Here is a 121896-nt window from a genome sequence, read left to right as displayed (position 1 = left end):
GGTAGGTGACCTAGAATATCAATATTATGTTTGATTCCAATACCATCACAAATCTTCTCCAAATCTAAAAAATATCATGAATTATTGATACAAAGGTGGGTGACAAAGAATATTAATATTATGTTCCATTCTAATAAACATGATTTCAGATTCAATCGATTTCTTTAGGTTGATAAAAGGACCTATTAGACATTTAGACAAAATTTAGGATAGACATTATTTTATTTTATTTTAAAAAAAAAATGTTTAGGAGTTAAATTGAGAGACCCAAAAAAAAAAAATTGTATTGATTTTTCTAATTTACTATATTTATATATATTAAAATTTTCATAACCTTTTAATGTTACTTATTTTCCTTTTATTATTGAATTATAAAATAAATTTTTATTTCATAAACTGCTCTGGCTCGTATCTTACACTCGAATCTCTCTTTAGGTCAAGTTTCTTTACAAATATGGGAAAGTTTTTATTCCCTAGAAGGATCTCTCGTAACAATGGGCTGGCTATTAAATGGGCCCTAACCCAAGTTTGGATAGATATAGGGCCTGAGGTCCAACTATGGACTCTCAACACAATGGCAGTGGCTCATGGACTCATAAGCCCACAACCTAGTCTTAACTCTTAAGTATTCAAGTGGCCAGTTGACAACTAATCCTATTGGTTTTTTTGTAGTACGCATGGATAGTGATCCGCGTGACACTACTCAAGAAACTATTAGCCGTTGATTACCTCAACAATCCAGCGGTTGATATTTGCTCTCCAAAAAACAAAACTTTCAAAGCTCCCGCGCTTGCCCACCATTCTTTGCTACAAATACACCCCTCCAAGGCCTGCATTTCCACCATTCTAGAGAAGCAAACTACATCAGATTTCTGAAAGAGTGAGATGGCTCGTACCAAGCAGACGGCTAGGAAGTCCACCGGAGGGAAGGCCCCGAGAAAGCAGTTGGCCACCAAGGCTGCTCGAAAGTCTGCGCCGGCCACGGGAGGGGTAAAGAAGCCCCACAGGTTCAGGCCGGGAACAGTGGCGTTGAGGGAGATCAGGAAGTACCAAAAGAGCACTGAACTCTTGATCAGGAAGCTACCGTTCCAGAGGCTGGTTAGGGAGATTGCTCAGGACTTCAAAACGGATCTGAGGTTCCAGAGCAGCGCTGTGGCTGCTCTCCAGGAGGCGGCCGAGGCGTACCTGGTTGGTCTCTTTGAGGATACCAACCTCTGCGCCATTCACGCCAAGAGAGTCACCATCATGCCCAAGGACATCCAGCTCGCTCGCAGAATCCGCGGCGAGAGGGCTTAGGCTAGCGTCTCGTGAAATCGAAGTTACCAGATCTAGGTTTTGTTCTCTAGATGTTCCCATTATGTGATCCGGTGATGGAGATGTAAATGTTATTGAAATCTAATGTTGAAATTGATTAAATTATTCATGTTTTTTTCTTGTTCTTTTCTTCTCTGTTGATGGGTCTGGTATTGCATTCTGGGCGCCCATGACAGCTCAATTCTGATGTTATTTTTGAAGGGTGAGAAGTGAGAGAAAAGACTTGATAGAGGTACGAAGGTCAAAATAACTCTGTTTGTCTGGGTTTGTGCACTTGAAAATGGTTTATTTGGGTACGCGATCGGATAATCCCCTATTTGATCAAATTGAGTGGATGGCTTCATTGGACCCATCAATGCAGACCAGGGTGGCAATGCACTGCAAGGAACTAGGTTCCACTAAAATCTTCCAGGGTGAACCTAGTCTTCAGCTTCATTTCAATCATATTCAAATTATATAGAAATGAAAAAAGACCCAATTGTTGTATGTGTCATTGAATGAAAATGGGCATTGGGCTGAAGCAGAAACGCTTCCTGATACAATCTTCATGGGGTGATATTATTATAGAAAAAGACAGATTTTTTCCAAGTTCATGTGATCAATGAAATTATATTTTGACATTGCTTGGAAGTGTTCTTGAAGCACATATATTATTGGACGGTTTCCTTTGTCGTACTGGAGGATTTCATGCCCATCTGGCCCTAGTTGATTAAAAATCCATGTGTGCAAAGATATTCGGCTTCAACTCTGGACATATAAACTTTGCTCTGATCACAAAGGGCCTTCCTCTTTGCTTTGGCAATGGTCTCCTTGGCATGACTTGTGCCTTTGGGAAATCACTAGCAGGGATGATTGCTGCACCATATATAATTGATTAGGAATCAGACTTCTGTTCATTCTCAAATGGGAAAATCAGTAAAATATATCAATGACATTGGATGAGATTTCCGTGAAATGAATTTAACAACATGCTATCATCCAAGATCAATGAGGCATGCATTGGTTTATCCTATTCTCTGGAAACTACTTCCCATTTTGAAATAAGCATCTTTCCTCATTTGGCAGTTTTATACTCCAAAAGAAATACCCAATGGGTGGCATTAGTTTTCTCAAACTATTTTACTAGAGCATATCTGCATTCAATTCTATAATTCTTTAGAGATTGATTTCTATAAACGTGCAATTAGCTTCTTTATTTTCCATCCACCCAAAAGAATAACTGGAAGAAAGGTAATGTTTCTTAAATACTATAACAATCCTACAAAAGAAATCTGCAGGCAGTGTCAAAACAGTGACTGGAACATGCTCAAGTATTGCTAGTGTTTGGAAATACTTTGATTCCTTTTAAGGCAAAATTTGCTTTGTTTTTTCCACATGCATTTTCGTAACACATTTGAAGAGAAGCAAAATCCAAAAAGCAGCTTATGTGAGTTACGAGGACTGGAAGCAGTTCAAAAAAGGCATGAAATAAAAGCATAACTGCTTTTGGAGGGAGAAGAATATGTACAAACCTTGGTTCCAGCTATGATGGTGCCATTGAGGGGATGAGTGGCACATGCAGTAACACCTTCAGACAAGGGAACAAACATGTTTTGTTTTCTCTGGTTTTTTACACCAGATAAGCTCTGCATATCCTCGCTATGGCAACAAAAGATGCAAGTAAGCAATAACTTTAAAATAAAAATTAACTATAAAAAACCACATCTCATCCATTCTTTTTTTTTTCTTTAAAGACTTAGACTTGGATCATAACACATATCCATTTAGTGGAATATGATGTGGCTTCCTCAGAACATAAAAGAATTAAACAAGAGATAATTTCCAAGTACTCCTAGAGAAACCCGATGACCATTTAACATGTGCTTAAAATTGTAAATTGGGATTTAGTGTCCTACCTGTACTCAACATGACAGGGAGAACTGGAGTCTGGATAGAAATCTAAAAGATGAATGCCATTATCTGATGATGATCCAACCGCATAGATCTGTATAAGAAGACATCACAGAGTAGAGTTACACTTTGGCCTCATGAGTGGGCTAATTATTTCGAGTCCTACAGAGTTGACCATGCAATATGAAATGATCTTTAACTTGAAAAGAGAATAAGATTGTGAAAAATATTGAAGCAATTCACCAAAACAATAGCACATGCCTCAAAGTATATAAGGTGCCTACACAAAATGTAGTTTCTAATGAACTTACAATATGATTCTGTCTCCATTGATCACCTTCTACTGAAACCAAAAGGTTCTCCAAAGAGTGAATTTTCCAACATTCATGAAGATTATAAAGTTTGTTCTTGCATTAGATGGCTTGCCAACTAATTCATTCTATTTCCTTTGTTAATTGTTCTCTGTACGTCAAGAGTGTAAAGTTCTTTTTACAAGGTTTATAGAGATCTGATAGAGAAGAAAACTTCTAGGAGAACAGGAAAATAGAAGTTTATTTTAGGATTCACGTTTGTGTGTCAACACTTTAGGGATTTCCAAGCTCAGGATTTCAGACAAAAATATTTTTCCATACACAGAAAAGCATGCATATGCTAATCCACTTTGCCCACTAATTATTTGCATAATAAACATGAAACTACAAATTATGTTTGAAAAAGAATAATTTGTCTTTGTGCACATATTTTTCTAATTATCAATATTGAAAGACTACACATGAAAGCATGCATGGAACCACATCCACTTTGACCACTCATTAATTGTAGGAACTCCTTGAGTTAGTTCCAAAATTCAACTAAAGTAAACAGATAGAATATTGTTTTACTGTAATGCTTATCATACTGGACAAGCCAAAGTTGAACATTGCATGCTCTTCTTGGATGACAACCTATTTTTTCCCACTATTGTAGAATATGTGGATAGCCAAATGGGCAATTTTCTAAAGTATTAGGCAATTTTCATAAGGTCAATTGTCAAAGAATTCATGATGTTTTATACAAAAAAATAAATAAATACATAAATAACACTAGGGGTTAGATGATGACATAATAAAACTAAGTTGAGTCCAGCCAAATCAAAGAATGAAATTTCTTACTGAATATGTTGGTAACCATGACGGTTTTCTGACATATGATACATCAGCTGAACTATTTGAGCCATTCCTAGTCCCTCAAGATAAACAAGAAATAAATAATTAGAAATTGAATACAAAGTCTTAAAGATTCCAATTACTATAAAATGCCACTTAAAAGGGTATTCAACTTTTCTTACAGCCAAGCTGGGGGAGGGCAATGAATATGTGTCACTTGAAAATTATGAATATCCAAAACACCTGACCTGTATTATGTAATGAATGGTACATAATCAGAATAACAAGATTGGCAAAAGCACATCGTCTCACATCTGGATTAGGTTAAACACTTGTCAATTAAACAAAACTTAGAATAATCAACTGCTGTTAACTTAACCATACAGCACCTCATTAGTTCATTCTGTAGTCTCTATTGAACGTAACCATGACACTGTCTTCGTGTTTTAATTACACTCATAAAACCATCTCCTCTTCAATGCACAAACCACAGCAATTTAGTTAAATCTTTCCTCATCTTATCACCCACCGATGCTACCTCTAGGTTGCTGGCCAAGCATTCATTCTTAGCAGGTTTTGAATATCAATTTTAAGCATTATGTCTGGATTCAGAACCATGGGTATGCCAATGAATACATTAATACTAACGGCAAGTAAAAAATGACTTCTATAGAAAAATTTTGGAAAAGTGATTTTTTAGTGTAAGTTGAGAAAATTTTTAGAAGATACAATAGCATAAATATAAGATTGAAATATTGCAGAAAAAAAAACATATAATTACAAGCATGCAAATTTTAAAGGTTGAAATGTTCACAGGGAGAATATAAAATATATCCGCAAATTAAAACACCATTTAATTGTTGAAATATCCACAGCTTAAACATCATTTACGTTAAAATATCCAAAAGAATTTACTACATTTTGTACCATCTCATGGGCAAACTCTTTCTAACATTCAAGTTGCAAAAAAGAAACTAAAAAAGCTTTCCAAGTCAATACTATGCTTTCTTTTTCTATTTTTATGAGCTGTAACATTTGTAATACTCCAAAGAATAGCATTACTTATTTACTGTAGGAAGGGAGTTTCTTTTTATTTTTTTCAACCAATCTCTCAATCTTTCATTAAAAAACTGGGTATAAGGATCACAGATATGAGATATGGGTGTCAATTCTCAAGTGGTCTTCAGTAGTTATTTATAATTAGAATCTTCAATTTTATATCATAGACATCCAAGTTTTATTTTAACATTTACACCTCTAGTCTAACTTCAAATAGTGTCCAAAAAGAATTCAAGAGGATGATGCTATTCCACAGAAATGGCATCTAAGTTTATGAACATGGTGAGTGCATAGTATGACCACACAAACCTGACCTTACAATAGACAATAAAAACAAGGACGAAAATGATGCCCATAACATTGTTAAAGTTTTCAATCAGTAAAATGATGTTAATTAAGCTTATAACATTTCAAACCTGAGCTGTGAAATCAACATCATGGGATTCATTTGAGAACAAACAATGGAAACCATTACTAGTGCAACAACTATGGCCAGTTTGCAAGAGGGGCAACCATAGTTCAGTCATTTGAAAGTTTCATTGAAGCAGTTTGTTCAAATCAAATGTAACCCATAAAAAGCAACTGAAAACAAATATCTTTGCAGTAATAGTAACAAATATTGTCAGGTTCATCCCATTGTTGGCATTTGCAATCATGTTCCAATTATATGGAACAAACAAACACCTAAGCATGACTAAAGCATGCCAGTACCATTTTGTCTATTACCAATATTAAATGCCTAACCTTATTGCTTTTTCCATCCAATTTTATGGATGATTGAATTAAAGAATCATGCTTCCTTGCAATCAAGGTAACAACCAAAATTTAAGAATCGTGATCAATGCTTTGTACAAATTTTTCTTTCTTATGACGAGTTTTGTAAAAAAACCATGTTTACTATTTGTTTATCTAAAACAATTACATCATACAACATATGGATCAGTAATGATATCTCAAAAGGAGAAGTGTTGATATTAATTCCCACAAAGAAGCAAGAAGAATCAGTAGATACATGAAAAACAAAGAGGAAGAAAGAAAGAAAGAAAAAAGAACACCACTGCATTTCTTTCCAAACCTACCAACCGTCATCAAGATGGAATGCCAATTGATATGGGCAAGATGGATCAAGATCTACTGAGTGTATTTCCTTTGAAATGATATCTGCTTGTGCCTGCAGAATAATGACTTGTGATAAAGTGTAAACCAAGGGTGTGCTAAAGTTGTCTTTATACAGAATAAGGCACTGTATTTGAAGACCCAGATCTTGGCACAGGAAGAAACGATGCAAACAATATAAACACATAGAAAATTTCCAGAGGGGGATCAAACACCTACAATTCCTGTAAATCTACTGATCTTTTGAATTTGGAAAGTCAGAAGCATCTTTATAACATGACATTAAATAGTACAGTTTAGCCTGTATACGTGTGCTATTCGCAGAAAAATAATTAACACCAATACGTGGGAATCCCCTCTAAGCAAGTCAAATGATGCTAAATTTTCCCCTGAAGTTAATCATTTATGACAATACCACTCCATTAGTATAAAATTATGTACAACCCACAGAACTTTGTTGTAATGATGCCAGATAATATCAATATATTTGTCTTAAAAAAGGATTAAGAGAACTCCAAAAGAGTGAGAATTGATCACGATTAATATGACAAAACAACTGAGGCTTCCACTTCCCACCTACAATCCCTTCAGTCAAATTGTTTCACATGTGAAACTTGGGTGCGTATGGAAGTCAGGATGACAGCGAGTATAAAAACTTTGGTCAAATGACATTAACAATGACCAAAAATTTGAATATAACTTTCATAATGGATATTTATCATTCCCATTTCACGGAAAACAAAGCCACTGACAAACATTGCATGTAGACTTTGAGAGCAGAAATGAACCTTTCCTTTGTAAATAAAGAAGATAGGCTATCTATGATGGCTAAGATACATTTTTATGATTACAAAGCATCCCCGACCCTATACTCAGAAGGGATTGAGGCACAGGATTTATCCTAGTGGATCACATAACTGCTAGCAAACTGCATTATCTGATAAGCCCAAGCAGAGTTAAGCCTGAACCTTTGGTTCCTGAGCCATGGTCCAAAATCACTAAGCAGGGGAATTATAAAAAGAAAAAATTTGAAATTCATTTTCTAGAAAGAAACACATTTCAAAAGCCAAAATGGTATGAACATCTGAAGAACCCAATTTGTGTGCTTCAAAAGTGATGGTACAAAAAGTGGGGGGCTGTGTTGAATTTGTTGGGGATATCGCTGCAATGCAATACATCAATAGCTAGTGAAGATAACTGAGAACGAAAGAAAATAGCAACAAAATTACTACATACATACACATACCTTCAAGGGCTCAATTTTCTCCAGCATTGATGCTAACTTTATAGATGCTAGAGGAGGATGATATACCTAAATCAACAAAAATTATAGATAACAAGAATAAAAAATTTAGTGCATTTACACAGGTAATTACGGAAAAAAATTCACTAATTATAAATAAGAGAGTATATTTATATATAAAGAAGTAATTTTGTTAATTACATCATATAATTTTTTATATAATCACTAAGTAATAGATTGTAGAAAAGTAAAAAGATTCGATATAAGAATATATAATAGATTTAATAGAAAGGTTCAGCTCATAATTTGGAATAAATGGACAAATTTAGTGATATGTGTGACTAAGTAACAAGGATGCTAATAGGGGAACAGGTGTTCAACATAGCAATCTAAAAACAATGTATAGTAAGAGAAGGGCACTGGTGCCTGAAAAAAGTAGTAAACATGACAAACACTAACATGGCTAACAATAACAGGATTCATATATGCTAATAAGGTTGTCATTGTTCAATTTTCAAATAGAAAGGAAAGGAGGCAGAATAATAATATGAAAAGTATAAATTAGCAGCCAATTACTGGACCTCTTTATGGCTTTGAAAAGCAGCAGATGTTCTTCCTCCACGAAGATCCCACATATATATAACCCCAAGTTTGCCAGCTCCAAAAATGATCTACAACAATTATATGAAAAATGTGTGTACTGAGGCTTTTTCAAGAGTGATAACAGAGAATATGCAGGGAAAGTTAGTATCTTAGGGGATAAAACCATGCAATTGCATCTGCATATTTCCATGTAATAAATGAAGTTTCAAAAGGTCACAAAAGAACATTCATTTTTTTTTTTGGTAGGTAAAGTAAAATATCTATTAAAAAAGGGGTGTCAAAAGAGTGACTCAAGGTATACAATACCTATACGCCCACTGCCAAAACGGTCAAAAGAAGAGAGGAAAACAACCAAACAAACGAGACTAAAACAACCTCAATAAGAGCCCAACCAATCAATAAAACTAACTAAAGTTAGAGGATAATCATCTAGAAACAACTTTGCCTCTGACCAAGGGGAGTAAACAAAAGAATATTTTAGTCTCTAAATCAAAAGCATGTCATCATCAAAGGCCATTTTATTCCTTGCCTTCCATACCGTCCAAAAGATGTGTAAAGGAGCTGCTCTCCAAACCTTCTTGCATTTTTTTCCTACAAATGAACCATGCCAATTGAGAAGAGTCTCTCTAACCGATGAAGGAAGCACCTAGGACACCCGAACCAAAGAAAAGAACATCTCCCACAAGACCATTGTTTTAGCATAGTGAATAAGAAGATGGTCTTGGTCTATAGTCTCTTCATTCTCATGGCACATAAAACACCTATTTACTAAGGCCTACCCTCTTTTTTGAACTAAATCCAAGGTTAAAGCTTTACCCCACATTGCCTCCCAAGCAAAGAACTTAATCTTAGGTTGCACCTACATGTTCCAAATGCGAAGAAGAGTCGCCTGATTCTAAGGCATTGTAAAGAGACTTAGGTTGCACCTACATGTTCCAAATGCGAAGAAGAGTCGCCTGATTCTAAGGCATTGTAAAGAGATTTGACCAAAAACTAGCCACTCTTCATTTTAGTCCAAAGCACTGTGTCCTCCACATCTCCACACACTCTCTTCCCATGCAACTACACCAAAAAGCTTTTGACCACCTCCACCTCCCAATCATTAAAGGGTCTAAAGAAGCAAGGATTCCATCCCCCCCTCAATCGAGAAGTCCAAAATATCCACCACCCACACCTCTTTAGAATCAAATAAAGCAAACAAGGATGGAAAAGAGACACACAAAGGAAAATCCCCACACCACTTATCCTTCCAAAATCTCACCTTCTGCCCATTACCCATTGAGAAAGAGATCCTAGTACTCATAAGATCCCAATCCTTCCTTATCCATTTCCACAACCCAACACAATACACCTCTGTCACCTCTTGAGAGCACCCCACTTTCTTCCCCATACTTCCCTCTAATCACTTGATTCCACAAAGCCCCTCATAGGAATCCGGATAAGTGCCATTGGTACCATTCCTGCTTCTTTCTCTTGTCCCTACCCTATTACATATATAGGAACAGAGGCTTCTCACAAAGATTGATTGGAAGACCCATAGCTTGAGAATTCCCCAGTCGGAGTTTGAGCTTCAAACTAGCTATGTGCTAAAGAAGCAAGCCCTAACCTAAGCCCTATAGGAAGGAAGAGTAGTGCTACTAAGCGAAGAAAGGTGCTTGCATTGATTGACTTTCCGCAGGGAAAGAGCAGCCCAACTCAACTCCTTGATGAAGTGAAGCAAGCGAACTGAACCTTATAACCTAGATCTGAACTCCCTGGAAATGAATACCTGACTTCCGCAGGCATAGATACCATAGGCTTTCTATCCAATACTCTTTCCATGCTCCGATATGAGTTGAGTTTCGAGTAGTCGATTTTTCTAGACTCCTATAGGTAAATCCTTTTCTTTGTTCTTTCTTTCAATGTCAATGCTTCGGGTTCTACTAGACACACAGCGAGAAGTCGTTCTACTCTGTTCAGCTATCCCTAACACACTACACCAAGCGAACCATCTAAGACCGAACCGTCTAACCTAGCTAGATCTGAGCTACCTGGATCCGTTTGTCAGTAAGTAATGGAGGAGGAGTTACCTGGATTGAGAAAGTCTGAAGGATTAGTACCCCTCGGTCCAATTCCAGCTGTTGTTGCTCTATCAGGACTTCCTAGGTAAATCGAGTATGTGAAAAAATTGTAAACAAATTCTCACACATAGTCAAACCTTATACAATAGGTTCTCAGTCTACATCGATAGTTGCTTGAAGCCGATAGTGGGTAAGTGTTAGATGAACGAACCCTCTTGTGGATCGTTTTCTCTTTCACGTTAATGAATCGAGGAATTGCGTATATTCGTAAACCGCCAATTCCATTTGCAAAGAAAAGCCTTATTGAGAGTGGAAAGACACTTGACCCCCAAACCCCTTTCTTTTTATCGAAGCACACAATCTCCCATCTTACTAAATATGGCTTCCACTCCAAATTCCCACCTCCTCAAAGGAAATCTCTCTGAATTTCCTCTAACCTATGTCTAACTAAGCTTGGCAAGTGTTATCCCATCTTACAAAAGAACATTCATATATTCAGGATCATCAGAAGAAAAATATAAAGTCAATATAGGGTGCAAAATCACATAATTAGCAAATTGGTAGACCAAATATTCTAAAAACAGTTTTTCCCCCATTGAGACTTAAACCTAGAACATCCCAACCCTGTACCACTTGAGTCAGGCCTCGAAAACAGAATTGATACCAAAAATTCAAGACATTTGAGTGATGTCCAGATGATGAAATATACCTATTGAAATGTTGGATCAAGCTTGTCTACAATCGAATTTGTCCAAACCCAAAGATTGTAGGAAGTGGAGACATGACTTAATTGTCCAATTCTTTTCTTCAATGCCATAGTATGCACAACATGGGCACTTCACTCATTTTGAAAAATTCATGTATACAGATTAAATAAGTACTGAAGGCAGTTTCCAAGACATTAAGAATGTTATTTCTATCATCTTTCATCTGAGATTGTGTTTGAGTCTGAAAGCCAGAGGATTTGCACAAGTATCCAATGTCCAAGCCTATGTCTTGTTGTGTCCAGAACGGTTTTGGAAAGGCTCTAAACATTGTACTACTAGGGTCTCTGATCACACTTCCAATCCCCATCTAACCTAGGCTACCTAAAGCACATCCATCAAAATTTAACTTAAATGAACCTACAAAAGGCAAAATCCATATAAAGTGTAAATCCCTATCTAACCCTTCCAACCTACATACCAAGTTCTAATCAAAGTGTAAAACACTACAAGGAATACATGCAAAAGTTGTAGTAATAGAGGTCTAGAAAGAGGAATAAAAATAAGTTAGACCCCAAATAGTATTTGAACTCCTCCAATTATTCTAAAGAGCCCTTACATTTCTCTCCCACCAAAATATCTAGATCAATGTGAGACAAGCAACACGTCAAAGTGCTCCGTCTCTGAGAGTACTACAGCTTAAAAAAATAGTCATCCTATCAGACACACTTTTGAAGGAGGCCCAAGGTCATCGGACAGTGTAAAAAAAAAAAATGGTTTTGATACACCATTTCCTAAATACATAGTGTAACAATCTAGACTAAGTGGTTCGTAAGGCCTCCTCACTTGTAGCAAGTTATTGATATTGATCTTGTTAGCCATTAGTCATACAAACGTCGTGTGATTTAGGTAGGGATTCAGATTTCCAAACACGCATGGAAAGAAAGAGATCTGAGTCACAAGTTTATATAGAGCTGAGAAGAAAGATTTTACAACAAATAAATCTGAGGGCGCCCATAACCAAGGTTTTACATCTAGAAAAGAAGACAAATACACATGAATAAGAGAGAACGTGAGAAATTCAATACCCTCATTTTTAAATTTGTAAGGTTATAAGGAAAATTAAAATTCTAAGATATAATGGAAGAAGAAAAATCAAGAATGGATGAAATAAGAGAGTTTCTAACTTTCACCTTTGGAAATTGAGAACAAAGTGGTTGGTATCCCTACCACAAGTCTTCCCAAAAAATGAATCTTAACACCATCACCCAATGGAAAGTAGGTGTGATTGGAAAGATCCAAGAAAACATGAGCAATAGCCTTCCTGGGCAACTTTGTGACCACCTAATTGCAATTTTGGCACTTGATTGCAAGTAGGTATCCTTTGCTTAATTTACAAAAAGAATGAGGAATTTTGGCATAAACATTAAGTTCAATGTCTTGTAAAGAAGATTCCTAGTTTTCTGAATTACAATGGAATCTCTTTCCAAGTCTTCAACATGGGAAGAGGAATTAAATTTTATGCGTTTTGCTCAACAATATTCTAAGACTCCATCATTTGGCTATCTAGTAGATTGATGAGAAACTAGAATTCAATTTCACAAGTTGTGATTTTTATACTCCAAGACTCCATTTTTTCGTTGTTTAGTAGATTGTTGACACTCAAAAGCATAGCCAAACTAGTAAAAACTAATGACTAAATCAAAAGGCAAAGAAAAAAGGTCCACCACTCCAAAGCAATAGGCTAAGAAGAAAAAACTATTCCACTCCATAGCAATAGGCCAAGAAGAAAAAGGTACTCCACTTCAAAGCAATAGGCTAAGAAGAAAACAAGTACTCCAGTCCAAAACAATAGGCAAGAAGGAAAACAAGTTCCACTACATTGTAATTGGCTACAAAGCAAAAAATGCACAACTCATCAAAGTTTCCTTGCATATAACATACTAATGAATGATTAGTCATTTTCTATGCTATAGCCAATTGTAGTTTTCAACAAATGCTATGGTAAGTGCATCTAGAAAGGTGCAAGAAAAAAAATATGCAGATTAACAAATAGAGAACATAATCAATACATTATTGTATCCAAGAAATGAACAAAAAGTTCATGCTTCAAGGAAATTCACAGTTAAACTTTACATGTAAACAAAACAGAAGGTTTTGTAGTAGTTGACCTGATTTTCTTCATTTAATTGGATACTATTAAGGGTGGTCCGGGAATTAGTTGTAAGCTCAAGACACGGAAAGTCACTCGCTCTTCTATCCCATAAATGGATTACACCACACATATCAGAAGCAAATAACCTATTAAAATGAACCAATAAAATAGAAAAAACCAATTAGAAAAACTGACTAATTCAAAGTCAAAACTTAATGAAAGAAACAATAACCAATTTACAAAATAATAAATATAATCATATAATACTAAAAATAGTTTTCAACTATGACAGCAAAACTTTCACATTGTGTACATTAAAGGTTAACTATTTACTTTGGGTTGCATATTTGATTGCTTGCCAACTATGATACATGGCTCCTCCAACTTCACCAAGCGTACCTGTCTCAACATGACACGACTTGGGTGTCGTGAGACCCCTTCCTGGGCCTTCTTGTATTTTGAGCGGTTTTGCTTGCTTCTATCATAACCCTAATTAGTTTGAGGTTATGTATATGTAGACATATAGCCCTAAGAAAGCCATTCTATTTTGAACTGTATTCTTTCACCATAGAGCATAGTACAATTGTCGTGACCCATGGACGCACCTCAAGCAAGAACATTAAATCTGCGTGATTGTCTCTCTTCTTTTATTCTTTTGCTCCTTGTTGGTTTTCATCAACAATCACTTATTTTCCTACAACACTTTGTGAAGCAAGAATTTCTATTAAAATTCACCCATTCTAAGATCACTACCAAATCATTATGGACTTTCATTGCATCCATGCTCCAGGATTGGTAATTGAACTATGATGTGAGATCCAAAGAAGTTAGCTTTCTTAGATTTCTTTTCAGTTCATGTTTTTCCTTTTTTTGAATGAGATATGTTTTCCCCCCACAAACTCCACCATTCTAGCCTAAAAACAAAATGAGCTTTTCCTTATCAAAGGCTTGCATGTTGTACTAACCTTGAATCATCAGTTGAAGTAAAAGCTATGTCAGATAAGCCTTTATGTGCATTGATAGTATGTCTCTTTTGCAAAACCTACAATAACACCAAGAGATATGTCATAAAGCATTAAAGTGATATTTTTCATAAAATACTAATAAGGAGAAAAGTGCAACAATTAATCTAAAGAAGGTCATCACAAACTCAAGAAACATGTTCATTACTCTTTGGTATGTTGTCCTCTTCCCATTAGATGCAAGATCATGAAATAGTGGCATGAGAACACTAAGAAGTACATTTCATAAAGCATTAACATCATATTTTTCATAGAATACTTTGTCCACTCCTTCCTGTTTGCAAATGTGTTTCTGCCCAAGACTAATGCTACTCTAGGAAGATTTGATAATTAGCAAAAGGGCATTGTATACTTCTTTAGATAAATAATATGCACATTCGATTATGTGCATGCCGGGTGGAAAGTGAAAACAAGAAACAGAAGCGCATTTGTCAAAAATAGGGGATGGATCCAGAGCAAAGGAAATGCCAAAGAAGATTATTAGAAAGAACTTGAGAAGATCACAAAAAATGCTCAATAAGTGCCCATGAGTTAGGGACTAGGACACTAGAAGCATTTACAATCTAGACAAGGCTTACAAGCTCCAAAATGAAGGCATGGTTTGTGCTGTTCTGAAAGTATCCCTAAAAGTTCCCTAAGATAATGCTTCTTAATTTCTTTAGAAGGCCTCTGCTCATGAGTTGATCAACACATACATATCTGAACAATTCACATTTCCATTCAAGTATAATTGACAAAAAATGCTCAAAATTCAACAACTCATGCTATTTTGGTAGAAAAGAAACAAAATCACACGTCATTTTGGTTAGAAAAAGAGTTAAATGGCATGAATGCAAATATATGATCAAAGGTTGATCTTTGACCAAAAGCAATAAATCAATCACTTCAGTCTACCAAAGTAATGAAGACCTTTTATCCCTAAAAGGGGCACCCATTAGTGAAATAACAAATTGGCCAGCAGCCCCTCATTCAAGTCTATGGTTGAACCCAAGAAATTGGCATATCATCCTAATTCCTAAAATTGCACTCACTACTCTTTTTTCCATAACGAAAACCACTCCACATATCAAATAGCAGACTGTCAAGTGGGATAAAAGAACAGAAGTATAGGTGATTAGCAGGGTGTGGGCAGGGCATTACATGATGATGATTTGATAGTGTTGAAATTTGGCATTCAAAGTTAGGGTTTTTTTTAATTTAGGAAAGTATTTTAGGAATAAAAAAGGAGAGATCATTTAGGATGATTCAGTTTCCTAATTTTAGGAGAGAATCAAGCTAGATTGATATTTTCTTATTCAGTCATTTGTGTATATATATGTGTATGGTGTGTACCTAAAAATATCAATAAAGGAATTCAGAAATTCTTCATGGTATCAGAGCCAGTTTTCTGAAACCCTAATCCCTTCTGGCCACCTCTTATTCAGGCCATCATTCATTCCGGCCAAATCTCTCTGGCCATCTCTCAATCCGACCATCTCTCATTCCGATCATCAGTCCCTGTTCTCAGAGCCAAGGGAGAAAACGCTTTCCGGTCGGTCGAATCGTCGTCAGAAAACATTCACCGCCGGCGACTTTTCCGGCGAACTTTTCCGGTGAACTTTTCCGGCGACGGTTTTTTCACACCGCAAGGAGCGTCTGGAGGAGATCTACAACTTTTCCCAAAACACCGGAGCCAGAAAGCCATCCACGCGCCACCCACGCGCGTTTTTTCCGGCCGGCGACTGCATCTCACGCGCCGGCGCGTGAGGGCGCGTGAGCCACTTTCCGGCGACGCGCTTCCTACTCCAAGCTCGCCTGACGCCGACCAACCACCCTACGTACCTGTTTCTGCCATCCAAGCCCTGCACGTGCCTCTTTTGGGGTCCTTTTGCCTCCGCGAGCCCTCCGATCAGTTTTTCCGACGTCCTCCGGCTATTTTTCCTCAACTCCAATCCTGCACGTGCCTTAGGAAGTGTTCTTCTACCTTTCCGGTCCATGACAAAATACGGAATGGCATCATCACAAGTATCCAGCATCACGTCACCAAAATTAGGAGGCAGATCTGAAATTCCAAACCTTTGTGGCAGTGATTCCTCTCCTATTCTCATCACAGGACACAAATTAAATGGTCATAACTATTTACAGTGGTCACAATCTGTGTTGTTGTTCATTTGCGGTAAAGGAAAGGATGAGTACCTCACTGGAGAAGCAGCCATGCCAGAAACTACAGAACCAGGTTTCAGGAAGTGGAAGATTGAAAACAGTATGATCATGTCATGGCTTATCAATTCCATGAACAATGACATAGGTGAAAATTTCTTACTGTTTAGGACTGCAAAGGACATATGGGATGCAGCCAAAGAAACTTACTCAAGTTCTGAAAATATTTCAGAACTTTTTCAGGTTGAATCAGCCCTACATGACTTCCGCCAAGGAGAATAGACAGTTACTCAGTATTACAACACACTCACAAGGTACTGGCAGCACCTTGACTTATTCGAGACTCACTCATGGAAATGTCCTGATGATGCAGCAACATACAGGAAAATTGTGGAACAAAAGAGATTGTTCAAGTTTTTCCTAGGACTAAACAGGGAATTGGATGATGTTAGAGGCCGAATCATGAGCATTAAACCCCTGCCAAGTCTCAGGGAGGCTTTTTCAGAGGTTAGGCGTGAAGAAAGTAGAAAGAAAGTGATGATGGGATCCAAAGAGCAACCTGCCCCAACATTGGATGCCTATGCCCTTGCTGCTCGGTCATTTAATAGTAGTGGTGGAGATCGTCAGAAACGGGATAGGCCTTGGTGTGATTATTGTAAGAAACCGGGCCATTATAAGGAGACTTGCTGGAAGCTTCATGGCAAACCGGCTGATTGGAAACCAAAGCCACGGTCTGACAGAGATGGCAGAGCACACGTGGCTGCCAACTCTGAGAGCACATCTGTTCCCGAGCCGAGTCCATTCAACAAAGAGCAGATGGAGATGCTACAGAAACTATTAAGCCAAGTTGGCAATGGCAGTACTACCGGTGTAGCCTTCACTGCTAATCGAGGAGGAATGAAGTCGTGGATAGTGGACACAGGTGCTTCTGATCACATGACAGGAGATGCTGCCATTCTTCAAAATTACAAGCCAAGTAATGGTCATTCATCCGTCCATATTGCTAATGGTTCAAAGTCAAAAATTGTCGGGACAGGTTCTATAAAACTTACTAAAGACTTATATCTTGACTCTGTCCTCCATGTTCCAAACTTGGATTGTAATCTTTTGTCCATTAGCAAATTGGCCCGTGATCTCCAATGTGTTACTAAATTTTATCCAAACTTGTGTGTTTTTCAGGACTTGAAATCGGGGAAGATGATTGGCAGTGCTGAACTGTGTTCCGGACTCTACCTCCTCTCATGTGGCCAATTCTCAAACCAAGTCTCTCAAGCAAGTTGCGTACAATCTCAGAGTATGTTAGAGTCTTTCAATTCTGTGTCAAATTCTAAGGTCAATAAAGATAGTGAGATTATAATGTTACACTATCGCCTTGGTCATCCTAGCTTTGTTTACCTTGCAAAATTGTTTCCCAAATTATTTATCAATAAAAATCCAGCATCTTATCACTGTGAAATTTGTCAGTTTGCAAAGCATACTCGAACAGTCTATCCTCAATCCCATACAAACCTTCGACTGTTTTCTCTCTAGTACATAGTGATGTGTGGGGTCCCTCCCGGATAAAAAATATTTCTGGCACTCAATGGTTTGTGACATTCGTTGATGATCATACACGGGTAACATGGGTTTTCCTTATGAAAGAAAAGTCAGAGGTCGGGCACATTTTTCAAACCTTCCATCTTATGGTTCAAAATCAATTCAATTCCAAAATTCAAGTCCTCAAGTCAGATAATGCAAAGGAATACTTTACTAGTAGTCTCAGTACTTATCTTCAAAATCACGGCATTATCCACATAAGTTCTTGCGTTGACACCCCACAACAGAATGGGGTGGCTGAACGCAAGAATAGACATCTCTTGGAGGTTGCCCGGTGCCTTATGTTTCCTCTAATGTTCCAAACTATTTCTGGGGGAAGCTATTCTCACAGCTACTTATTTGATTAACCGTATGCCATCCAGAGTGCTTACCTTTCAATCCCCACGTCAACTTTTCTTAAAACAATTTCCTCACACCCGTGCAGCCTCTTCTGATTTGCCACTCAAAGTATTTGGTTGCACGGCATTCGTTCATGTGTATCCTCAAAATCATAGCAAATTTGCTCCTCGAGCCAATAAGTGCATTTTCCTAGGGTATTCTCCAACCCAAAAAGGGTACAAATGCTATTCTCCAACCAACAAAAGATTTTACACCACCATGAACGTCTCTTTCTTTGAACATGTCTTCTTCTATCCCAAATCTCATGTTCAGGGGGAGAGCATGAATGAACATCAAGTTTGGGAGTCTCTTCTTGAGGGTGTACCTTCTTTTCACTCAGAATCACCAAATCCTTTCCAATTCGCGCCCACTGAGTTGTCCACACCCATACCGTCATCAGTCCAGCCAGCCCAGCACACAAATGTTCCTTCTCCTGTGACAATCCAGTCTACCATGCCTATTCAACCTATAGCCCCACAACTTGCTAATGAGAACTTACAAGTTTACATCAAGAGGAGGAAAAGACAGGAATTAGAGCACGGATCACAGTCAACATGTGGCCAATATATTGACTCCAATTCAAGTCTTCCTGAAGAGAACATAGGTGAGGATAGGGCTGGAGAGGTGTTAATTCCCAGCATTGATGATTCTACTCTGCCGATTGCATTGAGGAAGGGTGTTAGGAGATGTACAGATCATCCAATTGGGAATTATGTTACATATGAAGGGCTATCACCATCTTACAGAGCATTTGCTACTTCTCTTGATGATACTCAGGTTCCAACACAATACAAGAGGCATTCAAAATTTCAGAATGGAAGAAGGCAGTACAAGATGAGATTGATGCACTTGAGAAGAATGGGACGTGGACTATCACAGATTTGCCGGTTGGGAAGAGGCCCGTGGGGTGCAAGTGGATTTTCACCATAAAATACAAAGCAGATGGATCAGTCGAGAGATTCAAGGCTCGTTTGGTAGCTAGAGGGTTTACACAATCCTATGGGATAGACTATCAGGAGACTTTTGCTCCTGTTGCAAACTGAACACTATCAGGATTCTTCTCTCATTGGCTATCAATCAAGATTGGTGCTTGCAACAACTGGACATAAAAAATGTGTTTCTAAATGGTGACCTAGAAGAGGAAGTCTACATGGAAATACCACCTGGTTTCGAAGGAAGTATGGCAAAGAATCAGGTTTGCAAACTCCAAAAATCCTTGTACGGCCTTAAACAATCTCCCCGAGCCTGGTTTGATAGATTCACAAAAGCAGTCCTGAAGCTGGGCTACAAACAAGGTCAGGCTAATCATACTCTATTTGTCAAGAAGTCTCATGCCGGGAAAATGGCCATATTGATAGTCTATGTTGATGATATTATTCTATCTGGGAATGATATGGAGGAATTACAGAATTTGAAGAAGTATTTGTCAAAGGAGTTTGAAGTTAAAGATCTTGGAAATTTGAAATATTTCCTTGGTATGGAAGTGGCTAGATCAAGGAAGGGAATTGTAGTCTCTCAAAGAAAATACATACTCGATCTTCTTAAGGAGACCGGTATGCTTGGATGCAAACCAATTGATACTCCTATGGATAGTCAGAAGAAACTTGGTATCGAGAAAGAAAGTACACCGGTAGACAGGGGGAGATATCAGCGGCTCGTCGGGCGCTTGATTTATCTCTCACACACTCGGCCAGATATTGGCTTTGCAGTGAGTGCTGTAAGTCAATTCATGCACAGCCCCACTGAGGAACACATGGAAGCAGTCTACAGGATTCTTAGATATTTTAAAATGACACCAGGGAAAGGTCTATTCTTCAAAAAGACAGAGAACTGTGACACTGAAGTATACTCAGATGCGGATTGGGCAGGAAACATCATTGACAGGCGGTCCACTTCTGGATATTGTTCTTTTGTCTGGGGAAATCTTGTTACCTGGAGGAGTAAGAAGCAATCAGTTGTAGCCAGAAGTAGTGCAGAAGCTGAGTACAAAGCTCTTGCACAGGGAATCTGTGAAGGGATTTGGATAAAAAGGGTTCTTAGTGAACTGGGGCAAACGAGTTCATCTCCAATTCTGATGATGTGTGATAATCAGGCAGCTATAAGCATAGCAAGAACCCCGTGCATCATGACAGGACCAAGCACGTTGAGATTGACAGACACTTCATCACAGAGAAGGTGACTAGTGAGACGGTTAAATTGAACTATGTTCCTACCAAGCACCAAACCGCAGACATCCTCGCCAAAGCTTTACCTAGGCCTAACTTTGAAGACTTAACTTGCAAGCTGGGATTATATGATATATATTCTCCAGCTTGAGGGGGAGTATTGAAATTTGGCATTCAAAGTTAGGGTTTTTTTAATTTAGGAAAGTATTTTGAGGAATAAAAAAGGAGAGATCATTTAGGATGATTCAGTTTCCTAATTTTATGAGAGAATCAAGCTAGATTGATATTTTCTTATTCAGTCATTTGTGTATATATATGTGTATGGTGTGTACCTAAAAATATCAATAAAGGAATTCAGAAATTCTTCAGATAGTAAGTACAAAGGTTTTTGCAATAGTTGTGGTGGCTTGGATGGCAGTGTCTGCCTCCATGGTGGTAGTGATTAGATTTAATAATATCACAAAGTACAATTTATTGAAGTAGTAATAACAGTTCTGATACAGCATTATTGTCCATACAATTCCAAGCCTTAACGAAAATATAATTAGGACCAAAATCCTTTGTAATCTTCACATTTCCAACTCTAAATCTAACCTGAACAAAATTATCAGTCACATAAAAGTAAGGTTTGGTTGATTAACATGCTACTTATGAAACTGACATTTTAGAAAATGTCACTAGGGATGTGAACAATAAAATTACCAACCAACTATTTCCAAGGCTTGATGGAATGATATTAGGTTCAAAAGCCTATGCTATTTTAATCTTTCCATCTATGTTTGAAAGCTGCAATATTATTAGTCATACAAATAAAGTGAGGTTTGATTGATTAATATAGCTACATATGAAACTGACATTTAAGAAAATGTCACTAGGGATGTGACAATAAAATTATCAACCAACTATTTCCAAGGCTTGATGAATGTTATTAGGTTCAAAAGCCTCTGCTATTTTAATCTTTCCGTCTATGTTTGAAAGCTGCAATATTATTAATCACACAAATAAAGTGAGGTTTGGTCAATTAACATGCTACAAGTGAAATGCAATTAAGAGTAAATGGCTCCATTTAAAATTGTGTAAATGTGAATTTGGGAGTCTAGAGAAGACAATCACTACATATTACATCGAAAGAGAAAGCACTGTGGTAAAGGCATATAAAAAGTGATAAATAGGATAAGAAACTTACTACAACTGGTTCAGAAGAGATGTAACCAACATCAAAAATCAGTACTTCGTTACTTTTCATAGATGTGCACGCAACCTGAAGAAGTAAAGAAAGAAACAATACATTACCCAGATCTGATTAAGATGTTAAAACACCAAGCACATCAAAATATATGAAATCAACCAGAACATCTATTCAAACACATAAGTAAAGGATTCCAAACTAGAAGCATCAGCAAAGATTAAAAATGCCCAAGTGCATCTCCATGTTTCACTTTATAGAAACTACTGGATGCAACAAAATAAGATTCTGCTCAGAAGTCTAGAATCCAGGGAAATGCCCAAGTGCATCTCCATGCTAACCAACAACTTATCTTGGAAGAGGAAGAAGCTAGGAAGGAGGCAAGAGAGATGTATAAGAAGTGGGTCTTTTTAGAAGAAATGTCATGGAGGCAGAAGTCCAGGGAAATTTGGCTGAAAAAGGGGGATAGAAATACAAGGTTTTTTCATCAGATGGCTAACGCTCATAGAAGAAGGAATCAAATGAATAGAGTCAAAGTGAATGGAGATGGTACAATGAGGAAAGGGAGATCAAAGAGGAGATATGCAGGGTGTACCAGGGTTTGCTGGCAGATCCGGGGGGGTGGAAGCCCAAGATAGATGCCTTGCTGTTTGAAAGGTTGGAAGAGGGGGGATGTGGAGGGGCTGGAGAAGCCTTTCACGGAGGAGGAGGTTTTTAGGGCGTTGTCAGGCTGTTGTGGCGAGAAAGCGCCAGGCCTTGACGGCTTTTCAATGGCCTTTTGGCAATTTTCATGGGATTTTGTTAAAAAAGAGGTTATGATCTTCTTTAGGCAATTTCATGAGACCGGGAGCTTTGTAAGAAGTTTGAATGCAACTTTCCTAATGTTGATTCCTAAGAAAAGGGGGGCAGAGGACTTGAAGGATTTTAGGCCAATTAGCTTGGTGGGAGGGTTGTATAAGTGGCTAGCTAAGGTGTTGGCTAATAGAATGAAGGGTGTCTTAGCCAAGGTCATCTCAACGTCCCAAAACGCTTTTGTGGAGGGACGGCAGATTATGGACGCAGTGCTGGTCGCTAATGAGGCAATTGACTCCATTGTGAAAAGCAATAGAGGGGCGATTCTCTGTAAATTAGACTATGAGAAAGCCTATGATCACGTGGACTAGGATTTTCTTTTAGCAGTGATGGAGAAGATGGGATTTGGGGAAAGATGGTGCAAGTGGATAAAGTGGTGTCTATCCACTGTTAGGTACTCAGTTATGGTGAATGAAAGCCCTACGAGTTTTTTCCAAAGCTCAAGGGGGTTAAGGCAAGGTGATCCCCTGTCGCCGTACCTATTTGTAGTGGTGATGGAGGCTTTTAGTGTTTTGATAAAGAAGGCAGTGGCTGGGGGGTTTTTGGCGCCTTGTTTGATTCGGGGAAGAAGAGGCGAAAGGGTCCAGATATCACATTTGTTGTTTGCTGATGATACGCTGATATTTTGTGAAGCAAAGGGGGATCAGTTATTGTATTTAGGCTGGTTGCTAATGTGGTTTGAGGCAATTTCAGGGTTAAGAGTAAATCTGGAGAAAAGTGAGCTGATTCCGATTGGCAAAGTCGAGAATGTGGATGAGTTGGCTGATGAGTTTGGTTACAGGGTGGGAAAACTGCCTTCCACTTATTTAGGAATGCCGTTAGGCGCCCCGTTTAAAAGCGTTGCAACATGGGATGGAATAGAAGAAAGATTCAGAAAGAAATTGGCTATGTGGAAACGTCTGTACATTTCAAAAGGGGGGAGGATTACTCTAGTGCGTAATACCTTATCAAATTTACCGATTTATTTTATGTCGATTTTCCAGATGCCTAGAGTGGTTAGAATCAGATTGGAGAAGATTCAAAGGGACTTGTTGTGGGGTGGCGGGGCTCTTGAGCAAAAACCACATTTAGTAAGATGGTCAATTGTGTGTTCAGACAAAAGAAGCGGAGGGTTGGGGGTTAAGAGTCTTGGGGCCTTCAATAGGGCTTTCCTTGGCAAATGGGTTTGGCGTTTTGCAAATGAAAGAAAGGCTCTTTGGAACCAAGTGATCAGAGGGAAATATGGGGAGGAAAGAGGAGGGTGGAGATCTTGTGAGTCTAGGGAGACCTACGGGTTTGGGTTGTGGAAGGCAATAAGTAAAATGGGACATCAAGTGACCCCTTTTGTTGGCTTTGTGGTGGGTGATGGTGAGAAAGTGAAGTTTTGGAAAGACAAATGGTGTGAAACCATCCCTTTGAGCGAGGCTTTTCCTTCTTTATTTGCTTTAGCTTCGAACAAGGAGGCTTGGGTAAATGAAGTGTGGACAGCCGAGGGGGAATGGAGGGGAAGTTGGAACCCTTATTTCAATAGACCTTTCAACGATTGGGAGTTGGAAGAAGTGGAAAGGCTATTTTGTTGCTTGGAGGGGAGGAAGGTTAGGGGGGATGAGGAGGATACGGTGAAGTGGATGGCATCAAAGGATGGGGATTTCTCGGTGAAATCTTTGTATAGGACCATGCAGCCGGGGTCTCTTGCTTTCTTCCCTTCAAAAATTATATGGAACTCTTGTGTGCAGCCCAAATTGAGCTTTTTTGCGTGGGAGGCTTCTTGGGGGAGAGTGCTAACTTTGGATCGCTTGCAAAAGAGAGGTTGGGTTATGGCAAATAGATGTTTTCTTTGCCATAAGAGTGAGGAGACAATTGACCACCTTCTTATCCATTGTGAAAAAACGAGGGAAGTATGGATGGTGTTCCTTTCCTTTTTTGGCGTTTCGTGGGTTTTCCCCCGTTCGGTCAAGGAAACCCTTTTAGGGTGGAGGGGTTCTTTTGTGGGAAAGAAAAGGAAGGTGGCGTGGCAATTGGGACCGTTATGCTTGTTTTGGGTTATTTGGAAGGCTAGAAATTCAATTGCATTTAAGGATTGTGGGCTGTCCATTCAAAGGTTGAAAGTATCTTTTGTGTATTTTTTGTGCTCGGAAACCAAATTGTGGATAAAAGATGGTCCTTCGACCTTAATAGATTTTATAGATTGGGTGTGTATGCGTTAAGGGAGGGGTTTTTTTGTTTTGCCTTGTCCTTTGATGTTTGGGCCCTTTTGTAAGGGGGTAAGTCCCTTTATACTGTAATTCGGTGGGTCGCTTCTTTAGCGCCTCTTTGCAATACAATCTTATACTTATTGATCAAAAAAAAAAATAATTGCTAACCCACAAATAAGAAATTGCTAGCTCAAGGAGTTGTTGATAGTTAGAAGGAAAGCATTCCGATTTTAATTTGCCAATTTTTTACTACCATTCTAACAATTACAAAAATTTTAACATATATTAACCTATTTATGTGAAATTTCAAAGAGAATCCATTTCTTGGTCAAGTAAGGGCTAATCCACTCAAACAATAAAAGTGACAAAATACAGTTTCAAGACTTTATGGTTCATAAAAATGGAACTTTGAGGCCAAAATCCTCCACAACTACTGATGGCAAGCGCATATTGAAATTAGAGCAACATATGTCAGAGAAATTATTCTAAGCAATTGTAGACATCAAAATTTTAGAGGATTAAATTACCACTAAATTGATCATCAAAATTGTGACTATTTAGTTCAACAAAATTTAGGCTTGACAAGTGATGGATCAAACACATTGGACACATGACATGTATTCAAAATGTGACATGTGGCAAAATTTGGAAGGCTACAAAATTAAGTCTTGTAAATAAAATCAAATCAAACAATTGAAGTCAAAAGATAATTAGAAATAAATATTCTCTTGTTGGAAAATTTCCAAAGGAAACAAATCTTTCCATTGAAGTCAAAAGAGAATTAAAAATAAATATTCTCTCATTTGCAAATTCCCTTAAGGAATGAAACAAGTTACTAAAATCAAATAATCAAATTCTTTGAATTAAGTAACTAAATCTTGTGGGTTCCAAATTTAATTATCTAATTTCACTTATAAATAATAGTGACTTCCATCAATGAAAAGGATCAGCAAACGAATTCATGTGAGAAAAGAAGTTTCACAAAGAGGAAAAGTCTTCACAAAATCTCTTTGCAAGTATGAGAAATGGCAAAAGTACTACATACATGTTCTTCGCCATTCAACAAATTCATTCAGGAAAAAACCACTCTATGCCCTCAATTGATCTTCAACTCCAAGAAAACACTTTCGTTGTTGTGCTTTGAATTGTGATCAAAGTGATTGAATTAGAGGAAATATTCTTTTGTAGAGAATATAACCACAAAGATTGTACCCCACAATTAATCACTTTCATACAAATTTTTATTCGCATTATTTTTCCTATAGTTTTGCTAATTTTGCAGGACCACGAAATTTGTGTGTACAATAGTTATCTTAAGATAGGGAAAAACAAAATGGAAGCGAATCCAACCTCATCTTGGTTAGCAAGGTTCCAACGAACTACATCAAGTTGATGATCTGTAGAAAGATGCAGCAAATGTCTTGTTTCACCTTCTTCCAAGCCTACAAACACCTAAAACACATCAACCTAGAAAATAGATAGGAGTACTAAATGGATCAATTAAAGAAAGTAAACAATTATTTTGCAGAGATACATCATAATATAGAAATTAAAAAAATTATCATATTAAAAACTAAAAACCTATTGTTATACTTGATATGCATTTGAACGTGGAGAAGTGAAAAAGCTGCAAATAAGAACTCATTTTTCTGAGTCCCAATATATGAACAGAACTAGAATTCATAGGCAAAGTCATCATTTATGGTTAAGTATTCCACCAGACTTCAATATGATTAATATCATAAAATTTGGTCAAACATACGATTCAGTAATTCATCACCATCTAGTTAGTTTGTATCCTTAGACGATATTTTCATTCACTAAGTAGGGTATTCATCCTCATACATTTTAAACACACAGAGTAACTTGTCATAGAGCATAAATCTAACATGGAAAAGAACTTCTGACAGAAAATCTCTAAAGGCCAATTGAATTGACAAAATGTTTTGATTTTTTGTGATGACAGAGTGAGAGACTAAAACCATAGTGTTTGACGACCCTTTCTAGTAAGAATTTCATGATGCGGTTTCTTATTTTTTTTTCTTTCTCCCTTTTTTTCTCCATTTCTTCTTTTTTTCACGAAAAAAAGTAAAGTAAAGAAAGAAGAAAAGTTACATATCAGAAACAATGGCTCAATTGTGTGAGAAATTTCAGGCCTGTAATGGTTCCAAAATATCCAGCTGAAGTTAGTCCTTTCGAAAACTAAGAGGATTAGTCTAATTCACAGCTAAGAAGACAGTTTATGAATCCCCAAGCCTAACTGATGCAGGAGCTGGTACCGCAATATCCATGAACCTTTGTTTACAAGTTTGTACTCTCAAACCCAGTTTGGGAGAGCTTCTTCAAAACCAAAAGCAGCATTTGAAGGTCAAACGCAACTTTTAAGGATATTTAGATGATACTGTCAAATGTGGGCATCACACTTCCTAATATGATTTATCTAGGTTTTAGAAAAACAGTGAGTTCTGGCTTTTCCCCAAATCTGATGAGGGAAGCAGACTTTTATGTGGTTAAATTTTTTAGAAAGTCAATATTATCCTTACTTTTTATAAAGGCATATTTAAAATATAGTTCCCAAACACAAAATCAATCACATAGCAAAAATAGGTACTTCTACATTTACTTCAACTACTAAAAACTTAGGTTAAATACTATCCTAATAGGCCCTTAACTTGCCCCCCATGGAGTCATCGGGAGGAATAAGTAGATCCTAAATAGCACATGTATGGGCTGACATCAAAAGCTTCATCTAAGTCTCAATGTTGTAATGACTGGATTTGAAAGCAGAAAGTTACTTATTAGTAGTCCTAAAATATAAATAAGTACTTTGAAATTCAAAAAGGCATACTATTTCAAATTTCAAAAATACAACTATTTTCATTTTATTTTCTATCATAAATAAACAATTCATTTCATTGAATCACATAAGAATTTTGAAGGATGAATTATCCTTCACCCAAAAAAAAAAAAAGAACAATCACCAAAAAAACCCCTCCCCAGAGAGAGCAACACTGAATGAAAAACCCAGCACACAGAGGTAAAAATATCCTATAAAACCATTGTACTGTGACACCTCATGCTTAGCTAGGCAAATCTATCCCATTAACCGAGCAGGAAATCCTAGTGAAAGAGCACCCAAAAACTGAAGCTATTGACAATTTAGATGCAACCACCCATTAAAGTTTCATAGACCTCATTTTTCCTTTAACACCCTAAAATGACAATAACAGAATCCCCCTTCACCAAGAGATTGGACAGCCAAAAAGATATAGCCTAAAGCAATCACTCCAAAACATAGTACTGTTTACACAGGTCTTGAAGATTTTAAGGATCCCAACACTTATTTGATGATATGATCATAGTGACACAGATGATGATAACCACAATGATGATGGCAGTAAAGGAACCATAATCACAACTTCAGTGTCAAGTGATTATTGAGTAACATTTTACTCAAGGGTTAAAATGGCCAAATTTTTCAGTAGTCAAATCCAAGTAAACCAAGCATCAATTAAGCATTAGGAAGAATGCCAAGGGACAAAGCATATGAAGGATAATAGTATCAATTGCAAGGAAGGAAATAGAACAGAATATTTACTCCAGTGATGCATATCATCATCCTATATATCAATAAAGACATCAGAAAATGATGATAATTACTATCTCAAAGTCAATTTTTTTTTTGCATCTGGATTTTACTTTGAGGAGCAATATTACAGCAGGATCTTTGCATCTGGATTTTGTTTTGCAAGTGGCCTTTCTCAGAATGGAAATGGAAAGAAAGAAAAATGTTTGAAATGCTGATTGCAGGGTCCAAACATGCACAGGCTAGCTCACTTTGTAATGAGTTAGCAGGAGGAGAAAGAGGCCTTCTACAAAACAGTGCAGCGCCACAATGGTACGGCACACAGCAATTTCCACATATGAGAGAAAGTGGTAAACCCAAGCTCTATCACCTCACTTCTCAAATGGCCATTTCAACCTGTTAAAGTTCTCCAAATGAGAAAGGATAAGCATGCTCACTTCTTTTTCTTACTGAAACCAAAACATGACTGCTTCGGCTTGTGCAAGTCGCACTTCACCACTCAAGTTGACCAAATCCAAACCTAAGACATAGCAGGAGATTGCATTAGCTGAATGCATAATCTCCCATGACCTATTATTCCAGCAGCCAACAGTAAACATCAATATTTGGCTCTGCATAAAACCCCTCGTAGACATGAATGTCGTTTCTCATATGTGTTATATTGAATTACCAATTTTCCTAAAAGCTTAAGCTTGTAGGATTTGGGCCCACAATGTATATCATGCACTCTAATATCATCCCTCACGTTTAGCCTCCTATTGTTGGGCTTACATGTGGGCTTGATAAATTGGATAAATAAACATGCAAGGATGAGGTTCAAACACTTGAGCTCCCACTAAACAAGACTTTGATACTATACTGAACTACCAATTTCCCAAAAGCTTAAGCTTGTAAGATTTAGGCTCACAATGCTAATCATGCACTCTAATGGTTACCACTAGCTTCCACGCAATGTGGTTGACATTTTGAAATTATCAAGTCAAAAGCATATACATATCAACCCTGCTTACAGCAAATCCTACTAGAGCTTAAATATAATGTACTTGACTTTGTTAGGAACCATGTGCGAACAAACCATATAGACTGCACCAGCATAGAAACTTACATGTTGATATTTCGATAGTCTGACAATAAAGACTTTCAAAGTCATGCACTGTTAAGCACCCCAACTTTGTCACAGAAGCCAAGTATATTCCCTAAAAGAATGTAAAAGAATAGACCAAAATATAAATGGCAGAACCTGAAGCAAAAAATTAAAGCAACAAATAAAATGTCATCTAGAACAACAAGAGGATGACAATGAGAAGGCTTTAAGGAAATAAATATCTGATCCACAGCATCGCTATTGCCTGAAACATTGGCAATGGATTCCAAAAGAAAAAAATACAACACACACGCACAAACACACAATGGCATTTCAATCAGAACTTAGAAGTGCATTCAGCTCCTTTTTTAAATCACAAAAGCTGACCTAATTCAATAAGGAAAACATAACATATATATACAAAAGTACATGTACATAAAAGGTGCCCAGAAGAAAAAGATATGTGTGTAGTACACGTACATAAAAGGTGCCAAACAGAAAAAGAGGGGTGCGTGCAATCCACATTTTATTTCGCCACACATACACTCAATGACATTCCAGTTAGAACTTAGAAGTTCATTTAGCTCCTTTCTTTAATCACAAAAGCCGACCTAATTCAATAGAGAAAACATATAATTTTATTTTTTGGTAGGCCAATAACAAGTACATGCAAATAAAAGGTACCTCGCAGAAAAAGAAGGGTACAATCCACATTTTATTTCAACACCCTCCAGTGATTTTAGCACCTTCAACTTGGATCAAATTATTCCTCCATACCACTCATGCATTGATCTTCATTGAACACAGCCAAATCATCCTACGTTATCTTTCATCAATGTTGGTGCCACCTCCAACTTCTGACAAATGCATTTGTTCTTTATCATATCTTTTCTTGTATTATCACTCATCCTTCTTAACACCCTCTTCTTGCATTATCACTCATCCTTCTTAACACCATCATCCCAACTAGATTCACTTTTTGAACATGTACCACCAACAGTCCCAGGAGCAAATCAGAGCTGGCCTTATAGTAGCAGTCTTATTAATTTTTTTCCTTTCTTCAATAATTGCACAATATTGCAAAAGGATTTAACAATTCTTCACTGCAGCTATCGATTAATGGCATAGCTAAGTACTTATACTCGGTACCCAAATGATACAGAAATATAATAATCAAGCCCCTCGGGTAAGAGGGAAAAAAAAGATAAAAATCATGACTGTAAAGGTCATGATTCTTCAAAAAAATGTTTTGGAACTCACCTTGGAGTCAAATTCTAGTGCAGAGATGCCCTGCCTGAAAAGGAATCATGATGAGAAATTTCTTGTACATCGAACAAATAATATGCTCATAAGAAAAACAGCACATCTGCAAAACAAAAAAAAAAAAGAGGAAAGAAAAGCGAAAACAACACCAAACACACAGAAGTACTAAGCATAGACCTTAAAAAGTCTTGGAAAGTTATGACCAATAATAAGCATTAACCATTAGACCTTTTTAAGAAACATTCAAAACTCATAGTTCAACACTATTAAAACTCCGATGGTAAATGGTGTACACTAAACAGAACAGAAGAGGAGTTCAGGAAACAATTCTTCAAATTCGCTATCATTTTGCTTCTTCAGCTATTTGCTCTTGGTCTGGGATGCCTATGGTTTTCCTTCTCTTGGGGATTCTTCCAAAGTCTGCAAACTGAGGGTTGGCCCTAAGGGAATTTTTTGTCCTATATGCTGCTTTAAGTAACCTTAGGAAGGAAAGAAACGGGTGCAGATAAATACATGGAGATTATAAAATTCCTTGTGGTAAATGGGTTCCTTTTCTTCCTGCTTTAAGAAAGGTTTCTATAAGATGATTAAATGATCATTATAACCTTTTCCTAGGTGCATTCCTTACTGCTTTGTTGCTTTGCTCATATTTGGATAGGATGATAAATTAGTCCGTCTAAGGTTCTCTAATAAAATTTTGTAGTAAGCAAAACAAATTATCGGTAAAAATACAAGTTTCAAAATCAATTTTGATTTCAACCTTCATAAATTTCTATTACTCATACCACAAAAAAAAAAAAAAAAAAAAACCCAAGTAAACCTTGAGTGGTGTACTTAAACATGTAAACTTTTATATGGTGTTCGGATGCTCCACCAAATGTATAAAACCTTTCCCATTAGGATCTAAGTGTAATCTAATAACCTGCATGAAGAGCTATACCAAATGCTGGTCCCACCAAGCAGTATCCTAGAAGGGATGAGTTGGTTACAAGTAAACATCTGATATTTTTGCAGAGAGTGGCTTCTCTCACAGCTTTCTGCACATTTACATCCGACTTGAAACTTTTACTATTGCACTGGTGCCCCTAACAATTTCCATGATTAGCTTATGAGCCATTTTATCATTTTCAACCAGAAAATGTCCAAAAGTAAGATACTTCTATTTTTTATCATATTTAGCAACAATAAACTTCCACACGATGACATGGAAACAAAACAAATAAACACATATATACACCATCTCCTTGGAATAACAACATGATCATTATATTTAGCATCTCCTGACCAAAATGCCTGTACTACGAAAAAAAGGATAAAGGAAAAAATATATAAAAATCCATTGAAATAGATGGTAACAAAAGGAGACATTAGCCAATGAATCAAGGTATATGGAGAGAACACTGACTTTCTGATTGGTACTTGAAGATCCATATACATGCCATTAGCAATCCAATTCATCTGTACAACAGATTTCAAACTTTCAATTCAACTCAATATATAACACAATTAAAATCCTATTTGGTTGATGAGAAATAATAGGACAAGAAAGAAACTATATTAAAATCCTTAAGCTTAGGTTTTAATTATTTAGGACTCAAAATTACAAAAATTTCCATAAGATTGAGCCTAATATACGACTTGTTTTCTTGAGTTGAGCTTTTATTTGTTTATATATGTAAGTACACACCTATGCACATGTACATATACAAGTTTGGATTGAATTTATCTTGGTGTCAAACTCCTCAATCCTTATTGTTCCACCCCTCAATAACATTCTCTACAATCCACATTTTGCAAAGCTCAATGTTAACTTAAATACTATTATCATGTTCTGCATGCTGAATATCAAGCTTATCAGAGATTAAGAGCTTGGAGTTTTATTTTTTATAAATTAAATACAAGTTATGGAATCACGCTTCCTAGTACCTGATTAATGAAGTATTTACCATGCATAATTAACATGGTAGAGGTATTCAATTAGATGGTTTGAGAAAACATGACTCCAACAAAAGTTATCAAGGCAAATAATAGCATGGAGATCTACATCGAAAGACTCGGTATGTGTGTGTGTGCACATGCTTGCGCAAGTGTATGTACAGATCCCTTTTCCATTTCTTCCAAAAACAAAGCAACAAAAGTGGGTAATGAAATATGCGGAAAAAACAACTTAAGAAATTCACATACATGAGTTTGGCATTGGACTCCGTTGATATGATACAAATGTGCAAACGCCCCAATCTTTCCACAACAAAAAAAAAAGGCCAGAGTTCAATGTTTCATGCATCATAGTTGAAATTTAAACAAGACAGAAACAAAAATAGTATGAATGAATAATTAAACACTTGCCCTTTTGTTTGGTTGCTGAGAAAACATAGAAAATGTTCCATAAACCAATGACCTGTTTAGTGATGTAAACAAGAGCTATTTCTGTTTCAAAAAAAAAAATGAAAATGACCCAAAAAAAAGTTCAATAGGTTGTTTTATAATACAGTTTTTGGAAGAAAAAAATTACTATAAATGGGTTTATTTTCACCAAAAAAAACCTCAGATAATCATTTTCAGTGCAAGAATAAGAACAATTTTATATAACTATTTTTATTTCCAGCAATGAAACTGACAGGCACGACCAAATTTTTTGTTAAACTGGCCACATTTTAGAAGACACAAAAAATATTTGACCTGTCACAAAAATTTGAGAAATTCTTTCTCAAAAGCAGTTTTTAAAACCACCTAATGCAACAAACACATTTCCTGCACCAATTCCCCTTTTTCCATTTTCAAAGACAAAATCATTCCCCTTTATTCTCACCAAACTGTCAAGTCCTCAATGACCTTTCTCATTTTCAGAAACAGGGCATATTTGAAAGCACCACTTTCAAAAACTTCAGTTTCCTTCCCTTCCCTTCCCTCACTTTCTCAGCAACCAAATAGAAAATTGTAGAAACAAACAAAAACTCACCTCAGAATAGGATTGCATCAAAAGACCAGAAATGTCGTGCCTGTACCTGGACTCGAACCTTCCATTCAACTCAATAGCGCTTCGCTTCCATCGATGCCTACCAGCAAAACAATCCATCTGGTTCAACCTAAAGCAAAGAATAAAACATAAAAGACGAAAAAAAAAAAGGAGAGAATGTTACCTCCGAATCGGTCTAAGGCTATCATGCGATGGCTCAAGAGGAACCACGTATCGATCCATGAACAGTTAACGAGACAGAGGTTTAGGGTTCTTGGGAAGAAGAGCGAGATTGGGAAGTATTGACAATAGAGAGAGCTTGATGGGCCTTCCTGCCTTTTTTCTTACTAACTTACGCAGGGTTCTTGCGGCGCATAATAGTGGCAAGCCGTTCTTGTCCGGCCTTGAAAATATTAAAATTTTAAAAATCTAATTAAGAATTTTGTCAATTTAAATGTAACAAATATTAATTGAATTTTAAGCCAAGACAAATATCACATTTGGATTTCATCATTTCAAATCCCAAATTTGATCTATTCGTAACTTCCCCCAAGAACAAATAATTGTGAATTAATCTTTTTCTAAGCTCGCTTTCACCAACCTTCCTTCTTTGAATTCTATATATTTTTTTCCTATTAGAATAAAATAAAAAAAAAATTCTATTTATATTAATGAATATTTCTTCTCAAAAAACACGTAATTTGTGAAAACTTCGGCCAAACCAAACCCCCAATCCTCACTTTCAAGGCGTCGCATTGTGAAATCGATGACTTTATAATTTCTAATTTGCGTCTAATTTCTTTTCCTCGAGTTTCTAAGTAATCGAACAGAAAATTAATAGTTATATGGCAAAACCAAAATCAGTAGAAACAAAAGCGATCCAATCGAACATTAGATTTCCAAACATTTACATCTCCATTACTGTATCCTGAAAAGAAAGCACGGGGAGAAACACCTAGAGTGGAAAACCTAGATTTGGCCATTTCATGTCATAGTGGAACTAATCTAAGCTCTCTCGCCGCGGATTCTGCGAGCGAGCTGGATGTCCTTGGGCATGATGGTGACTCTCTTGGCGTGAATGGCGCAGAGATTGGTGTCCTCAAAGAGACCAACCAGGTACGCCTCCGCCGCCTCCTGGAGAGCAGCCACAGCGCTGCTCTGAAACCTCAGATCCGTCTTAAAGTCCTGGGCAATCTCCCTAACCAGCCTCTGGAACGGCAGCTTCCTGATCAAAAGCTCAGTGCTCTTCTGGTACTTCCTGATCTCCCTCAGCGCCACCGTTCCGGGCCTGAACCTGTGGGGCTTCTTCACTCCTCCCGTGGCCGGCGCAGACTTCCGAGCAGCCTTGGTGGCCAGCTGCTTTCTCGGAGCCTTCCCTCCCGTGGACTTCCTAGCGGTCTGCTTGGTGCGAGCCATTTCACTCTTTTCAAAATCAGAAATTGGTATGCGTTTGTGTAGATGTAGAACGATGGATCATCTTGTTGAGGAGGGGTGTATTTGTAGCGGAGAGTGGTGTGCAAGGGCGGGAGCTTTGAAATTTGTGGTTTTGCAAGGGCGATACCGACCGCTAGATTAGTGAGGTAATCAACGGCTGATATTTTCTCCAGTAGTGTCACGCGGATCACTATCCGTGTGTACTACAAATAAGGTAATAGGATTAGTCCTTGTTTTTTAAAACAATTATAAAAACAATTTTTGTTCTTAAAAACAAAAATAAAAAATAATTTTTAGAACAAATAAAATAAAAAACATGTTTAGAATTTTTTTTTTTAATTTAATGTTTTCTCTGTAACTCTTTTTTATTTATAAAAATATATATAAATAAAAGAAGAAATTCAACAAATATAATAATAAGAGTACGATGGATTTGAAGGATAAATGAAATTATATTTTAAGTTTTTATTTTATTTTAAATTTTGATTATAATTTTTATTTTATTTTAATTATAACAAATAAGAAGATAAATTATTTTAGTAATAAATGGTTAAATATCATACTAAACAAGGATTAAGACTCATTAAGGTCATCCCTTCAATAAATGGTTAGACTTTTTAATAAAAAGAAAAAAAGAATAGAAAATTATAATTCAAATTTAAAACTTTGGCCATTGAATTATGTTTGGAGCGTGAGGAACACTAATTGTCATTAGGAACAAAATATTGTTTTAAAAGGCAAATATTAAAAACAGTTTTTTAATTTATTCTTTATATAAACAATGTAAACGTTTTCAAAAAAATGTATATATTTAAAAAAACAAATAAAATTGAATATGACATTATTCTTTTTATCTCTCCACAATCTAGTACCAATATCAAAAATCTTCAAATATGATTTTTGTTTAAATTATATGTATTTTTATAAATTTGTTTTAATTTATCTGAAAATTTTCATTATGAAAATAAAATTTAAATCAAATTATAATTAATAAATAAAATTTATTAATTTCAAAAATAATTTGAAACTTTAAAATTGATTTAATTAGTAGTAAAAAGTGATACAATTCAAAAACATTAAAAAGTAATAGATGAAAATTATTTTAAATGACTTTGTTAGCTTTTTCTTTACATATATCACATTTTTATAAATTTTTTAATTAAATAAATAATTCTTAAATTAAGTGAGATTTAATGTTTTTGATTTACTAACGAAATGAGTAGTTTTAAAAACAACTTAAAACTTAAATAGTGATCCTACTGATACTAAAAATTAGTTTAGAAAAACTTTATTGTTTTTTTTTTTTTTTTACATAGAATCATTATTTTTTCGGTTTGTTTAATTAGATAAAATAAATTCCAAACAAAACACGATTTAATGCATTAAATCAATTAAAAAGTCTAAATTTTTTAAAGTAAAACTCAAGTAATAGATCAATTAATATCATAAATTTATGAATAATAATTAGTTTATAATGATTTTATTATTTCTTTTTTGTACATAGTTACATTTTTTTATAAATTTTCTCATCAAGAAAATAAACTTTAAATCAAACTACAATTTGCATTGAATTTATTATTGGGTTTAACAATTTTTTAAAATAATTTAGAATTCAAAAAACAGATATAATTGCTAAAAGCAATATGAGTCATGATTTTATTGTTTCTACCATACACACAAAGCCATATATAATTTTTAAAATATTTTTATTAGGGAAATGGATCATAAATTAAATAAGACATAACTAATAATTTAAATTCTTGAATGAATCTATTCATTTTTTAAGAATAACTTGGAATTCAAAAAATCAATTCAATCAATTACATATGAAATCAAAACATTTTAGAATATTATTTTGGTACTTGAGTACCAAATATGTAAATGGAATGAAAACCTTAGCTCATTTATATGTTAAAAAATACTTAAATTTACTCATTATTCATTTTAAATAAAATATTATTAATAAATATATTTTTAAATTATTATTATTATTTTAAAAATGAATGAAAATATTAATATATTTTTTCTTTAAATGTTTTTTGTTCTCTTGAAAACAAGCATGAAAAACACAAGATATAACGAACCATAAGACGGTGGTTATAGGGATGACTTATTAAGATTATGTTTCATTCTTAGAAATTTTAAAGAAAGGAAAAACTCTAAAGAAAATTTATAAATATTTTATCTAATTTAGTTTTCTATGAAATTTTGAGGGAAGGAAAATTAATTGTTAAAAATGTAATTTCTTCACATTTTTATAACATTTACTTTTTTCAAAAAAAAGGGAATAAAATGTTTTTAATATTTTTCTTCCTCATTTCCTTTATGTTTTTTTCTCAAAAATTTTCATAATATCACAAACCCTTTTCCCTTTTTTTTATTTATTTTTAATTCTTTGCTCAAAAACTAAACACTGTCTGAATTGAGAACTTCATACAATTAATCAGATCATTCAATGTACATATTTAGATTTTGTTATTTTATATCACTATTTTATAGTTTGACCTCCTTCCACTTTATAGCTTAGTATTATTTTTTTTTTTCTCTTTTTTATGTCTTATTTTGTACTTGGTCTCCAAAGACCTAAATTTTTTGGTAAGCATTAATCGAATGGGTGGGTAGAGATGGGTAATTCGGTGGTCACTGAATCTAGTTTTCTCCAGAAGCTTTACACCAACTCAAGTTGACATATTAGGCCTACTAATAGGGGTTATGGACCTTGTGAAAGATGCATCAGAATCTCAATAAGTCAATGAGGTAGCACCACATTGCCAGCCACTTATCTCTGTCAACAGCAAATGTGATGACAACAACTCCTGCTACTCAATTTCATCCTCCGCCTACACAAAGCCAAGCTCATGGACCTATCCCTTATAATAGATTTCACTTTCGACCCACCTAGCCAAAATCATGGACCTATCCCATATGGCCATATATTCAAGGTGGGCTCTCTCTCTCTCTCTCTTTATCTCTATGTATAGTTATTAGTCCTAAACTTGCGGAAAGATCCAGTTTTCAAACTTCCACAAGAAAAAAAGGGTAAATATGGCTCTGAATACTCGAAATTGTGAATTATTCTTGGCTAGAAACGAATATTTGTTGTTGAGATAAAACAATCACCTGGACAAGTCTTTACTCCTCAGATATATCAAACTGGTAAGATTGATCTTGTACCTGCCTGCAACTTATATTAGAAACCAAGCCTTTTGACCACTTACTGGTTACAGAGGAAAAAGGAAGAAGACGAGTGGCACTTGCTATCTCAAAAGTTCTTACATCCTAAAACCCATATGACTAAAGGGAACAATGGCACATCTTATCGATGCTGCACTCTATTCTGTGAATACTTCTATACCCTTTTTATCTTCTTTCCAGCTAACCATGAACAACCAGCTTCAACCTATAGTAGTGTTACAAGATTTTTTTCTATGTACAACAACCAAATGAAGAAAATACGGTACAGACCAAAAATCATACCCAGTTGTTTGGAAGTGCAAAATCGTGGAATCTGAAGGAAACGTCCCCAGCTGTGTCTCTATCCGGCCTCGGATCACGCCCATCACTTAAAGATATACTGTCATCAGGAGCTTCAGGGGGCAGAGGCATTATTTGATTCTCATTTGGTTGACGAGCCAATTGAATTTCAGGGGGCAATGCCATGACAGGTGGGGTGGAGATGGCCCCAGACCTGGTGCTGCATCCACTGGTAGAAGCCAATGCTTGGTTCCACAAGAAAATATGAATGAGGATAGGCACCTTGGCATGCCGATGCAGTGACAGCTTCTGGCTGAGAGAGACTGTATCGAAGCATCGGATTGCTCCTGTTGAAGAAACCATCCATGGAAGAACTTTCTGGTTTGATACCCTGGAGACTACTAGCAACTTAGATGCAGCCATTGCTTCTTTGTAAAGGTTGCTAAGACCCGACCGGGTTGAAGGTGCATTGTCATCACCATCAATGACTGATGATATGTATATAAAGCCCTGTCGATTACAGAGGAATCTTTAAGCAAAATACTTGTAGTAATATAGAGTACCATCTTCTTCTGAATAAAATTTTAAGACCTGAAGTGTGATAACAAACCTCTTCTGTGCGACTAATGGCAAACCCGAGCTTTGTATCACTTTCTTTGATTTTGATCTCCATTGGAAACTCACACCCTAGAGGTGCATACCAGAGACGAACAGCCCTAACCACTCCAATGTCCACACCATGGTAATCCTCAAAACCATACAGGCTAGCATTTGCCAGATTAGCTAAATCTGACAATGAACCAGCAATATTCACAGTGGAAGAAGCTGTCTCTCCAGATATCTGTCAAAAAGAAAAAATATAGTGAAGGATTAGTTTTGCTGAGTCTATTAGGACGAGGCTCTCAAACTTGAATGCTTCTATGATCATGTTTCCTGATTTGTTATCTGTTGACACGATCACATTCATTAAACTAAACCTACAGAACCCCTTCTGTTGCACTACATAATGATCCTTCAATGTGAAAATTTTCTTCTGTGATTTCTATTGTCAAGGTTTATACTATGTGCTTGAACATGTCATTCCAACAGACACTTATCTTCATTCCTCACATGTGGTCGCCCAATAAATAATGGTGATCACTGCCTTCCTTTGGAAAATTACTAAAATTATAAGACCATTGGTGTTTAAATTTAGTCATTCATCGTGCTATCAATCCGTTTCCCAACACAAAATGAAGGTAAATGTAGGCAGTTGTTTTTGTATTAAGGTTTTCTCCAAGATTGTGAACAAACCTGCTGACCCTTTACTTGTATATGATGAACCTAAAACCTTATTTCTAATGTTTATTGGCCATGTCAAACTACAAAGAAATAGCAGAGGATCAATCATAATGCCTATCAGGGGTTGGGAACTTACCTTGGTAAGGAGGGACTCAGTGTGGATGTTCATGAAGACAACAGGAACCCCAGCAGACTGAGATGCAGTGAGCCATGCATTTGCTCTAGCAAGGGTGTCCTCTAGGTCATTGTAACGAGAGGCAGCTCGATCTGAAGACTTTGGAAGGAGGAGTATAGAAAGAAAGCAACTTGAATTGGGAACTGATAGAAACTCCTGCATTTTTCTCCCCCATGGATATGCGACGTATCCATCTTGAAGCTGAGTCCTGGTTAGTGCACTAACCATCCTGGAGTTCCTTGAAGCTGCAGAAAATAACTTATTATTTCACATGAAAAAGGAAGAAACTTCTGAGCTGATTGAGTTCAATTCTTGTGCAGAGCTATGAACAATAACAAATCTGAGATGTTTAGGGGGTCATAAAATTAGTCATATATTATCATTGCTAGTTGAGAACTATTTGTTAAGTATCAGATGATGACAAAAAACAAAACATAAAGCTTGGCTGATTGATTAACATGAAAAACAACCAACATAAAGTTAGTTATGAAAAATAACCAACATTGATAATTAGACTAGATCACTTAAGTTTGAGTTCACATGTTCTCACCTACCATTATGGTGTAAATAACAGGCAAAATGAACTACTCTAATACTCAGCCAAATGCAAAGTGTCCATGCATACAGCTCCATGGCCAAATGCTCTCACAACATTTTTGCTTAGTCATTACTCACAAAATCTAAATCATTTCAGATCATTCAAAATTCATACTTAATTCAGTACAAAAAAGAGCACTTTTTTTCACTGGCCTAGACTCATACTAAACATGTCTTCATTTGCAGACTGGTAAATGGTTATCACACCCAGATCTAGAAAGCAAAACCCCATTTGGACAGAACCATGTTAGGTAGAAATATGTCGGTGAACTAATTCAGGTAGAAGAATCAAGCTAGAATTGAAGTCAACTTATGGAAAAGGAGTTCACAAGGGTCACGCGATTGAGTCAAAAGAAGGGCAACGCTACCTTTCAGACGGGAAAATTGCACCTAAAAGTGCGGAATCCTCCAAAAGAAAAGTGGCTGTTTGACAAAACAAATGAAAACAACAAACAACCCAAAATCTGTTTTAAGGGCCAATGCAGGGTTCAAACTTCAAAGCCATTCGAGTCATTAAACATGGCAGTTGGCAAGTTGTCCAAGTGGAGGAGAGGGTCAATCATTTTCAGTCTGACATGGTTTGGTAATATCCCAGTTCCTGAATAATTCGATACTCTGGTCAAAAAACTGACACCTACAATCTCACCGAGCTTCTGCCAGATGCCCACACGCGGTTCATATCACATGCTTCCGACCAGAAGAATTCAAACCACCAAACAATTGAAAGACCCCATCCATGAAAAAACACCCAATTGTTCATACTACCAAACCAAAAACCATATCTACTAGAAAACCGACCTGCTTCCTTCTTGGTGGTGAGAAAACTTTAAATCTCCATAAACTAAAACCATATTCTTCCAATATAAACACACAAATATTCCAGTACATGTCATTGACTTTGTAAGATGACAATTTGAAGAAATCAATTTTCATTAACCATGTGTAAAAATTTAAGTTTAAAAATAATAGCCTAATTTCATAAGTTTTTCCTGGAAATTAGCCTAATTACCTTTTTCTGAGCGCCCACATTCAATATATCTCAGACAAATAATTTCAAAAATTACATAAATATAAAAATTTTGTGATTTAAAAATTAAAAAAAAAAAAAAAAAATCAATCTCCGGTGAAATTTGTAGTGTATGTATGATAATAATGATAATAAAATCAGTTTCTAACACAATGATTTGAAGAGTTATGACAAAAATTGATAAAAATTTTCAAATGTGAGATTGGTCGAAAATTGAAACTCAAGCGTGTGAACCAGTGGCTTCACGCGTGCGAACAACAGTGAAAAAACGGAGAAACCAAAGTCAAATCATCGGCGGCTAACCTTGCAAAGCGAAGCACTCCGACTCCGTCCGATCACAGAATCCGACGGCGTAGTTCGGATCATCAATCGCTCTCAACATGTACTGCTTTTTCCCAGCCGACTCGTTCGGCACAATACACGCCTGCAACTCAGCGAGCTCGTCATCTCCCCGCCGAACTCGGACCTGAATCGAGGTATCCCTGGACTTGAAGGAGCTGTGCAGAAGCCTCTGGACTCCGACCTTGCCGTTCTTGAACGGCGCCCGTACGGACACGGAGTTTCCGATCTTTATCTCCTCCACTATGTCGCCTGTCTGAAGCATGTCGCCGGTCCACTCGTCGGCCTTGGAGCTCCCCTTCAAGCACTCGATCGACAGCACTACGGTAACTCTCTCCGATGCTTGCCCTCGATCCATTGTCATTTTCTTCTCCAATTTTCACCCCCTTTTTTTTGAAAAATTCAACCACAAAAACTCATCAAAACTCGAAATTCATCGTCATTGAGAAGTGAATTACCGAATTATATAATTGTTGAATCCGGTTTTGGCTTGGGGAGAAGAGGAGAAATGGAAAGGAAAATAGGAGAGAAAATTCACATGTTCCATGAATCTTTATAAAAAAATAATACTAGGTTTCTGACTTCCTCAAAATTCCAAGCAACTGGTAATAATTATAATTATAATAATTGGGAAAAAAAAAATAGTAACGTCTGACATAAGGTATCGCATTCAAAAGTGATATATTGATTTTCTGTGGATATTTAATATAAAAATAATGCTTAATTTAAAATATAAAAGCTTTTGATCTTCCTTAAAAAAAAAAAAAAAAACCTCTAAAAACTAACTTTAGGAAAATTTTAAATTTGAGAAACTCTCCATGATCGATTGTTAAGATTTTTTAAGTAAAAACAATCATTTTATTATAAATTTTAAAACCAATAATTGATATTTTCTAAAGCTTAGCATATGTTTGGTAACTGTTTTAAAAAAATAATCTTTAAAAATCGTTTTTTAAAACTATTCTTTGATATTTTGTAAAAAAAAAAAATAGGTTTTAAAATTTATTTTTATGTCTAATATTTTATTTTTAATCATTTTATATATTTATATAATTTTTTTAAAAATAATATTTATAAAACAATAAAAAAAAACTACAACTAAAAAATGTTATCTAAATTTTTATATTCTTAAAAACAAAAACAAAAACAATTTTTGATTTTCAAATATCTTTTTCTGTTCTTTTGTTTTAAAAAATAAAAAATCTCAAAAACAATTATCAAACAAATCCTTAATTTTGTCTTTTAAGACCTTTTTAGATTTCCATCAAAAGAATTGTGACTATCACATAAGTTTAAAAGTGTATTTGACCAAAATTTTTTTAATAAAAGTGTTTTCATCCGTAATATTGTTTAAAAAAATTATAATTCAAGTGTTTCTTTAAAAAAAATAATATAAATGAATTTTTACATTAATAAAAATAATTTTAAAATTTTACCAAGCACGTAAATTTTATTAGAATCGTACTTTAAATAAAAAATATTTCCTAAAATCACCGTTAAAATAAATTTAAGACTCACGCTACATTCGATATAATAATAATAATAAAAAAAAAAAAGATAGGTAAAATTATGTATTATTTTCTTCTATTTAGTTGTAAGGAGATTTTTTACTAGCAATTTTATGAAGTGTTTCTAACTTCTTTGACATTTAAAATTTTTTATTTTTTAAATATTACAAATACTAAAAACATTTTATAAAATCATTGTCAAATGCACTCTTAAAACTCGTTTGATAATGATCATATGAAATGCTTTTAATATTTATAATATTTAAAATAAATTATCCTTTAAGTGTTATAAATATTAAAAACATTTTCTAAAATCACTTTCAAACGCAATCTTAGAGTGCGTTTAGTAATAATTTTAAAAAGTGTTTCTAGTATTTGTAATGCTTAAATTTTTATCAAGTATTAAAAATGGTAGAAACACTTCTAATAATAATTGTCAAACACAATCTTGATACATTTGATAATATATATATTTGAATAATTTTTAATATTAATGTTTTTTCTAAATATATTTTTAGGAAAATCTATAAAATGTTTATTCAGAAAATACTATAAATGATTTTTTAATACTACAAATAATTTTTCAGATTGTTAAAAATGTTTTTTAAATTTTATTAACTTTTTTTTTTTTTGGGAAGGAATGGTTTTACTATAAAATGAAAATAAAAGTTCGTACCAGATTATACATTAATATTGCCAAAGAATATATTTTCACAATTATTTGAAGAGAGAGACTAAATATTATTCAATAAGAAGAAAACTTAGAAATGGCCAAATGTGTTGATTCGGTGGTATCGCCTCTTTTGAAAAGTTTTTGGAGTGGAAAATATTTTCAAGTTATCCAAGTCCTAGTGGGCATTTTTTTTTTAATTTATTTTTAATGATATAGTCTAGAAGGTCTTGAGTGCTTTTCACCTTCTAGAACGTGGCATGAATATAATTATGTAAGAATTATTGGGTTAGTTTGTAAATATAAAGCTGTTGAAAATTTTAAAAATATTTTCGTTACCGAATGTGAAGTATTTTAAAATTGGTTTCATTATGTTTATTTTATTAAATCAAACATACTTATTCAATCATGATTTAAAGTAGAATAATTACCTCGGGATGCTGACCCGCCTATAATAATTGACATTAGCTAAATTAAGAATATCATTTGCGATAAGATTCAAAACTTAAAACTATATATTACTTACTAAAATTATATTTTTTAAGATCCTAATATTCGTTTTAATCAATTGAACTACCCTAATCGATATTTGTGGTAAAATAATTTTATACATCAAATTTTTATTTTTAGAATTAGTATAAACACGAATAATAACTTCTTAAGAGTAATAACGTTGCTCTTAATTCGGCTAATAAGTCTCCAACTCTTACAAGAGTTTTATAATATTGATCATTATAGAAAAAAATACATTTATATTTATATTTATTAGACATTCATCATTGTTTGGATGGGATGACAAGTCATCCAATTAAAAAAATTGGAAATTACCAAATTTTAATGAAAATTTCACAGACACAATTTGATTTTACTTTCAATTCAATAAATAAAAAATAAAGACATTAAATCTAATAAATAAATAATAAATTTTTAAATCAACACCTCCATAAAAATCTCTTTTGTCATTGGATAAGAAAATATCATTCTTAACTTCGGATGGATTATCCAAATGATAAGACATATTAAAATTCATGTAGTAGTAATTCCAAACACAAGTAAAACTAAATATGAAAAATTAATACTAAGATGAAAAAATAAATTAGAAAGAATATTTTAATTTTAAATAATTAAATACAAATAAAATCTTAATAATAATACTTTCTTTGTCATAGTAGGTGGGAATTTGGAAAGTTGTAATTAATGTGAAGAAATAAAGGCATCAGCCTTGTAAAAACTTTATATTAATTTATGCTATTAATTATTGTAAATTGAATTTTATTTTATTTGTTAGTGGAGAAGAAAATGAAAAATGAAAGTGACATTTTTCCCGTACAATGAAGGTGGGGTTGGAGTCGAGGATGCAATCAAATCAGAGGTTCACGTGCGTTGATATTTTGGATTCTAAAATGTGAAACGATCTCATGGTTCTCTTGAGTACCTCCTCCCTCCTCCAAAACCACAGCCCAGCAAAATTGATTTCTTTACTGAAAATTCGTTAAAAATTTGCATTTTAGTAAATAGATATAAGGGATATTTTTGAAAATTTCTTTAATATTGAATTAAGAGTTAGTAGGAGACACAGTTGGATTTGGGTTTGGGTGTCCAAGTGGACTAACCCGACCCAACCCAATAAATGAGATAAATAAGGGGGTCAATTTATTGAGAATTTTAAAACTACTTAAAAATTTAGTAATGCGTTATATGGAAAAAAAAAAGGTTGGAAACAAAATGTGCAAAATGTTACCCTAAAAATCACATCAAATTATTCTCTATATTTTTAAAAATTGATTTTAAAAATTTTATAAAAATTCTAAATTTTTCAAAAGAACTTAAAATAAAAAAATACTAAAATGGCTATTGAAAGTCCTCTCGTCTTATTATTTAATGGTATAAATTAAATTAAAATTACATATACCCATCATATTTTATAAATTAGGGGTGCAATCTGAATAGCAGATATTAAATTAATCGTTGACTTAAATTCAAATAAAAAATAATTTACATTTGCTTAAAGTCTAACTCGATATAATTGATAACCCGAATTCATCATGTTGGATTGGTTATGTGAATTCACCAAATCAAAACTTGAATTAGGTGAGTTGGGTTGCACCAAAGAGAATGTGATTAAGGTGTTAGCAAATAACGGGAAAGGTAAAATGAAATACACAAGGATGAATTTGAAGTCAAAGGTGAAGTGAGATAGTTGGATCAACATTGCTCCACCCCCAAATATTCTATATATTTAACCTATAAATATCCTTCATCTTAGTCAAAAGGTAGTCCGTACTTCAAGTGTCCTACCACCTCTTCCATTTTCCCACATTTTTTTCAAGCTATCTTTTCACACATTCCCTGCAATGATTTGGGTTTTCAATACCCAAAAGTGGCATCCAATTAAATGTTTTTAGGTAAATTTAGTGGTGGTATAAAATAGAATAGAATATGCATACAATGATTTCATATTCCACTAAAAAATATCCCATATTTTATAGATATAATATTTTAAAGTAGTATATCTTATATTATATTATATTTATAAAATAAAAAAATTAAATATATATTATTTTTAATATTTAAAATAAAAATTAGATCATATTTAAATATTTTCAATTTTAAAAAAATAAAATTTTTGTTATGTTTAATAATATTTATGATTAAAGTATTTAAACTTTACAAATAAATTTTTTTATATTCTGTTATTTAATATATAAAAATAATTTATATATTGTATATTAATATTATTCTATAAATATTTTTTTATTTTTTTTTAATCGTGAATTTAATTTATAATAAAAAATTATTTTGTAAAATGAGTATTTTAAAAAATAAAAAATAAATTTATCATACATGGGATATGTATATTTCATATCTTTTACCGTAAGATTAACATATCTCGTGTAAAAGGGATAAAAAAAATGATGGATAATATATTCTATTAGTTATCTTATTTCACGTTTGATTGAATATAGGATAAGATATAATATATCTTATCTTATCATATTTTATGTTATATCTAATCAACTAAACATGAGACTTTTCAAAAGCAATCTTCTTATTTTTAAGAAGAAAAAAAAAGTTTAGTTACCTTAAAACAAAAAAAGTTTTTTTTAAGAAGGAAAATTTATGTTTCTTGTGTATTTAACAAGAGAAAAAAAAAACTAAAGTACTTTATTTATATCAAAATCTGAAAAACAATATTATGAATGTGACGTGGGCGGAGAAATGAGAATGAACAGTGGGTGACGTGTATGATGATTAGGGCAACAATTGTAGCACATGGTGGGTCCAATTGGTGGACCAATGAGCCCTCAATCTTACGTCCTATTTCAATTGTATTCCTTTACTTTAGAGATAAGGTAAGACTTTTATTAATGAAATGGATGCCACATTACGACCACAAACCTTTTGTCTTCTTATGAGAAAAATAAACAAAATTTTATTTTTTAAAAATCAAAAGATATTTGTTATGAAATGAAAAGTTTGTTAAGAGCATTTATTAATATGATTGATTAATCATTTATTTTTCCATATATCTCAAATTTTTTTTTTATAATTTATTTTCCTCTTTCTATAAAAAAAAGATCTATTAATAAAAATGGCAATATTTTAGCAGGCTTATTTATTAAAGTAATATCTTTTTATTTTCAGCTATATTTTAGCAGATTTAAGAAATAAAAATAAAAATACCGGAATGCATTAACTTAAAAGATTTTTATATCCAACCATGAAAAAACAAGCATAATGAAATTGGAATGTTAACATATTGCGTTTTTTATTTATTTATTTAGGTTTTGTCTCAATAAGTTTTTACTAACAAGGATTTTAACAACTTTTTTTCATATATATATATTTATTCTCATTTTCAACTCCTCGTATGTAAAATTATATATTTTTTTTAAGAATTTTGAAATTTACACATTTTTTTAAATTTTCTTTAAATTCTTAAAATCTTTTCATTATTCAGAATTCAAATAAAATATAATATCCCAAAAAAAGCAATATATCAATTAAAATACTTTTACCAATGAAAATTAAAAGCTACGAATAATAAGAAGCAAATTCATTTGAATTCAATGCATAATCATTTGAATTATCACTTATTAATTATTTCATTCAACCAAGTCAAATATTCTCAAGATACAAAACCAAAACTGTAAGGAGCTTTTAATAGGAAGTCAAAAAATCTCAATCATTTCCCTCAATAGTTGATTTGTTGATAGTTGATACAAAGTCAAAAATGGAGGATGCCAAGTCATCTAAGGCAGAAAACCACAATTTTATAGGATATAGCATAGCAGTTGACATATCATAAATGTCTATTAAATCACTTAGGTCTTGATCAATCAACCATCATAAACCCCACAACCTTATATCACACCTCTTATGGGGGCATTCACCTACCAACCAGGCTACCAGTCACAAAGAAAACCATTCAAACTCATTATTGATACCTTGACCATAAGACATGGAAGACCAGACCACTCCTTTGATTCCTATATCATCATGATATAACATATTTTCCAAAAATATTTATTTATTTATTTAAAAAAAACAAAAAAACCAGTAGAAGTAAGCAGACCTCAAAACATAGCTGCTAAAAGTTAAGATCATACATGTTCTCTAGCATCCATGGTTGAGTTTAGAGGCTTCTCAACCATTCCATTTCTAGATGATGCCACATCAATGGTGAAATTAAAAGAAGATTTGTTCAGAGAGATTATACTATTTTAAATAGTAATGTTATATCAAAAGACAAGATTTATTCTCAGAAATTGTTCATCTTAAATAGCAATACTACCATAGAATCTACCTGGATCAGAGTATTGTAGTTCTGAAATTGTTTAAGGTCAACAACAAGAACAACAATACCACCTGAATAAAATGCTCTTCACCTATAAATATGTTATGGGGCATGCCCATGCCTTTCCAGCACAACCTTTTGGCAAAGAGAAGGCGGGATTTGCAGCGAGTTTTTGGTACCATGAATCCACTTCTACATGTTAGAAGTTGTCCCTTCACCTACAAATAGCAGAAAAACCAGAGCCATATCATAAGAACACTATATATCAATTATTAAACCATTCCCTGTAATAATGATTAAAAGTTGCTCGTGCATAATCAGGGAAATGTCAACAACTTTCAGAGTTAAGTTTATGGAAATTCCTTTTGAAAAATAAATTTAGAACATTGTTGTGATGGCATCATTAAGGATACTTACTAAACCCATTTCTTCTGTGGTACCACATCATTGGATCTGATTTGAGCTCGCCTTCTACTCTTTGTGACACCTCCATTAGGTGGTAACAACTGTTTTGGCTTAAAAGAAGAAACTGCATCAGATGTCTGATTCATCGTTTTTTCTTGAAGAGGACTTGATGGACGGGACTTTGTATGCCAGTCGGTTGGCATCACCAAGGAACCTGATGTTTTTGCCCGTGCTGATTTCTGGATTCTTCTGGAAACAAAGTCACTATTCTGAGCTGGGATTTCCTGAATTTTAGCAACAGGAGGTTGTCTACTATTCTCTGGAGCACAATCTGAATCTGAGGAGGAAGAAGGGCTAGTAGTACTATCCATATCATAAAGAAGGTTATCTGCCAAAAGTGGGATTTGCTTAGATTTTGGGCTTGTGGCAGAAAAAGAGGGTCGCCGAAGTCTACTAAGTTGAACCACCTGCAAAATTATTTAGTAATTCTGTACATAAGTTCAAAATGGTGTGATCAAATTGTCAAGACAGATCAATTATCACACATGAAAATTTCTTGAATTATCCACAAATCATTTGCTAGCTTTCTTTTGTAGGTGATTTTCTTTAGGCTATGTTTGGTTCCCAGAAAATTTGAAGGAAAATGCAAGGGAAAGAAAATACAAAGGAAAATCAGAAGGAAAGAAAAAGTGAAGGAAAATAAAAAAATAGATTAAAAGTTAATAAATTATTTTTTTTGTTACTTCAAACTCATTTTATTTATTTTAACTCATCAATATAAAGATTAAATAATTTAAAAATACATAAGTTTTTAATTAATTTTAATCATATTTGATTTTCTTTGATGTTTTTCATAGGAGAACCAAACATAAAAAAATCATTTTCCTTTACATTTTTTTTCTTTCCTTAGTATTTTCCGGGAACCAAACATAACCTTAATCTTTGGGATAGTTGCAAAATGACAGCAAATGCCTTTTTTCTCAACATGCAAGTCCACATCAAAAAATTGGGATGATTGTTTCAATCATGTAAATACAAGGGAAAACAGCTACAGGAACAAGGAATGACAAGAATCAAAAGAATACTATTAACCCCATCATTCCTAACACCAAATTTCAAATTCTGAAAGTTTTCTTAATTGAGAGTCATCAGAAAATCACATTAAATATATAATTATCACACAAGCTAATGCAACATGCTCGCACCTTTTGTTCTAGAGTTACCAAGTCCTTCTTAAGTTTAATAATCGTCGAGTTCTTCCTCCTTATGATGTCTTCCAACTCTGAAATCCTCTGTTACGAGGGAAAATGCAGTTCAGATTAATAATAAAAACTTGGAAAAGACAAAATGCAAATGATACATAGTAGAATAGTACCTTGGAACCAGCAATGTTAGATGAGTGGACAAAAGCAGATAGCTCCTTTATGGTGGCATCCCTTTCTTCACACTGCCTCTTGAGGTTGCAGATATCTTGCTCTGAGGTGCTCTACAATTATACAACACATGATATTACCAAAAAACAGAAACTTCATCTGGCCATTAACAATTCATTATCATTTTAATGGTTCTTTCTTGTTCAACCACTGCCTCAGTAGGTTGTTGAATTCTGAGGTACTACCACAGGAAGAAGTGTTCTTTGTGTGCCTGTTTCCTTCTAAACGTTGCTGCAAATCTAACCAAGTATGAACAAGAAAGAATACATTTCCTTCACCAGTGGTGATGAGTCTTGACACAAGATTTGATCCCAAACTTAGGAGTAATCAGAAAACTAAAAAGCAATAGGTATTCCCGGGAAGACCAAAAAAGTTCGCAGCACCAACCTAAGACTTCATAAGGTCAATCCAGGAAAAAATATGTAATGCGAAGAGCAAGGAACTGAAATTGTCTCCATAATTACCAATTATGTAAAAGACTCTCCATGGCTACTGCAGGGGCAGTAAATTCGATATAAAATTAGTGCTCATTAAAGCTAACCGATCGAGGCAAAATGCCACACCAATTAAAGTTTTACACCAAAACAGAACTCATCCGAACAAACTCTCAAGCTCCAAACCGAACCAAGACAACATCTAAAGAGAAAGGAAGCAGCAGGGGAAAAAAATTTATACACATTAGCAAGACACTTAATTCCAATCCAACAAGAGCAAGAACTTTGAGACCAACATACCCCTCCAGGGGCCATGTGTGGTTTTGACCATTCACTCCTAGGCCTTTATGCAAATTCCAAAATATTAAAGCTTTGGTAGGTTTTGTTCCATTAACACTATGTAATGGATTTCTTGGAGGGAAGAAGTGCTTAACAAGGAAGAATGCAAATGTGGATAATCCAAACAAGAAACTATTCCTTTGGCTTAACTCAAGATTTCAATTTTGTCAGATTCAAGAACTGAAAACATTAAACATCACTGAAAAAATCAACCTTGATGGTCATGTAACACCATGTAAAATGCAAATGTTTATGGGAAATCAAAAAGCTAAAAAAAATACCTGAATTTCTATGGAAGATGTGACACTGGAAATCCAAGACAAATCGGACATTCGGCGCTCCTCCTGTTCTGCCTCCATTTTATACTTAAATATCTCATCCTCACTTGATGTTTTGCTAACCAAGTTATCCTGACATCAGACAGGATTCGGGTTTTTAGTCAAACAATCAAAACTGAACTCACGGCTACCATTACCGAAACCCCCAACGTAAGATAAAGAACCCAATTTTGCAACAACATAATTAGATTTCTCACCATCAAATCATTTGAAAGACCCAGATGTTGATCACATAGCCGACAGCCACAACCAACAAGTTTGAGTTTATCAGAGGCAAAAACTTCACTTGATGGCAGTAGTACATTCTTGATGAGCAACATATCAGGCTGATCCTTAATGCTATTCACCTGCTCACATAGACTATCAAGCTTCTGCTGCATACTTAACAGCACCTGGTCCTGAAATGAAGCATTTGGAGAGAAGATAGAATTAGATATACCACAACTGGTGCTTCACACATATGGTCACTTGCATAGATTTTAAATTTTCCCGAGAATTACTTTTCACACAAACAATCACTTGGATGGACTTAAAAATCTTTGATGGTTAAATTTAAAATAAATTATTCATGAATATAGAAAATTTCAATTTAATTTTGGAGCTTCTTCTTATCAATTGCATAGATATAAAATACTTGAATTTAGAGAAATTTCCAATTGAAAAATTTAGAATGTCTTCTCCCAAATGATAAATTAATGTCAAAACCTCAAATAAATATAGGAAACTATACATAGAAAAAAATTAATTGATTAAAATAATCTCAGCAATTGGGAAGCAAAATCGATTGAAGAAAAATCAGAAAGGAAATAAGCTGTCAAGCGAAACCCTAATCTATGAAGCTAGGGTATCATCAATTAACATTAAAGAAGAATCAATTATTGAAATAACGCAATTAATTATTAAAAACTTAATATCAAAGCTGAAAATGTGGAACGAAAAACAAGCCCTAATCATTAAAATAGAATCTTAAAGTGCATATTTAGGCAAAAATATACTCATTTATTAAAACAAACAACAATAACTAACCCTGGTCTGTACGGACTTATTGAGCTGCATTATCTTATGATTCTTCTTCGACTCAGCGGCGGCGACGGCGATTACGGCGACAATGAGGATGCGGTGAATGGGGCTGAACAGCTCCCAAGCCACGGCCTCCTCCCGTCTCAAGCCGCTGCCAATGGCTCGAGCCGAGCTGCATTCCTCGGCGCCAACGAGGCGTCCCCGGAGGTCCACCCAGGCGAGCTGCCGCGCCGCCCGGACAGGGCGGCTGGGCTGAGTGAAGTTGCTGGAGAGGCGGCGGGGGGAGGGGGAGACAGAAGGAGAAAACGGCAACAGCGAGACGAGAGCGGGAGCCGGCGCTGTAGGAGCCAAGCCGAAGTCGTCTTCTTCCATTTGCGACAAGAGAGGAGCGTGATTGTAGCCCCCCGTCGTAAATCTCTCCCTCCTGTATTTGTATTTCAAATTTGTTTGATTTGGGAGGGAAATTGAACGTTATACCACCATTGAGATTTTGCCACGTGTACTTATCATATTTGGATTCATCTTATTAGCCGTTAAGTCTTACCTATTGTATAAAATCAGCAATTTGAAATTAATATATTTTATATACAATTCCTTTTTTAGTTTTTTGTAGAATTTTCAAAGATTTTGTGAAGGATTGGATTTGGGAACTCGATTTATGGTAAAATGAAGGCTGGCCCTATGATGATCTGATTGGGCTCTTATTGGGCCAGGTCAAGCCTAGTTAGGTGCTAGCCCAAAACTTTGGGCACGGAAGCAATTTAACGGGATGGGTCGAGTTTGCGAACAACCCGAGTGTAACTCGAATTATTAAAGGTTTTAACATAAATTTAATATGATTTGGTATGGGATGATAATAAGACGGGTTTTTTCGCACTTTACTCTCTAATTCACTCTCATTTTATATATATATATATATATTTAAATAAAAAATAATTTATTTTATATTTTCCTTTTATTTTTTCTTTTTTTAATACACATAAAAAAAGTTATTTGCACTAAAAATAAGTAATAAACATTTAAAATTTGTTTAAAAATGGAGAACTGCTCCATTTGTCTATTTTTGAACGAGATGATAATTAATTTAAATAATTGGGATATCACATTCTTAAATCTGACTTTGTTAAGAGATGTTTTAAATTTGAGGTCGATTTAGTAAATATTTGGTAAATTAACTTAATAACTTAAAGTGATTTAATAGTTTAATTTAAGTCACTAAATAAATTAAATATGTTTAATAAAAATCACTTAATTAAATGATTTAAAATAAAAAAAAAAACTTTAAATAAGAAGCAAAAACAATTAATTTATCATTAAGTATGCATATTTATTTTACATTTTTTCCTTCATTTGCTTAATTACCTCCATCATCTTCTTTATTATTTTACGACTTCCACTATTAGTCGTCCTCCTTTACCCTAGTTATAATTTATGAGAATAAAAATGTCAATTTGATGATTTAGAATAAGTTTTAAATTAATTTTATCAAACAACTTTAATATTTACAGTAAGAATTAAGTAATAAGTTTTAAATTAATAACTTAAGTATAATTTAAAACTTAAATCATTAAGTAATAATTATCAAGTTTTATCAAACACCCTCTTAATCTTATTCCTACATATTGAAAACAAGGCTAGGATATATGGATAAAGTTGGATTGAATTAATTTTGAGTGTGTTTGAGAGTTTTTCTATTCAAATTATTTTTAACGAAAGTATTTTCTCATGCAATGTTTTTAACATAATTACCTGTACAAAATCTATTGGACAAAGGTTTTAAGAAATTCTTTTATCATAAAAAGTGTTTTTGAAAAAACATATGAGTTTGATAAAATTATAAAATACTTTTAAAAATTTAAGAAATCAGTTTTAGTATTAAAAAAATATGATTTTAAATTTATTCTAAAGTTATAGTTATGGTTTCTTAAATAATACTAAAAGCCTATTTGGTAGTGATTTTAGGAAATGCTTTTATTTTTTTTAATACTTGAAATTTTTTATCATTCAAGTATTAGAAATGCTAGGAACGTTTTTTAGAATCACTCTTAAATGCACTCTAAGAGCCCATTTGACAGTAATTCTAGGAAACACTTTTAATTTTTCTAATATTTGAAATTTTTTATCATTCAAATGTTATAAATATTATAAACATTTTTTTAAATCAATTCTAAAAGTACTTTAAGAGTGTGTTTGATAATAATTTTAGGAAGTGTTTCTAATATTTGTAATACTTGAAAAAAAAAATTAATGTTAAAAAATCCAAAAAACACTCTAAAATAATCACCAAACACACTCTAAAACTTGTAGTTTTTAAATCTAATTTCTTTGTTATTACTAATCACATTTTAAAAATATGGCTTTAACTTGATTTTTTTAAAATAATAATTATATAACATAATACAAACTATATTAAGCATACGTTTCAAAAAACATGGTATGTTTTGATTTGGCCCAAAAGGGATACTGTGACTAGAAACTCCCATTTTCACCACCCCACCACTGCCATGTCCTTGGTTTGGAAAGGGTACCAAACCAACCTTGACCTCCACTTTGATTGCAGGCCGCTTTAAGCCATGACAATGACTACACCTGTTGTCTGTGCAGTTGGGGTGTGTAATGGCTTCCAGGGGGTGAATTAAAAGATTTGGTACTCCTACTCTCTCCTCCATACAAATATCACTGTCTCTATAGGGGAAAAGAAAATGTGATTCAAAAACAATATCATTGAAACACTACCCCAGACCCCCATGCATTATCAACAACAACTAAAAAGGTGAAAATTTAGAAGGAAGAATCATTTTTGAGCTTCCATAAATGTGGGTTTGAATTAAAATATCAGCATCATCACTGTGGGGAGAAGGTTCATGAAGCTGGGGAGGTCCCCCACATGAACCCTTAGAAAAAGAGAAGGTTCTGTGCCCAAGTAGTACAGCTGTGGATACCCTAAAGACCCCACAAACACCCACATCCCCGTTACCCCAAGAAAGAGAACTGGGAAAAAATAAAAAGGAAAGACCCAAAAATGAATTGGGTTCTTGTGGATTTCCATAATACAAAACATCTTGTAGGAGGATGATGACTTCATGTGTGAGGTGGGATTCACTTCCAATGGTTCTGTGCTCAACTGGACAGTGATTTTTCATCCATTTGCATTCCAGCAATATATGTGCTCCTCTCATCTCCTCTCATCTCTTCACCAACACCTTCTTTTCAAGAAAGGCATCTCACCTCCAAAGTTGCCCAATTCCTCTCTCTTTGCTTTCTCTGCATTTTAAGTTTGTTGATGGGCTTCAACTTTATACAAACTTTTTTCCCATTTAGTGAAAAATGTTAGAAATATTTGATTAAAAGGGGTGAAATAATAGAAATCTAACCCTTCTCATAATTTTTCTGGAAAAGTAATCAATTTTTGACATAAATACATTTTTCCATTTTAAGTATTTACATGTAAGTTTTAAAAGAAAAAGTTATTTTTACAAGAAAATGACGAGGACATTTTTGTCCAAATGATACCAAAAAAGGGTGGGAGGTTAAATTTCAAAAATTGGGTTTTGAAAGACCCTTTTAATTAAATAACCCAAAATGTTAATCTTTTACATTATTAGCTTGGTACAAGACATTCTCTCTTACATAAATATTATTCTTTTTCTAACCATTATGATACATCACATTTATCTTTGATGTGACCACTCAAATAAATAAATACCCTTTATGAATATGATAAAATTTTAGTAAAATTCAACTTCCATTTATAACAATTCATTCTCAAACAATATCTATATAGGAGAAGACAAGTAATTAGTAACTATTTAAATTTAAAAAAAAATTAATAATTTAACATAATATTATATAATTATTTAGAAATGTCAAACCATTTTGAAGAACTTATTGTTTATTTTCTAGTCTATTTAAACATGACCATCACTTCGTAATAGGTAAATATTCTTTATTTTGGCAAAATTATATAGAATAAAAAATATTTGTGGATTGAATCTTATGCTAAAAGAATAAGACAAATATTGAAAACATAAAATGGACCCTCCTGAAATAGGTAGGTTTTATACTATTCTTGTAAAAGAGAGCTCAATTAGCAATATGAAAGAAGTGAGAGTACTCCAATGTACACTTGAGAATCTAAAGATCCTTTCAAGTCACTTCAATTTGAGAGATTCCAGACTCATAACATCGATGTTAGCTGTTCAATTGTGATGCTATGTACTGAAGCTCTTGGCATATATAGCCAGTCACAAGACAACTGGTACATGTGAAATTGTAGGGCACCCCTTTGAAATTTAGGGGACAATGTGAGACCAAAGTTACAAACTTCACCATTTGAAAACCCCATTTTCCAAAACCCCCACTTCATTGTTTGATTGCTTAACCTTAATCATCAATCAACCCAAAAGTTCCAATGAACCAATAAAGAGTAGGGAAAATTCTTTTCATGGTGGTGAATTCTATTCTTTTTATCTGAAGTCTGAATAAATTTGAATTTGTCTTAAATCTGAATTTTGCCAAAGATAGAAAAAGGTTTTGGAAAGTTTCTTTTCATCTTAATGCATTGAAAGATGAAGCAATTTGCATGAGAAGTACAGCAGTTTGTATGAAATAAGACACGGAGATGAAGAGAAAGTTTGAGAAAGTGATGCAGCTGCCCTTAGGGTCTATGTAATAGGAGTGAGCTTTGATTTCAGTGAGAGGTTTTTTGATTTGCTCAAGTCAATCTTCTTCAATATACCAATCATACCGATTAGTCCTGTGGAGAAATGGTAGCCCCCACATGTTTCCCACCCTCTTTAATGGGACAACCATTCATCACATCCATCTTTACTTGAAAATATAGAAAAAGTATACAAGGGAGGCTAGCTAAACTACATATAGACCCATCTCCTTCAATCTCTCTTTCAGACTCTAAAAAGACAATATGAGGGTTTCTCCAAGTTGGTTGTGGCTCATCAACTAGAAAATCACTGGTTTACATTCAACCTGGGAAATTTACTATACAGTTAGCTTTGTTCGTGGGATCAATAGGGTCTAAAATCTTACACTTTATAGCAGCCTTCTTTCGGTTTCTCTTTCACACCCACATGGTAAAGTGAAAAAGATGAATTGGGTGTTGCTTTCATTCCCCTTTCCCAAATCTTTGTGGTTCTGTACAGAAGCATTTGTTGCTCACCAGGCCTTTTGTCCTATGGCTTCTGCTTGTTTGAACACGTACACTTTGCCCGATTATCTGAGAGGGTCTGAAATTTATAGAAACAACTAAGAATGAATGAATGAATGAATGAAGGAAGGAATGAACAAGGAACTGTTTGGAGTGTGTGGTTTTCTTTGTGTCACATACCTTGACCTGTTTCTGAAGGTCTTTAATATAGTCAACAGCCAAATCTAACATGTCTGATGTGTTTGTTTGCTGCTAAGAAGGAAAGCAGGAACATGAGCTTATACAGACTAGTTTTCAGAAGAAATGCAAGTGAAGATTCTACCTTGTCCATGTTAGGGACAAGCTCTTGTAGTTTCCTCATCCTTTCGCTGATTCGGGTTCTTCTCACCTGAAAACAATTCACATAAACAAATCATGTAAAACATATTCAACACCAAGTATTAGGCTTAGGCTTAGGCTTTTTAACACTGGGGACAAGTCCAAGAACTGAATCTTTTTCCAATCATGGTTCCTATCAGAGCAATATTCTCCACATATGCAGCCATCAGTGAGGAATTGAAATGGTTGGGAATCAAACAATCTTTACCCTCTCAGCGATGCTTCGTGGATGAGTGGCACATCCCCGTTTGGCTCGAATCTTACAAGGTACAGAATCTTGGAACTGCAAATACTTTTCAATGGTCGTCAAATCTGCAGAAGTCTTTGTTGGCAAACTCAAGTGATGAGCCAAAACAGGAGGGCCGTTTGCAGGCTCGCCCTTCTGATCAAACAGGGATTATGGTCAGATCAGATCATAGACATGTTCAAAGACAAGATAATCTAATTAGCTGAATAGGCTACCTGAGCTTCAGATGCATTCAAACCAGAAAAAGTCTTTGCCTCATCATCTCTAACTCTTTTTAAGCCACTAAAACTTTCAGACATGATTGCAGAATCATCCCAAGAGCCTATTGGGAAGCCTGTGATGAAACCTCCATTGTTACTATGACCTTCACCAAAACTTCCATTGTCTGGACTACCTGTTCCCATGCTTTTGTTCCCCATTTCAGAGATGGGAGTCATTAGGCCTGAGGAAGAAGGTGGCCCTGACGAGAAGTTTATTTGACCCTTCAATCTGCTTGCAGAAGAAAAAGATGGTTCTCCATTAGTCCCACTTCCAGACCCGAAATTTCCCGTGCCTCTCATTATAGCATAGCCTGTCATTTGCTAAGAATCATTCAGTATCATTCACAGATTCTCACTCTCCACTGTCATGCAAGAGTATAAGCTGCAGAAGGGTAAAGGAAAACTATCCTACATACATACGAATATTTTCAAAACCAGAACTTTCCCACTCAGTGTTTGAATCTAAGATCATAGCTAAGACAAATTACTCTACTGCAAGGACTGTATGAACTCAATTGGTAAATGATTTTGTTGTAAGAGAAATCAAAATGTTCAGAATCAATTCAAGTTTTTAGATTAAAAATGAAGCATTTAAACCCTCTTTGGATATAGGATTAAGAAACAAAGATGGGAACAAGGGCTTCCTTGTCTCTGGAATTTTCTTTTCTTTTCTTTTCTGTGAGGCTTCCCAAGAACCAAACAGAAGATTCCACAACAAAGAAGAATGAAATTCTTATAGGAAGATGAAAAAAAGTATACCATTTTCAACATTTAGGTGGGAGAACAGTCCTGCAGGTGAGCTACTATGTCGAATAAGATTCGAATTGTTGCCTCCACCAATCTTCATCTGCTGCGACTGATCCATCCCCATTGAAGAAACCGCACTGTAAGAATTCTCCACTGGACCAGGAGCTGCTGAATTATGATGTGGCATAGGTGATGAAGTCTGATACATCATCTGCGAACCAGAAGCATAACCATTCTGCTGCTGCTGCTGCTGAAGAACCTCCGCTCCGTGCTTCATCGACGCCATAAACTGATTCTGCTGGCTCACAGCTACCACTGATTCTGGCGCCATTGCCTGAGAATTCTGGCTCATATTCATAACAGTATGAGAAGATGAATCTTCTGTCCCGCCACTGGACATGAACCTAGAGAAAATTCTCTCAGTTTCAGGACTTGAAGGCCTGTGCTGTAGGAACTCTTCACAGTCTTCTCCATCAATGAAATTGGAAAAGTATGAGCTGGGTGCAGATCTGTAGCGCATCAAGCTGGAGTTCATCTGCTGCTGTTGATGCTGATGATGCTGAAGATTTGACTCCATTACTTCTATGCAGTTCTCCAATTCTCTTTCCCTATGCTTGAAAACAAAAGGGTCTTTCCTTTTGAGAATTGTTGTTTGCTGGGGCAGAAAGTTTTTACTTTCCTGGAAAATTTGTTCTATACACAAAGCATTCAACGCAAAAACTTCACCTTCTCGATATGGATCTAACAAAAGACATCAAATAAATCTATAGTTGAGAATACTCCTCCAAAAAGTAGCTTCATAAACAGAGAATTACAGAGGAGAAGATGAAGTCTCCATCACAAGCCAGAATCATATTTTCACGGAACTCCCAATCTGAGCACGACCCAATTCCCTAGACCTGAATCTGGAGTAACCCAACTCAAGAACACAACAACAGCCACCCGAAAACAATATCAGATTGAAACGGAACAAAACGAAGAAAAGAGAACAACCCAGCTCAAAATTCTTGAAATTACACTACTTGATCTCAACAATCTCCAATCTGACAACAACCCAATTTTCTGTTCTTGAATCTGAATCACCGAGCCCAATAACCAGTGGAAGAAAAATGAAATAAAAAGAAGAACACCGGATTACAACACAAAAGAGGAACAGAGCAACAACACAAGACCCAATCACTCTCCCAGACTCCCACTATTTTCTCTCTCTCCTCTTCCCAACAAAAATCCCTGCTCTTTCTCTCTCTAGAGAAGCTGGTGGTGACAGTGGTGGTGGTGGTGATGCAAGCGAGAGAAGAAGAAGAAGAAAAAGAGAGAGGAACTCAAACCAAAAACCATTTTCTTTCCTCTTCTGTGAATTCAACCAATGAGAAGTAATAGAAGCCAGAAGATTTAGTATACTTTTTCGGCAATTTTACCACTTTGCCCCTCAAGTCCCTCCGTTATTACCCAATTAATCCCTGAATTCACGAAGGTGAAACAAGCGTAACTCTAAGCCTATTTTTAGAACTAAGCTAGGTTTTTGTACAATTTGGGGCAACCCACTTGGTAAAAAGACCATTGTGCCCTTCCTATAGGGCCACTGTCCTTGATTATATGGCACTAGGCGCAGTTGTACCCCCACATTGCCTTGCCTTCACCTTTTTTAAACCCGAATTAGGAAAGTCTTGCCTTATTTCACAAATGTCTCCATGGTGAAGCAATTTTTCTTTATTCTAATAGAATTATACCTACCGTTAGGTTTGAATTATGGATCCCACTTCATTCCTTACTTTCCAAAAGACTTTGATCTACTTCAATAATTATCTAGCATTAAATTTTGATACCCTTTTCTCTATCCTTCTTCAAATTTTATTTTATTTTTTTAAAAAAAAGTTCTTAGACTAGCATCATGAGTTGGGTTAACTACTTTTTATTAATTTATTTGTTTTAAAAAAATCATGGTATTATACTAGTAAATAATGATTAGTTGTGAGGCATAAAGGGCATTTTTGTCCTATAAATGGTATTGATTAAGAGTGGTTGCTGTCTGTTGGGTTTTATTAAAGAGGGGGCCTTGACTTCTCCTTTGATATAAATATATATATATATGGAAATGTTAAATATTAAAGTAACTTGAATAGGCTTAGTAAGATTAAAGTAGGATTTTGATCTCCCATTTTTATGGATTTGTATTAGCCTACAAGAATTGAACTCATAAGAGAAGAAGTAAGGTTAAAGATAGTAAATGACTACTATTTTTATTTTTTACTGCTATGTTGGCAACGGTTTATGAGAACAGTTTTCTATTTTTTAGAATAAAAAAAATAGGAAAATAATTTGATAATAAAAAAACTATTAAAAACATAAAATAAAATATTTTTAAATAACTATCTTTTAGTTGTTTTTTTTTATTTTTTGAAGATTATTTTAAAAAATAATTATATGAATATGTAAAATGATTAAACATAAAATATAAAAATTCTTTTTAAAACATATTTTTAAATATTAAAAATATGTTAAAAATATTTTAGGTTTCAAACATATTTTTGGTTTATAAAATATTAAAGAACAATTTTCAAAAATTGTTTTCGAAAATAGTTAACTAACAAGCCCTGTATGTATTTTAATAGTTTTTAAGAGGTAGAATGATGCATGCTAATTATATTTTTATAAAATTAAAAATATTTATGTGATATATTTTGTGAAGGATTTAGCAACAAGGTTATAATTTCAAAAAAAGTATCAATGTTAAAAAAGTAACTTTTACAAACCCTCTTTTTTAATTCTAAATGTTCCTCACACAAAATGGTCAAATTCATTCTAATCATTTGACGAGGATAACTTTTATAGCTTTCAAGTCTATAGAAGAATAAGTAGAATCAAAAGTAACTATTATAGACTTAAAATTGATTTTATGTTCTAGAATTATATTTTAATCACGATTTTAAATAATTTAATTAAATAATAATTCACTTATTGGTATTTATTGTAAGGTTCGAATTTTTTTTTAATTTATTCAAAAAGTACATAAATCATATAAGAAACCCGAGACTTGTGAAGTAACTATTATTGACTTAAATTTGATTTTATGTTCGAGAATTATATTTTAATCACGATTTTAAATAATTTAATTAAATAAAAGTTCACTTACTGTTTGGTATTTATTGTAAGGTTCAAATTTTTTTAATTTATTCAAAAAGTACATAAATCATATAAGAAACCCGAGACTTGCCATTAAAAGTTTTTTCTAAACATCAATATTTTCTTAATACCGTCATTATTAAAAGTTGCTTTGAATTTCAAATAATGTTTTTTAGTATCTAAAATTTTTTCTCAAACGTTCAAGAGAGCTTTTAGTTTTCAAAACAACTAATTAGTTAATATTTTTATTTTTCAAATTTTTATTGATTTCTAAAATATTTTTATATAGATAGATAGATGTTGGCCAAAGATTGCACATGTTAATAAATAAATAAATAATAGGGTACCGAGAACAATGCACTTCCTTTTTGTAAACTTTGTTACTTTGATTTTCTTAAGGTTAAATCTTTCTCAAAGTGCTTATTGCACATAAATCTAGTAAGAAATTATTGTTATCATTTAACTTGAATTAACAAGACTTAAAACAACTAATTAGTTAATATTTTTAATTTTCAAATTTTAATTGATTTCTAAAATATTTTTATATAGATAGATAGATGTTGGTGAAAGGTTGCACATGACTTTCCTGCAAAGAAGTAAGTAACAAATAATAAATAAATAATAGGGTACCGACTACCAAAAACAGTGCACTTCCTTTTAGTACTCTTCGTGACTTTGATTTTCTTAAGGTTAAATATTTCTCAAAGTGCTTATGCACGTGTCTTCTCATTAATCACCACTTGATTTGAACATAAACAAACATGGATTGCCAACTAATTACAGCCATTATAATCTATAGTCTATGATATTAGAATCTCCAAATGTGATGGGAGAACTTTAATTAATTAATTAACTTTATTTAAGACCTTGATTCAATTAATTAAATCAGTAGATGACAAAACTCAATTGAGTGGAGGTTAAGCACTTTCCCTTTCATTAGATTATTAGATAACGTTGTATATTCAAAGCCTAAAAAATCTTTATTACCAAGATTTTTCTACTCACTCTATATTAGTCGTCCTATTTCTTGACATGCCACATATTTGGCGTGTTGTCATGATTAAAAAAATGAATAAATAAAATAAAAAATAATAGAGGTGTCGCTTTGGAGCGACGTTACTGTGCTATGTATTTTGTCGTATTAAGGTGACAAGGTCACTCTTATTAATTAAATACTTTGAATTGAGTTATTATAATTGATGTAGTTTGAAGATTAAATTTGATATTAAATTTTTCAATGTTATTAGGTATGTTGATACATCTAACTATATGATATATTTGAAAACTTAGCTAAAAATTTCAATGTTATTAGGTACGTTGTTTACTTTCCTCAATCTAGGTCTAATCTAATTATGTGACATATTTGAGAACTTTGAGAATTATTTTTAATATTTTTCCTTGCAAACTTTATTTTAATAATTAAAATGGCAATAAAGAATGGGTTAAGTAAAAAGTTGAAAGAAAAATAAAATATAAGTTTGAGACTAATAAAATTAGGGTAATTATTTTCGAAAATAATTTTGAAAATTATCTTTTTAGAACTGTTTTTTATAACCGTTATCTGATTTTTGTAAAATAAAAGTTTTTTTGAAACTTAAAATATTTTTAACATGTTTTTAATATTTTTAAAAATAATTTTTTGTATATAATGTTTTATTTTTAATCATATCGAGATGTTTACATAATTATTTCTTAAAACAATCATTAGAAAATAAGTGAAAATAATAAAAAATAATTAAAAGATGTTATTTTAAAACCTTCGATTTTTTGTTCTTAAGAACAAAAAACAGTTTTTGGTTGCTAAACATATTTTCTGTGTTTTTTATTTTAGAGAATAAAAAACTATTTTAAAAAACAGTTCCAAACATGTTCATAATTTTTAATCTTATTTTTATTTTAATTTAGAGAAATTCATTTTTTTTTTGTCATATTCATCCATTTTGAGAATTTGAATGGCATGTATTTTGATTTACCCACTAGAAATATAAAGAAATTATTAAAAAAGAAAAAAAGAAAATGTAATTACTAGCACATTTGATTTAGTTTGGTTAAAAATTAGATATAGATTCCTCAAATCAATTTGATAATTAACACACTTGATAGCATAGCTGGTGGTGGTTTAGGAGATCTTCTCCATGACACCTTGCATGATTATTAAGAACCTAACCATTTAACCCTAGCGAGTTCATCATGTAATTTGAACACTAGTATCATTAGATTATCATTTTAAAAAACAAAAAATAATTTATAGTGGTTGTTTAGATCTCGGGTTTTTAAACTATATTTGGTTTTCAAAAAATTTAAGGAAAATAAAATAAAATAAAGAAAATAATTTATGAGCAACCTACATCTTCTCAATAAACTTTTGTTGGCTTGTACTACAGAGTCTGCTTTGCTAACAAGCTATTAAAAAGAAAAAAAAAACTTTAAAGATTAAATAATTTAAAAATATATAAACTTTCAATTAATTTTAATTATATTTATATTTTTATTATTATTTTCTAATAGTAAAATAAAACATAACAAAATTATTTGTGTTTTAATATTTAAAAATATAATTGATTTAAGATTGGCAAAAATGTCTTGTATATAAACTGAGTTAATAAAAATATCATCTTTATAATAACATAATGCATAGTATTAAAGTATTAATATATGATTTAAATTGATAAAAGCAAAAATGTGTTACCTTGATAAAATTAATTTAAAATAATATTAAATATGTTTTACTTAGATTATAGGCGGTAACAATACTTGAAAATTTAAATTAAAAATAAAAATCTAGAATATTATAAAATAATACTGTATTTAAATATTATTATTTCCACTGAAAGGCCCATTTTCACCGAGCTGTTCTCCACTACCAAAAGCCGCATTTTTCACTCGTGTTCTCCACCGTTTACCTCTTTCACGTGCCCTTGTCACGTGCGTCGTGTTGTCCTTCTCTTATTTTTAATTGACCTTTTTATCCTCCCCTTTTTTCGGCCGCGTGCACTATGAACCGACTCATAAAGTAGGACGTGAGCAAATAACGGCGAAACTGATTCCGTTAACGGCGCCGTCAAAACACGTGAGCATCGGATTCGGTTCGGGAAATTTCGGATTCTGCGAGTTTCGGAGCCGACAAAACCCCCTCCCCTCGGCTGCTTTTGTTTTCCCGTGTCAGGTAACGCTGTCTAGCCGTCAATCCTCTTTTGTATTTCCAAAAATACCCTCCTTTGGTTTTGTATTTACCGCTTTGCCATTGTAGGTATAAATTGGACGTGGACAGGCATTAGCTATTATTTTAAATGTAGTTATTTTTGTACTATAAAATCTTAAATCAATATTTTTAGTGAAGCATTTTTATGAAATTATAAATATTATACATTGCTATTATGTTTTATTTTATTGATAAATCAAAATATTAAAAATTAATCATTATTTCCATTAATATTTTCAATTTAAATCAATATATTTTCTTTCGTTTTACACTTGCTCACTTAGCTATTTTTTACTTTATTATGATTTTTTTTTATTTTTTATCATAATAAATCAAAATGCTTGAAATGTGAGATAACTAATTTTTTTTTATTTCTTATTCTATTAATAAGCTAAATTAATTAATTTAGATTGACGATTTTATTTCAATTTATTTTACACATGAAAATGAAAATTGTTATTATGTATTTATTATTATTTTAATGTCCATTATCATATGGGATAAATCACATGAAAATGATCATTTTTATTATATATTTATTACTAATTTGCTCTTCTACAAAAAAATTCTATATTTATTTTTTACTCAATGATTAATTCAAACATTTAGACAACCCCAATGAGTGGGAGGAGAGCTCCAAAAGGTTGAGCAAGTGGTATTACAATAATGGCCATAGTATCTTAGTTAAGGAAACATTATCCATTATCCACTTCAATAATGATTAAAATGCAAAGTTATAAGAAGAATTTAGTGTTAAAGGAGGATTGGTGGGACCCTTTTATTTTATTTTATTTATTTGAGACCTTACATCAACCTTTTAAAACATGCTATCATATTTGTCTTTTTAATAATATCCATGACTAAAGTTTGTGTAAAATATTTTTTTATTTTTTGTTTTTAGCTCTACTTTTAGAAGTTAAAGCCATTATCTTAAAAAGGAAAGAATTAATATTATAAATTTTTATTAAATAAAAAATTAAAAATGACAATTGCGAAAGGTAATGTTTTTTAATAAAATTTTAAAGTATTCCTAAAAATTCTACTTTCAAATTATTTAATTATATTTGACAATTTGATGGCTTAGTCATGTCTCCATAATTCTTTTATTTAACACTGTTTATTTGAAATTCGAAATTAGCTATTTTGACATTTCGTTTTGGCCTAATAAAAACTTATTTTAAATGATAAATAGAAGAATGATGTAAAATTAACAAAAATATTCACTCTTAAGATAAGAAAGACAAAACCATGAAGGAAGTTGAAGACAATATAGAAAATGACATTTAGAGATATTAATATATATAAATGATATTAAAATAGGGTAACAATCTTCAATTACTTGAAACCGAATACCTTTTTATTAAAAAGACAAATTTTATCGGACACAAGCAGAAAAATCATTATGAGTAATTTTGTAAACATTTAAAAATTTATCAAATATATATATATATATTTTTTTCCAATTAGAAAAACTTTTAAAAGTGGGTTCAAATGTGATGAAATAGTTGTATTGTAACATAGAATGATAAAAACTATCCTTCGTTATTATGTGAGTGAGAGGATATGGTAAACAAGTATAAATGGGAAAATCCAAGGGGAGATAAATACCAAGGAAATGTACCAAAAAATGTACGAAGAGGCACATCAAATCATGGGAATGGATGGAGATTCCTAGAAAGATAGGGGAAGGGTGACGTGGAAGGCAACATAGGTCCAATCCTTGTAGGTTTGGAGGGGTACTTTCTAAGATAATTGGACCAAATTTCAGGAATAGATTCTTCCCCAATTTGTGTAACCCAACAAACCACCCCCCATATTTTTTCTTATTCTGGCATCAAATCTATAAAATTCCATTTGACAATTGCTATGTCTATTATCTCCATCATTTTTTTTCACTTTATTTTAAATAAATATAAATATATTAAATTTTTTATTTCTCTCAATTATTTTCTCCTACCCATGTGTGGTATATTAGGATACAAGGAGGCCCATCCACTTTTAAACGTCATAATCAAGTTTTTCACGCCCTTTTTTTCCTTGTCCATGCCTGCCCCATTACCAGTGAAAATGACTTACCTGATTTTGATGGCCTTTTTCACTTGTCAAATTCAAACCCAGTTGAAAATTGCAGATGGGTTTTCCAAAATAAGGTCAAAAATCATAATACAAAAGTGAATTCTAGGCCAGTTAAGGGCAAATTTTCCATGAAAATTTGGAAAATCCATTTACCCATGTAAGAAAAATCCTTAGTCCTTCTTCAAAACTTTCTTGGTGATGAGAAACGAGAACTTGTGGACACAACTAAAGTCATGTTAGTGTTCAAATATGTAGTCTACGAGTCATAGGTGGGATGGTAAAACCTATGCTGAGTAGTCATTTTCATTTCTCAAAGAAAGAGATTTCGCAATCAGAGTGTAAACACATATAGGGTTGGATGTGTGGAGGAAAACAAATTCATGTGAGGATGTGATTGGGTGGTTTTTTATCATTAGACTTGACCAAGAAGATTCTAGGGGAAAATGTAGGGATAAGTATTTTATTGTGTCCAAACAAAGGCATCAAATTCAAGTCTTGGAGAAAAGTCACAATTGCTTCTGAGATATTTGGAGGGCAAAGCTTGTCTTTTTGACTAGAGGAAAAGGAACTACAAGGAAAACATGTTGGGTTTGAGGAACAAAAGATTAAAAGTGGTTGTGTAGTCTAGATTCAAAATATCATGTCACATGACTTTGGGTTTCGTTGATTCTCCCTTTTTTAACTCTTTGCTTTTTAGAGGGCTCATGAATGGTGTGTATTCTAAAAATATTTTAGGAAGAAGAATTCTATTGTTGTTGATTATATTTTTACCATTAAAAGCAGAAGTTAAAAATAGGGATGACAATGGGTAAAATTGTAAGCCTTCTAGAGCGTAGTAGGTGAAACCTTGAGATAGAGGCCAACTGGTTGGCTTTCTAGAGTGGTCAAATGGTAAGCCTTCAAGAGGGCTATAAATTGTAACCTTTACCATAGGGGGTTCTTCAAGATGCATGTGATAGGCCTACTCCTATGCAATAGGCCTCTTGGAATTGGGCTTTGTAAAGGATAGTAGTTCATGGATCTCTCACTTTTGGGACTTGGGCTTAGACCAACCAAATTGTCCAATTGGGTTTGGGTTTGGGCCGGACATAGACCGACCCAATATCGTAACAAAAGAGATGACCCCATGATGCCCCCTTGCCGAACCAAACGACAAACTTGGATAGAGAGAGATTTGATGGAATAAAGTCTATATGAATTTTTAAAATTATGGTGAACTAATTACCTGTAAGCTCTATGTAAAAAAGAGCACTCAATTATATACATATTGTCCACTTCGAGTCCAAAAGGGGCCTTCATGGTTTTAAAACACATTTACAAGTTTACGAAAAAATTATGTATATATTGCGTTAAGAACTTTATCCTCTATTCGATGTGGGACATCACAATCACCACTTATATAGATACAACAAGGACGTTGTGTTCTATAATATTGCGGAGTCAAATAGATAGATATTTCTCATGAAACTAAACAAACCTCCACATCGGAATCGAGAATCGACTCTAATATCATTTATAATGACTTGCACCAAATTATATACATATTATTTGCTTCGAGCCCAAAAGATATACAGTAATATGTAAAAATTTGTTTTTGAGAAATAAATTTATTCAATAAAAGATGCAGTAAAAATAATATTTAGTCTACAATGGGAAATAGTGTAGAAATAGGGAATAAATTTACAAGTCAGAATAGGGATAGGGGAGCCTTCCCCAACTTTGTCATATACCATTTGTATTCCTATACCTTAATTTCTATTTTTAGTAGAACAAGAAAGAATTAAGACTAGAATTAGCTATGAAGAAATATGTTTTGAATTTATTAGACCAATGAAGATAAAAAGAAATAAATTTATTATTTCTTCATTTGTTAAAACATTAATAGTTTTTTGAGGTACGAAATATTGGAATGGACCCATTGGAAGTATTGATATTGGGCACATAGTGCGAACCGCTTGGGATCATCGACCCGATCGACTTAAGTTGTTCCAAACACTCCATGAGCCTAGAAACTCAAGGTCGAGAAAGGATGCTTTGGTAGAGAATTTGAACCTGTTGACATAGTTGGTAGTTGTCACTTGGTAGTCCTCACAAAAAACTTTTGGCACTCAAGAAGTTCTTCTTGACCTCCGAAATGAACTACTAGGGTTCGTTGGCACAGGTACCAAGGGCTACAATGGGATATGTACGAGGAATGAATTCCAAGATGAAGCTTGCCCTATCCCATTGGTAGAAGGGGCTTCTATATTGGTCAGCCATATGCCATCTAACACAGATCTGGCCGACCAATAGTAAGCTCAACGTGATCCCTAATGTTTGACTTCTTGACATGCCACTTCCTAAGGAAAAGATTGATTCATTCAATCAATCAAAATCTAGTAAGAGAAACTTATAAAAAGGGGTCAAAGAGCGTTGAAAAGGGATGAATTCTTTTCTTCCACAATCTACATAATCTCTAGTCTTGAAAATGATTATTAGTTTATTGAAAACTTGATAACTTGTGGATATCACCTACGAAAGATTGTGCAACAATAATTTTAATGTTACAAACACATCCTCCAAGACAAATCACAATTAGTGTTAGTATCATATTCATCATCTATTAAAGATTTCCGACATAAATTGTTTAAGCCTTTGATTTCTAATTTTGAATTTGATGAAAATCTTGGTTGCTTACTAATATTATCAAATTTAGCATTGAAGTCTTTAATTCTTCGCTTATATCTAATTCTTGAATTTATTGTCTTACATTTAGACTTAAAATGTCACTGTTTACCATATTCATAACAAAGATGACATTGTTTTGGATTTCAATTTTTTTTCTAGTCTTCAGGTTCTTCTGTCTTCTCTTTGTCTTGTCTTTAAGAATGAAAAGGCCGATGGTACATGGACATCGTACTTTGGGGAGTTGGGCTTAGCCCAACTAAATAGTCCAATTGGGTTTGGGCCAAAACAGACCAATTCAACATTATAACAAGATAAAACCTTGTTACCCATGCCCAACCCAACAACAAACTTGGCCTAGTTGAGTACCAACTTTGCTTGGGCTGGCTGGCACGTGGCCAGCCACTCAAACATTCAGCCTCAAGTCACAAACCTACTTTTGTCATCCCCCACAAATTACCTTTTAGCTTGAAATCAAATGCACCATAAAGCCATATAACATTTAAAAAAAAAAGAAGAAAAAAGTAAATTACTAAAAAGGGGTTATGTCAAATGGGGTCTAAACCTAATTGCATGGAAGCATTATTCAAAATCATGCCATGCATAGTCACATGGCACTTCCAAATGATTCATATAGTTTCCCTTAGAATATGTTTTCAAATACATATCTTGGATTTTAAATAATGCACCTCAAATCCTATAAAATACTTGATTTTTTGGTCTAAAAAAGACAAAAAAAAAAAAAAAAGGTAAGAGTAGTGTGGTTTTTGATTAGGTGTCATATAATTCTCAATTTAAATAATAGAAATAGTAGAGGGCACATGAAATGGCATATATATAAAAAAAGAAAAAATTCAAAGATTTAGTCACAGAATCTTGCATGAATTAAGGCAGGGTTCAATCAGACCATCAACAGAAATACAGGTAACTGCCCCTTGTTCACAGCCATGTCTTTCGCTCTCCACATGCTTCCCTATCACATTTATTTATTTATTTCTTGTTTTAATAATAAAAAATTATAAATAAATATTAACAAGCTACACGTGGAAGTGGGTTTGATTGATTGATTTATTTATTTAAATTATCTCTTTTTTACTAAGTTTAAAATGCTTTACCAGGCTTTACAATTTTGGTTCAAGAAAAAGTGAATCAATTTGGATCACAGACATTATTGTGAAAAGAAAAAACTTGTTTAATTTATGATGAAATTATAGAAAAAAAATTGCATACAATATAAATTATTTAAAGATTTATATATTTTTAAATTTCTTGATATTTTAAATAGAAGAGAAAAGAATCAAAACATATGTAAAATAATAATAATAATAATATCATTGTTATTTTTTAATTACTTTTCACATTGAAACACGGGGTTACTCTTTTTAGGAAAAAGGTTATTTTCCTTTCCCGTAGATTTTCTCTTAATTCTTCTCATCTAAACCACAACTAAAATAATTTGGTATTGACATTTATTTTATATTCCATTTGGTGCTTTTAAATGGAAAAAAAAGAAAAAGAAAATTGGTTTGGTTTATATTTTCCCTCCTACTTTATTTTTTTATATTGTTTGAATGAAAAGATCTTTGAGATTAAATAGATGTTTGGTAAATTAATTTAATAATTTGAAATGACTTAGTAACTTAAGTTATTAAATAAATTAAGTATATTTGGTAAAATAACTTAATAATATGACTTGAAATAAAAAACAATTTGATATCGGTATTTATTTTTTTATTTTTTATTATAGTTTTCTTTGTTATATATTCCTTGATCTAAAAGACACCTAAAACAATTTGATATCGGTATTTATTACATATTCAATTTCTTAATATATTTTGACTTTTAGACTTGAAAAAAATATCTTACCTCATTTTTCCAAAAAGAACACTTTACGAGGGTGAAATGTCTCTTCTTCTTAAAGTATATTTGAAAAGTAGAACCCAAAAGTCATTTTAGTTTTTGGAAGTATCCGAAAAATAGCTGTTAAAGCCCTGTTTCACGTGCATCACAAGTTTAATGCAATTCATAGTATTGAAGAAACAAATGTCTTCATCATTTTGGTTTATCATGATTCATAAGCTTTCAATTCATACCCTTTTTGCATGCCAGCTGTTAGTCTACATCTTGGTTAAATTTTACCCCATTTTTAATCATTTTCTCTTTCCAAATACAACAAATAATAAACAAAGTCTTGTTTGTCATTATTGGTTCTGAGACCTAATCGGCTAATCTTTTGAGAATCACATCACTTTAATCGTTTTCTTTCTCCCAAATTCAATCCGAATTCTGTCGGTTTGGATCTTGTAATCTCTCTCCATAGCTGGGGTTTGTCGGATGGATGATAGTTTTCAAATTTTATTTTATTTTTTTATTTTTTAAAAATCAAGTGGTGTGGTTGTTTGTTGAGTTTTGAACTTAAGTCATGGGTCAAATCGCCTTTTTGGCTGGCTTCTGAAGATGGGGGTTCACTAGAAAATGACTTTCTTGTAGAAAGTAGAAAGAATCCAAGAAATCCTAGTTGTAATTTGACACATACATGGGGAAATTAATTAATTAATTAATTAATATTATTATTTGGTTCTTTTACATTTTTAAGATCAAAGTGCTTGATTAAGTAGCCATTTTAAGGTGAGAAATGCCTTTTTTTTTTTTCATTTCCATTTAATTTATTTTCTAGTAGATTATCAAATTTGCTTACTTGAAACATCTAACTATTACTTAATACTTAATGGTAGGGGTGTTCATGTCCATTGGTTTGATGTTGAGTATTAAAATCAAACTTTTCGGATAAATATTATTCATTTTGAATCCAATAAACTCAAAGTTTTGAAATGCATCTAATTAATTATGAGAACCGATTGCATATCTAATATTAAAAACTTCTTCTCTTAATTGATGTAAAATACCTCAATCACTTCCTATACAAATAAAACAAAACGTTCTCATTGTATTTTATATGATTATGGGGGTCTCTTAGAATACTTTTTACTAAGAGTCTCCCATCAGCTCCCATGTAAAAATTATTTGCACTAATGTGATGTTTGTTTTTTTGACTTTTTATTGAAAAAAATTTGTTTTCAGAATTTAGGTTGTTTGTTTTTCTATTTCTTTATGACTTATTACAAATTTTTTACTAAATAAAAAAAGCCAAAATATGTAATTTTTTCTAAATATAAAAAATAACATATTGGTTTTTTTTACTTTTAAATACTTAATAGAAATAAAATATTACAAAAACAAACAACCTAATATTTAACACTATTAAGTATTAATGTTTTATTTAAAATTAAGTAAAAAACAAACACCACCTAAGTTTAATGGATCTTTAAGGTTTTAAAACACAATTTATATAATTAAAATGACTTCATTAGATATATAATGTCATGAGTTTTTTTCTTCAACTAAAGTGAGATATCATACATTTACCTCTCTTGTCATGCCAAATACATTGTAATGATTTGTTCCTTTCATATAAATATTGTACAAACCTGATGACTTTAAAACATATTTGCTCAATTAAAAGAAATCCATTTTATATAGTTTTATAAATTTCTCCACTTAACTACCTAATAGATTGTGATATGTACTCACATCTATTTGGGAAGAAGTTTTTAGCATTATATTTATAGTGGAAACTTCTTAATAATATATACATGTTTTAAAATTGTGAAGAACGATCGAGTTTAAACCCAAAAACATCCATGTTGACCGAGCAAACCATTACATGACCATGGTAATATTTCAATGTTAAAGGTTTCATGGGTGACATGGGATATTGAGACAACATCTTCTCTGCAATTTTCATATTTCAATAAGATACAAGGGATTTTATGTCTTTTAAAAGATTTTAGGAAGGTTTTTCATAGTTGTTACTGTACGGATTCCAATGGAATTTACATAAAAAAATGGGTGGCAGCCAAAGATCCAGCACAGCCAAAGAGATCAAGGAAAGGATGCATGGGCCTGAAGATTTTGCAATTCACTATGTTTGAAATCCTGAGAACAATGGCATATGATGGCTTGTCCTGACTCCATTTATGTGGACCAGTTTCCAGGGAAAGATGAGAATCCAGATCACTACTTTCTCAATGAATGGACAAAATGGCTCCATTTGCATTCAATAGGAAATAGACCACTTCCTGAATCACCCAACTGTGTGTGGGAAGCAGAGATTCGGGCACACGTCTGAACATTTTGGAGTACTATAGTCACAATCTGTGGACCCATATCTCAGAGAGATGGACCTCTATCCTATATCCCAACTCATCTTTTTCCTGCTTTTATTGTCTGAATTATTGGTTTTTCTTACTACTATTGGTCCTCCATTTTCATACCTTTACTTCTCCTCCATTTATTTCTAACTTTTATAAACAAATTTAATCAATTATACTTTTTCTTTGATAAAAATAATTTGGCAAGTTTCCTAAACTATTCCATCCAAGCTCAAAGTAGATAAACAATACAAAAGGAATAAAGGATCACAAAAGAGTAGATAAGAAAATGAAAAATTTAAACATATACAGTCATTGAATAAAGATAAAAACATATGAAATCAAATTGTAAATAACTAAATCAAAGTACAAAAACAGAAAACCACTTGGAGATATTAGATCAAATCCAATTCATGAGATAACAATGATGCCATGATCGGTAATACATTTAGAATGCGTCTTGGGAAAAAATATTATTTGGTAATAAGTGTACCATGTTAAAATTATTGGTTCTAAGTTAAAACTATAATAAGATATGCCAAATTGAGGTATTTACTTATGCTTTGCAATAATTATGGTAATTAATGAAATATTTATTCAATTATACTCAAAATATGAATAAATATTTCAATTATATATGATGCTTAAAATATGTAAAATGACACTCACAATAAAGAAAAAAAGGGAATGGAAGAACACACCCAAGTGTATGAAGCCAAAGTCATATGTAAACCAAGCAATACTAACTGCATTCAAGGTTGGAATGATGAATATACTCAAAGGACATTAATTTTGCAATCCTAAAAGACAGGTTTGTACTACCAACAATTAATTTCCCCCACCTTCTATTTGTAGGGCAATTTTACCACTATCTTGTAATTTTATTACCCCGCCACCCCACCTAGTGACCTTCTTCTAGGTTTGGTATTTGTACTTACAAAAAATATCACGTATTAATACAAGGAAAATGACTGGCATATCAAAATTTCTCCATAATTTTGGCCCATTATCCAACAAAACAGGGGCTTGACATGACTTACTTCTCCATGTGCTATCATTTCGATAATGATTTTATTTATTGTTTTCTTATTAATTTGCTGTCATGCAGAAACAATAATTTTTCACATAAAGTGGAAGGGCAGCTCCATACCTAGAACCTGGACCAAAAATTAGCCACGTGGCAACGCTGGTGAGACCGTCGCCGCATTTATTGCCAAGCTTATCCCCTCCCCAGGTGAGCCCTACGTCAACAGTTGAAAACCACGTCAAGGGCAGAATTGTCCAAAAAAAACATCGCCCCTATATTAAAACGTGCCCAGTCGCCATGCTTCATTCCCCAATGCAAAGGACGATGCGTCACTCGCTCTAGACTCTAGAGAGAGAGAAATTATAGTAAGAAAATTCAAAACTGTACACAGTCAGTAGTAGTACACACAGGCATGACTCTGAAGCTCTTCATCATCGCCACCGTCGTGCTCGCCGGCGCTGTTACCGTTGCATCTTGCCCACCGACTGACCGAGAGGCGCTGCTCGCCTTCAGGTCAGCCCTCCACGAGCCTTACCTTGGTATTTTCAACTCGTGGAGTGGCTATGACTGTTGCCACAACTGGTACGGAGTGAGTTGCGACCCGGAGACTCGCCAAGTCGCCGACATCAACCTCCGCGGCGAGTCAGAGGACCCGATCTTCGAGCGGGCCGGCCGGACTGGTTACATGACAGGGACTATCTCGCCGGCGATCTGTAAACTGAGGCGGCTCTCCAGCATCATTATCGCCGATTGGAAAGGCATCTCCGGCGAGATTCCTACTTGCATTACGTCGCTGCCGTTCCTCCGAATCTTGGACCTGATCGGGAACAAGCTCTCCGGTCCGATTCCAGCTGGCATCGGGAGACTCCAGAGGCTGACAGTGCTGAACGTAGCCGACAACCTCATCTCCGCAACAATCCCATCGTCGCTCACCAGGATATCCACTTTAACGCACTTGGATCTCCGAAACAACCGAATCTCCGGCGAGCTTCCGCGCGACTTCGGCAGACTCGGAATGCTGAGTCGCGCCTTACTGAGCCGGAACCAGTTCAGCGGCACGATTCCGAGCTCAATCTCCAACATATACCGGTTAGCCGATTTGGATCTCTCTCTGAACCGGCTCTCAGGTCAAATACCGGCATCACTGGGCAAAATGGCGGTTCTCTCAACACTAAACCTGGACGGAAACCTAATCTCGGGTCAAATACCTATAACTCTAATTAACTCGGCGGTGAGCATACTGAACTTGAGCCGGAATGCTCTGGATGGCGAAATACCGGATGCTTTCGGGCAGGGATCGTACTTCACATCTTTAGATTTGTCATATAATAAACTGAGAGGTCCGATACCGAAATCGATGGCGGGGGCGGCGTATATCGGGCACTTGGACCTGAGCCACAACCACCTGTGCGGGAGGATTCCGGGGGGGTCTCCGTTCGACCACCTGGAAGCGTCGTCGTTTGTGTACAACGATTGCTTGTGTGGGAAGCCACTGAGGGCATGCTGAGTGAAAAAAGAAAAAAGAAAAAAGAAAAAACTGGATATTGGAATAGTAATGAGTTTGGTGAGTAGTAAATGGTTTGGCCAAAATGCCAACGGTATGTACTGAATAGTTTTAAATATTGTCAATATTTTCAGTTTTCCTTATGTTTTCTATTCAATAAATTTGTCTATTCTACGGCATACATATTTAAATGGGAGATTTACCTTTTATTTTATTTTATTTTTTATATATTTGGTTGATAATATTGTACATGAATGAAAGCTAAGATTGTTTGCCAGAAAATTTTGATAGAAAAAAAAGATGGATCTATAGTAAAATAGACAAAAATTTCATCATGTGAGTGAAAATCGAAAAAGCAGTAAATTCGATCAAACTCAATCGATTCAACAACTATAAAGGTTAATTTTTTTAAATCTATTTTCTTGATTTGGTTTTCGATTACCTCATCGCTTCCATTGAAATTAATGATTAGGGGCAGGTGATTAAGAAATACCCTGAAGTAAATAAAAGTGAATGGATGGATGAGAATTCCATGCATGCACGTAATTTGCAAATGCATGGGAGCCCCACAATGGGCATGCGAAGAATTGAACAATAATTGGTGGCAAGTGACAGACCCATGAGTGGTCCTAAAGTGCAACACACATATTAATTTTACAAGTGTCTTCATGTAATGAAATTTCCCCTTTTTTGGTTCTTAAATTAAGTTCTTAATGACTTTGATTCCCGTCTTTAGATTTGGCTGCTTTGATGTGTTACGATCATCAAATCACTCGATTGATAACACCACTGCCGACTTCAAGCTTTGTTATAGAGTTGAGAAGTACCACCATTAAAGAGGAGTCTATCACAAGGTGGGACTTATACAGCGTGTGTGGAGTTGGAGTCAAAATGGGTGAGAAATGGTCCTCACCCCCTCAACACTCTTGGGCCACTATTGATTTTCTTTACTTCTAATTAAGTCCATGATCTGTCTGAACTTAAAAGGCTAGATCTGTTTCCAAATAATTTAAGAAAAAAAAATACAATAAATTATTTTACATGTTTTTAAAATTCATTTAGCTTATATTTTCTTTTAATATAAGGATTTAAATAAATTTTTTTCAAGCCACATTTTCAACAATGTCACCCAAACAAGTTCCAAAATTAATTTGAGCAAGATGTTACTTCGCAAGACCACATCAAATATGATTTCAATCAAGTACTAAAATAAGTAATAAGCACTACAAAAGCTTTTAGGTAATCGCATTCCAAACAAAATTTCTTAATGACGATCTGACGGTTCTTACTCAAAAAGTCTTTTGGGTTTAATTTAAAGATTTTACCGAATCATCTCACAGGGTCTTAACAAGATAATTCCTATCAATAATAAATAAAACAATATAATAATCAAATCACATTATACAAATCAAAAGAATAGGAAAAGAAAAAATTCAAGAGACCTATAACAATAAAATAGCTCGGAAATTAATATTTTAGAGATTTATAATTTTTTTGTTTTATTGAATTAGCTCCATAAAAATCACAAAGTCCTAGCTTTTCAATACAAAGTGAGTCCGCTCGGATTTCTAGCCCTTTCTATTTTAGTGGTTTGATCAAAGAATTTCTTTCTTTTTGTATTTTTGGGATATGAGTGGGTGAAACTTTAAATTTAAACTTTGAGAGTAGTTGGTAGTGTAAAATGTCATAGAACAACGAAGTAGTGGGACCTTCCAAGTCAAAGCAGAAGCAATAATAGGAGAGACGAAGAGAAATGATGAAAATCATGAGTGATGGCAAAGAACATTAATGGATACAGATGGTTTTATATTATTAGTGTTTGATTGTTAGGTTCATGGTCCCAAATCCTTACTCTGTCTGTGCCAACTCTAAACCTGGTAAGGCAGCACACGTGATGAACTGTTCTGATTTTGACTCATCATCACTCCACTTTCAAAGCAACAACACCTCCCACATCACACCACTCATTTTACCATCACAATCATGTGATTAGGAAAACAAATAAACAAGTTTGAATCACAGATTTTTCTTTAAAATCTAGATCATTTAATAAAGGAAAATAAGACCATGGATCAAATCAAAATTGAAAAGAATTGGACCAATTTTACATATCAATAAAAATCAATGAGACATAATTGGGGTATCAAGCACTAAGATTAAATTATAGATATGACATGTTGTAATTGATCTCACTTTCTGATGGGTACCTATATCAGGACTCTTCAAACATTTTAAAAAATATGTCACTTCGAAAATGTTTTTCAAAGATAAATTTTGGAAATTCTTCTCTCAGTTTTTCTGTTGGCAAACAGGGAGAAGAGTAACACAACCAAACATGTTCTTGAAAGAGATAGCCAGACCGCAAACTCAGTTGTTCAGAAGAAAAAGCTCAAATAAGTTTTACCCATTTGCAAAAGAAGAAGGGACATGTGTGGACAATATTAAAAGATCAACTCTACCGACTCTTTGAACATTTAAAAAACATGTGACCTTGAAAATGTTTTTCCAAGATAAATTTTGGAAATTCTTCTTTCATTTCTATTGGCAAACATGGAGCACAGTAACACAACCAAACCTGTTCTTCAAAGAAATAGTGAAACCGCAAACTCAGTGGTTCAGAAGAAAAAGGCTCAAACAAGTTTTACCCATTTGCAAAAGAAGGGGACATTTGGGACAATACCATAAGATCAACTGTACTGGTGTCTCATGTGCATAACTCAAAAAAAAAAAGGTAAAGTTAAAGGCCCCTACTATAAGATGAGTTACCAAAAGATCTTTTCCAAACAATGTTGCAAATAATGATCACAGCAAATAAAAAAAAGGCATCAAACAGCTCACTGAAAGAAACACCAGAATCATAACTCATAACTCACCCATTTCAAACTGCATAAGACTGGTCCCAGATTCAGTACTGATGAATTCAAACTGCCAAGGGTATGATCGATTGCAAAAATTTCAGTGGCACTCAAGCTCAGGGATTTACCATACCTGAAATTGAAATCCATCAGTGAGAGAAAGAAGCCAACCGACAGGGGGCTGAAAAGAAAAGCACACAAGTAGGGACTGAAAGAAACCAAAGTAGCACTTGAAATTCATCCCCAGGAGTCAAGTTTGGCATTAAGTGAGTAAAAAGAAAAAATTAGAAGAAAGAGAGCATGTTTTTTATCAGATCAAATGGTTAAGCTCTGATCATGAAAGATCAACAATAACAACAGATTCCATTGTTAGGAAGTGTCCTAAATTCCTAATTAGTATAGATTCCTTTTTGTAAAGAATATTATATAGAATATTTCTAAGTTGATATATTATTGTAATATTAGACTTCCTTATAAAATAAGGAAGGTTGTTGGAAATATCTCTATAAATATTCTAGGTCATGAGGGGAAAAAGTTATGAGATAGAGATGGGCCTGTAGAGACTATACAAGGTGGATAGAGATGTGAGGAAGAACGGGAGGTACCCGGTGGAGCGAGATGGCTCGTAGCAAGGTATGGATACAAGGAGTGGGGAAACATGGGATGTTTCGGGAACCCAATAGTTGTATCTGGTTCTGTCCTCTGTAATATTCTCTATTGTATAGTGGAATCATTATCTCTCATCCGTGGACGTAGGCATGGTTGGCCGAACCACGTTAAAACCTTGTATACCGTATGTGTGATTGTTTTATCTTTGTGTTCTTGAACTAACACTGTTGGCATCAAAGCTTCCGTTGGCACTACAACTGGTATCAGAGCTTGGGTTGAAGATTTCTGGAAGAGCAAAAGATCACAAAGCATACAAGATGAAAACAAAAGGAATTTTCACTGAAGGTGGAGTCGATTGCTCTCTCGTGGTGATATGATACAAAAAGGTTTGTATCATGGAGAGATTGAAGATTAATTTCATGGAATTTGGTCCAAGGTGGAGATTGTTAGGAAGTGTCCCAAATTCCTAATTAGTATAGATTCCTTTTTGTAAAGAATATTATATAGAATATTTCTAGGTTGATATATTATTGTAATATTAGACTTCCTTATAGAATAAGGAAGGTTGTTGGAAATATCTCTATAAATATTCTAGGTCATGAGGGGAAAAAGTTATGAGATGGAGATGGGCCTGTAGAGACTATACAAGGTGGATAGAGATGTGAGGAAGAACGGGAGGTACCTGGTGGAGCGAGATGGCTCGTAGCAAGGTATGGATACAAGGAGTGGGGAAACATGGGATGTTTCGGAAACCCAATAGTTGTATCTGGTTCTGTCCTCTGTAATATTCTCTATTGTATAGTGGAATCATTATTTCTCATCCGTGGACGTAGGCATGGTTGGCCGAACCACGTTAAAACCTCGTGTACCGTATGTGTGATTGTTTTATCTTTGTGTTCTTGAACTAACATTGTTGGCATCAAAGCTTTCGTTGGCACTACATCCATAATTAAACCATCGCATTATACAGGGGTTTTGTCATCATTTGCATCTTTTGTACAAGAAAACTTTATAAATCCAAAGATTCCAAACATCTAAAGATGGCAGTTCCATGTGACAATCCATTCACCACATACACACAGGAAAATGTGATATAATTAGAAGTAGAAATTATCCGCGGCAATAAAAATCAATGAGATTGAATTCCAACCCAAGTTACATCTATTTCGCTGACTTCTGCTTACATGTCAAATTCTCCTGAAAATCTAAGAGCATAACCAGTTCTCTTGATTTTTCTCTTTCAACCCTACAGCTAATATGGTATAGAAAGTAACCAAAGAGCTCCTCCTGGGCATCTTCAGGAAGCAATTCTGAAACTGATTCTCCACAGCACATGTTCAATCCCAAGGTGGTTCCAGATGAGCTCATTCAGAGTTTTGCATCTACCTTTCCTGTGGACCTTCTATTTCACCAATGGCAACTAGTTTTGAGCTTCTAGAATATTTTTATCATCTTGGGACAAGGATTATAATTAAGAACTACAAACATTCTAAGTTTAAAGGAAACATCACTTACATGTGAGTCTACAGTAACCCTGAATTTGAAGCATTTGATATTTAAAGAGAATCTAAGGTTGTATATGCAATTTATGACTTTTATCTCCTGACCTAGTAAGATTTGAATGTAAAAATATCCTCTCAAAAGTGTTGGAATATGAACTATTGTAATATAAAGCTTAACAAAGAATCATAGAAGTATAAATAAGAACCTATCAACAAATGCAAACATCAAGTGGGAGGATAAGAATTGAATACAAATAATTTTAATTAACTCTAGGCCCATTTGGTTAACAACCTAGTCCAAACACATGCAGATTTTCAGATATTCATACAGAATAAAACATGAAAAACCTGTTCTTAGAGATTAGAGACAATCACATCAAGTCGAACAGCCAATGAAAAGATATGAAAGCACATCATTAGTCGGTTGGTGAGAAAATTTTGATGAAAGGTAAATGGTAAGACTACATTTCGTGGCACAAATTGGATTTGATCTTGAATTTCCAATTCTTGGAATTCAACCATCTTGTGAGAATAGCTTGAGCTGATTACAGGTCTTCCTGTATTTTAAATGTGAAAAACTCCTCATTTTTATTTACCAAAGTCATGGTTTTCCAAGGCACCAAGCACATTGAGGCACAAAGGAGTCCTGGAGCCTGGATGCAAGGACTGCTCCCCAGTGAAGAGGCAACTAAATGTATAATGTGTTCATTTCAATGTATCAGTGAATGCAGTCATATAGAATTTAGCATGCTTGTCACATTTTATCACAAAAACTCATCGGAATTGAAGCACTATTGCACAAGACATAGGAAAGTAACTAGCAATACAACAATATATAGATTCCAAACATGAAACATCTCCATGCATTAAAAAGTTAACAGGGCAGCAAAACTTGAAAGTAAAAATATCATCATCAACAAACATAAAACCATCATCATCTTCTTCATCTGTACATGATTCACAGCCTTCATCATCTTCCCCTTCTATCTCCTCCAAACTGGCAGCTTCTTCATCATCTGGATTTAGTGCTAATCTTGATTGAATTCCAGTATCAAAGTTGGCCACAGCTGTAGTGACACGACTACATGTCTAAGTATCATCCTCAAAGACAAATTCATCTTCACATTCTTCAGGCTCTTCATCATCCATCCTCCCAACCAACCATTCATTGTTTTCATCTATTTCTCTCAAGGAAAGTGGGTCATCGGTGTTACACCCATTGTATCATCTCCTGAAGGCTTGATTGTTTTTTATGAACACCAAATCATTTAGACAATCTTGTGCTAGCTTGTTTCTCTTTTTGCTATAAACCTACAAGAATTCATACACAACTCGTTAACTGATGAACATGAAAAGCTAAGAATTACAATCTCAAGCAAGCCCTTTTTCTAACTTGCATGTTCAAAGATACTTGGATTGCATTCAGAGTGAGATCTGCTACAAAGCTGAGAGCTTTTATAGCAAATCATTGCAAAGTTGGAGCAGAGCATCCATATGCACCCCATCAGTCAAATATTAATAATTATTAGTTAGAGAAACATTTTATCTAGTCATATTAAATATGACAATTTTAATTTTTTTTTGATAAGTAAAGAGAATTTCATATATAAAGAGACGCCAAAAAAGCGACTTAAGGTATACAAACCTATACACCCACCACCAAAAAGGCCAAAGAAAAAGAAAAAGGAGACAAACATCTAGTTGGCCCAAAAAACAACCTTAATAGGATCCCAACCAATCAATAAAATTAACCATAGTTAGAGGGTATTCAACTATAAACAACTTAGCCTCAGAACAAAGAGAATAAACAAGAGAGTATTTCAAACTCTGTATTGACAACACATCATCCTTAAAAGCCAATCTATTTCTCGCCTTCCAAACTGTCCAAAATATATAAAGAGGAGCAACTCTCCACACCTTCCTGCGCTTTTTGCCCACAAAAGAACCATGCCAGCTAAGGAGAGTCTCTCTAATTGAAGAGGGCAACACCCAAGACACCCCAAACAAAGTAAAAAGTAACTCCCATAGGACCCTTGTTTTTGAACAGTGAAGAAGAAGATGGTCTATGGTCTCCTCATTCTCAAGACACAAAACATCTATTTGCCAAGACCCATCCTCTTTTCTGAACAAGATCTAGGGTTAAGGCTTTACCCCACATAGCCTCCCACGCAAAGAAACTAATTTTGGGTTGTACCCACACATTCCAAATATAGCTAGAAGGAAACAAATAAGGGCAATCCGCTTCTAGAGCAAGGTAGAGAGACTTAGACGAGAACTTGCCACTCTTTGTTTCGGTCCAAACCACCATATCATCCACACCTCCAAGAACTCTCTTCTCGTGAAGACGCTCCAGAAATCTTTCCGCCTCCTCCACCTCCCAATCATTTAGGGCTCTTGAAAAACAAGGATTCCATATCAAATATGACAATTTAAAGGGCCTAAACAAGTAAAGAAAATAATTAACCTAGTATTTTTATCTCTCTTGTTCTGATAGCCAAGTATATCCCGAAAAGGCCTTGAGCTCTCTCATACAAAAGTAACTCTTTCCTTAATTGCTCATTGCTTGGAAATGTTAGGAACCAACCTTTCTATGCATTTATGTAGACCCCTCATAATCTTTTCATCTTGCTCAATGATTGGGGGGTTTGCATAAAAAAAATCCTGAGTTCAAGAAGTACCCAACTGCATGCAAAGGGTGATGGAGTTGAATTTCCCACCTCCGATCAATGATTTCAAAGATCTCTTTATATTTATATTTATTGTCATTAAAACTCTTTGCAATGGCCTCTTTAGCTCCATCAATGGCCTTGTAAATGTATCCCATGGGGTTTTTTTTTCTCACCATTGACCATTTGAAGAAGATCAACAAGAAGACCTGTTACCTTAAGGCTATGATAAATTGTATTCCAAAATGATGGCATTAAAACAATTTGAGTGAACCTTTTTACCCTTCTTCTCTTTCATCCATTTACTGTTAGTCTAATTTTCGGAAGCAAACATTTTTTGGAAGTTGTTCTTTTGTTTATATATACTTGATAGTGTGAGAAAGGCTGTTGCATACCGAGTCTTAGTGTGCCTAAGCAATTCCTTTTGTCCTATAAAGCATCTCATCATGTTCAACAGTCCTGGATGACTATAAATATAACCATTCATTTCAATAGCCCTTCATAATGCTCTCCAGATATTGGGTATTTTTCCAATATCCTCCAACATCAAGACTAAGCAATGTGCAGCACATGGTGTCCGGTTTAAATTTTATCACTTCACTTGCAACAAGCTTCCTATAATAATGTAATTAAAATTTAATTATAAAACTATAAATAAAGTAATAACCTAATCAATAATAATATTTAAACAAAAGTAAAGCAATGCTAAAAGAAACAATAATACTTACCTGCCAATGCATAACTTGAATGACCATATGATATAACTTGAACCACATTTGCTTCTCGAATACGCTCCACCCAGCTATCAAGCAGTATAGACATTTTTTTCACCAGTTTTGATAATTGAGGAAGCAACAATTGATTCAATAAATAAGGTGCCTCAGGAACAATTTACCAGAAACTTTGCAAAAGTTTTTTCTTTCTTCTCAGTCCACCCATCAAACATTATGGAACATCCGTTTCTTGCCCATTCCTCCTCATGCCTGTTCATTAATTTTTGTGTGAGAGTCACCTCTTTCCTCAGGAAAGGAACCCTTACCTCATAATAAGTTGGCGGCTTCACACCTACACCATATTGCCCTATGGCATTAATCATGCCTTGAAAACTAGGGTAAGTGACTGCATCGAGTGGTACTCCAGCATCACACATCCACATCAATATACTTGCGCACACCTAGTCTCTTGCCTTTTTCTTGTTGGAATTGTTGATTGTCAGTTGCTTCATCTCACCATCATTTCTAATTTGCAACACCGTATATGTATGATATGCATTAAGACTTTCTTGCTTTGGTCTTTTCATGGTAAGAGTGAGTTGACCTACTATTTTTCCCTCCCCTCCACTTCCACATGAACTTGAACTGGAATTTTTTCTTACAATTCTTAACAAATTCCTTTACATTTTCCTCTTCCCCTTCAAATTCATCATCATCAGTATGCCATGACCTCTTGCTATTGACCTTATGTATCCCTCCTTTCGTTTTTTTGCCACAAAGTTTGCAAGAATGAAACATCTCTTTCAATGTAAAACCGCTCCCATTCCTCTGATATGGCCATCGATTTCTAAACGATCACAAAATTACTACCAATACAAGCACTATAATCAATTGAACAACGCATTCTCCAAAGCATTGAAAATGCAGTACATTTTGGAGGCACTATTCCACTTTCGAGAGGAAAAAAAAAATGCTTGCAAGAGAAGTATTTCCAAAAAGTGACTTTCCCTTCTCCACAAACCCTCTGTTTGGTTCTCGAGAAAGCAAAGGAAACTGCTTCATAACGGAAGCTACTCCTACATTAAGCATTTTCCCCTTTTTCTCGAGAAACAAACCGAATATTTTTCAGTAAGACCAATCTATGCCATTCAGGAGAGATGAAAAAGCAAAAGTGGAAAAGACGAGTTGGAGTACCGGCCACGGCGGAGTTTGCTGAGATCGGCGGTGTACTCTCCGGCGACAGCTTCTTTTTTTCGTCGTTTATCAGAGTTTTCGGCCATTGTTGCAGACAAATGAGAGGCCTAACACGATCCCAGGGCTAGGTTCGATGAAAAAAGAACGCCGAGTTTCAATTTTGAGGAGCAATTCATATACAGGGAGCGCGAGCTTAGAGTGTGAAGTTGTGGAAACGGCGTCGTTTGCTGTTGTAAAACATAACGTTCTAATGTAAACAACAAAATGTAATGAAATGTTTCGATCTCTAATTAGCGATGTATATGAATGAATTAACGAAATTCCCCGTATCCCGTTTACTATCCAATAAAACCACAATAAAGGGAATTTAGATGCCACATGAAGATGCTAAAATTATGAATAACCGAGAATTTTATTCTTCCACTTAGTGAATACTTAGAAGGAATTTTTGTAGGGAGATGTCCTTATTGAGAATTTTTACAAGAGCCTTTTGTAAATACCAGAGCCCTCCTCCTATTGTAGCATGGTGAGGGCTTTATATATGCCAATGCTCAACTATTGTTGTAGGCTGCTACAACCTTTTCTGCATGCTTTGTCGACTTTTGGGTATTTGGAAATAAGAGTAACATGGCTCTATTTTTTAGGTGTAGGTTGGTCAATCAAGTCAACTTGTCGTGCTTACTATAAACTACAAGAAGTTTTGTTGATTTTTAAGTATATGATGACAAAGCAGTTGGACTCGTCTTCTTAGGCATAGTTTGACTAGTTCGACCAACTTATAAAGAAGTTTTCCCTTTTTATGTTCCTTATTTTGAGATGAGGTGAATTCATGAGGGTTTGAGGTAAACCATTCTCCTAGTGGTTTATTCTCTTGGTGGTTCGACTTTTAGTACCTCCACCATGGAATTGTTTCTATGGATTATATGGGATGAAGTCAATTCTAAAACCCTCATGCATAAAAATTGAAGCATATAATTAAATAGTACTATGAATTATAGGTAGATGAACAAGTTTTCTCCATTGATTAAGATCTAAATGAGGAATTTGGTCATCTTCAAACAAGAAAAACAAAAGGCATGCAAAGGAGCAGACATGATGAAAGGGGATGTGAAAAATTGAGAGAGTAAAAGATGGAAATGGCACTTGGCAGGGTGTTTGGAAGCCCGGAAAACAATGAACAGACAGATGAGGCAGCTAGAAAACTAATGCATTGAGCTTAGGAGGGGCCAGGGAGCTCATATGTTATATGTTGCCCATTCAAGTTGGCCCAAAAGATGAAAAGAGGTCCAAGATCTATGTGAAGTTGTGCTCCTAGGAAGATCATAAATCACCCGCCCAACCAGGTTGATGCAACTAATAAGAATAATACTATCTCCTATTTGTTAACGTTTTCAAAAATAGTTTTTAAAAAATATTTTTAGAAAAGAGTTTTTAAAAACAATTTTCAACTATTTTCATAAACAAAATTATGTTTATGAACTCAAATATGAAAATAGTTTTCCAAATTTATTTTCCAACAGTTATTGTTCTAAAAAATATGAAATAGTTATATTTGTTCTAAAAAAAAATCTTTTTTTTTATATATTTATAATAGATAGATCATATAAATATTTTTTAACTATGAAAATCATGATTTTTCAGGAAGTGGAATTCTCTTGGAAACCCACTAAAATAGGAAAGTTATGATCTTTTAAAAAATAGATTCTACAATATGTTTCCTTTGGTAATTGGGTTCATGAATTGTAGTCCAAGTCCAACTATGTTATATTTATTTTAAAATATAATCTATTTTTATAATAAACAGATCATATAAATACTTTTTCAACACAATATGGGTCATCGAAAGGATTTTGGAGACCCACTAAAGCATGAAAGTAATGATTTATCAAAAAATGGAATCCTCTCGCAGACTCATTAAAGTAAGTCGTGATCTTTTGAAAAATGGATTTCACTAAGGAAGACAACAAGACGGGTTTAGGACGGGTCGCCCCCATCCTAACCCTACTTCGTTTATTCAAAATAATTCTCATACCCGTTCCATTTAAAAAATTACTTATGGTAATTGAAAAAACTCATCCCATTGTCATTCCTAGATTTCACCATATGTTTCTTATGGTAATTGGATTCATGAATTGTGGTCGAACTATGATAATCTATTTTTATAATAAACGAATCATATAAATATTTCTTCAACATAGGTTCGAAAGGATTTTTGAGACCCACTAAAACAAGAAAAATCATAATCTTTTAAAAAGTGGAATACTCTGAGAGACCCATTAAAGCATGCAAGTCATGATCTTTCAGAAAATGGATTCCACAATATGTTCCCTATGATAATTGAGCTCATGAATTGTGGTCGAACTATGCTATATTTGTTCTAAAAAATAATCTATTTTTATAATAGAGATCATATAAATATTCCTATAACACATATAGGTTATCGACAGGATCTCAAAGACCCACTAAAACATGAAAAATCATGATCTTTTAAAAAGTAGAATCCTCTTAGAGATCCACTAAAGCATGCAAGTCGTGATCTTTCAGAAAATGAATTCCACAATATGTTCCTTATGGTAATTGAGTTCATGAATTGTGGTCAAACCATGTTATATTTGTTCTAAAAATAATATATTTTTATAATAGACAGATCATATAAATATTCTTTCAACACAATATAGGTTATCGAAAGGATCTCAAAGACCCACTAAAACATGAAAAATCATAATCTTTTAAAAAGTAGATCCTCTTAGAGATGCACTAAAGCATGCGAGTCATGATCTTTTAGAAAATGGATTCCACAAGATGTTACCTATGGTAATTGAGTTCATGAATTGTGGTCGAACTATGTTATAGATCCATTAAAGCATGCAAGTCATGATCTTTCAGAAAATGGATTCCACAATATGTTCCTTATGGTAATTGAGTTCATGAATTGTGGTTGAACTATGTTATATTTGTTCTAAAAAATAATATATTTTTTTTATAATAGACAGATCATATAAATATTCCTTTAACACAATATAGGTTATCGACAGGATCTCAAAGACCCGCTAAAACATGAAAAATCATGATCTTTTAAAAAGTAGAATCCTCTTAGAGATCCATTAAAGCATGCAAGTCATGATCTTTCAGAACATGGATTCCACAATATGTTCCTTATGGTAATTGAGTTCATGAATTGTGGTCAAACTATGTTATATTTGTTCTAAAAAATAATATATTTTTATAATAGACAGATCATATAAATATTCTTTCAACACAATATAGGTCATCGAAAGGATCTTAGAGACCCACTAAAACATGAAAAATCATAATGTTTTAAAAAGTGGAATCCTCTTAGAGACACACTAAAGCATGCGAGTCATGATTTTTTAGAAAATGGATTCCACAAGATGTTACATATGGTAATTGAGTTCATGAATTGTGGTCAAACTATGTTATATTTGTTCTAAAAAATAATCTATTTTTATAATAGACAGATCATATAAATATTCCTTCAACACAATATAGGTTATCAGAAGGATCTCAGAGACCCACTAAAACATGAAAAATCATGATCTTTTAAAAAGTAGAATCCTCTTAAAGACCCACTAAAGCATGCAAGTCATGATATTTCAGAAAATGGATTCCACAAGATGTTCCCTATGGTAATTGAGTTCATGAATTGTGGTCGAACTATGTTATATTTGTTCAAAAAAACAATCTATTATTATAATAAACAAATCATATAAATATTCCTTTAACACAATATAGGTTATCATTAGGATCTCGGCGACCCACTAAAACATTAAAAATCATGATATTTTAAAAAGTAGAATCCTCTTAGAGATCCACTAAAGCATGCGAGTTATGATCTTTTAGAAAATGGATTCCACAAGATGTTACCTATGGTAATTGAATTCATGAATTATGGTCAAACTATGTTATATTTGTTCTAAAAAATAATCTATTTTTATAATAGACAATCATATAAATATTCCTTCAACACATATAGGTTTTTGACAGGATCTCAAAGACCCACTAAAACATGAAAAATCATGATCTTTTAAAAAGTAGAATCCTCTTAGAGATCCACTAAAGCATGCAAGTCATGATATTTCAGAAAATGGATTCCACAAGATGTTCCTTATGGTAATTGAGTTCATGAATTGTGGTCAAACTATGTTATATTTATTCTAAAAATTAATATATTTTTATAATAGACAGATCATATAAATATTCCTTCAACACAATATAAGTTATCGAAAGGATCTCAGAGACCCACTAAAACATGAAAAATCATAATGTTTTAAAAAGTGGAATCTTCTTAGAGACGCACTAAAGAATGTGAGTCATGGTCTTTTAGAAAATGGATTCCACAAGATGTTACCTATGGTAATTGAGTTCATGAATTGTGATCGAACTATGTTGTATTTGTTCTAAAAAATAATCTATTTTTATAATAGACAAATCATATAAATATTCCTTTAACACATATAGGTTATTGACAGGATCTCAAAGACCCACTAAAACATGAAAAATCATGATATTTTAAAAAGTAGAATCCTCTTAGAGATCAACTAAAGTATGCAAGTCATGATCTTTCAGAAATTGATTCCACAATATATTCCTTATGGTAATTGAGTTCATGAATTGTGGTCAAACTATGTTATATTTGTTCTAAAAAATAATATATTTTTATAATAGACAGATCATATAAATATTCCTTCAACACAATATAGGTTATCGAAAGGATCTCAGAGACCCACTAAAACATGAAAAATCATAATCTTTTAAAAAGTGGAATACTCTAAGAGACCCATTAAAGCATGCGAGTCATGATCTTTCAGAAAATGGATTCCACAATATGTTCCCTATGATAATTGAGTTCATGAATTGTGGCCGAACTATGTTATATTTGTTCTAAAAAATAATATATTTTTATAATAGACAAATCATATAAATATTCCTTCAACACAATATAGGTTATCAGAAAGATCTCATAGACCCACTAAAACATGAAAAATCATGATCTTTTAAAAAGTAGAATCCTCTTAGAGACCCACTAAAGCATGCAAGTCATGATATTTCGGACAATGGATTCCACAAGATGTTCCCTATGGTAATTGAGTTCATGAATTGTGGTCCAACTATGTTATATTTGTTCAAAAAAATAATATATTATTAAAATAAACAAATCATATAAATATTCCTTTAACACAATATAGGTTATCATTAGGATCTCGGAGGCCCACTAAAACATTAAAAATCATGATTTTTTAAAAAGTAGAATCCTCTTAGAGATCCACTAAAGCATGCAAGTCATGATCTTTTAGAAAATGGATTTCATAATGTGTTCCGTATGGTCATTGAGTTCATGAATTGTGGTTGAACTATGTTATATTTGTTCTAAAAGATAATATATTTTTATAATAGACAAATTATATAAATATTCTTCCAACACAACATAGGTCATTGAAAAGATCTCAGAGACCCATTAAAGTATGAAAATCATGATCTTTTAGAAAGTGGAATCCTTTAGAAGACCCACTAAACCATGAAAGTTATGATCTTTCATAAAATGAATTTCACAATGTATTGTTTATGGTAATTGGGTTCATGAATTGTGGTCAAATTATATTATATTTTATTTTAAAAAATAATCTATTTTTATAATAGACAAATCATATAAATATTCTTTCAACAAAATATAGGTCATCGAAAGGATCTCAAAAACCCATTAAAGTATGAAAATCACGATTTTTTTAAAAGTGTAATTCTTTAAAAGACCTATTAAAGCATGAAAATCATGATCTTTTAGAAAATGGACTCCACAATGTGCTGCCTATGTAATTGATTATATTTTTTTTTCTAAAAAATAATATATTTTTATAATAGATAGATCATATAAATATTTCTTCAACACAACATAAGTCATCAAAATGAAAATCATGATCTTTTAAAAAGTAGAATCCTCTCATAAGTCATCAAAATGAAAATCATGATCTTTTAAAAAGTAGAATCCTCTCAGGGCCCTACTAAACCATGGAAGTCATGATCTTTCAAAAAATGGATTCCACCATATGTTCCTATAGTAACTAGATTCTTGAATTGTGGTCGAACTATTATATGTCCACCCTCCAATATTAAAATCATTTCTAGGGTTTTCCTTGAAACTTTTCCTGTGTCGATAAAAAAATACTTTTTTATGTCATAGATGTACCCTAAATATTTTGCAAGTACGAAAACTTTTTTATGTTTTCTCGAAAACAGAAGACAGTACTCAGAAATGAAATTACCAAATAGTTCCTGGACTCTATTTTGAAAATGACCATTTGGCAGGTGAAGAGAAGAGAGTAGATAAGCAAGCAGGAGAACTAGATCAACATTATCAGGCCTTTCCGTGGAGTGTGGATTAGTACTTCAAAACCTTTAACTGAAAGGCTTGCAGGGTGAGCATGCTGTTGCTATCGGATATCATTAAACATGTCGTATAAACTACTTGTTCATTGTCCACGTCAAGTGTGGAAGAGTTTGGAAAAACAATAGATCATTCACAACTCATGATTATAAGCCAGAGTAGAACACATACACAATAAGTTACTTTAAAGCACTTTTCCAACCCCCTCAAAATGGTTATCTCCACGAGTTCTCTTCAGATAAGGAGGGTTTACACTTTTTCCATATCATTCCTTGGGGGATGGCTTCCATTTTTTTTTAAAAAAAAATTTATATACACACACATATATAGTAAAACATCCTAAGAAACTCTTCAATTGAAAGAGAGAACGGAAAAAAAAAAAAGGGTCTCCTCTTTTTGTATTAGAAATGTGTTTGACAATATATTTTTTAAGTGTGTTTTTAAAGAATCACATATTAAGAGTGTGTTTATAAGTAATTTTAGAAAACGTTTATAACATTTCTAACATTTGAATGATAAAAATGTTTAAGTATTAGAAATATTAAAAACGCTTCTTAGAATCACTACCAAACTGGTTTTAAATATTTTTTGAAAAAGTATTACAAGTGATTTTTCAATTTTTCGTAAGTGTTTGTCAAATTTATTAAACGTTTAAGAGCTCGTTTGACAGTATTTTAGAAAGTGCTTCTAATCTTTTTAATATTTGAAAATTTTTATCATTCAAGTGTTACAAAGACTAGAAACATTTTCTAAAATCACTATCAAATACATTCTAATTTTTCTTTAAAAACACTCTCTAGGTTATAAATGTTTTTCAAAACCACTATTTAGGTCTGAAATACTTTTTAAAAATACTATCAAATGGACTTTAAGAACCTATTTAAAGTGATTTTAATTAAAGTATTTTTTGAATCTAGTGCTTCTATTATTAGTACTTTTAACATAAACGCTTTTTAAAAAAATAATCATTTAAGTAATTACATATGAATCAATAGACTATGACAATGTGTTATATGATAAAAAAAAAATGATTTTTGAAGTAATAACTTATCGAGCATTTCTCAAGATTTTTAAAAGTAATTTTCGAAAAAACATGCCCCTAACATCCAATTTTCTAGAAGAAATACTTCTCAACATTAGAAAGCTAGCTCTAACCATCTCAAAATCATTCACAAACTAACTAGCCATTTCTGCACCTTCTGATCCACCTGAACAGACATTTAGGATCCCCTCAACCCCCTTTTTCATTACTGGACTGTTCTGCTGAAAGAGACCAAGCATGCCTCCCTCCACCGAGACATCTAACATATATACAACATGGCATGCTCAACTTGCCCAGCGAATCCAGAAACCATTGAACTCAAATTGAGAGCTTATATCAAAGCTCAGCCCAATAATATAGTTCTTCTCGTAGTGTATTATCTTCATTAACTCCTCTTCTCAACATAGCATGCCATATCCTATATACATAACTGCACCCCACATGGAATGTTAGGACTCATACAAGAATCATATGTTCCTTTTCAGATACATACAGATAGATTTTGATTAGGGAAAAAAAAAACAAAAGAGTTTGATTGGCATTGCGAATGTTTTAGGATCTTCTAGTACTATTATTTCAAATTTTCCAGTATTTCTAAAGGTTAGTGGGTCAAGGCAGTTTTTGTTGTTGTCGTCGTCATCGTTATCATTATCGCTATCACTTTCAGAAGGAATGAGGGCGAAGTTGGAGGCCACTGCAGTTGAGAATGGACGGTAGAAGTAGAAAGAGATATATGAACTACCATAGATGTATGGTTCTTGCGTGGAAGTTTTTGTTTCTTCTTTCCTTCTTGTTGGTGATAATGCAGGTATATGCAACGCTAACATGGGCCTACATTGAGTAATGAATCCTCCACTTGCATATAGGTCCACAATGCCTATTTATGAGTGTGAATACAACAGAAGCCAAAACTTCTCTTCCAATTTCGATTTCTTTTTACTCATGATTTTGCCATTTTTGTCTTCATCATGAAGTTGAAAGCTCTCTGATAAATGAGATGACAGTGATTTATTGGCCAGGAAAAGGAAGAAGTTTTAGGAGGGAATTCTAAATCGGGGTTTGGTTAAAAATTGATATAATAGAAACAAGAGGCAAAAATAAATAAATAATTTAAATAAAGGGTTAATTTCATTTATATTTGGACAGTTTAGTGTAATTATCGTTAATTAGGATGAATCTAATAAAAATCTTTTTTGGTTCTACCTCTTAGTTTTTATGAAGAGAATGAATCTTTTTATGAAAGGATTAAAAAAAAAATGAGTCTGAATTTCCTATAGAAATGATTTACTAGCAACAACATAACGGAGATTGTCATTCAATATATATTGATGCGAAATTTGATTCAAATTCAATATAACACATTTGGGTATATAATAAATGTATTGAATTGATTCTTTTTAATAAAATGATCTAATCACAACTTCAAATATAAAATTCAATAGGAGCAAATAATTAATAATACTCTGAATCATATAATTATAATGAGATATACGATTAGTTAATATCTATCAAGTAAGTTATTGTTATTTTGAAATTTTATTAGTCATAAGTCCTATAAATGTATTTTATGTATAAAATTTATTATTTAAAATAATTATTAAACGTATCTACCTAAATCCTTTTATACGCGCGTGCCATCTTTAAAAAAAAAAAAAAAAATTATTAACGGACTGAACGGCCACGAATTTTTTGAGAAATACATTTTTAGAACAACATAAAGTGGGTCCAAAACCTTATGTGTTGTTGTTCTAGATAATGCTTGTAAGTGATAGGATGCTAACAACATTTTAACGCTAAGCAAAAATATCAGTCATTTCATGATGAGACAAGACTTTACATTTGATGTTTATGTGCTGAGTGACATGATTGTCAAGCGGAAGGATAAAAACCTCAGGGTGGCCCCTTTTTCTATTCTAGGTCTTTCTGGACATTGATTTATAGCTGAAAATATTAAGTTGCAATTATATGACTGAGAGAAAATATTACTAAAGATTCCGATTGGTTTTAGAAACATTTATAAAATCAATTTAATACTTTAGTGCCGGTTGTGTAGTGATTTTATAAAGTATTTTTAGAGTCTATTTTAAACCGTTTACGATATTTTTAATATTTGAAATTTTTTATCATTCAAAATTAAAAAGATTAAAAAAGTTTCCTAAAATCATAACCAAACACTTTATTAAAATATGTTTTATAGTGATTTTTAATTTTTAAGTGTTAAAAATGTTAGAAATGCTCTCTAAAATTACCGTCAAATGTATTTTTAGCTTAAAAAATGTTTTTACAAAAAAATTAGGTGTTTGACAAAATTTAAGAAATATTTTTAAAAATATGAAAAATTACTTATCGCATTGAAAAATCAATCACTTATATAGTGTTATTTTGGAGAAACACATAATAAGTGATTCTCTTAAAAACATTTCTAGAAAAAATATTTTCATTAAAAATATTTTGAGTAGAAATACTATCAAACAGAGTCTTAATGTAATTTAATATTTGTTTGGATGCAATTTGTGGTTTTTGTTTTTAAAATTTAAAAAATATATACAATTAAAAAGTTAATTCTTTATTTGGATATATTTTTCTTTTTCTTGTGTTAAAATAATTTCTTTTTAAGTAAAAGTAAAATATTTTATATAAGAAGTATAAATTCATTTTATTTTTAAAAATTATTTCCAAAAATTTCAAAAATTGAAGTCATAAAATTCTGTTTGATATCTTAAATTTTTTAAACTATTTTTAAAATTATTGTATTTTTAATGTAAGCCTTTATCTATGTAAAAGTTATAATTATTTTCTAGTTTAATATATATATATATATCCAAATGTACATTAATTTAAAATGTGTTTGTATTCCTAACAATATTACTTTAAGTGAAAATTAATTCAAACGGTTGTAAATGAGTGATGATTGATCACATTGAATTTCATGAAACATTAAAGTTCATTTATGAACTTCCATTTAAGATGAGTAATAGAAGGTCGGTTGGTGGAGCTTATAAAGGGCTTCTTATATCTTATATAAGCATCATCTTGAGCAAAAAAAAAAAAAAAAAATTATGTTTTCTATTCCGTCCTTGTCATACTATATCATTTAAAGTAATATATACGTCTATCACTTTTTTTGTGTTGTGTATATTTTGAATTTATAACACAAGCTAATAAGTTAAAAGAAAATTATTTTTCTAGATCTAGAATGTGTTCATCTTCTAAACTTTTTAAAAAGTTGATATTCCCATCAACTTTCTATCAAAATCGTTAGTTAACTCCTTTTTTTTTTTTTTTTTTCTTCTTCCTTATTTCCCTTTTTGTCAACTTATTCCTTAAAATTGATGAGGACAAGTATGCCCTATTTAATATTTTTTAAAAATTAAGCCGATATTACTAAATTGACTTATTGAACCTTGTTTAGGAGTGATTCTAATGAAAATGCTTTTATTTATAATAATTTTATTAATATTATTTTTGTTAAAAATATTTTTAAAGATAATCACTTAATATTTGGATATGAACTAAGATAATACTTTTGATAATATTATATAATACAAAGTGAATTTTTGCAAAGTTACTTACAAAGTGATTATCACTTAATTTTTGTAAAAAAAAACACATTTGTAAAGCACTTTTAAACCTTTTAAAATCACTTTCAAATAGACTATTAATGTTTAAATGATTATCTACTCTAAGCTAAAACTCTATAATAGTGGGATATACCTATTACATTTACTCCAAAGATATAGAGTCATTTTCTTTTATATTTTATTGAAAGGAAAATAAGATAGATATGTTAAACTAGTGACAATATTTGCATTAAGATTAAAAGAGTAATGTTGGACCTACGACTTATTTGCAAAGAATAGGAAATAAGAATAAATTATCATCTTGAAGAATTATAGAAAGATTATTTTTCATATAGATTGTTGAGTAGGAAAGATAGTTGTAATATGAGTGGGTTAAGGTCGACCCAAATCGAGAAAATGCAAGCTTGGATTAAGGAATCCCAACTCAACCCTAAGCTTGGTTAAGGTTGAAACCCCTTAACCCCACCACCATATCTTTCATCCTTCTACTTTAAAAACTTGTTTACTTTTTTTGCCACTTTATAAGATAACTAATGCATTTCCCTTCTCATTTTTCAAATGCGCTTAAAAAAAGGGTTGGATCTAGCTTGGGATAATGCTCTATCAAGTCACCATCAACTCGAAGCCCCACTACTATATCTTTCAATCTTTCTTCTTAAAAAACTTGTCTACTTTTTTAAGTTACATTGAAACGTAAATGATTTCTAGATACAAGACATCAAATCGAACCAACCACTCTTGGCTTATTAGCTTTATATATATGTGTGTGTGATTGATTTGTTATATAATTATTTATACTTTTGAATTAAAGCATTAACTTAATACAATACCATAATCTACTTTTTGTGACCCACATGCAAATCTAGAGAACACTACCCCTACCATAATGGGAGGCATTAGATTACCTAAATTGTTGACTTCCTCCAATAGCTTAAATTTTGGGCATATCAAATTAGTTCTTAACACTCTCCTGAACCATATTGACAAATGGGGAAATGAAAAGTACCACAAAATGGTATGACACATTGAGCTGCAAACTTACAGAAATGGCAATGCAGTATGAGGCATGGGGTCAGGATGGAAAGGGGAGGCCACCAAATACTTACATATATAGACAACTAAGAAGTAATAAATGCAGAAAACAAAATGACTAGAATTTAGTGTGATGACAGAAAGAGTGAGGTTGGACAAAACCCAGAGGGTAGAGGCTTAATGTGATGGGTGCACAAGTATTTTGGACCCATGCATCCCCTACTGACACATCACGTGATACCACATAGGCCAATAGCCATCTACTTTTTCCCTCTCTTTATTTGATAATTGACACTTCTGTATGGTACTCTTGGATGGGTGAGCCATAACTTCTGGTCCCACTGGCTTAAACCCACTGAATAATTTTGATGGTGGCTGGGCCTTTCCAACTAGGCACCCCCATTCCCACAGTTGGAGGCAAATTGGGCAGATTCTATTTTCAATTCATAATGGAGCTGACATTACTTTTGCTAACTAACAAGTAATGGTTCATCAAGTTGAATTTCTTTGTAATAAATGTTACCTATAACTATATATATCAACTCTTATACAAGTTTGATATATATACCTTTCTGTTTAGGCTATGTGGGTGAAGTTGAAGTTGTCACGTGAAAGTCATAATTTTTAATGGATAATATAGATATTATAATATTTTTATATAAGTCAAAATAATGCTTTTGTAAAAAAGAACATTTTTATTATTTATATATTGATTTTAAAAATTATAAATTCTTTGAACAAAATTTATTATTAAATTTAAAAAAGGTTTTTGATTTTTCAAAAGTTCATCCAAATAAGCCAGTAGAATAGAGTTTGAGAATTAAAATGTATAGGATTTATTTGAAAACTATTTTTCAAAATATCTTTCTTTTTTAGAATAGAAAAAAGTTTTTTAATTGAAAAAGCACATTTAAAAAGAAAAGTTTCCAAATTTTTTTTTGGAGAATTTGTTATAAAAATATATTATTTTTTAATGCAAATTTGGGTTATTTTTAGATATATTGAGTGTTTTGAAAAACAAAAGATTGAAGATTTTAAAAGCATTTTGAAAACTTTTTGCCTTGGATATAAGCTTTTTTAAAAAATCATTTTTAATCATTTATGAACATTTATATCATATATTCATTTGAAATAATATCATTAAAAATTCCAAAGTTAGGTTGTCTTAAACATCTAAATGACAAAGTGGCTTACCTTACATATCTCCACATAGTGGGGATATGTTTATATTATCTTTTATTTATAAATAGTTATCAAAAGTACCATCTCCATATTAAAAAATATTATCTTTTGGAAAAAAAAAAAATTATCATAGGATTTTGATTATTAAAATGAACTCCATAAAGTTGTCAAATCTTAACTTAGGATGTTTCTAAGTTAAAAATTGGCCTTTAGAAAGTGTGGGGGTTCCTTTTAGGTACGTATTGTACTATATTTTATATCCTATTTTGGCTTGGGATAAAATTGAAATTTTAATATTTTAGTGATTTTTTAAAAAATTTGTTTGTTAATTTAAATTATTAATTTTAGATATTAATATATTTTTATAAAATCAACTTATTTGTATTTAACAAAACTCATTTTGTATAACTTTTTCTTTAAATTTCTATGGGCTTGTATTGAAAAAATGTGAGCATGTTGCTAATTGTTTTTTAAAATAATTTTGAACTATGGTTTTTTAAATTTTTTTTTGAAAATTGTTCTCTAATTTTTTAGAATATAAATCTATTTGAAATGTTTTTAATATATTTTTAATATTTTAAAATATGTTTTTAAAATAGTTTTTATATGTAGTATTTTATTTTTAATGATCGTACATGTTTATATAATTATTTCTTAAAACAACTTTTATGAAACAAGTGAAAACAATTAAAATATATTTTTTTTAAAAATAATTCCCAAATAGGTCCTATGCATAAATTAACACTTATTGGATTATATTTATTAGGTATAATCCAAAAACCACTTTATTTTTTATTTTTTAGTAAACTTTTTAGATTAATAACTTTATTTAATGTCTTTTAATTATACAATATTAACATATCAATATACCTTTCACACTTAGTCATCTCATAAAAAATTAATTAAGGATAAAAATATATAAAATAATAAATTATTTTTTTAAAAAAAATTTTAAAATTTATTTCTTCAATAATTAAAAATTTTATATTAATTATTTTCAAATCTAAATCACTTTTTTTTTGTAAAAAAAAAAATAATTTTGAGACAAGAGAATATGATTTTGATAACTATTAATATAAGGAAAATTCTACGGTGGCGGGAAAATTCCACAATTAATATAAATATAATTGTGATAATGGAAAGGATAATATTTTAAATATTTATTATTCAAATATTTTAGAAAGAAATATTCGTCACGAGAGCACTTCAGCTGTGACAGAAACACTAACAATCGCCATTCGCGGCTACCTCCATTCAAGAAGAAGATGGAGAAGTCTCTCAAATTTCCCATTACCCATTTGCCCAAAACCCCTTCTCAGTGCCGTAAAAGAAAAAAAACAAAATTTTTCTCTGAAATTTTCACAGCTTTCATTGTCACCTCTCAGTCAAACCCAACAAAACGACACCCAATCCGTGAATCTCCTTAGCATAATACAGACCCCAAAAAATATTTTATGTATTCAAATGGGTCAATTCTCTTTTGGATGATTTTACTTTACACCAGAACAATTATTCTTAGTTTTCACGGGACTTGCTAATTCTTGCTTGAAAGTTTTGGACTCGGTGCTTTGCTTGTGTATATTATACTCTACACTCACATGCCTTTCATACTTTTTCGTTTCTTTGGATCTTTCTCCATCTGTTTGTGCGTCTTTTTGGGGAGAAATCAGTGAATTATTGGGTTCTCATTGCTATATATTTTGCCTCTTGCTTAAAAGTTCAAGCACTTCTTCATTCTTCTTAGCTAAACAGCCTGAGTTTGAAACTTAAGATTCTTCTTTTCTCTCATAATGTCGGTGGAATTTGGAAGGTTTTCTGTGTGATTTCGATTGGAAAAAAGATGGGGATTGTGTTAAATCAATTGTTGGTCAATTGTTGAATCTTCTTATCAGAATTTGAACTTAAAATCTCTGTTTCTCTCATTTTTGTTGAAATTTGGGGAGGTTCTGTGTGTTTTTTATTGGAAAAGATGAAGGTTTTTGTGTTGAGTGAAGTCTTGATTGTTGTTTTTGCGTTTGTGTTATGTGGGTGTGTTTTGGGGAAGGAGTGTACTAACGTTCCTACTCAGCTCTCATCACACTCTTTTCGATATGAGCTCTTGGCTTCCAACAATGAATCATGGAAGGCAGAGATGTTTCAACATTATCATTTGATCCATACAGATGATTCGGCTTGGTCGAATTTGCTTCCCAGGAAGCTTTTAAGGGAAGAAGATGAGTTCAGTTGGGCTATGATGTATCGAAACATGAAGAATTATGATGGGTCAGATTCAAATTTCCTCAAGGAAATGCCTTTACATGATGTGAGATTGGATTCTGATTCTTTACATGGGAGGGCTCAGCAGACCAATTTGGATTATTTATTGATATTGGATGTGGATAGACTTGTGTGGAGTTTCCGGAAAACAGCGGGTTTGTCGACTCCTGGATTGCCCTATGGAGGTTGGGAGGCCCCTAATGTTGAACTTCGGGGTCATTTTGTAGGTCAGTTTTGTTTGTTACTTGTTAGTCCTGTTCTATTATGGGTTTAATACTTCTGTTGCAATCTTTATGTCCTTACTGGTTTTAATTCTAAACAGAGTGTGATACTGTTAGATTATCAGTAGCAAGAGTGGGATTTTGTAGGATTTTTTGTTTCCTAGATGCAAAACTTATTAGTTTCGCTGGAATGCTGATGGAATTGGAATCAAAGATGCAATATGCCCAAGAAGAAATGAGAAAATATGATTACTCAAACACCATACTATCGCCGCTGCCCATTTTACTTTACCTTCCTTTTTCGGGAAAAAAAAAAAAGTTCTTTGGTAAAATAACTTATGCTTTCTACTTGATTTTTTTTGGAAGTTTTAACAGTATAGTTATCTCTGCTGATTGCCACCTTTTTAGTTTATGAGAAATGGTTTTTAGCTGCTTGAGTTGCAGGGGAATAAATGGATGTACAATACATGATATTGTATTTTCTTCTTTCATATTTGTTTTAACATGCATTTTCAGCAAAAATTATTCATATTCTTTTCTTTATTAGGGGTGAGATGATACTTAATATCAAATCTTTACTATTTCTGCTTCCAAGCATCCAAATTTTCAATTCTAATCTTTAATATTTTTGGTTTGGAATATTTGTATGTTGTGTGCTTATTTGAAATATTATATAATGCTGGTTTTTAAATTAAGAACCCCACTACACCCCTTCCCATTGGAATGATTATTTTTTTGTTTCCCCATCCTTTATATATTGGTCTTGCATGGAGCTACCATTGGCATAGAGCTTTCCTTTGAGCTCTGGTGGTAGTGATTTTTGTCCCACATATGGGTCACCTTATATGAATTTCCAAGTTTATGTTACCATGGAAATGTCTCCTCAGACTTCAAGTGTCATTGCTGATCTTACATCTGTGGCTTCTGTGCGTGACTTACTTCCCCAAAGTCCATTCATCTTGAAACTTAGATTCATATCCTTTACTCTAAAACTTAAGTAGTCCTTCAGTTGAAAACGGTCAATCCTTTTTCTTTTAATTTCCTTTTCTGGGACTGGGTCAGCAATAATCGAGTCTTCATTTGCTTTTTGGTCCTAAACCTTGGAGCAGTTGTATCACCTTCATCGGCATTTCTAGGTAATGGAATTTTAGTCCAGATATTTTTTTGGCTAATAAGTTGCTTTTCTCATCTTGAAGGTCACTACATGAGTGCATCAGCGCAAATGTGGGCCAGCACTCACAATGATACTCTCAAAGAGAAAATGTCTGCAGTGGTTTCTGCTCTTGCTACCTGTCAAGAAAAAATGGGTACGGGATACCTATCTGCTTTCCCATCAGAGCTGTTTGACCGTTTTGAAGCTATAAAGCCGGTCTGGGCTCCTTATTACACCATACACAAGGTTACTCTACTTTTGAAGTGTTTTTTTGTAAATGCAATCAATTCATAGTTTCAGAATATAAGTAGTATCATCAATCTCCGGTCTTGTATTTTTGACAGATCTTGGCAGGTCTTTTAGATCAATATACATTTGCTGGTAACTCCCAAGCTTTAAAAATGATGACATGGATGGTTGAGCACTTCTACAAGCGTGTACAAAATGTGATAACGATGTACAGTCTTGAAAGACACTGGTTGTCTCTTAATGAAGAAACTGGTGGCATGAATGATGTTCTTTACAGATTATACAGCATAACGGTATGCAATTCATGTCTGATATCGTTCTAGTAATTAAATTGTAAATGATCAGGTGTTGATTTACTAAATCCCTGTAGCATATGGTTATATCTGCCAAATTTTATTGATTTTTGGGTTTTGCATGAGCTTCTTTTGTGTCACTATGTGCAGGGAGATCAGAAACATTTGGTGTTGGCTCACCTTTTTGACAAACCATGCTTCCTAGGTTTGCTTGCAGTACAGGTAATTTTACTTTTCATTTCTTCCTTTTGGGAATCAAGATGTATTATGATGTGTACTGTTTTAGGTCTATCAAGGTGCATAAGCTCCTGTAATAGATTTTCTAAATAATCTGTTTGTCAGAATAATTATGCCTGAATATTCAAGATAAGAAAAAGTACAAGAAAAGAAAATGGAGATCATTTTTAGTAAACTAGAGATGTTTCCACATGCAATATGTGTGGATGCTCAAGGGGGATATGGGAGAGTTGACAGAAGAAATTCTAGGATTTTCATTTATATCTTGTAAGTTATTCTACTTCATCCTGTCTATTTCTTTTATTGCATATATTTTTATGATATGACTATGTTAGGTATTTGAGTTGAAAATTTTAAGAGATAAAAGAGAAACCAAAAGATGCCTCTATTTTATATGATAATATGTCTAGATATTTACATGAAAGATATGTTTTTTAAAGCGAATGCTCTAGCCGAAAGTAATCAGTACAGTTAATCAGTCATGTATATTTGGCAACATGTTTAATTTCGGTTTATCAGTAGCATATTGATTGTGCATATAACCATGGAAGGTAACAATGGTGGGTCATTTTAATCAATAATTAACAGAGGATGTTTTCCTGACCAAGAAAAATTGCTGGTTTATTATAAGTAGTAGTTTACTCGAGTAGAGATGATTTTTTAATTTCTTTTGATGGAATGTAGTTTGTCTCAGCTGGACTTCACAGTTAATAAGTTTATGATTTTCAAGAATATAGATTGATGGCATTCTTTTCTTGCAAAAATACACTAGTCTGTGGTACTGTTTTAGGATTGAGGGGGAATACTAGAGGTTTCACTATAATATGTTCAAGAAGAAGATGAGTCTATCAGGCAAGCAATAGACCTTAGTGAGTCTATTGTGTGTTGTGCTGGGCAGGGGCAATCTATATAGATAATTTGTTCTTTGTGACTCCTTGCTTTTTGTTAATTTAACCTAGTATAGAGCTTCCAAATCAGAATGTCATAGATCATGTTCTGTCATTCAATGGTCAAGGATTAGAAAGGGCATGTGTCTCCTTATTTTTATTGTTTTAAGTTTCACTACCCAACTGGCCTCAGGAATGGGAATCCTGACTACAGTTGGAGCCCATCAAAAGGCTCAATAAGGAGAGTTGGAATTCATGCTGGAAGAAAGGTTTAGTTGTGTTTTAAAAATTAACCTCACGAAAAGCTCTGTTTTTCTGCTCCTAGAATTGATGGTGTAGCGTAAAATTGTTAAATTTTGAAGTTGTAGGCAACGCCAAAACAGAGAGCCAAAGCTGATGGATTGAATTTTGTTCAGTTAAGATAGCTCACTATTTATCACCTTTTTTTCCAACAAATCTAATTGAGAAATGTCCTAATGTGTAGGGTAAGTAAACTGTACGTGAAGCTCTGTTGCTGTTCTCACATGTTTTGTAGCTAATACTTTTTTTTTTTTTTTTTTAAAAAAATAATAATAAAATTCATTAACATGTTCTAGATCATCTTGAAACAGGGTTTATGAATTGATTGGCTGATTCATTTTTGCAGTTATTGAATTTTAACCACAAATCAAGATATGGTCATAGTATATCCACATTTGAAATATTTTTTCTTGTTTTTTTAGCTTCCTTCCATTTCAGCATTACATCACAAAATATTTTTATTTTTGCTTGTAGGCTGATAGCATATCTGGTTTTCATGCCAATACACATATCCCAGTTGTTATTGGATCCCAAATGCGGTATGAAGTCACTGGTGATCCACTTTACAAGGTGAGTTGCTGTAAATAAATTATGGATCATTTCAAATATGCTGAACAGAATCAAACGTGTTCTAAACTGCTAATGTGTGTGCCTAATAATTATGTGATTCCTCTCCGGTTTCTGTGGTATTGAGTTTATACTCAATGGTAAAACAGTAGTTAGACCTTTTGTTGAGAATTCTATTTTGTTGTTGTTAACTTGCCACCTTGTCTGATTCCTTTAGAATAAGTAATGGCATAGGCTTCACTTTTCGATTTTCAAGTTCTAAGTTTTGATTAATTAATTGTAAACTTCTGTTTGAAAATTTGAATGTGTAATTCATCAAAGAAAAAAAAAGTTGAAATTCTATTTGTTCTACAATTGTGTGCCAGGCAATAGGGACATTCTTCATGGACATTGTTAACTCCTCTCATAGCTATGCAACCGGAGGGACATCAGTTGGAGAGTTCTGGTATTAATACTAATCTGTAATTTGATTGAGAAGTAAATAAAAATAATGTGGAAAATTGTCGTGTGTTTGTCTAAGTAATTGTTGGTTTTCCTTCACACTCATATGATCCTGCGTGGTTTTGATCATTCTGATTGATCTTACGAGTAGGTCAGATCCAAAGAGGTTGGCAAGCACACTTCAGCGGGAGAACGAAGAATCATGCACAACTTATAACATGCTAAAGGTGAATATTCTTAAATGCTTTAGGAAGGGCATGTAGACACAGTTTTGATTGTTTCGTGGAAGATTATTTTTGGATTCAATGCACGGATAAATGCGTTGAAGTGGGCTTATCCTTCTACATTTGGCTTTTCTAAGATGACTTCTCACGATAACTAAAAATCTTTTCAGAACTTGAGAAATCACGATGTTGAAGCCCAATTTCAAGTTCAGTTTCAGTAGATATTTACCATGATTTATTTATTTGTTTTTCTTATGAACGTGTAGCTCAAGGCGTGATTTTTATTTATATCACCGTAAAAGTCTTCTCTTCATTTTCAAGGACAAACTGACATTTGATTTTGTAGGTTTCGCGCCACCTCTTTAGATGGACCAAAGAAGTGGTATATGCAGATTATTATGAGCGTGCCCTGACAAATGGTGTTTTGAGCATCCAAAGAGGAACAGAACCTGGAGTAATGATTTACATGCTCCCTCTAGGTCGTGGAGATTCCAAGGCCCGAAGCTATCATGGATGGGGGACGAAGAATGACTCTTTCTGGTGCTGCTATGGGACAGGTCTGGACTTAAATATATATTATGTTCTCAAATATGAGGATTTTCTCAATTTCCTTTTGATTCTAAATGAATTCAGTCAGCCTGATATTCTCTGCATGTTATCTCTGTTGGCTTATGGTCTCTGATGTTATTTCTTTTCAGGGTTTCATAATCTTATAGTTTCTTCTTGCTAATCCTGTAGGAATTGAATCATTCTCAAAGTTAGGAGATTCCATATACTTTGAAGAAGAGGGAAAAACTCCTGGACTTTACATCATCCAATACATATCAAGCTCACTTGACTGGAAATCTGGACAGATTGTGCTGAATCAAAAAGTAGATCCTGTTGTTTCATGGGATCCTTACCTTCGAACCACATTGACATTTACTCCAAAGGAGGTATTATATAGCAACTAATATATCTTATGAGCTACACAGACATTAATTTTATGTATGAGCAACATAGCAGTTGATATAATCATTTTTTTTTTTTTTGAAGTAATTGGTTCTTGCATCTCTTAATCTCATCACATACTAAGACAAGGAACATGCAAACTGATAAAAGATTAGAGTAAAACCGTTCTTCTTTTACAGCCAAATGGAATGTTATGTACGAAATCGTGTTATGTGACTGGTTTTGGCTGCACATCTGCGATGCAGGGGGCAGGCCAATCATCTACCATAAATTTGCGGATACCAGTTTGGGCTTCTTCAAGTGGTGCCAAAGCCTCAATTAATGCTCAGGATCTGCCCGTACCAGCTCCAAGTGTGAACTTGAACTACCATCATTTCTATTCCTTTTTCTTTAAATTGATACATTGTTTAGCATATTCGTTCTTTGTACCATATTGATCTTTTTTTCAATTTGGTTATGTATTTTTTGAGTAAATCATGAGATTTCTTGATGCAGGTAGTTACCTATCATTGACAAGAAACTGGAGCCCTGGTGATAAATTGACCCTTCAGCTGCCCATTAGACTAAGAACAGAGGCTATTAAAGGTAACATCCTGGGACAATCTCCTATGCTGATCCACATTAAATCTTCCATATCAGTCTAGATTTCTAATAAAATGCAAATGAATTTTTATGCATATTTATAACTCACAAATCCTATTGAATGAAATTCAGATGATCGACCTAAGTATGCTTCTATTCAGGCTATACTATACGGCCCGTACCTTCTTGCTGGTTTAACTAGTGATGACTGGGACATCAAAACTGGTTCAGCTACCTCCCTTTCGGACTGGATAACTCCAATTCCCGCCTCTGAAAATTCTCGCTTGGTTTCTCTGTCCCAAGAATCTGGGAACTCAAGTTTTGTCTTCTCCAACTCTAACCAGTCGATAACAATGGAGAAGTTTCCAGAAGAGGGCACGGATGCCTCTCTACACGCGACTTTCAGACTCGTCCTAAAAGATGTATCTTCTCTGAAAGTTTTATCACCAAAAGATGCTATTGGCAAATCAGTGATGCTAGAACCAATTGACTTGCCGGGAATGGTGGTAGTGCAACAAGGAACAAATAAAAACCTTGGAATTGCGGATTCTGCGGCTGGTAAGGGCTCTTTGTTCCATTTGGTTGCAGGATTGGATGGAAAGGATGGAACGGTTTCTTTGGAGTCGGAAAGCCAGAAGGATTGCTATGTGTACAGTGGTATCGATTATAATTCAGGTACAAGCATTAAGCTCAAGTCCTTATCCGAGTCTGGGTCATCTGATGAAGATTTTAATAAAGCAACCAGTTTTATACTGAAAGAGGGTATCAGTCAGTATCATCCTATCAGTTTCGTAGCAAAAGGGATGAAGAGGAATTTTCTTCTGACACCATTACTGGGTCTGAGAGATGAATCTTATACAGTGTATTTTAATATCCAAGATTAAAAATTTTTAGTACTAGTCCAATAATACAATAATTTTCCTTTTTCTAGTAAGTTCAACCACTTGAAAAATCCTTTCTTCTGAACTTGACTCTGCATATTGGCTGAACTAGCTCGTTTGATTAAGGTGGGAGTTATGGAAGAAGGCATTGTGACTCTTAAGAGATGGTATATTTATTAAATGATTATACTAATAGATAAAATCATATTTATTTTCTTAGAGAGAAGATATCATGTAAATTACATTATTTATTTGTATAAAAATAACATATCAAATGTTTTATAAATTTGAATTTCATTGCTTTTAAAAGAAACGATATTGAAAATTGTAATTTAATAATATACCATCTATATCAAAATTAACATCAAGTCTTAAAATAAATTAATAAATTATTCATTTATTTTTATGTTTATTCTTATCAATATTTAAGTTTGCTCTGAAATCAAGTCTTATAATAATTTAATAAATTTATTATTCATTTCTTATATTTATTCTTATTAATTCAAATACAATTTCCTTTATTTTAATTTCATAAGAGTTAGAAATCTCATCCGAATAAAATTATTATTTTAATTTCCTAAAAACCTTGGAAACATTGTGTCTAAAAAATCCTATATAAGATTAATAGTTTGTTTTTCAAATGGTAATCTTATTATTATTACTATCATTATCATCATATTTCATTTTTCTTTCTTTTATGCATTGGAAAGTATTATAATATCTTCCACAAGAAAATAATTTTCCTCCAAACCAAGCAACACCTAAAGAGAAAGATGATAAGTAGTAGCCATGCATTATTATCAAAGGCATTAGAAAATAAGACCACCATCACACATCATGTTTCATTTCCTCTTCTTATGAATGGACATTTTATTTTTTTTTCCAATTTTTTCCCTCCATTGCTGGCATCATCCTTCACAACAACAAGTCACCACATTGAGGCAGAAGCTGCCAACAACAGAGCCGGTCTTTGCTGCACACAAGCTCTTGCAATGAGAAGCAATACACTCGAAAACAGGGATTCGTTGGATGCATTCTTTATGCTCACTTATCGCATAACCTGTTTTCAAAAATATAATAAGATAAAAATTTAAACATTATCAAGATGCAGTTTTGGATAGCTAAATCTTACCGAAAGGGCTCACTAGGAGAAGCACTAGAAGTAGAGAGCAAAGAGATGAACCCTTCATGTTCAAAATTGAGTGTCAACCCTTCCAACAAAAACCAATTAAGTTAGTTGTGAAAAATAAAAATATTTCATGATATTTATAACCCTAAGTCAACATTTTGTTTAAGAGAAAATAGGATTCAATGTTCAGATTTTGAACAATTTTCCTATTTGTTAAGAAAATATAAAAGGTATGTAACCATGTTTAAAGAAAAAAAAAATAACGAAAAGAAGAAATGTTTAATGCATTCATTGTATTTATAAAGAAAATATTATATTTTAAAAAAAAAGGAAAAAAAGGAAAGAATTATTTAATTATATTGTCGTATGTGATTTACGATAAAATAAGATAAGTTGCGAAAAAGGGAAATAAGCTATTTGATTATGTTGTCGTAAAAGGAAAATATTGTCAAAAGAATTTTGTTATAATGGAAGAAGTTTTCAAGTGCTGGTTGGTCTCAATCTTCATAAAAAAAATAAAAAATAAAAAATAAAATTCAGTCATACTACAAGATAGTCAATTTTTATTTCTTTCGATCTCATATTTTTTGAATAAATTATCAGCAAATTTGGTAAAAGGGAGCAAAAAGTGAAAATGAACATCTTATTCATTTTATCATCTATTTCTATATTTGGATAACTTAAATAGAAATGAAATAGTACTCAAAAGTAGGATTTCAATTTATTTTTAATAAGAAGTATTTTGTTTTTCTTAGTGAAGGAAATGAACTAGAACATTTGAACATTATAATGCATTAAGTTCGAATGACATTTTATAATTCATTTTTATTTATTAAGTGAATATTATAAAAAAATTTATTTTAAAATAAAATATATATTTTAAAGTATGTGCAACCGTATTATCATCAATTTATTTTTATTCACATTCCTAATGTTAGCAACATTAAAATTGAAACAGACAATCTTATATTCTTAGGATGATAAGGACATTTTAGGAAGAAAAAAATCCATTCCAAAATGAGATGAAAAGGATATTTTAGGGAAAAAAAAGAGTCCATAAACAACCTTTTATATATAGTGTAGATATTTTGAAAAAGTATGAGGAGAAATATAGATGGATATTCATACTTTTCCTCAAATGCAATGGAGAATAAAATTTTATTTATTTATATTACTTATTATTATTATTAAAAAACTCGATTGAAAAAGTTATATTTGTGGTTAAAGATATTTAACACATATGAATTATTATATATTGAATATTCAACATAATATGACTTTTTATTTAGAAACTTTAAAAATTTTAATCATGTATATTATTAATAAATAAATATAACATTTTTTATTTATAAATTTTAAATATTTAATCATGAATATTATTAACAAATAACTAAAAATTTCCTTACTAAATTCCAAATTGTAGAACAATTCTGAAGAGAATTTTTTTTTTTTTAAGTAAATATTAGAGTAGAATATAATATTTATTTTAAACAATATCATATCTTATAATGTACTATGATATTAGGACATAGAACATATATGTATTATCTCATGTTTAATCGATCATGGATTAAAAAATATACATCTTATCTCGTGTTTAATTGACTATGAGATACAAATGCATACCTTTAGGTGGGATTCATATTTATATGAGATAGATTGATAAATTCATAAATAAATATCACTTTTGGAAAAGAGAATTTATTTCTAATTTTTTTTTCTTGAACACAAATGGATGGGAAAATAAATTTACGGTCTTCTAATTTTTTTTCTTCTTTGTAACAGGGATACGTTTGTTGCATTCTTTAACCTCACTTATTGCATAACCTGTTTCAAATAAATAGTAAGATAAAAATTAGAACATTATCAACATCCTCTAAGAAGCATTTCATGTGATTTAGCATTATTATGAATATTTCGATAAGGGTAAAGAAACAAGTTTTGTATAGGTAAATCATACTCAAAGAGCTCACTAGGAGAAGCACTAGAAGCATAGAGCAAAGAGATGGACCCTTCATGTTGAAAGTTGAATATTAACCCTCTCAAGAAAAATCGAATTACTTGTGAAAATTAATAATATTTTATGATATTTATAATAGTAAGTCAAAGGGAAAAAAGGATTTAACGCTTAAATTTTAAATAATTTTCCTATTTATTAAGGAAATATAAAATGTATTTGGTGACTTTTCGCAAGGAAAAAATGAAAGAAATATTTGATACATTCCTCGTATTAGTAAATAAAATATTATATTTAAAAAAAACATGAAAAAAAGAAGAAATTAATTATGCCTATTGCCATATTTTATTTATTTCATATAACATGAAATAAGATAAAAATGTGATGGTATATTTTATTTTTTATTTGATTTATCATGAAATAAGATAAATTATTAAAAAAGAAAAAAAATTGCTTTGATTATGTTATTGTATGAGTTGTCCTTATCATTCCCATACCTTAAAGGCCATATTTTTTTGGTAGCATATATTTTTTTATTTTCAATTTTTATCACATCACCTATTTTTAGAAATAAAATTTGGTAAAAATAACAACATTATTCTAGTTTTTTTCCACCATTTTGAATAATAATAATAAAAAGTGGGGGAACATTTTATTTTATTTAGCATATTTCATAAATAAATAAATAAATTTGGAGAGCTTATTTACGTTAAAAAAACATTATATTTGCTTATTTTTTATCATCCATCATCCAAAATGATAAAAAAAAAAACTTGAATTATGATCAAAGATGAAAATATCAGTAATCATAGATATATCGAGACTTTGATTTTATGGATATATCATATAAATTAAAAATATATCGATGGATATTTTGACGCAAATATTGGTGGACCTAAAGTTGATTAAAACTTATATAAATGTAAGAAAAAAACTCTTAAAAATGAAATTAGAAGTATAATAAAGATTTTAAAGTTGTTTTGTTGAAGAAATTGATATATGTATGATATAATTTATCATATTTGATAACAATATTATGTCCATCGATTAAAAAATATGAATTTTATAAGTGTATATTTGTTATTAAATTATATTAAATATTATTTAACAATAATATTATGATATTTTATTTATAATATATCTAATTGTAAAATATATTTAATATTAAAATTATGATCCATTTAATCCAATTATATTAAACGATATAAAATAAATGATATATATATATATATATATATATATATATAATTTTTTAATATTTAATTAATATATTGTTAGCCCAAGGGTTCTCCTAATCAGGTTTTGATGATAACAAACCATTGTCAAGTTATTAATTGATTTGAATTATAAAGAATTTCATGTATTAATTTGGAAATTCATCAAAGAACCAAATGATGCAAGATAAAGACCTTTGGAAGATCTTTAATCATAGGAAACATATGTAAGGTAATGCATGGATGCATTTAGGATTTACATATTATTTCATGCATTTTTGAAAAACTAGGTTTATTATTTAAAGTTACAGTTTCATCAAAACTTGAGTTTTATCAAATGAACCTTAGGCAAATCACTTCAAAATTGATATATTAATTTACCTAAAGACCTTGCCTAAGTGTTAGAAGAGAAAAAACCAGAAAAAGATAGGTTTTCGGGCCAAAAATGGTGAATCGATCGAGACACTAGTCAACCGGCTCAACTGGTTAGGGGTATTAGTCGACTGGTTACTTTTTCCTAGTCGAGGTCCGGTCGAAGAGTGCAAAGAACACACTCTCTCTTCCAGTAGTCTTTTCTTTCTGGTCGAGGTATTTGCCTTCCCGGTCAACCTTCGATCGAGGTCCAGTTGAGGGTAACGGTCACCTGCCAAATATTAAATGTTCAAATGGCTAGTGAACCGGTCAACCCCTAACTTGATTGGTTAAGACTGCTTTTTGATTTTCTTGACTCTCAAGATTAGAAATCTATAAATAGATAGCTCTACTTCATTTATGAGCAGAAGAACACCTGTTTTTATTTGTCTACCCACTTGTTCTTGCCTCAAAAGCTCTCATTTCTTTTCTTGGTACATTAAATTCCTATTTGCATATCATTTAGTGCACCTTTGTGATTCATCCTAGCTTTAAGTTGTACTTGAACATTTGTTGAGCTAGGTTGAGAGATTCATACCTATTAATTGAGGGTTAAAGCCTTAAAGTGGGTTGAAACTTGAAGAGATTGTGTAAGAGCTTATTGGAGCCCGAATCCAAGTGTAAAGGTGATTAGAAGGTTGGTTGAAGCTTCAAGTTAGTGGAACCCTCACACGGTTAGGAGCTTTAGGAGAGCGGACGTAGGCAAGGAAGTGTCGAACCATTATAAAATCTGAGTTTGATTTCTCTGACTCTATCTCTTTATATGTGCTTCTCTTGTGTTTAATTTTTTTTTTTTAAAAAAAAAACTCAATTCACCCCCCTCTTTGGTGTTTTTCTCATTTAAGATTAACTTTTATTTTCTCATATATTATGATATTAAAAACAAAGAAAATTATCAAGATAATTTTTATATTTTTGGTAATTAATTAATTAATTTTTTATTTAATTATAAAATAATTATAATTAATTTTTTATTTAAAATATTCTTTTAATAATTTGTTTATATGATGACTTTTAGTATATATATATATATATATATATATATATACATTTGATGCAGTATATTTAATAAAGGGTGAACTTATCCCAATGGTCGACTAAAGTTGGTGGTCAACCTTTTGTTTGGGATTTGAGTGAGCTTTGATCAGCATCGACCCGTTTTGACCATGTTGATTACCTTGAAATATCGGGAAATATCTACAAAAATCTTGATAAATTATTGAAATATCGATACCTCAATTTTTCTGTCCTATATATCGAGGTTGATCGAAACTCAATATCAATATTTGGACTATATATTACTGAAATATTGCCATATTTTAATCCTAATTATGATTTTGAATATTACTACTTATTGTTGTTTTGAAAAAAGGAATTTAATATGTCATGAAGAGTTTTGTTGTAATGGAAGAAACTCTCAAGTGTCTGCTGGTCTCAATCTTTATAGGAATAAGAAAGAAAGAAAAAAAAAAAACCAATGTTTTATTTCTTAGGAATTTATCTATGAATTTGGGACTAATTTAAAATGGAATTTCTCCCAAATTAAGAATACAAATTATAAGATAAGTTAGTACTACAAGGCAATCAAAATTTTATCTTCTTTTTCTGATTCTCTTAATAAATATAATAAGGACATGTTTGGTATGAGAGAATAAAAAATGGAAATGGACTTGCCATTCATTTACTTAAATGATAACAGAAATATAATTAAAAATAATTCTAATAATATATATATACTCAAAAGATATTAATTTAAAATGAAATAAAAATATGCAAGAATATTTTATAAAATTTACGTGTACTATGAATCATTATTTTTCTTTCACATTTATTTTCATCCATCTTTACAATTCCAAAGCTATTTTAACTCATGTATCCAAATAACCCTTAAAAAAAAAAAGACAAAACGAAGAAGAGAATTATGCAATGAACTTAACATATCATATCCAATTGAAAATACAAACTTATATCTAATTATGATCCAATTCCTTGTAATTAGGCATGGCATGAGATAAGTCCTTTTTATCTTTGGAAAGTGACCAATCATGTACCCTCAACTTTGAAATTCTATTTTCTACCTCTTCATCTAGCCTTATTTTTAGAACTTTTAATTGCCTAAAATTATTTTCTTGTAAGAGTTTTAATGTCAAAAACATTTTAGTTATGTTTAATTCTTAGAAAATTTGAATGAAAATGTAAAGGAAAGAAGATAAAGATGAAAAATATATTAAAAAAGAAATAAAAATGAATTTAAAGTTAATAAATTATATTTATATGTTTTTTAAAATTTATTTTACTTATTTTAATTCTTTTATATAATGATTAACCAATATAAAAATATATAAATTTTTAATTAATTTTATTTATATTTGACTTATTTATTTATTTTTATAATAAAATCAAACATGAGAAAATCATTTTTTTATATTATTTTTTCTTTCTTTCTTTAATATTTTTTAGGAATTAATCAAAGCTACGGCATATTTGAGAGACAAATAATTTTCTTTTAAGCCAAACACTACAAAGAAAAAAAAAAGATAATAAATTGTGATGATATTAATATAAATCGTTATTACCAAAAGCATTACAACATGTCTCCATCATCACACATCATATTCACTTTTCCCCGTTATTTTCATGTATAGGCAAATATTAGAATATCTTCAGCAAGAAAATAATTTTCCTCCAAACCAAACAACACCAAAAGAGAAAGATAATAAGTAGAAGTCCTATATTATTATCAAAGGCATTAGAAAATAAGTCCACCATCACACATCATGTTTCATTTCCTCATATTATGGATGGGTATTTTATTTTTTCCATCCTTTTTCCCTCTATTGCTGGCATCATCCTTCACAGCAACAAGTCACCTCGTTGAGGCAGTGTCCGCCAACAGCGCCACACAAACTGCTGCATACGAAAGCAATACACTCAGGAACAAGGTGTCGTTTCTTGCATTCTTGCTGCTGACTTATCGCATAATCTGTCCGAAAAAATATAACAAGATCAAAATGAAAACATCATCAACATCAAAATACAAGTTTTTTCGTCTATTTTGATAAGGGTAAAGTAACAAGTATTGGATAGGTAAATCATACCGATAGAGCTCACTAGGAGAAGCACTAGAAGTAGAGAGCAAAGAGATGAACCCTTCATGTTCAAAATTGAATATTAACCCTCTCAAGAAAATCCAAATTACTTGTGAAAAATATAAATATTTCGTGATATTTATAATCGTATGTCAACATTTTTTTTAACGAAAAATAGGATTTAATGTTCAAATTTTGAATAAAGAAAGCCAAAAAAAAAGAATTATTTGATTTTGTTGCCAAATAAGAAAGTAAATATTGTAACATGATTTACGAATAGATAATTTTCTTCTAAATCAAACACTACAAGAAGAAGAAGAAAGATACCTCAAATAAATTATCAATTTCAGGGAATATTGGATTTGGTATTAATTCAAAATTTGAACATTAAAAATATTTGATACAATGTTCATTTTGTTTGTAATAAAATATGAAAAAAATAAAATATTTGATTGTCTTGCTGAGTTATCCAATTAGCCATTTATGATTTACTTTCTTAATTGGTATCATATTTATGGGCAAAATCCTAAAACTTTTATTGTTATTATTATTATTATTATTATTATTATTTTAAGGAAATAAGGCCTAGGTAACTTTTGAAATGTCCAAAATTAAATTGATTGTTTAATTGATAAATTCCTTATTTCAGGTCGTAAATGAAATTACAAAAATTGATAATCACTCTATTTTCACATTACAAATATCTTAATCTTTGTTTTCAAATGAATTAAAAAGAAATGAATTTATTGTAAGAACTTGTTTTTTGGGTTTTTTGAGAGAGAAGAAGGATTTTGTTTTTTTTTTTTATGATTTATACCTTCTTGAACAGTTTTAACTATCAGAAACTATTCCTCCCATTTCTCATTTTGTTGGATCAAGTCGGATTAACGCGCTTAATCAACCAAACCCAACTCCAACATTTTTATTTCTAAGAAGATGGAGACCAATTGGTAATAATAAAAATAGCAAGTACTTTTGTTCATTATAGGCTAAGATTCTATAGAAGCCCCATTTGTCAAAGCAATAATAAGTAGTAATATTCAAAATTTGTACTCAATGGAGTTTACCAAACCAGGGACCAAATGTTCAGCCTTAGATGAATCATTTCACTGGCCCTCACAAGTCATCACTAGAAGCTGCTTCAAAAACAACTGAAAAAGGGAAAACTAGGTCTATAATGTAGGCTCAAGTGCCATTGAAGTTTGGACGGACGCCTCAATGAAACATATGGCGTAGAAGGGGATATGCATGGTCGCATGGTCATCGTATAAAAAGATGGGAAAACACACTCATTCTCATGGGGTTCTCTTTTCCTTCGTGGTTGGCATTATGTGATCATCACAACCCACAGCCCACAACCCTCCTCGATGGTGCAAAAAGGTTGACACACGTGAGTTATAGTTCATTTCATTGTTTGAAACTAAACTAGTAAACAATGAAATTAATCCTTATCTTCACAAACAAATTTATCTATAAATATTACTATTATTGGTGGGTTCAATAATCTTTTTCTTCTGCTGCGATCAAGTTCTTTCTGGTGTCCATATGACATAGGCTCAAGGTTATCTTCACAACTATTTATCTGAATTATAATTTTATTTTTATCCCACATGATAGAATAGAGAGGGGGAGTAGCTCAAAATTTAGAAAAATGGATGCTGAATGATGGTGGGTTTTTGTGAGTTTCATGCACATGCCTGCAGCTTTCAAATACCGCATTTCCATCATTTTCCCCCATCTTCTGCAGGGGATTTTGTTGAAACATCTTGGACTGTGGTCACAAGTGAAAGGAAAAAGTGACCCACATGGGCTCTTTTCCGCTCTCTTTGAGTATATTTTAATGGGATTGGGGACAGATAAGGAGGAGAAAGAAGAGACCAGAGGCAAGAGAAAAAGGATACACGTGCTGAAACAATAGTGATGGGGCCTTTTGGTAGCTAAGAAAGGGTTAGGGCAATGAATTCAGCCATCTCTTCCTAGCATTTTCACATGCAGACCAAGTTCTTATGTTGATGAGGGCCAGAGCCGATAAATAGCTATGGGCCAAGAAATAGAAGTAGAAGACTGTAGAGTTTTTGGTTTTTAGTGTAGGTGGGGCTGCAGACCTTAGTCTCTTTTTACAAATTTCCAACAGGCAGCCTAAAGATCGGCCGACAATGGGAATAATTTCAAGTACTGTTACTATCCGATGGAAAACTGTTAGGGGTTGTGGGTGGCTTCAGAACCTGATATGCTGAAAATTAGAGCTCAAACAAGCAATCAAATTCATGAAAACTAGTAGCTATTCTACATAGTTTCACAATGCTTTTGAAAATCATGCAGGCTCTGCAGAGATCTTCAAGGTAGCTAGAATACTTCTTTCTAATCTCTGCGAGAATGAAGGGTGGCCATGAATCGATAAACTATTACTTGGAAACCTTGCTATTTTTGCCCTGATGGGCTCCACTCCCATGACTACAAGTGAAACAGAGCCCATATCTCTGCAATACTTCTTACTAGTTCAAGATGAACATATTTCATGACTTGTTCTTTATGACATGTTCCTGTTTGGTTCCCTTTCATGGGATTATGTGTTAAGTACTTCATTCATTTTCAATGAATTTCCAGCATTACCTACAAGGGAAAACTAATAATTAGTCTCCCATCTGACCTTTTGGAGTTTGAAAGAGAAGTACTCAATTGTATTGACTCACAAAAGGGGAAAATATATTTGTCATAGAAGCTCAAAATGCAAGAGTAATGTAAGGAAAGACCATGATCTTTTCCGATGGCATTGTAAAGATTGATGCCTCATCGGCGAAAGGTTGATGCCAATATGAAATAGGTGGCACGAAAGGGATACCAATGCATGGTCATGGTCATGGTCAAACAAGAGAGGGAACACACTCATTATCAAGGGCTTTTTATTTTTATTTTTTTATTGTTCTCTTTTGTGATTTCCATGATGATTAGCACAATGCGATCATGACAACCATCCTTGATGGACCGAGACCTTCGACACGTGAACGTCATAGTATAGACCACTCCAAGTTTCAACATTCAGAACAAAGGGTAAGCCAATGTTAGACAGTGTCAAGTTCCATGGATTTCAAGCACCCAGCATGGCACATGGCTGCAGCTTTCAACAAACCACATTTGGACATCATTTTTTTTCCGTCTTCTGCAGGGCATGTTGTTGGATCGATTGATGACCGTTGTGGACTGGTTACAAGTGATGGGAAGTGCCCCACATGAACACTTTTCTACCCTCTTTAGGTACACTCACTAGAAGAATTGGGACAGATAAGGTTGTAAAAGAAGAGACCAGAGACAAGAAAAAAGAAATTCATCCACTGAAACAATGGTGATGGGACCTGTTGTTGGCATGGAAAGGGAGTGTAAGGGCCATGCTGTTAGCTTATCTCTCCCCCTATCGATAGGCAGGCCAAGTTGTTGTGTTGCTGAGGGCCAGAGCAGATAAATTGCTATGAGCCAAGACTAGGTAGAAGACACAAAGTCTTCTTTGGTTTTTAGTATATGTGGGGCTGAAGATCAGAATCACTTGTACAAATTTCCTAAAGTTTGACCAAAAAGTAGAATAATTTCAAGTCCTGTTACTGTCCAATGGAGGAACCCAGTTTGAGTTGTGGGTGCTTCATCACCTGAAGATGTAATGGATCAAATTCAAGTGTAGTCATCTCAGCTTCAATGGTATACCCTTTTTTTATCTTTGATATTTTTCAGAAGTTATAGGGAAGAGACAGGAAAATGCCCTGCAATTTAACAGTGTTGTCCCCAATGCTGCAAGGAAGTTGAATTTGTCACCCTGCTTTTGCAATTCATGCCCAAAAACCATGCCCATGAGTGTCGAAAGAAGTCTTTCCCATACAATTAAGCAAGGGATGAGACTCAGCCCACGTCTCAGGAAGACATTTTGCTTGATTTTCAAGATGTTTTAAGAACATGTCCCGGTCGGTCCCCTGCTCAGGGATCGATTATGCTGTTCCTTTACCTTGTTCTGAAGTAATTTCATTCATTAAGCCGAGTCTTCAGCACAATTTCAGAGTCAACCGCAAGGAAACATTCATTGTAGGACCCCCAAAACACACTTTTTTTATTTTTAGAGTAAAAGCAAGGCATTTGACGCTTGAAAGAGAAGTACCCAATTTACCTCACCCAAAATCCATCCTGAGGTTTTTCCTTTGGGAAAAAGCATCTAGCTATCTCAGTGTAAATCATTGTAGTCTCCTAGAATTTCTTCAAAAGCACATCACATTGGCACACAGAAAGGGAAAGATCAGTTCAACATAGGAGCTCAAAATCCCCGATTAAGTAAAAGGAAAGCCGATGTTTTAGGATCATGGCATAGTAGAGACTGATTCCAATACAAAATAGGCGACAAGAAAAGGGAAATAAATGCATGGTCATGGTCAAACAAAAGAAGCAACACACTCATTCTCAAGGGTGTTTTTCCCTTCTTCCTTTGTGATTGGCATCATGATTAGCTTGATGTGATCACGACAACCCAATCCTT

The 121896-nt window shown here is 33.0% G+C and overlaps 9 protein-coding genes across 12 annotated transcripts; 3 read left to right on the top strand and 6 right to left on the bottom strand.

Annotated features, from left to right (window-relative positions):
• The first annotated feature begins 833 nt into the window (after positions 1-833).
• On the top strand, positions 834-1423 carry LOC117915944 (histone H3.2). Its single transcript, XM_034831709.1, has one exon. The coding sequence runs from the start codon at positions 886-888 to the stop codon at positions 1294-1296; it is 411 nt and encodes a 136-aa protein (XP_034687600.1). The 5' UTR covers positions 834-885; the 3' UTR covers positions 1297-1423.
• A 348-nt stretch (positions 1424-1771) lies between these two features.
• On the bottom strand, positions 1772-34026 carry LOC117915943. 3 transcript variants are annotated; one of them, XM_034831706.1, is made up of 18 exons: positions 33875-34026; positions 33694-33790; positions 32919-32972; positions 32140-32192; positions 30732-30765; positions 29493-29583; positions 26152-26243; positions 21776-21850; positions 14255-14331; positions 13306-13435; positions 8349-8438; positions 7771-7836; positions 6488-6579; positions 4532-4597; positions 4356-4422; positions 3210-3298; positions 2826-2952; positions 1772-2169 (listed from the first exon to the last, which is right to left on the bottom strand). In XM_034831706.1, exons 1-18 carry the CDS (start codon positions 33931-33933, stop codon positions 2086-2088), a joined length of 1443 nt encoding a protein of 480 aa, XP_034687597.1. In that variant the 5' UTR covers positions 33934-34026; the 3' UTR covers positions 1772-2085. The 3 variants fall into 3 exon arrangements, with proteins under 3 accessions (XP_034687597.1, XP_034687598.1, XP_034687599.1); XM_034831707.1 differs by lacking the exon at positions 32919-32972; XM_034831708.1 differs by lacking the exons at positions 30732-30765; positions 32140-32192; positions 32919-32972; positions 33694-33790; positions 33875-34026 and adding an exon at positions 30156-30693.
• A 524-nt stretch (positions 34027-34550) lies between these two features.
• On the bottom strand, positions 34551-35172 carry LOC117915544 (histone H3.2). Its single transcript, XM_034831114.1, has one exon. It carries the CDS (start codon positions 35104-35106, stop codon positions 34696-34698), a length of 411 nt encoding a protein of 136 aa, XP_034687005.1. The 5' UTR covers positions 35107-35172; the 3' UTR covers positions 34551-34695.
• A 3123-nt stretch (positions 35173-38295) lies between these two features.
• Positions 38296-42576, bottom strand: LOC117915595. Its single transcript, XM_034831191.1, has 4 exons — positions 41982-42576; positions 40016-40299; positions 39209-39439; positions 38296-39108 (listed from the first exon to the last, which is right to left on the bottom strand). The coding sequence occupies exons 1-4, from the start codon at positions 42379-42381 to the stop codon at positions 38596-38598; spliced, it is 1428 nt and encodes a 475-aa protein (XP_034687082.1). The 5' UTR covers positions 42382-42576; the 3' UTR covers positions 38296-38595.
• Positions 42577-48884: 6308 nt separating this feature from the next.
• LOC117915824 lies at positions 48885-53366 on the bottom strand. The gene is made up of 7 exons (XM_034831527.1): positions 52969-53366; positions 52140-52340; positions 51886-52014; positions 50774-50884; positions 50604-50690; positions 49411-49865; positions 48885-49211 (listed from the first exon to the last, which is right to left on the bottom strand). Coding segments are annotated over exons 1-7 (1350 nt in total). The 5' UTR covers positions 53335-53366; the 3' UTR covers positions 48885-49210.
• Positions 53367-57671: 4305 nt separating this feature from the next.
• LOC117916766 (transcription factor bHLH130-like) lies at positions 57672-61030 on the bottom strand. Its single transcript, XM_034832937.1, has 6 exons — positions 59771-61030; positions 58967-59322; positions 58713-58886; positions 58449-58514; positions 58307-58375; positions 57672-58205 (listed from the first exon to the last, which is right to left on the bottom strand). The coding sequence occupies exons 1-6, from the start codon at positions 60333-60335 to the stop codon at positions 58152-58154; spliced, it is 1284 nt and encodes a 427-aa protein (XP_034688828.1). The 5' UTR covers positions 60336-61030; the 3' UTR covers positions 57672-58151.
• Positions 61031-76360: 15330 nt separating this feature from the next.
• On the top strand, positions 76361-77779 carry LOC117916903 (DNA damage-repair/toleration protein DRT100). Its single transcript, XM_034833124.1, has one exon. It carries the CDS (start codon positions 76474-76476, stop codon positions 77566-77568), a length of 1095 nt encoding a protein of 364 aa, XP_034689015.1. The 5' UTR covers positions 76361-76473; the 3' UTR covers positions 77569-77779.
• Positions 77780-83478: 5699 nt separating this feature from the next.
• On the bottom strand, positions 83479-87237 carry LOC117915942. Its single transcript, XM_034831704.1, has 3 exons — positions 86093-87237; positions 85926-85999; positions 83479-83842 (listed from the first exon to the last, which is right to left on the bottom strand). Exons 1-3 carry the CDS (start codon positions 86351-86353, stop codon positions 83815-83817), a joined length of 363 nt encoding a protein of 120 aa, XP_034687595.1. The 5' UTR covers positions 86354-87237; the 3' UTR covers positions 83479-83814.
• Positions 87238-101649: 14412 nt separating this feature from the next.
• LOC117916455 lies at positions 101650-109744 on the top strand. 2 transcript variants are annotated; one of them, XM_034832509.1, is made up of 13 exons: positions 101650-102824; positions 104015-104217; positions 104316-104513; positions 104664-104735; positions 106412-106507; positions 106870-106949; positions 107097-107172; positions 107516-107726; positions 107908-108104; positions 108366-108471; positions 108616-108705; positions 108835-109619; positions 109657-109744. In XM_034832509.1, exons 1-12 carry the CDS (start codon positions 102311-102313, stop codon positions 109584-109586), a joined length of 2595 nt encoding a protein of 864 aa, XP_034688400.1. In that variant the 5' UTR covers positions 101650-102310; the 3' UTR covers positions 109587-109619; positions 109657-109744. The 2 variants fall into 2 exon arrangements, with proteins under 2 accessions (XP_034688400.1, XP_034688399.1); XM_034832508.1 differs by having other exon boundaries at positions 108835-109744.
• Positions 109745-121896: the final 12152 nt, after the last annotated feature.

Source organism: Vitis riparia, chromosome 6 (assembly GCF_004353265.1).
Source record: "Vitis riparia cultivar Riparia Gloire de Montpellier isolate 1030 chromosome 6, EGFV_Vit.rip_1.0, whole genome shotgun sequence".
Taxonomy (NCBI): domain Eukaryota; kingdom Viridiplantae; phylum Streptophyta; class Magnoliopsida; order Vitales; family Vitaceae; genus Vitis; species Vitis riparia.
Note: the sequence above shows the minus strand (reverse complement) of the source record. Positions and strands in the feature narration are given on the sequence as shown.

What these genes read in the sequence shown, in the direction of transcription:
- LOC117915943 (XM_034831706.1), bottom strand. Translation starts at nt 33,933, where the DNA reads ATGGATCGATACGTGGTTCCTCTTGAGCCATCGCATGATAGCCTTAGA. An exon ending in AGCCTTAGACCGATTCGGAG is followed by an intron (nt 33,791 to 33,874) that starts GTAACATTCTCT and finishes TTTTGCTGGTAG; the next exon opens with GCATCGATGGAAGCGAAGCG. An exon ending in CATGGTTACCAACATATTCA is followed by an intron (nt 3,299 to 4,355) that starts GTAAGAAATTTC and finishes CTTCTTATACAG; the next exon opens with ATCTATGCGGTTGGATCATC.
- LOC117915942 (XM_034831704.1), bottom strand. Translation starts at nt 86,353, where the DNA reads ATGTGGATGTGTGATGCTGGAGTACCACTCGATGCAGTCACTTACCCT. An exon ending in AAACTTTTGCAAAGTTTCTG is followed by an intron (nt 86,000 to 86,092) that starts GTAAATTGTTCC and finishes ACTGCTTGATAG; the next exon opens with CTGGGTGGAGCGTATTCGAG. An exon ending in TTCAAGTTATGCATTGGCAG is followed by an intron (nt 83,843 to 85,925) that starts GTAAGTATTATT and finishes GAATTCTTGTAG; the next exon opens with GTTTATAGCAAAAAGAGAAA.
- LOC117915544 (XM_034831114.1), bottom strand. Translation starts at nt 35,106, where the DNA reads ATGGCTCGCACCAAGCAGACCGCTAGGAAGTCCACGGGAGGGAAGGCT.
- LOC117915595 (XM_034831191.1), bottom strand. Translation starts at nt 42,381, where the DNA reads ATGACAATGGATCGAGGGCAAGCATCGGAGAGAGTTACCGTAGTGCTG. An exon ending in GGAGTGCTTCGCTTTGCAAG is followed by an intron (nt 40,300 to 41,981) that starts GTTAGCCGCCGA and finishes TATTTTCTGCAG; the next exon opens with CTTCAAGGAACTCCAGGATG. An exon ending in CTGAGTCCCTCCTTACCAAG is followed by an intron (nt 39,440 to 40,015) that starts GTAAGTTCCCAA and finishes TCTTTTTGACAG; the next exon opens with ATATCTGGAGAGACAGCTTC.
- LOC117916455 (XM_034832509.1), top strand. Translation starts at nt 102,311, where the DNA reads ATGAAGGTTTTTGTGTTGAGTGAAGTCTTGATTGTTGTTTTTGCGTTT. An exon ending in CTGGTGCTGCTATGGGACAG is followed by an intron (nt 107,727 to 107,907) that starts GTCTGGACTTAA and finishes CTAATCCTGTAG; the next exon opens with GAATTGAATCATTCTCAAAG. An exon ending in AAGAACAGAGGCTATTAAAG is followed by an intron (nt 108,706 to 108,834) that starts GTAACATCCTGG and finishes AATGAAATTCAG; the next exon opens with ATGATCGACCTAAGTATGCT.
- LOC117915824 (XM_034831527.1), bottom strand. Translation starts at nt 53,334, where the DNA reads ATGGAAGAAGACGACTTCGGCTTGGCTCCTACAGCGCCGGCTCCCGCT. An exon ending in CTAACATTGCTGGTTCCAAG is followed by an intron (nt 50,691 to 50,773) that starts GTACTATTCTAC and finishes CCCTCGTAACAG; the next exon opens with AGGATTTCAGAGTTGGAAGA. An exon ending in TGGTAACTCTAGAACAAAAG is followed by an intron (nt 49,866 to 50,603) that starts GTGCGAGCATGT and finishes ATAATTTTGCAG; the next exon opens with GTGGTTCAACTTAGTAGACT.
- LOC117916903 (XM_034833124.1), top strand. Translation starts at nt 76,474, where the DNA reads ATGACTCTGAAGCTCTTCATCATCGCCACCGTCGTGCTCGCCGGCGCT.
- LOC117916766 (XM_034832937.1), bottom strand. Translation starts at nt 60,335, where the DNA reads ATGGAGTCAAATCTTCAGCATCATCAGCATCAACAGCAGCAGATGAAC. An exon ending in CACGAAGCATCGCTGAGAGG is followed by an intron (nt 58,515 to 58,712) that starts GTAAAGATTGTT and finishes AATTGTTTTCAG; the next exon opens with GTGAGAAGAACCCGAATCAG. An exon ending in TTGTCCCTAACATGGACAAG is followed by an intron (nt 58,376 to 58,448) that starts GTAGAATCTTCA and finishes CCTTCTTAGCAG; the next exon opens with CAAACAAACACATCAGACAT.
- LOC117915944 (XM_034831709.1), top strand. Translation starts at nt 886, where the DNA reads ATGGCTCGTACCAAGCAGACGGCTAGGAAGTCCACCGGAGGGAAGGCC.